The 109,833-nt window shown below is 38.1% G+C and overlaps 1 protein-coding gene across 3 annotated transcripts; it reads right to left on the bottom strand.

The window, feature by feature from the left end:
• Positions 1-4,251: 4,251 nt before the first annotated feature.
• Positions 4,252-85,912, bottom strand: HMGCLL1 (3-hydroxy-3-methylglutaryl-CoA lyase like 1; the record flags this gene model as incomplete). Of its 3 annotated transcripts, XM_082305571.1 has the most annotated exons (9): positions 4,252-4,380; positions 8,688-8,813; positions 36,312-36,500; positions 40,915-40,978; positions 53,775-53,923; positions 55,710-55,805; positions 61,352-61,459; positions 62,449-62,526; positions 85,796-85,912. In XM_082305571.1, the coding sequence occupies 9 exons, from the start codon at positions 85,910-85,912 to the stop codon at positions 4,267-4,269; spliced, it is 1,041 nt and encodes a 346-aa protein (XP_082161697.1). In that variant the 3' UTR covers positions 4,252-4,266. The 3 variants fall into 3 exon arrangements, with proteins under 3 accessions (XP_082161697.1, XP_082161698.1, XP_082161699.1); XM_082305572.1 differs by lacking the exon at positions 55,710-55,805; XM_082305573.1 differs by lacking the exons at positions 40,915-40,978; positions 53,775-53,923; positions 55,710-55,805.
• Positions 85,913-109,833: the final 23,921 nt, after the last annotated feature.

The raw sequence follows: 109,833 nt of genomic DNA, 5'->3' as shown, positions 1-109,833 counted from the left end.
ATGAAAGTATTAAAGAAAATTCCAGCAACATGACATTGGTCAGCTGTTGAACCTTCACAAGTTCAGACCAGTACACAGACCAAAGACTGCCCTGGGAACTCCAGTTTATATACTGCATGGCCCTGGCACAAGTAAGGTGATCTCCATCTTGTTCTGTGAGATCTCTGCAGCAATTTTGATACAGTGAGCTACAGAAGAAAGTCTCCAAAGCACAGAAGTAAATATCTTGGTACATCTAATTTGTCTCCGATAAGACTTGGTGAGCACAGTCAATGACTACCTTGTCTCTCTTGCATGGTCTCAAGAGTTTACGCTATCCCCTTTTCAGCATTTACAGAAGACCATCAGCAAAACAGACAGGGAAACAGCATGTCCCCACGTTCCAACCATGTGATCATGATATTCGGCAGTCTGTTGCTTTTTCTGGATACCTTTCAACAAATATATGTATAATTTTTATAATGACATAGTAATAAGAACACCTGCTCATGGAAGCCAAACACGTGGATGCAAGCCTTCCGCAGCCAGAGGGTTACGTCAGGGTGAAGTGACAGCAATGTACTCAGTGGGGGACACTGATAGCGTCTAAAAGAGCAGGCATCATTAGCGATGGGTCACTCTGAATACAAGCATAAAGATTTAGAAAGTCAGAAGCACTGGAGAGCAGTAGCACCATCCCATGACTTACAGTTCTTGCCATGTTTTTGAAGGGATGTAGTCTCAACTGCTTTATTATGTGCTGAACTCAAAGCTGCCTGTGTGAGTGATGCATGCTCATGGCGTAGCTACTGATTTAGCCCTTGATCTTAAGGGCAATATATGCCTATTTTGTGAAGCCAAAGATTAGGCGTTAAAATGCTCCGCACAGTCAAAACGATGCCAGCCCAGTAAAGCAGAGCAGCAGCACTTTACATGCCTAACAAATCTTAGTAGCGAGAACATGAGATGTCTCTACGTCTACACTACAAGTAAAGAAGGATTTTGTGGGGATTGCTCACCTGGACCCACAGGCCTAAATTCATCCCAGGTGGCACTTTTGGCACATAAATGTTGGGTTTTTTTTAATCTGGCTCTGTGTTTCTTCCTTCCTTGTAACGATCCTGACAAACAATCCATTTGTTTGTGACCTCCACACTGGATTACTATAACTCACTATGTGGTTGAAGCTGAACGTGCGGGTAAAGCATAGGATCCAGATGTGACTGCTCATCTTTTCCAGTGCTCACATCATTATAGAATAACAGACCTGCATTTAAGGCCCTCCACAAGCTCCCAAGTAGTTTCTAAAACAGACCCAATAAAGAACTGAAACATTTTAGGTTGTTCCTCCCTATGATTTAATAGGTAACCTGTTTCAGTGCATAGGGACTGTTAAGAGCCTCGGAATTGCAAACCAGACAGCCCAGATGCTGAGAAGCCTAGGATGCACTACACACAGAGGCATATCTGAAAACTCCTCCAGAGTGTAAGGGTCTCCTAGTGCCAAAGTTAGCGATCCTTCATGGTAGTTAGGAACGCAGATGTCTAGAACTCTCAAAGAACTGAGCAGAGCTAGCTCTTTTATTCTATAGTCTATGTTCTACATAGGTATTTTATTTAACGCAAAAGTTGTGGTAGTAGTGAAACCGCTCACTTTTATCTAAGATGTTGTAGTTAGTATACTTACCAAAAAAGTGGACAGTATCAATTCAGTTCCTAACTTAGCCTATAGTTGAAGTCTTCACCACCATCTTCAAGGAAAAAACCCTTGTCTGTTGCAGAGACTTTTTTTTCTTGTGATCCTTCGGGTTTCAGGAATTTTGAATTCCATCCTACGCAGTGGCACAACTTGACCCAGATTTACTAAAAAGTGTGTTCTTTTTCAGTTCTATATATAGCCTGGTGGTTAGATCCATTGATGAGGATACCACAAAATGTACATTTGAATCTCCTCAGGCTGAGTAGCAAGCTAATCTCAGACCAGTTGTTTAGCCCAACATTCAGGCTAGTATTTAAAAGGTGGTTTGCATGACAACTACTTTTTTTTTCCAAGGGGTGACTTCACTTTCATTCTGTGAGAACCTCAGTCTTGCTGATGTCGGTTAAACATAGTCACAGGATCTTGGATGGAAGAACACTCATCAGGCCCTACATAAGAATGGCACACTTCAGCTCAAAATGAGCTAATTCTGTGCCTGCACAGAAGCAAACTAAAGAGGAAATTTTATGGTTAAACAGGAAAGTATTGTAGTGTGGTTAGTCACCTTCAGGGGTAAATGGCATCTTAATTACGGAGTCTTGAAGATGTTGATTCTGGCACCTCATTTAGGCTTAACTACTAATTATTAGACTAAGTGCAACCTAAGTACTGCTGCAGATTCCTCACTTCTTCATTGGATCTAATCCATTACAGAATTTTTAAATCTGTGAATGGTTCAAGACCTGGTTTTATTGAAGTTTGTGTTTTGATATATGAACCGTAGTGGCTGCTAAATAACAAAGCCCCAGCTAAAACATAGGAAAATGAGGACAGAGCATTTTCTGTGGTGATCCAACTATTCATCCAGATCAGGCCAAGCAAATCAGAGTGTTCATATCTTTAAGAGTACTTGAAAGTCTTCTCACCAGATATCACAGGAAGGGGTGCAATTTAGTATTTTGGATTGATGGGCAAGATATTTCCTCCCTCACCTAAACACATTTCTTTGCTTATTCTTTGACTCTTATCATGAGAAGAGTGAAACAATGTAGTTTATCTTGGTTTTGACTATCATTACAGCATAAAGAGGATAGAGGTTTTATATCAAGTTTCTAGCTTTGAGTTACCTGGCATGCAAAGTTTGGCTTTCTTAAGCTGTGCCAATTCTAAACTACAGTACTGGCTAAAAGATATCTGAAAAAGTTCACTCTGGAGTTTCAAAGGCAAGCTGAGACTCAGCTGTAACTTGGCAGAGTTGAGTTCCAGACAAAAATGATTCAGCCTTTTCCTTCTTTACATGTTATCTTTCACTTTCTTTCATCTTACCTTTTTCCAACCTTTCATATTTTAGAGGAAAACCGAGAATATAGAAAAAGATCATACTCCAGGGTTTTGGACTCTGATAGTAACAGGCTGTTTTCAGAAAAAAATCAAGGTTCAGTACACAGAGAATTACAGAAGGATCCTACACAAACAACCAATATCAGTACTGATGTTTCAGACTGAAAAAATGACAATATTTTCATGGCATATTTGAACAGTTTATAGATAGGATAAGGCTCTTCTTTGAATTTGTCCATTATAGATCTAAAAATGACAATGCAGTTCACTGGCATCTTGCTGAACTAAGACATTGAAAAGTACAGTATCACTATCAGTAGAGCACAAAGAAAAATTTTAAGTGGTTCCCTTCGTGTAAGCTAGTCCAGCAGAATATTATTATCCTCAAAAATTCGTGACTTATAAGTGAGAATGTAAATTCATAGCCTATAGAATAAAAAACCAAATTGTTCTATGAGACTTTGGACAAAAATTTAGCCCCTTCTACACTACTACTACCCTGAATGATGGTTGAAAACCTTGCTGATTTTTAATTGTTTCATATAATTAGGTTTTAATAGAGTTGATGAAAAAAAGCAACTACAACAAATTTAACATATGTAACAAATAAGGAAATTTGCATTAGATTTGGAGGATCTGGCAGATTGCCATTCACCACAAAGTCTTGGAACAAGATAAAGTCATCCATATACTTAACAGATGTTAAACAAAACAAAAATAAAAAAGTGCTATTGCTAAAAAAATTCTTATGGTGAATTCAGATTTGGCTCCATGTTCATAACACAACTGACTTGACAAATGAAAAGTAAAGATTCAGATAAATAAAACACATAATAGAATGGCCACACACAGTGTGGGATCTCATAAACTACTGCAAATATTTGTACTGTTCTAAAAGTCATCTTGATTAAAAATTAACTATGTATTCGCTGCTTCTATTCATTTCTCCTGAAAAGAACTAAAAGTCAATTTAAAACATGGTAAAATGTCCTGGTGTTCATACATTTTTCTCATCTGTAGAAGTAACTAGCACAGGGTTCTGTATTGCAGTCATTTATTTCTTACTTACAAATCAGACAATTCTTGACAAGACAGTCCAGTCCAGTAACTCTTCCCATAATAAAAAGTTATATACGGGTTCTATTTTGGTTCTGTGCTGAAATGGTTTTCTTATATTTGTTTTCTTGATATAAATGTCCTTGGTCAAGGTAGATGACAAATGTAATTAAGCTGCAAAAGAAATCCATTTAATTGATAGTTCCAGTATTGAAGGAAGCTTGTGCAACCTTTGAGTTTGTTTTCTTGTTCAAAGCTGTACAGATGAAGTTTCCAGCTTCCATCACTGTATAAAGATTTACTCCCTAAAAAAGAGGTGAAAAATATTAGGAATAATAAATGCACATGTTGAAAATGCTCAAACTCCAAGTTTTTTTGCTCCAGGGTCTAAGTTTTGCAAACAAAGGGCCTGATTCATGTCATAGGTCAGTAATGAAGATCATTAGAGTTACAGCGATGTACACAATAGTTCCAGTTGTTTGGAAGGTTCTACCATTTTGAGGCTGATTTCTTATCCTAACAGCAGTGGACTGAATAGTAATATCTTTCAAACTCAAAAGAATCTGGGATAAAGAACTAGTATAACAACCTGAAGAAGTTAGAAGAAAAATATAGTGCCTACATATGTGCTGTACTTATTTATCACCCAATGCTAAGAATCTTCATGCTTATAAGTAACCCATTTGCAGCTCAGGAAAACAGAGGAAACACACTTGTATTGGGAATTGAGTTCAGTGAGAAACGGGATCCTGAATTCTCTTGAATAAATATAATCTCCTTCTAGTTCGTTTCAATGCAAAATTACAATTTACATTGCTAGCACAACTGAGCAAAAAATTGCAGCTGCTTGATCAGCCCGCGCTAAAAAAATGTTCCTTGAGCAATCAACTGCTTTTTAACTAACATAAAATACACATCAGTGCTGCTCGATTGCTAAAATGGAATCAGATCACCGATCAAAGAGGAAAAAATACTGCATTGTTGGCCTCCTGGATTACTCATGTAGAGTAAAAGTTTTCGAGTTAGATTAGATTGTGTAAGTGATGTAAGTACTTGCTCCAAAGACTGGAGTTCAGAAGCCAGTAAAGTTCCTGTAGAAGGGATGTGAAAGGGGACTTTGAACTACCAATATACTGAGCAGTCACATAAAACTGGGAAAAGTGTGTCACTCAACGTTAAAGGGTACAAGGTGTATTGCACCAGAAATAGGCTTTCATAACACTTATGGATTTATGCACTAAAGTTCAGACCAAGACCCGATTTAGATGCTTAATCCTTTAATTGGATCTAGCACTTATTTCCATGTTCTACAGTAAACTTTGCCTTTTTCATTCTTGGAATTGGCTAAAAATGTTAATGAGAATAGAAATTACTTCACAGAAATGTAATAAAAAACATTTTTAATTTGAAAAAAAAATGCTTCAAAGTTTCCAGTCAGCTCTAGTATATAGCACCATCTAAAACATATTGTTCAAAGACACCCTTTTATACCTGTCTCATTTTAATACAGCTATAACAAGGGTGATTTCAGCTCATTCTGTTTATCCTTTATTGGTCTTTACTTAGGTTTGGTTTGCAAAGTGCTATTGTACATAACAAAACCTAAAAAGTTCTTAGAGCATCTGTGCTTTTTTTACTAGGAGGAAATGAGAAACATACCACCATAGACATACTTGGTAGTTAGATTATGGAAGATGGCAAAATGAAAAACCCAAACTATACAAAATTCACATTTTCAGCACTGTAACACTGCATAATGTGATATGTGTTGATAAGAAACATATGTTCACAGTTCACATTCATTAAATGGAATACAAGCATCTTTGCTTTTTACATTGTCTTTCTTATGTCAGTGTTGTGAACCAAAGAGGATTACCACAAGGGCACAAAACCCAGCATTCACAGCATGACTCACAGATGGCAATAGGAAAAGAGTAGTGACAGGTGTTTGTAAGGTTGTTGAGTCAAAATAATATGTCTTCAGATAGATACTCAGAAATGTACTTAAGTGTACTTGGTAACCATATATCCAGAATGATTCCTTGACACCAAGGAATGAAACCATGAAACACAAAGACAAGTACTTCCAATAGTATCTATGAACTTGGATAAGTGCCTCAAGTTAGAAAAGCTTCTGCCAGAAGGCAAAGTCCTTTAACTCCCATTGACTTCAATTAATTAGTTCTTATTCAGCATTCATAAATACCAAGTCTATTATCTCTCTGAACTTCGATTTCGGTGTCAGTAATGTAAGGTCGACAGGACTTAGTCGCTTCTCAGAAAGGCTTATTGTTTGCCAAGCACTTTGAAGGCTATTATTACTATTACTGTAATTGCATAGAAGTCATATAGAAACTGTTTTTATAGAAAGTACATGTCTCCTTACAAAGTTGCATAAGCATTAATGATCTATGACATAATTATCTATCCATTACCATGGTACAACCAATAAATCTCTTCATAGATGGGCTCTGCTAGAAAACTATTTCACATTTAGCCTGCTAGAGATTCATTTCACGTGTCACTTCTTGGTTACGTGTTCTGAAGAACAATATAGAACAAGCATCAATTATTATTGTGATGTATCTAGTCAATCCGAACTCAATAATGTACACTTAAATACTGTCCATCCATTGGTTGACCCTTTAAGTGACATCAGTCAACAAATGAAAGCTTTAGTGCATAGCTGAGAGGAACATGAGAAAGCTCTCCTTGCAAATGGACAGCATTAGCAATTATAATTTCATTTTGTGCCATTGTACAAAAAGGGACATATTAATAGATTTTTGCGATAATGATTTTACAGAATTGGCCATGGTACCAAAACCAACCAGCACTGCAAAGACCAAAGCTCATACATTAATGTAATAATTTTGAGGTTCCGTGTCTCTCATCCAGTAAACCACTCTTTTCTTAATAGGCCAGAAAAGGGTCAAGGAGAAAAGCCTTGTGTTTTGCTATTGCATAATCTAAACTTTTTTTAAAAAGGGAGAACTAAATGTTTGATGGTGATATTCTTATGTCCACGGGATTTGGTATCAACCTTTAGGACAAGCTAGATTTCTGCTTGGACACCAGATCATTAACAGATTAATATATCTTATCCAGAAGCCTGGAACAAGGTATATTTCATTTAATCAGGCTATTTTTATTTAATTAGTTCCTTTTGCTATAAGTCAGTTGGAAAAGTCAATGGGTATTTTGCCCAAGGAAAAACTGTACTTAAAGCCTAAGTGTAAGGTGCACAGCAACGTAAAGTGAAATGCGTATTTCTCCTCCTTACTCCAAAGAACTGTGTTGTTTCAAAAGAATAAACACCTTCTTCCTGAAAAAAGCTACCCCAAAGCACGTATGAACAGTTCAAAACAGAGTCCGCTTGTACAATGGACAATTGTGATTAAACCTTTTCTAAACAGGTATCTGACATCTACCCAGAACTCCCTAAGAAGCACATGAAAGCAGGTAAACATTACAGTGAACTCTGTCAGGTACTGAATATGGTGTAACAGTGCTCAGGGGATGTACAATTCAGAAACAAGTTCCATGATCCTTTTACGTCAACGCACTCCGTCGGCATGCATGTCACACTGAACTGCAACCAACAGACGAGTAATAAGCTCCCCAATAACTCAGATCGTTGTATTTCAGACATCAGGCTTTTCAATTCCTTTCTGTGGTAGTTTAAATACAAACCACACACATTGCAGTTTTGGCAGCTCTTTATATGTTCTCCTTTGAGCTTGACTCTCAAAGTCTATGTCTAAGTTAAAGGACAAGTCGTTGTATTGCTTGAGTTAGAATAAACTCATTATGCCACATTTCCAGAACAATGATGACCAATAGGAAGACCAAAGAGCGCATTCTTTGAAGAAGGCAGCATTACTTAGTTCCCAGGAATACAGTATAATTAACATGTCAACCAAGCCAGGGATACTAAATGTGTGCTCTTCAAGCATGGATGCTTACTGGTAAGGTTCATTAAAGTGCAGCTCAGTGCAGAAAAGCAGCTCTCCTCCAAGAACAGGGCTGGAAATAAAAATTACTGTGAAGCCTGCTAGCCAGTAACAGATCTTGTACAATTTTGAAATATATTAAGTGGATACCTGAGAAATAGCAATGTTGTGTGCTTGGGCTCCAAATACCACAATTTTTTTCTACTTTGAAGCCAGAAAAATTGACAACAAATTAATAAGCACTACAAACCATATCCAAAGCTCTGTGAAAAAAGCTGAGGTCCACTCAGTATTTCCACTGTAGAGCTGATCAGCCTTCTGGGGCAATGTCTACATTAGTGATTTTTTTGTGGTTACTGAGGCAGAGCAATGACTCAAAGCAGTTGCTACTGAGCTCCTCATAGGTCCAGGTAGGGAGAGGGGAGTTATTCAAATTCCTGTCAAATACGCCAACCAGTTCTACTCTAAATTGCTAGTGAAGATAACATCATTCGTGTTATGTGTCAAACCATGTTAAAGCACTGAGTTTGCAAAAACTACTCTTTGCTCCCAATATTTTATTGTACAGCACAAGTAATTTTCCAGTATGTATCATATGTTTTCTAGAAAAATATTCTTGTTTTCCCTGAAGTCTTAAGTAGAAAGTAAAAATATCTTACTGTATTGATCCCCAGCCCATTAAGCATGTATACCACATCCTCTGTGGCTACATTTCCAGTGGCACCTTTTGCATAGGGACAACCACCCAGTCCTGCAACCGATGAATCCACTACAGCAACTCCCATCTGGAAGATAACAACACAAAAATGCAACATCAGCATAGAGTATTATTTATAATTATTCATAAACAGCAGGCTATACTTATTAGTTACCATGGATAAAATACACATTTCTCCACAAATGGATGTGTTTCTCGGAGGAAACCCCTTATAACGGCATTAGTCCTGACATCTTTATAAGGTAAGACTCTTCAAACACAGTATGTGGAACAGAGAACTAACAGTGCATTACATGTGATTTTGGCAGATAAGATGATTGCCATTTTAGAGCCAGAGTTTTATGTTTTTTCTCTCTTTATCTCTGTACATGTTTTTAAGTAGCCTGCATCTATTCCTGCATAATTCCTGCAAAGGCTTAGATGCACCCAAATACAATCAATGCATTTATTCAAATGTGTAATTTTAAGCATATGTATAAGTCTTTGCAAGTTCGAAGTCTTAATATCAGCATCTGATATACGTGTCATCCAAAAGATTTTGGGACATCTACCCTCTAAAATGCGTTTTATATTAATGGCTATTCTTCCACAAAGAATTTCCCTCTTAGCATTTTCTCTCTTCTCATTTTCTTTTCTTTCCTCTTTATTAGACATCATGAAACCACCATGTACATAATCTTTTTGTGCTTCTTTTAGAGGAAGACTACAAGGTATTTTCTCCCAAATTGAATACCACAACGTAAGGAAGAATTAAATTTTCGCAGATCTGTTAAAGAGTTCATGAGTTTAAATCAACTGGAAATAAAAGTTTAAAGAACTTTATCCTGGGGAGTCTGACCCATTGTATATCATATTTACCAGTCTAAAAGAAAATACAACCCCCAGATTAGCAAATTTCACACCCTAGCACAGTCCTGGAGCAGCACTCAAAAACCTAGGTTTTAAGATGTTTGGAACAACTGAATAGCTTGGATATCACGGAAGTTCTCCATAGATATAGGTTCCAATCTTTGAATATTTTTAAGGGAGTACTTGATGCACAGCATTAAGCTTTCTCATTTAAATTAAGACTTGAAAAACCAGCCAGCTGTCATAAATTCATAATTCTCTGATTTTTATTTTCTTCCTACTGCATCCAAGCTCTTTCTCTCTCCTGATCCTTTCTCAGCATATTCATGACAAAAGAATAGTAAACCAGTTACCAACTCTGCCCAACAAACATTAAATTTCCTATGGGATAAAGCCTTCCCTGGGAGACTGGTCAGGGAGGGAAAGGAATCGAGCCTGTGATTGCCACTGACTTGTTTAGTGAGCTCTTGCACCCTCTTCTTTCTGTGATTAGATTGTGAAATAAAGCTGAAATTGGGAATTTTTTTTTCTGTTTTAACACGTTAGGTATGTGATCCAGGACACTGGGTGTCCCTTGTTAAGAGAAACCTCTTCAGACTTCCCCTTGAAGAAGATTAGATGCCTTTGGAGGTATTCAGGATCTAGAGATAATCAGAGGCAGGCAATGATATTAGGCAAAGAGGTCATCAGATCTTCAAAGAGACCAGCTTCTCTCTACCTTACGCACACTAGAGGGGTTCTCCTCCCCCTAGGGTTAATTTAGGCAGACATACACCAAAAGTTTAGAAGTCAGGCAGACTGAATCAGGGTGCAATCACAGCTCAAATTCAGGACATGATTCCTGTGCAGAAGTTAAGTTTTCAATACTCCAAATTTGACTCTGGGTCCAGAGAGATTCAGAGGTTAAACTATGCCTGTTTTACTCACATTTGCAAGTCATTAAGATCAGCTTAAAGGCCTGACTGCACAGCAAGCTCATTTCTGTTGCTCTCCTTCTAAGGGACCTACCTGTCTCCGCAGGCTAAGTTGGGAGCCTGAGCTTCTCCTTCACAGCCATGCATACAACTAGCTGGCAAGGCAGGCAAAAGATGATGTCCTGCATGTTGCAGTTTCTAAGTCCCCTTTCCGAATATACCCATCAGTGTTTTTTTTTTAGTTCTGAAATAAACTTCCCTAATGTTTTGTTGTATTTGCTTCTAGTTTTAACAGTGCTTCTAGGTTTAACAGTGCTTTCCATAGTTTCATCATTGGCCTTACAGGCTCTTTGAAGTTCCATTTCTGGAGGGCAATAATAAAGAGTAATCCAATGAAGCTTTGTCCCAGGTCCTACTCTCAGGCAGGGAACATTATCTTGAGCTAGGTAGCTGCTCAAAGCCTGTAATAAAGACCTCAAAGGAGCCGAGGTGCATAACTGTGACAGGCAAGACAGTACTGCTTAATATTGCTCACACGATGAGACTCTCTAAGAAGGGATATTGTACGTTAAAGTACACTAATCTGTGAATTATGGAGTGAATCACCAAAGTACATGTTTCACATTTCAGTCACTTGTCGCACACTTTGTTTGTGTAACCTACCGGTCAGAAAATGTGTTATACAACACATCTGTGTCCAATACACAGAGGATATGTGTTTATGATAGCTTTCAACTGGAAATTCTCTCTTTTTGCACTAGCTGCTAAGATTCATACATTTACCCTGGAAGTCATTGCTTCAAGCTCCATGGTGGAAGCTGTTGGACTTGTAAGTGTCCCTGCAGAAACACACCTAATGCGTCTTAATAGAAAGACTTAGGGTACAGTGAAGGTCTGGGGAAAAGAAAAGGGAGACTAACATGTAGAAGTGCTGGTATGATACAAGCATGCAACTCACTGCTGTGCCTGCTCTTTCAGGCTGATTTTAAGGTTTCCATCAGAAATGACTGTTTCAGGGATGAAACGGTAGAAGAAAGTGTCCTTCATGGAGTTTTCCCCAGCTGTCAGGTTATGTCATAACTACTAGAGCATTGTTCTTGATGTACTTATTTTCAGTAACTTTTACATAGGGATAAAAGCTATAGTCAAATAATGTGTTGAGGTACATCACAGCTGTTAAACTCCCAAGGAAGATCAACAGGCTCAGAAACAGCTTTAGTAGCATATAAACAGTCACTTTCTGACCCCAGTGAATTATCTCATGAAACGCTTGCCCTTGTGCAAAAATGGGAAAAATATCAACTAAATTGTATTGGTGACAATTAAAGTGGCATCTGAAAACAGATGTTTTGCCAGTTCAAAGCTGGGGAGAACCTCCTCCTGTGGGGTGTCACCTATATTACTATCAATAACCTGCTCCAGTCCTTCACAGCGCTCTGTGAGAAAAAACAAGGAACAATATATTGCCAGCATTAAAAGGGTGTGTCTTCTAAAGGCATTGGATATACATACATATTAATTTCTTGATGTGCTTGTACAAACACTTGTGATGCCATCATAATTCTGCAGTTGCAGTGCAAGTCTTGTAACACTGGGGTACATGTTGCTTATTATTTTGTTTGTTGACAGTGTTTGTGAATACATGGAGGGGTATGGGATACCACAGCAATATAAAGGTAACATGAAAAACACATCTTTGTCTAAGCACATCCTAGTATTGCCAGGCAGCCTCATCTGAGTTAATTCAAACTGCCTCCACTGGAAGCTGGAGTGAGCTCAGTCATTTTAGTCATCTGTCATACATGCAAGAGCATAAAAAATGATGTCTTCTGCTGGGTAAGCAGTGAGAGCAGTAACCTCCAGATGACAGACAGTGATAATTGCTCTGTCTTTTAAACCATCAACTATTCTGGCTAAACAGAAAAAAGAGAAAGTCTAGTCACAGCTCTACGTTGGTAACATCCTTGGTATGGCAGCTTTCATCCTAGTACAGCCACTTAAACCATTACTTCCCAGAAACAGTGTATAAACATGTTTATGTGTCTATAATGGTATCTGCATCAGGATGGATTTGCCATTTTAACAGTAAGCCAGTTGTAGACAGGGTCTTGACACGGTGTATATAATACAGCAGCTCTGACTGACCTCCAAATCTGACATGTCTTCAAATCAGTGCTCTTAACATGCAATGAGTGGGTGTCTCTGCCTTTAAGATATTGTCCTTTAAAGTTCTCTTCACAACACTTCTGATGTCTACTGCTACATACTGCTATTTCAGCAGCTGGCTCAGCTGCATCCGTCTGCTCTTGCATGTGGTATGGGCAAACATAATGTGTTCTCTGATTCGTGTGCAGAATCACGGCAGTTCATCTCCAGTGTGGCCCCATTCAAAAAGTCCTTAAATAATCCATACTCCATAACAGCGCTAAAAACAGATGTTGGAAAACATCCTTCAGCAGCACTACTAACTAATTTGGAGCTTAATATTACAGCCCAGCCTGTCCAAGCAGAGAGTCTGAAATAGCACCTAATAAATAACTTCTCTGCAAGTTTGAGCAGCTATGAAGCTGTTTTGCTTTTGCAGCCACTAAAAGAATAAGGGGCTCTAAAAGAAAAGCTAAAAATTGACATAATGTGTAAAACAAGGCCTCTTCCTTCATCACATGTCCAATATTTGTCAGGCTTTTAAAGAAGACAATGAGTTTCAAGCCTTTCAACAATCTGAGCCTGCAAAACATTCACTGTCAATATGAGATCTTTAAAAAGCTCACAGTCTTATTGTCACTTCCTGACAGTCACTAAATTGTGCCGAGATTCATGAGAAGTTGCACTGAAGCTCTTTCGTAGAATATGTTGCGGTCAACAGCTCAATGTCCAAGTGGAGACCAGTGACGAGTGGCGTTCCTCAGGGGTTGGTATTGGGACCGGTGCTGTTTGACATCTTTGTATGCGACAGGGACAGTGGGATTGAGTGCACCTTCAGCCAGTTTACCGACGACACTAAGCTGTGTGGTGCGGTTGACACGCTGGAGGGAAGGGATGCCATCCAGAGGGACCTTGACAGACTTGAGAGGTGGGCCTGTGTGAGCCTCATGAAGTTCAACAAGGCCAAGTCCAAGGTCCTGCACCTGGGTCAGGGCAATCCCAAGCACAAATACAGGCTGGGCTGAGAATGGATTGAGAGCAGCCCTGAGGAGAAGGACTTGGGGGTGTTGGTTGATGAGAAGCTCGACATGACCCAGCAATGTGCACTGGGGCCCCCAACATAAGAAGGACATGGACCTGTTGGAGTGGGTCCAGAGGAGGGCCACAAGAATGATCAGAGGGTGGGAGCACCTCTCCAGGCTGACAGAGCTGAGGGAAGATCTTATAGCAGCCTTCCAGTACCTGAAGGGGGCCTACAAGAAAGCTGGAGAGGGACTTTTTACAAGGGAGCATAGTGACAGGACATGGGGTAATGGCTTTAAACTGAAAGAGGGTAGATTTAGATGAGATATAAGGAAGAAATTCTTCACTTTGAGGGTGGTGAGGCACTGGAACAGGCTGCCCAGAGAAGTTGTGGATGCCCCATCCCTGGAAGTGTTCAAGGCCAGGCTGGATGGGGCTTTGAGCAACCTGGTCTAGTAGAAGGTGTCCCTGCCCATGGCAGGGGGTTTGGAACTGGATGATCTTTAAGATCCCTTCCAACCCAAACCATTCTGTGATTCTATGATTCTTTATGTCCTAGATGAGCACTCACTGAGCTGCTTACGTGTGTGTGGGTGAACAATGGCTTGGCTTCCAGGACAACTTCAGTGCTCCAATCTTTTTTGACACTTGCGGAGTTTTGATAATCACTAATTTCCTGACACTGGTTCCTGAACACCTTCCAAACTTTAGCTTTGGCTAGCTTTAGCTTACTCTCTAAAGAAGGCAGAAAACTTTTTGCTCCTGTCCCATGCTAACTTCCTAATTCCCCAATGAGAGAGCAAGGAATTAAATTCATCACCTTTGTCAAATAGCCAGTTTTAACAGGAAACCATTATTGCCAGTGAATAATAAATGCTTCACGTTTCTCAGTTTGTTTTACTACGTCCCCATAACTTCTGGTTGGGACAGTCAGTCTCCTTCCTTAATGATCTTTAAACCTGGCTTCATCTGACAGAAAATTAACTTTGTCCCTCTCTTAAAAATGGCAAGATCAGCATCAGTAACTCCAGAAACTATACACCAGGTCTCTCATAAATTGGGATTTTTTTAAACTATGAGATTTTGAAACCATAGCGTCGAGGATCCAGGTTTACATAAGATGATAGATATTAAATAGGAAAAGATTTGTTGTCCCGGGAAGTTTAGGGCCCACAGCACTGTAAAGTTCAGTACCACAGTGCCTTAAAGATAAGTGCACATAGATATGACAAAATATCAGTACATTAGTTCAGCATTTGTTCAAGGAAGGGAGAAGGAATGGAGGAAGAAGTAAAAGGAGGACCTACATGCGTTAGGTCAAAGACTGTGCACACAGAAAGCAGCACAAGACTACTACTTCCAACTGTTTAATCCTGCCGCCCTGCCAGTGCCTAGGTGGCATGGTGTGGTACTGCCCTATTACTGTGTCTCTCTGCCATCAGTCTGCTACCCACCACTACTTGGTATGCCATCAGCGAAAACTCCTTCTCCTGTAGAGATACAGATAACCATAGAAATATAAATAACTATGTAAGCAATGCTTTGTAAAGTGGCTGTGCCCATAGAGACCCTTCTGTGAGTTATATTATCAAGTTGTCTATAGTTAAGGTTTGCCACTCCCCATTATTTCAATAAGGCAACTGTATATAAATAAATATTATTTTAGTATTTGAGCAATTAGAAGCATATATTTCTACATATAAGGCAATAAAATGGGAAAACCCTTGAAGTTAACTGCATTTCCTTGTTTCTTTTCCTCTCCAGCCTTGCTAAAGATTAATGCATGACAAAACGAAACACTACTTTCCAGAGTAAACTCCATCACTACTGACCACAGGGTGTCAGTGTTACATTAAAATCTATAATTTCCCAGTTCATTTAGTTAGAAAATTAATACATTCAATGAAAAAAAAAAATCCTTTTCTCCCGAAACATATTGAGATGCAAGCAATTTGTGGGCAGACGTGCTGCATGAAATAGGTTAATACAGCATCCCTTTAACTTATTGCACACATCTTTTCATATTGCTACTGACACATTTATTATAAGCAAAGCTGGCAATGACATGTAGAGTTAAAATTCCCTAACACTTTCCATCATAAGGCCCTACTTTCAGTTGTTTATTACTTTGTCAGCCTTTAACTGCTGGAGCTTATATTTTCCATGCGTCGTCTCTGCCTCAGGCTGGATTGTTTTGGAAAGTTTTAGTGAAAAATGGGTTGGCCACTTCCGAGAACAAGTTTTAGGGAAGAAAAATGCTTTGTTATGCTAATATTCAATAATTCTAACACGAGCTTCTTGGAGATATTTTTGTAGCTTTGCACTCTCATATTTGGCACAGGAGAAGTACTGATTTTAAGAGATCACATGGTCTGGACTTGGTTATGAGCTTAGGAAAGTTCCGCCTCATTGTCAGAAACTGGTCAGTCTGGTAGCTAAAATGCCCAAGGGTCAAGAGAGCAGCAGCTGACCATGCTCTTTCTCTCAACCTCAACAAAGAACTGTGAAGTAATTTCTCTGAAACCGAGCTGGAAAATCTGTATCTCTGGCTGACAGTGCATCACCTGCACAAAAAACCTCTCACCGGCGGCTCGAGCAGCTGAGATCTGTGTTGCGGATCCAGTTCTTCAGAGAACATTCATGGATGCTTAGGGGGAACTGATGCCATTAAACATGAGACTAGTTTTGAGATTTTGAAAAGCTTAGAAAGTCCTAATCAAAATCCTATGCCATAACAAAATTAAGACTGGGAAGCAGATGTTCACAAATCACTTTTAGTATTGCCTGTGCAGGCATATTTTGCTCCTTTTATGAATACGTGCACTCATTTTTATTTACAAGACAACAGGGGTTTGCTAATTTGGGGTTGTACACAATTCGGGCTGCTCCTTTGCTAAGGATCACAAAACCTGCAGGGGGAGCAGGAGACACATTTCAAGGTCTTGTCGAAACCCATGAAGACGCGATGATCACAGAGCACTCAGTGACTTTCCAGTCTCCCTTCCTTGCCTCCCCAAGCAACCCAGGGCATTGCCAGATTTCCCAGTTCAGCTGCTGCTGACCTGAAGTAAGTACTTATTGCCCTAGATGCTCTTCATCAGAAGTTGCTGCTCTCAAGTAAATCTCGTAACAGTTTGTCTGCTTGCTGTGAAATAATCTGATCTAAAAATGCAGGATATTAATTTTATAGATTTAAGTCTGGACACAGTCAGAAGACCAGTTAAACAGGTAGAGCAGAGAAGATAATAATCTTGGGATCTGGAAGGAAAGGGGGAACCAGAGAGGAAAGGCAAAGGGCAGCTTCGGGGTAGGCAGGGAGGGAACCGTCTAGTCCGGAGATACAACAACTGCGCCAGGTTGCTTGTGTCCTACAGGCAGCCAGGTGACAACCAGGTTTTTCTGACGTGCTACATGCAAGTGTAAATGAATAAAAATAAACCTGAAAATAAACTGAGGGCTTTGAATGGACAGGGAAGACAAAAAGATTTCTTAACTTGATGGTAAAGTTACTGAGGGTTGCTCTGGGAGAGAAAAATTGTGCTGGGACTGGAGAAAGCATGTTTGGAACTGCTGACACTGGACGTACAATGAAGAAACAAAATCCATTCACTTTGCAAGGGATGGCTCACAGGGGGTAAGTGGGGTAGAGATGTACCCACTAAAATAAAATGGCTGAATTATCATAAAGGCTGAATTATGGGACATCAGCTGAGAATGGGTTGAATGAAGGATGGAACCACAGGTAAAAATCAATGTTTGAGATGCAGACTGCAGGGATTGCACTTCACTGTGAGTTACAATATTGAAAAAGGACGGAGTGCTACTATGGAGAACCAGGGAAAGGCACTGATCTAGTATTTGAAATGCACATGGCAAATGCAGAATGTGTGAATCCATCAATGAAAATGGCAAATCTGACCCAAGCATCACAGTATCTGAAAAGGCTACTTTTTCCGACATTCAGGGAACATATAATCTAGTTCATCTGTCTTGGGTACACCTTTTATTGGTATCTGTATCTTAAAAAGACACTACAAATTCTTTTGATCTTATTGTTCAGTCCTGGTTAGCTTATGCCAACTCCCAACCCCTCTAGTTACTGGAAGACAAATTTCTGTTGATTCATTCTGCGGCTTAAGCTGGGTGGCCAAAACTGTTCTTGGAGGTCTAATTTCCCTCACCGTGTATAGCCATAACACTTTCAGCATGATGCACCAAGTGGCAGGGGACACCAGTTTGTACCAATGTGAGCAAACAAAATAGGTGGGTAGCAGAAAACATCTATATTTATAAAATAAATTTGTAGCGATGATGGCTTTTATAAGAAAGCAGGGAAAGCAGAGCAGAACTATTTCATTCCATGGTAGTATTATGGTATGTCAGCATCAGGGTATCTAAAGGAATGAAATGGTAACAGCATTTAAAATCCCATCTGACTTCAATTGAGCCAGAGCCCTCACACAGCAGCACCTGACTCCCCTAGAGCCAGGAACATCACCCACCCACAAAAACCACTTTGTTTTGACTTTCATTCCCCATATTATCTCTGAAATCACACCCACCTGCCACCCAGTCAGCAAAAATGGGGACCTCCTGTGCATCCCTGGGGCTCATCTCCAGATGTGCTGTGGAGTCCTACAAAAGTATCAGCTCCTTCTCTGGGGCTGATCACCCGTACAACATGTGTGGTCTTCAAAGCCTGAAAACCACCACTGGCTCCTTGGCATGGAAGCTGGGGAAGCTCAGTGGACCAACATGGGTGGAGGGGACTCCAACATGACATCAAGAATTCTAATGGGTTCTTTAGGGGTCTGAAAATGTATGCTAAGATCAGCCTCTTCTCTCTGCATTCCTCTGTGTAGCTAAGATTGATGCCTGTTAGTTCTAGTACAAAGACACTTGCTTCCACAACTAATTCAGCTTCACCCAGTGCTTCCCCATGTCAACTGCATAACGAGCTTCCACACTTAGAGTGAAAATACCTTTTCAGATATTAGTGGCTTTTAATATTGCTCCCACTCACACCTTGAGAAGTACACCCACACTTGTTTCTCCTGGATGCAGTGATATACAAAGAGAGGGAGCAGTTGGTAAATATCCTTCATTCCAAGTCTCCCTTGTCTCTGCCACATACCAGAACATCTGCTAAAGGTTTTGGCTACTATCGCAAACATGATGGCAGTAACAACATATTAAATGATCTGCTGCACATTACAATTTAAAGTATATGGCCACTCCTATCTCATGCTTCCAAGGCTTTTTCTCTGATGTCAGTACCTATGCTTTCCAGAAAGTTGCTCAGGTTACTGTTGTAACTATTATAACATCTTCCTTTGCATTTCACCTATTTAATAGGAATCAAGCTAGGCTAGAGTCAAACTTCTTTTCCCCCCCTTCTCAAGAATCATCCCAGAAAGATTTAGCTGACTTAGAAATGGAGCAGATTCAACAGTGGAGCTAAACTCCCTCCCCGCCCCCCCCCCCCCAAGTACAAATACATCCAATAGTCTAGCAGTGATACTATCCTACCTGGGGCTCAGGTTTTTTCTTCACCTTCCTTCTGAATAAATGTCCTAACTATTCGGTAATGTGGGACACCCAGGCAGTGAACCACAGAAGTCCTGACTATGGCTTTTTCTCATTTGAGAACCAAACTGCCCTGTGCTTCACAAACACATGGCAACATCTAAAAGGAAGATCCTGCTGAAGCTTAAGTTTTCAGCTATTTCAGAAACACCAGGATGGTGGTGGGTCCTGTGCATGTCCCTGAGAAACCTAGCCCCTCCCTAACTTCATCTTTGCCCCTCCACTTTTCAATCAGATTTTGCTGCACTTTCAGTCTCCTTATGCAACAGCAAGATTTAAAGCTCTAGCAGCGAAGTTCAACTTCTTAGAAAAGTCTGGTATTTTATACAGACCCAGATCTCTTGAAACTCCTCAACTGTATAAAAGTGGATTGGACTAATTTTTACTTTACTGAAATCATTATTCACTGGGAGCTCGCTTGAGCAAGGGCATGGACTTCCAGACTGTATCAGTAGTAGTAGTAGTAGTAGTAGTAGTAGTAGTTCAATAACAATCAATGAAATATCAGAATTTATTAATAAGCAGGCAGAAAGAAAAGGACCTGATTGCATCAGAGAACAAAAGTCTGTTTTCATCTTTTTAACTGTTGTTATGGTTTTCATCTTTTTTTGGGGGAAAAAAAAAAAGCAACAGCTTTGTTAATTCCCAAGGCTACTTATTTTGCAAAAGAAGATACCTGAAGTTTTCTAAAGGAAGTCACGCGTTTCCAACAGGGTGCATGTGTTATAATGATATAATTTGCTACTTAGAACTGGGAAATCACTTTAACTTTCATCAAGTGTATAAAAGTGTTATCTTTATGCATTGTTTTAGTTGTTCAGATTAATTCAAAATGTACTACAAGGTTGTGCAGAATTTTGAATTATAGTTTAGTTTTTCCACAATCCATGGTATCTTTTGCATTTTATATTAATGTACACAATATACGCTTCATACTTACAATACATAGTATATGCTCATAGCAGTTATTTTCTAATGTGAGAGATTCCTCTTCTCATTTCTGGAGATATCTCTCACAACAGAAATGAAGAATGGTGCATCCTATCTCAAGCTGAATAGAAGTGTATCTCCATCATTCACTATCACTCCATATTAGATTTAAAGTCTAGGCCAAAAATAATTTGTATAGTTAATGCTGTTAAATAAAACCTGCACTTTTTATTCAGGCATAACTACTATTTTGAATCTCTCTTAATTCTATTTTCGTAATCCCCTGAGTGAAGCAATGCTTTATTTTAGTACGTAGGATGTAAGGAAGTTCACAGATTCTGCTCCCTAATATTCATTGACAAAACACACTCACATAAAGAAAAGTGGATTGCCAAGACGTATGGTAAACTACCCTTAGAAAAAACCTCCTGGCATTTATTACATCATCTGGATTACACAGGTGCATATCCATCTTCGCCCATATTTGGAAAATAAGAGCTGCATTCTCCATTCAAATGCTTTTAACTTTATTTACAGCTAGATCTGGAGACTTAATATTTATCATCACAAAGTATAAAGCCAAATGTCCTTTTTCTTCAGGAGCACCAAAGATTAACAGATTAGAATGTTTTCCACATGTCCATTTTACTGTCAAGAGAATATTAAAGAAGTTTTCCAGCTTCCGCAGCTCAGCCAGATGTCAATGGATCCCACAGTGAAGCAAAATTGGCAGAGTAGCCTTCTCATGACCCCAGCATTGTTTTATCAAGGATCAGTTTAAAAGTATAAAGGGCCATTTCTTGCTGAGATCTGTAATGTTTTTCAGCCCTTTTCCCCTGCAATTACACAAAAGTGCTGACTTTGTTGAACTACTGATATGCAGTAGTATTTCTTATGACTTCTCTCACACTGTGCTGTAATTGCTGTTTGTGTTGGCCCAAGAAAAGTACCACGTCTTGTTTCCACCATACATTTCCGGACTCTGGTTTCAGTAACATCAGTGTAGAATATTGTACTGGGCATATGTTTTGTTGTGTAAACATTAACTGGTAATTTACCCTGTCAATCTCCACAGTATGGCCTCTAATTACCAGAGGTTGAGGAGCTTCAGATGGACATTTTATAAAATATTTACAGTAGTTATACTGCTTCTTTTTTTCTTCACTGGTATCTGTGTTCTGAAAATCATTGCAAGGGAAAAAATATGACTTCAAAAACCATAAAAGAAAACCCAACAACAAAACCAAATGTATTCATTCTTGCACACGTCATTCTCTAGAGGAACTAAAGACTACGTTCCCAATTAATTAGGCAAAAAGTTATGGCAATATTGCAGTAGGCATTATGGTATAATAAAGTGTTAGATACTTCTGTTTTCTTTCAAGTTGATTATTCGCCTTTACATCTTTTTTAACAAAAAATAGTATATTATTTCTATCAGTACTTTTTTCCTTAAAATTCATTCTCACTAAATAGCCCCTGAACTTGCAAACAGCTATGCACATGCTTAATTGCATTCAAGACTCAGACAAATGTATTTAACAAATGGGACCACTAAGGTCTTGTTGGAAAATACAGCATCTCCTGCAAAGATTCAGAACCAAGGAGCAACCTCCCTTTAAGAGCTCTGGAATATATGTTTTAGTCATTCATCTATATAATTTCAAGGAAGTAGAACTTTCCATTTTGTGCTAAAATATAATGTCCTGAGTAGAATTCCAGGATGGGATTAAATAGTTAATAATTACAGTAATGTGACCAAAGAAGATGCAATCAAATACAGCAGCTTTTTGGACACCATAGGCAGTGTGAATCTCTATTTCAAATAAAGTTTTCACCATGATTTTCATCATAATGCAGGAAACTTTAAAAAAAAGTGTGACAGTTTCTCAGCTTCTACTATTTCATTATAACTGGATCAATTTTGTAATATTCATCACATTACAAAACCTTATCACATTACAATACCTCATCACATCACAATACCTCATCACATTACAATACCTCCAAAAGAATCTTCCCTTCCAATACTTTGACTAATTAAGTGGTAGCATTAAGGTGGGGAGCCACAAAATGTAATGTCTTGCAAATTTTTTTCCTTTCTTCTGAATAAAGTTTCTTTTTTTAAAAAATCAGTTGCAAATTGCTTATCCAATATATCTGCCAAGAGTAAAGCCAGAACACTTTTGTTTAAAAAGGCATTCAACTTAGCATCTTGTCTTTTGCTATAGATGCATATTATATTGCCTTGCTAAGTCTAGTTTTTTTCTGTTTGCTCAGTTTATTATTTAGAGGAAAAGATACTACATCAAATTAAAAATTCTTGCCTATTGTTGCAACTCAGTGCAAGCAAAATCTTACTGTTATGAACATACATAGATCAGAGAAAAATCTTTCTTTCTATAATTGTTTACTTTATGCGTTTGAAAGGACTCTGTGTTAAGCAAATCACATCATTTGCCTCTGACAATCTGTCACCATATAGCACTTGCACTAAGCAACAAAGGAGAAAAAAATTAAATAAACAGGAAAATATGCAAGCTGGCAAAAACTACGGAGTGTATAAAACTATCATTCATTTATCTTTTAAAATGATCAAAAAGTTTTTATTTCTGAAAGCCTGGCTGTTTCAATTTGTACTGTAATATTTCAAAAGAAAAAAAAAAGATAAATGACAAATGAATTGACTCGGGAGACTGGTTCAGTGTTGCTTCTGCACAGCACAGAAAGAAAAGATGATTGTCATACTTTAAGTACTGCATCAGTTTTGGTTTCTGTCTTAATAGAAGAGTCATCTTTGACTTATTTCACTTATGCAAATGGTCTCTTGTTCTCATATGGCTACAAAGATCCACCCAACACACTCATTTAGAGTGAGTTCAGGAACTCCAGTCTGTCTGATCATAGTATCTCCGCATTTTCTGCAGTTTTATTTACCTTAGAAAACACCCTGAGAGCTTGTTTAAAGCCACCTGATGTATCTCAGCAATAGGAAGTAACTCTCCCTCCTTCATTGTTTGCTGGATGATAAGAAAATTGGTTCTGAGGAGCCATAAATATGCAAGAAAGGCCAGAGGTTTAGTTCCACCCCCTCAGCACAGCTGTCTGTAGAGCTGCCCAAAAAGGAAGGAAGCATCATCCTGTAAACACTACGCTTCCCTACTGGAGACACTGGGATTTGTGATTTCCCAGGGCTGTTCCTGCCATGGCAAACTTCTCTGACCCTTGCTTGGGTCTGAAAGTCAGGTTCCATGCAATACCCTCTTTTTCAGGCAGAAACTAGAATAAACACACTCACAAATAACGAAAGGTAAAAAAAAGAAACAATCATTTCCAAGTGGGAAGAACTGTAGTGATTCTGTCCTTATTTTACACTTGCTGATAAACTTCAAGAAAAAATACTTAAAGGTAAAAAGGGAGGGGGAGTCATTTCCACTGAGTAGAAAAATACACATGACTAAAAGCCATTTGTCTTCTTCTAGCTGAGGTACACAGAGTCACAGCCTGATCAAAGTGCAATACGATTATAGGGAGAATTTCTAAAAACAAGTCAAGCAACTCTGACAGAAATAATTTCTTTTCAAAATACCATGAAAATTGAATGAGGAATTAAATCCTGAATAAAAACCTGTTTTTAAAGGTACTTAAAATAATTGTATCCTCACTAAACTTTTGCTTTTTTTCTTTCACAGTTGTTTTTAAAAATATGTTGTAATACTCTATGTTATTTCTGTCACTGCACCATGTACCTTTTTAGTGTGCAGCCTGTAAGCTCAAAACAAAGAGAAAGCAAAAGGAATAAGACTGTACCACAGTCAATTGAGAAGGAGACTAGCTGAAAACACAAAGCTAGATACACAACTACTGGCATACTCATATGTTCTAGATTAGAAATTATCTAAAACTATATATCCTAGAATCATCATGATCATAAGTACATCTTAATCAAAGGAATGAATAGGTGTCTAATGAACATAAATCTAGTATTCATCTAGAACATTTTTTAGATTACTATTTTTTAAATATAGATATTGATTTTTGTGGTGTATTTAAATTAGAAATTTAATTTAACTTGGCATGTTAGCCATGTCAGTTATAAAGACTGGCTGACATTTTCCATATTCAGATCTTATGGTAAGCTGCTTAGAGCTTTGCCAATCTTTTAATAATCAAGCTAATATCCTGTGGGGTGGATATCTGCCCTGAACTACACTGCTCTGGAAAAGCTTAGCCAAAACAGTTCAGCTTTTCAGAACAACTTGCATGCACACCTAAATGTGTCACACTAGTAAACAGTGATAGATTCCTCAAGTTCTCATGTCCCCATTCCTTGAATGAAACACGTGTAACATGGGGTGTCCTACCTTAGCCGCAGAGATGGATGCAGTGTACAGATGTTTAAGGAAGACCTGTAGGAGCTCTGCAGTGAAATCCCCAGGGATGCCAGCAGCACGGAGCACACTCAGAGCTGACCAGAACCCCTGAAATCTCAGCTTTGAGACATCCTCAAATAGCCACTAGGAATGATAGCAAAAACCTCTCTTTTGTGCTGTTAATACCCAGGAACTTGTGCTCTTTTGTGGCTATATACATATATATATATAAAAATGTCTAGTAAACTAAATGGTGTCAGGACTGAACTAGATTGTCCACTGTGTGTAACTCTTGACACAGTGCCCAGCACAGCTTTGGCCTGGCCAGGTAGCACTCCACCAAACAATTTCTGGCACGGTCTGGGAACTAGCACCATTTAGGGATCATTCATAGTTGGCAGTCTGGAAATGCTGACCTTGTTTTGGAGGGTAAGAATTTGACTTTGTGGATGCAAGCTTTTCATATCAAGGAGTGATATAGCCACTGTCGAAGTGCAAAGTCTATGCAGACATGCAGTCTTGTACCTAATATTAATGTGACAGCTGATGAGATAGAAATTGATGAAGAAATGCACGCTGTGGGAGGGGTGCTGAGAAGGGAGAATGGGATGGGCTTGCAAGGATGGAGCAGTTCTGAGATGAGCCAGTTGTGTAGGACACTTATCTGTGGAAATCACATTTCATCTGTTGTGAAAGTTGGAAGGTGTGTGAGAGACAAGCAAGACACCATAAAATCAAAAGGGACAGGTAACAGCTGTGGAGAACGAGCTTGTCTTTCTGCGAATGAGAGTGCCTATGTGATACCGAATGAGGCACAAAAAAGAACCTTCAGACCAATGAAAACTCTTCATTTTCCTGTCACCTTGATAATCTAGACTCTGATTTTCAGGAATTGAATCAAAAACTGTTCTAAAATAACAGTTATCAGTTCAATTTCTGCTTGTTACAGGCAGTCATCTCATCAAACCTAATGCCAGCCATGTAGTCTCATGTAAAAAAAAAAAACCAAATACTACCTTTTTCATGCATGCAATCCAGTTGAGGCACAATAGAAAAATGCATGGGGAATTTGACACCAGTGTGCTCTCATCATATTTTTATGCATGCTACAGATCAGTGACTTCAGTTTTCTAGTGCTATATTTTCACAACTCCTGAAAGTATTAAATATTTATTTTAAATTGGGCTTAGCATTTTGAAAACTATTTTATACTAATTTGTTCTATAAACACCTGAAAACCTTTTTTGAAAAGCCTTCTTACATTTCCAGCATTTGGAAGTAATTTGTTTCTAGTCCAAAAAAATGAATGTCTGTCTCTAACAGAAAGAGCTGGATTACTGCCCAGTCCACTTCAGAAACTGGATGATGCTGACTCTTAGCATTTAAATAGTCAAGTTAAACAAGACACAGTTGGGATGATAAAAGGAGGTCTGTAAAAAGACTATTGCTCTGGCTATGTGGACTTACAACTATCAAACAATGACTAGGAAAACAGTGAAAGAGAGGAAAAAATTAACAAAAGTGCCAGTGAAAATACTAGGTTTAGGTGAATGTAGGATCACAGTATCTGTTCATATCATCCTCCCTTCTTGCCAGCCAGCTGCCAGCAGCACATTTACTCCACTTAAGCATTGATGGAGGCACAGAATGGCAAAAAAGGCATTACAAAGGAGAACAAAGGAGAGGGGAAGTACACACTAACAGTCTGTACAGAGTGTTATCCTCAAATGGGCCTATAATCTGCTGGTTTTGTATCTAAATTATATTCTATGCTATTTTGTGTGAGCCTTGTTTGCAAGCACAACTTTGCAAGCCTCTTATTAGCTGGCAAAAGGTGAAATAAGACAAAATCGTCTTCTTGTGTTCTATTAATACTAATTCTTTCCCTTTTACAAACTATAGTTTCATACATGACAACTACAGAATGGTGCACCAGAACAGAATGTGATGAAGACCTAAGAATCGTTTCAAGGAAATTCTCTGAATATGTTTATTTTTGTATGGGAAGAAGTTCATTCACAAGAGGAGACAGATGCACAGTAATGGAAGCAATATTAGAATGCCTTTTAGGTACTGGTCAACCAAATCAGTATGGCCTGAATGCTTCTAGATTTAATGAATCGGAAATGAAGCTGAAATTGGAACACACCACTGACACTGAAGAAAGAAATGTGCAAATGAACGTCACTTAGAGGATGGGAAACTCAGAAATGAAAGCATTTTAGATGTGATTAGGAAGCTATAGTAAAACATCATTCCAAGAAAAAAGTAGAAGTAGGCAAGGAGGATGCAAGCACAGAAAAAGGGAAAAGACCATAGAATATTTGGGCTAAATTCATTCTTTCTATAAATCCACAGCTTCAGTGCTATTAGTACAGAAATTATCGTTGGCTTTAAGATAGAAAACTAAAAGCACTTCAGATTTTATTTCTCTAGTTGCTGCAGTGATTTCTCCATTCATATTCTATTTAGACCTAGGGTGATAAATCTATATGAACTTGCAGAGATATAAAGAGAAATGCATAGATTTGCATGAGAAATTCAAGGTTTAAAAATGTTTTAAAGGACAGTTGAGGTTTGATTTTAAGCCAAAGGGAAGATGTGTCTACTGCTCCAAGTCAGCTCTAGTGAGGGAATTTGGAGATGAGAATAGTCTATAACTGATGAAGGATCTCTTGGTCTGCTTAGTATCCTGAAACAGACTTAGACTTGAGGTTTGTAGGTTCAGTAACTAGGGTTGAAAGCTTCTGAAATTCAATCATCATATTAGAGGCAGCTAGAACAATGTAGATTTCTATTATTTGTTAATCATCATTTACATTATATTAAGTTCCATTTAAAATAAAAAACAAAAAACACAGAAACATACAGGCTATCTATTGGTATACGCATGTAAATACATCTTTGCCTCTGGAACTCTGGCTGCTATTTCAGTATACAATAACAAATATATTACCTTTCCTATGCTAAAAAGTTCAAAAAATAAAAATCTTGAAACAAAGTTTAAACTACTGTTTAAACTTTTTTTTTTTGTAGTAATAGTGTAACAGTTGTAATAATAGCAATAAGGAATTTATTTGTGAACTATCAGGCTTTCAAGTTTTTCTGAAGCATAGAGAGAAAGGTCAAAAACTTTCAGCTCCTCAGAAATTGCATACTATGCACATCCTGCAAAAAGCAGCAGAGAGCAAAAAAGATAGGGTTGCTACTTCTTTTGTACTGATCTGACAAAAGAGCACGAGCGGTACTGCTTGTTCATTTGCTTGCTTTCTTATTTCACTGCAACAATGTAAAACCAGTACCTATAAAAAGGCCAACAAAAACCAGAAAGAACAGAGAAAATACTGGAAAACATCTCTCAGATTTTCAGTATGAATGCCTATGTTTTCATTTTCTTCCCATATGTAGGTCTGATTTATTCATTTGTGTGGTATGTTTTTTCACTTACAAAAGTAACTAGCTGACTACTTATGGTAGCAATATTATTTGATAAAACGCAAGTGTGTTTCTACTTTCCTAAAGCACACACCCTCTTTTTAATTTTTTTCACAGAAACCTTGCAGTCTGGTACCTTTTCACAATTCACCTGCCATTTTCCCCTTAACTTATCTGCTTTCAAATACACAGTCTTATTCACTTCTGTCTTGTTAGCTTTCCATCTTAATCAATTCTACTCACTCTTTTCTTTCCTAATATCAAGTACTCTTTCAGCTCAAACATCTGATTTTTTTAATTGCTAGCTTTACCTAAGTGCTATGTTGTTTCTATGAGGAAAAGGGAATAAAAGGAAACAGAAAAAAACAAACTAATGTTTTCTAAAGAATTTTGTGTTATTGCTAACAGCTTTTTTAGTTTGCTGACAAATAATTCAAAAGTATTGTTTACACTTTCAAATCCACAAAATACCTGTTAAGTGCCTAGGATAAATTAGTTCCTAGAGAAATCCAAAAGTAGAAAGCTCTAGGAAGACAGTTATTTAAAAGGACAGGTGTGTTGTCATAAATAATCTCTTGCTTTACCCAAAATTACATGTATTCCTATATTCCTACTTTTGATCCCAAACTTCTTCTTTTGCATGTTTTAGAATATTACACTGATTTACACTTACAAATTGTGCTAGCTATCCTGTTTCTCACAACAGAAATCTAAAATTTGAGAAGTTTAATTTCTACAAGTTAGAACAATTGCCCTTAACGTGAGCATTATGGTATTGCAAATTATTCATTTAAGCAGGAAAACCTGGGACCCACAGGCTAATACTTCCACAACCCTGCTGATGGGTGCTTTCCAGCTTGAAAAAATTCCGTTTCATAACTCCATTTGTTTCCTGCCATTTAGCCAACTTTCCAATTATTACATGCCTCCACGCCTTAATATTAACTTCCAGGGCAGAACACTGTAAATTATTTTCTGAAAAATCAAAGCATATGATGGCCACTGTATATCCTTTGTCTTCTTTGGCAGTGACTGCCTCAAAGAATTCCAGTGAAATACTGAAGCATGACCAGCCCTTCCTGAATCCCGTACAGCTATTCTCAGTCAAGCTGTGTTTTCTAATGTTTCCCTATCTGAACCTTAAAATTAGTTTCTGGAGATCTCCGTTACGTCTTCTGCAGTTTCCTAGCATATCTTTGTAAACAGCAGAGGAAAGTAAACTTGTGAGATCTTCTGAAACCTTTCCATTTCTAAGCATTTCTCAAAATAGGAATGCAAAAATATTAACATTTTTCCAAGATCCCCAAATACGTGCTTGTTTCATACAGCAAATCTTTCCTACCCTCACATTGCGCTACATAAATTCTTCAGAGTGCCAGGCTGTGCAGGGGAAATGAAATGGAGTGTTACAGAACTCAGACAATTTGATTGGGCTTGTATCATTTTTGATCACCTGCCCACTGATATATCTTAGCTTTTTTAATCTCAAAATTACATTCTATACCAAACTTAAAATCTATTCCGTTTTCAAACTTCAGTTTAAAAAATAAATTTTAAATCTAGACTTCATAAAAATAATTTGTACTTGTCTGATGTTCTTCCTCTGTAGACATTTTTAGCACTTCACAAACTAAAAGAGATGAGCCTTATTCCTGTTTTACCAATGAAAAATTGAAGAAAAATCATGTGCACAATGACATGTTGAATCAGGAAAAGACAAGCCAAGATGTTATGGTTCCTGCCTCCTGTATCTCATTGATTCCATACAATACCTCCCTATTGGTTTAAAAAAACCTGTCTTTAGGACAGTGTCAAAATTTTAACTAAGCTGTCATAACTATTTTTGCTCTCTTAAAACTTAGTTTAGACGTAAATAATTTCATTGCCAGGCAGTGGGTACCCCAGCACACTGCTGATAATAAAACAAAGTCCTAGTGGTATTTAATGCATTATTCAAGCAAGAACTTTGGCAGCTCACTACATACAAGTTCATTTCCTCAGTTACTACATACCTCCCCAAAACCAGTATTTTTTTGATTTGTGTAGCAACAGACAAATATGGCTAGACTGCCTTCCTCAGCTAGGAAGTTCATATTCACTGTTCCACGAGAAATTCCTAGCTCAAGTCTAGCACGATGACTACATGCAAGGCTTCACACTTTTTCATGGTTGCTTATCTATCATCTCTACCCTATAACAGAAGTGTCAATTTACTCTACTACTCTACAGCTCTGAACGATTGTGCTTTGCAGGGAATTAAAAAGAGAGCATTTCTTACAAATAAAGAATTATTAAGTGTCTTTTTTTTCCCCCTTCTTTCTTGATACCATCTCGAATGTCCAATTTTAGGTTGCTAATGAGTTAGACAGGAGTTGAGAGATGTAGATGTATAAACGGATTTATAATCCTACCACAACTGTAGCCAATGGTCATTAGGAAGAAGCTGAACTACCTGTGATGAACATAATGCATAGGAGTCAATGGTAGATGGTCTCAATGGGAGACACGACAGAAGATTTTAAATCTTTATTTAAGGCTTGTGCATACACTTTGTTTTCTGTTTTACAGGGAGAAAGTGAAGGAATTCAGATGTTGGTTAAACCTAGACTGTAGGCAGATAAAAGGCAGTCCTAAATTTTGACCCTCCAAAATGGACCATTTATATCAGCACATAAATAAATGTGCATAACTGAATTAATGACGCTTTAAATTAATCCTGCTTTCTTTGTTTGCTTTTAAAGTATTGGTTTTGTTACCCAGCATGCTGTGGATTTTTTGATTGCTGTTTCATACTTAGAAAATCAGGGAACCAAGAGTTTTTAGTTTTACTGTTTAATTTTTACTTATATCACGTCCTCATTGCTCTCTCTAGCAACAAAGCTCATCTAGGTTTAAAGTCTTTCTTAATTTTGTGACCCTGTCCAAGTAACCATCCAAAAGATAACAGCCCAGCTATGGCTTTGCATTAAAATTATGAAAAAGGGGGAATTTCAACACAAATCCAGGAGAAGCCTGCTGGTTTTAACTTTGTATCTGTTTGGAAATGAAATCTAAAGAAGAAATCAGGACATAAAGTTCATGAAAACTAAACCAAGGGAAAACGTGCTTATGAGTTTTTACAAAGTTAAGTTTCATAAAATTATACTTAAAAAAATTATCCTGTTTCTTTGTTTTAAATCAAGAGATTAAACTGTGATTGTATGCATGCTTATATCCATAACTCAGTAAAAAGGTAACAAATCACCACCGGAAATCCCAGAACAATTTATATGTAACTAGTACACATATGTATTTGCCTTCTTCCTATTTGACCTCCCACCATTGCTATCCATACCTTCATGCCATTTTACCATTATTCTTTTTTATCACTATTCTGTTCTATTCAGCTACTCTAACTTGCATGGCTTCTAGCTGTACATGCTAGTCATTCACTGGGATAAGCTAGCATGAGCCCTGCATCCTTGCGGACATCTATTAAAGATGGGCAAATCAAAGGTGAAAGAACTGACTGCAGGATACAAATGCTAAGTGAATTTTCTAGTACATAAATATTCTTACAGATTCTGTATTTATTTGGAAATTCATCATTATGGGTATATTCTTTTAGGTCAGTTAGTCCCAGAAACACAGGTCCAAAAACTTAAGAGGAGAACGGCAAAGAAAGTAGTCTGGCACCTAAAAGCGATGTTGAAGTTCATGATACGCCTCAGACACAGACACCAATTCCTCAGGCTCACTTTTTGGACCCTTCTTTTTTACCCCCACAGAGTTCCCCAGTGCAGAACTGTTAGGGCTTTGTGTACACCCAGACACCAGTAAGTGGCTTCTGAATTTAACTGAGCGGCAATATCTTGCCTCTCTGCAAGACAAAGCCTCCAGCTGAGCTCCAAGATCAAAGCACATGAGACCTGCTAACTCACAACTGCTCTATCTCCCAGCTCAGCACCAACTCCACTACCTGCCATTCACAGCCATCCTTAAAGCTCAAGACATTGGTTGCTAGTCCCTCCTCTAAATACTTGACTGTCTCAGGCAGATAAAGGAAGGCAAGTGAGGAGCCAAGAGTCATAGCTAGGCAGGCCATGGTGGCAATCTCACCAAAAATGAGCCAGGAAGTCAAGTCAGCAATTCAAAGTCAGGATCAGGTCTGGAGACAGTAACAAGATCAGTCACAGACCAGTGATCATCCAGCAGGTCCCTAGTGATGAGCCAGGTCTGAGGTTAAGCCAGTAAGTCAAGCCAGCGGATGAGGATGAGGGTGAGAGTCAGGGAGGTACAAGACAGGGAGCAAGCACGATTGCAACACTGCTGCAGGGTAGCTCAGGCAGAGGCCAAGCACAAAAGTTTCAGGTTTAAAGCCACCCCCAAGTGAAGAAGGGGGAGCCCTCACTGAGGCTCCTAAACAGCAAGCAACTCCTGGACAAAAGGTCTTAGCTGGCCTCTAACCACCAGCTGAAGGGGGTCTTGACAGCCCATTACTGCAGGCAAGCTTAACAGCCACAACCAGCAAATCCTGTGTTTGAAAAAAAAAAGGACAAGCTAGGTACTTACGTCTAGGAGACAGTTTTGGGTGGAAAATTCCTCTCACCTAAGGTTTCACATGTAAGCTCATAAGAATCATGGAAAAAGAGAACTTTGAACACAAACTTTTCTCAGTTGCTTAACTTAGGCTCTACCATTTCAGCTTGCTGGCTGTTGTGAACTCTGTTCCTGTAACACAATGATTCTTGTGAACTAATAAACCGTAAACTTCAGCATCTACGTTCAGATTCCTCTCCTGGTTCTGGCACTTAAAACTTAGCCATACCAACAGTGACTGCCTTTGTGTGAATCTAGTCCTTACTACATAAATAAACTGGAGCCACAAAAATATGCAAGTTGGTTAGTCTCTCCAACATGCACCAAAGGGGCTAGAATCTATTTAGTTAAGTAAGTCATGACAGTTTGATTCTTGTTTTCTCTAAGTTAGGATTTGATCCCAGTAGTGTAGAGATCAGATTACATTAATGAATTACAATAGTGATTTGAATTTGATAAAGTTCTATGGGATTACCATTTGATTGTTTCATTCATTGAGGTATCCCTGCTGGTCAAAACTCCTCTTTGCCTCTTCACATATTCTTTCTCATGTTCAGATATGTGCTATGAAAACAGACAAAGCTATTTCTGGCAACTACACAAGCTATGCAAGAAAAGAGTTCTGTATCACTTCCATTAAAAAACTTCCCCTTTCTTACCCATTCTGTACACGCTATGGAAGTCAATTATCAAGGTAACTCAAATCTCCCCAGATCAATGGTCTCCCTTATTGGGGCCTCTCCAGCACAGAAGTTTCCTGACCCATCTTTTTACCCTTCCTTGGAGGTCTGTAACAATTTTCTATAAATGTTTTACTACTTCTTTTAGCTACATTTTGTGTTTGTCACATTAGCTAACCCACATATGTAATTTTACTCAAAATACCACAACTTCTAACTAGATCGCCATATCACTTCCCACTTTCTGAATTTGTAAATTGTATACTCTGATATTTTAATATTAAACCATTTAACCAAGAGCCAGTCATATTTCTACTTTAAATGTTTACTGTTTTGTTCTGAAGCATCACTTCATGTTCCTCACATTTTTACATGGATTCTCTTCATAAAAGAAAGTGAATTTCCTCTCTCTAGCAATGCTTTCTATTTATATTATTCACTTCAACAAGTTAAAAAATTACTTATCCTTTAAAAGTTGGCTAATCTCTCTCCCATCTTTCACTACCTATCCTTTTGCTAAAACAACACACATAAAACTGAATACTAAAATTACAAGACTACTTCCCTGCTAATTTCTTATACAGATACGGCCTGTCAGTTCTAGATGACTTTGGATCGGCCCCAAACAAAAGAAAATATTCTGGGTAGTATAATCCTGCATGGAACAATGCGATCTGTATAAAAAATCACTTACTGAATCACCAGCACCTCTTTCCACTCCTAGGAGATCTCCCACTGAAGCAATGCCTGAATTAGTGTAGAGTGATTTGTGGCTTTCCAGCTGTCATTCATTAATTCTTAGGAAATACAATATACAATACAATAGTACTCAGCCTGAGGTTGTAGTCTGCAACGTCTTAGGAAGAGTGCAACTTGCCTGCTGAATGTTACTTAAAATTGTTTTCAAACAATAACTGTAGCCCATTTTTTCTATAACCCCTCAAACACATTTCACTCCTGATGAAATATTGTGTCGGTCGCACAGACCCATAAAGGAGGAAGGGTAAGGAATTGCGTCTGTGGAGAGTCTGGTCTATGAAACAAATTGATGAGCTGAAGACAAGGGGTTTTACTCCAGTACTTTGCCTTTCGTGTTTCTTTGGCAGAGAGGAAAGCACAGGCAAGCCTGACAGCAGGGGCTAGAAGTGACCTGGGCACTCTGATCCACTGGCTTTGGCACTTTACCATCTGGCTGACCTGTAAAAGTTGCCTTGTTTTAGAAACAGTGTTGCTTAGCTATAATGTACCGCTAGCTGCCTTGTTTCTTTGACCAGAGACAGGAGAGGATGTTGTGACGTACCAGCCCCATTTGAGGATCCAAGAGCCTGGGGACCTACCTTTACAGTGAGCCAAGGAGCTGCTTGCACAAAGCCAGTCAGAGAGACTGTGTAATGCCTGCTTCATCAAGGACTTTTGGCAAAATCTATGACAAGCTCAGCTCAGCCAAAAACACCACACCTTCAGACATGCACTGTAGCAGAACTTGAGTACCTAAGGAAGTTTTCTGGTGGGTCTCAGGCACCCCTGGCTTCCCAGAAATCTGAGAAGGCTGCACAGGGATTTTTTTTAGGTCTATTGCTCTCTTGAATTTACATGTTAATTAGCCTGAACTGCACATTAGGTACCTAAGAGCTTTTTTCCCCTTTAACTCTTACACAGTTGATTTAAGAAGTAAATAAAAAGATAGGAGCAGGAGGTAAACCTGAAACAAGAATCACTTACAACAAATACTGGGGTTAACAAAGCATAGCCAGTGTTTAGTAGGCACCATGACAGCAATTATTTTAAGGAAGGATTTGAAAAACAATGCTTCAAGTATTTTTATGGTGAACTCCTCCCATGCTCAGGGGTTTTCATGCTTTTAGCTATTACATCTGCAACTGAAGCTAACTGTGAAATTAGCAATTGATTTATCCCATGGTACATACACACACATTCGCAACAGTACAAGTGAGTAAGGGTCAATAGTGAACACTGTGAGTAAAAGTTAGAACCTTTTTTACCAGATTCTGTCATTCAGTATTTAATCAAATACCTGCAGAGATTCCCATATTGAAACATTTCCCTGTTCCTTCTTGTTGCTTGTATCACTAATACTGTTAACACACTGCTGTTATTTCTAAACAACCTACTATGAGCTCTGCCAAAATAACAAGTCAGGACAAAGGAAAGTTGACCTTAAAAATGGCTGCCTGAATTGCAAGGAAGCAAAAGATGCTATTAAGTATAAAATCGAACAATAAAGGCCTACAATTTGTAAACAGCTTTTGATTCTGTAACATTTAGTAAAAATAGGTCGACTTAGGAATGCATGTACACATTAAGATATTTTTCAAGATTGTATCTTTACCAAAACTACATTAGAACTTGTAGTCCGTTTCTTGTCTTGTGCCCTATTCTTAAAAATATATAAACACAAAGGGAAAAATATCTCTTATGGAAATTAACTGTTTCTGATTATTTAGCCACAGATTTGAAAGAAGACTAAATAGGATATAAAGTTGTTGCTACTCTTATTTAGAAGGCATAATTGATACAAACAAAAAAGCATACTGAAGGCATGTTAACAGTGATAAAATTATCTAGATCACTCTGTGTACATAATTACCAATAATTTAGATTTATCCATCTGAAATCAAGATGTAATTATGCATTATTCTATTTTATATTTAGACACCTCTGTAAAATAGTAATTTTAGTTTAGTGAACAATGAACATGCAGATGTTCCTAAGTAGAATCTGAGACATCAGAAAAAAAATATATTTTATCTTCCTCATTCATCCGAAATCAATGGAATATAATAATCTCCACTGTTAGTGATTTTGTACGGAATTGAAGGTAATAAGTAGATAAGAATTGAAATTTTCTTGCAAAAGCAACAGCAGTAATATCTGTAGACAATCTGATGTGTGAGCAATACTTTCTGAAAGTTTAGTAAGTGCCTCCTTCCTTTTCTAGTAATTTCTTTAAGGCTGAAATTTTTTAAAATTCTGCATTTGAATTAAACTAAGACTACTACTATCATATCTATAAAATGAGAACCTGAGTTACCTGCATGGCTGTGAGGATATTGGCTAACGCCTGGCCATACGTGTCATGACAGTGAACAGCAAGAGCACTCAGAGGAATTTCTTTCATAACAGCTTCCAACATTCTTTTCATACTTCCAGGAGTCCCCACACCAATTGTGTCCCCCAGAGAGATTTCATAACAGCCCATACTGTACAGCCGCTTGGATACCTGATTAGAAACAGAGAAACATGAAAAGGTTAAGATCAAAGAATATAAAATAGGGTCAAGAACATACATTAAAAAGGACACACTTCTGCACAGGTTTCAGGTTTTGACCCACCGAGGTGGACCTGTGTATCAGAAACCCTCTATTCATCCTTGAAAACTGTTACCCAAGAAGAATATCCCATAGAACCTCATATTTTAAATTTATAGTTCTGCTTCTGTACATGGAATAACCAACCAAGCCAAATCCATCAAAAAATTGCTTTTTGACTGTCCCGCAGAATCCAAATAAGCAAGATTTTACATTATGAATTAAGTTTCTGTCAAGCCCTTTCCCAACATTTTCCTCTCTCTGGGGATTTCCCAGCTGTTTGGTTTTCTCCGTGTACTTTCCAGCTTACAAGTTGTGCAGGGTAAAGACCTGCCCTTTTGTTTGCTTATTACACGGAGCCAAGCACATGGCTGAACTAGGACAATAAATAATTAACAAGAAGCCTGATTTTGCTTTCTCTTGGCACTGAAAACATCAATGAAAACTGAAGTTTTAACATGTTGTAGCTAATATGAATTTTGCTTGCTTTTCATGAAATCAAACATTAAAATACTAACAAAGCAAAACTGTAACTTAATTAACATCCTAGTCCTTAAGTTTTAAAATTTTTCTTAATACCAAACAAAATCCTATACAAATAGTTCTTAGTTTTGTAAGTAGAGCCCTAAATGTTTCTAGAATTACGTTTTTGAGTTCTTTGTACGAGTAAGAGATTTGAGATCTGGCTTCATAATATTTGTATGGAGACATACACTTGGAAGCACAAAATTAGGTTTGCACCAAAAATATTGCTTTAGAAATTGAATGTAAGATCTTTCCATCTTAGTTTTGTTGAAATTATTTGGAAGGTGTTTCACCTTATTTTCAGTTGCTGAGTACGTTTGTCCCCTTTAGCATTCCCCACTGTGTATCAGCAATCCCGAAAGGCCACTCCGCTGGAACAGAATCCCAGTCTGGAAATTAACTGTTTAGAAATGAAAAAATACAACCCTTTTCCAAGACATCTTCAGTTGCACTGCACTCTGCTGTTAAAGCAATTCCAGGACTTCATCAGTGGGATTGCTGTGAATATGTCTGAGGAAGCTGACAAAGTGCTGCACCAGCAGTCTCGGAAGTGCCGGATTAATATTGCTGTTCGCTTAATTCAAAGAACAGCTGAAAAAGAACTTCAAGTAGTCTGAATTGTTCTGCTTAAAGCTTGGAAGTGCTATGACTGTTGCAAAGGTAGTAAAATTCTTTGTGCTTTAAAGTCAAAGAGCCCCTGGTTTGCATCAACATAAATTCAATATACACTTTACGAAAGGGATATTCACCAGATTGCAAAAAAGATTCTATCTTGCAGCATATTTTTATATCATCAACACAGGGCAGGTGTTTTAACTGGACTACCGTTGTAAGGAAAAAAAGAGATCATCTGCAGTTAGTGGTAGATTACCTCTAGTTAATCCCCAAACTTCCATTTTTGTTTAAGATGAGGGCAGAAGCAGCAGACTGCATTTTTTTCTCATGTTCTTTTTCATTCATGATTCAAAGTTTTTCTAGATGAGCATTTTAGTGATGACAAAGAGACTATATAAACTGCTAGAAATCATGTTGCATTCACTTCTTTCCCATGCTCAGTCCTTAGGTCTTTCAGCTTCTGAAAATAAAGTTCTGAAAGATGAAAGAAGAGGAGGGGGAACTCTGCTAACAAGCTGAGCATCATCACTGACTTGTCACGATCTAACCTTAAAGTGACCCTTAAAAAGAGACCTATATTTAATTTCAAGAAGAATGTGCATGCTTGGAAGCTGTTTTTCATATTGGATTTTCTATCCTACCATAGTAGGAGGCAGCCCATTATAGTTTTGTAAGTTTTCAATGTGGATCTTTGGGAGGAGGGTGGGGGAGAAGAGAACACACTGTTTTGTCAGTGTAATCAGAATGTGAGTACGAGCTTGCAGCTTGGTTGATTGAACAGGGTTGTGTTCTGCACCACTGAGCAGTTTTACTATGCATGAGTCTTGCGCTACTCCCCTTGGGAGCACTGACCTGACACCAAGCATTGATCAAAATGGGAGTTGGTGACCCAACACTGCAACCCCTCAGGCATGTGAACAATCCTACTGCTGGAAATAATACTTAAAACTATACTCTTAAACTGAATACAAAAGGTCATAATCGAGTTACAGATTATTTTAAGCAAGTAACAACATAAAAACACACTGCAGCCCTAGTGCTGTAAGGGAAACTTTGTAATAATCCAACAGCATTCAAATAAGAATAGGCACATTTTCTGTAGCCTGATCAGCCTGTATGCTGGATAATACTTATATGAATTCACCGCTCTAGATTAAAAGGAAGCTAAGGAGAGAAAGAAGCAGGCAGAAAGATAAAAACAGCCAAGTATATGACTGGAAGACAATGGATAACACAACTGGCTTCGAGGATGTTATACAGTGCTTCCAACAACTTTCAAGCCTTACTTGCCTAAGGTTGAAATTCACAAACCACAGGATGATAAATGGTTAAACAGTACCTCCATTTCAAGAAAAAGCAGAGTGATAAAAAAGGACTATGCAGTTTATCTTAATAGATGAGAATTTTTTTTTTTAAATAAAGAACCATATGGATGTACCAGATGGTTTCTAGAAGTCTGAAGGCATCTGAAGTTTGCACTCACTAGGTAACTATGTGTAAAACAGTTATGTACCTAGTAAGCCAGAAATGCATGTAGTCTGGTTAATGAGCCACCTCTCCTAATTGGTTTTGCTTCAGTTGTTAAAAAAAAAAATAATTGGTCACTGTCATTGACTGCAGAAGAAACAGTCTAAACCTTTTAGTCATAGCTGCTGATTGCAATGCATAGTCAAGAGAGTCACACACTCCCATCCCCAGAAAGACGATAACCAGAGAGGCAGCTCTCTGAAAGGTTTAGCAACATGGCCAGTAATTTTGATAATCCTGATTCAGCAAAGGATGAGCGAATGTGTTTATGTAAAATCCATTAACAGCTAATCAGATGCTTCTATATAAACATCAGTGCTTGCTGAATCAGGGCCTCAATAACTTTAATGAGGCAGCTTTTATTCTTAAACACATACACAATGGTGTACAGGTAGACAAGAAGACACTTATTAGGATGAAGATGGAAAATAAAATATCTGCGTGAGTGAAAGTTTGCAGGTTTGGAGCATTAAGTAGCACTCCCACTGGCAAACTGAAAAGGAGCTCTTCTGTGCAAGGAGAGCCGTTAAAAAACAAGCAACACATGGAAAGAAGCCTGTTGGGGAACATGATATTGCAGTAAGCAATTTACCAACAGCACAGCTGAATCTGTCATCACCGCTCTAACTAAAGCTGTGTCACTTCTAACTTTCACTTCATATTAAACCCAATTAATTTAGAAATACTGAGTACTTTCCAATTTGATGAATATATGTGGCTGCTGTGGGAGAAGTATTATCACAAGTTCCATCTGGAATGTATGCTAGAAGAAGATGCAGGAGAACAGGACCTGGAAGCCACACACGCAGAACACAATATATCAGACAAATGTTGACTAGCTGCTAGTGGTTTGGAGATTCTGCTAGATCACCAAAAGCAGGTGACTAAGTGTAACAGAGAAGACAAGTCTTTCTCCAGGAGGAAGGCCAGTGTGTTCTGCCTTGTGCCTCTTGAATTCTCTCCACTTTCTCCTCTACTGCTGATTTCAGCTTTCATGCCCTCTTTGCTTTCCTGCAAAATTTAACACTTGTGTTTCATTCATCTCTTTCTCTGCTGGAAAAAAAAGGCTGGACTAAGACATCATCCTTCTTCTCCTTTATCCTAAGTGGGAAAAGGGGGTGGGGAGGGAAGGTGCAGCTTATTCCACCATAGCAGCAGAGCAAGTAGCAGGAAATCATGTTGGGGATGCGTTTTGGTTCATGTGTCAATCACATGACACTCGCCAGAAGCACAAGGTTGTAGCAGTGGCTCTAGTGGCTGACAGCACAGTATGCTTATAACAGCATAAAACGGATTTCAAAGCAGATCCCCTTTGCAAGAGGTTCTGCTGCAAATCGTCTCGTACAACATGGTCCACTGACATACGTCCTGGAGTCTATTTCCTTAAGCATTTTCTTACCTTCTCGTTGGAGGAAATAGCACATAATATTTTTCCTCATGACTGATAACAATCAAAACATACCATTTTCCTTAGATTTGACTGCATATGGTTGAGTGAGGTTATGCACCCAGTTTTAGTATTAACTATGTTTTGTGTTTGTTTTCCTTAAATTTTATCCATTAAAGATCTTTTTAGGATTAAGTAGAGAACATTACTTATAGACATTTTAAAATGTATTTTTGATTCATTAAAAAGGCATGCCAGAAGTTCACTCTTACTTCTGCCACTTTAGCTGGTATGATGTTTCCTTCATATGGGCATCCCAATGCACATGACACATACCTACAATAAAAAGAACACACAAAGATACTTCTGTTTTATGTATGCGTATCTATATCCATCCACGTTACATAAAAAAAGGTTAAATATAATTTTGAATATTTAAGCCAGTCAATGTAGAATAAATATTTAAATGAAAAGTTAAAATTACATCAGATGAAAATAGCAGGTTTATCAATTTTCTTTTTAAATCACAGAACAGAGATTTATAGCTTTATTTATGCTCAATGTATGTCACAAGCTGTAAAGGACTGGCAATGCAGCCAAGCTAACGCTACTGCAAGAGACTTGAATTTTTCTTGGTATTTTCTTCTGAAGTTGTAAGAGCCAGCTCAAGTTTTGCCTTGCCTGGCCCATACAGGGTATTCAGAGGAAGATATTATTTTCTTCCTTGTGCCAGCTATGCAGATCATAGAGAGCAACACATGGACACAAGCAACTTACAACAACCCCACCATCTCATAAATCATTAGAACTGTGGTGAATGGGGTAGCTTTCACCCTCTGTCTCTGTACTGGCATTTCTGTCCCAGTGCCCCAGAAGAATTATTGCTCCATTGGAAGCTGTAGTTTAGGTATCTCTTGGGACAAGAAGAAATTGAGAATCCAGACTGTGTCTCTCGGCAGCTATCGGCTCCATAAAACACAAAAATTGAAAGCCACAACCAAGCCTCCACAGTCTTAATGCTGTGTTAGTGTAGAATTTGGTTTAAATTTCTTTTTTTTTAATGGCAATTAAGAGCCATGAAATTCCAATTAAACTTCTAATTGTTTATCTTAAATTGATTAGGAATAGGATTAAACTAACCAGAAACAGCCATTCAAAATCAAAATAAGTGTGGCTGTAGAGAGATTTACAACAGATTCAGAGGCAGGCAGAGCCCCAGTCCCAGTGGGAGGTTGCTCAACTGCTTAATAGAAGAACAAGAGCCTTCATCGATTCCCCACCATTCCCTTTCCCTCAACACTGAAGGATATAACGTAAAATTATACACTGTATAATGCAAACGTGATTGAACAGATGCCAGTTTGTAGGTAGTCAAGGTCCATAGGGTAAAAGACTAATTGTTTCTTTGCAGTTGAAGGAGAAACCGATTGATAGAACATGAAATTAGGATGAGTAACAGGCAAAAACAAACTGGGAAAAAAATGTCAACATTTTAATATGTAGAACATATTCCATCCCTTATATGAAGGTACGGTGTTGGCACACTGGAAGTAGCAGTAAGAATGAAGAAAACCTTGTACCTAAAAAGAACTTGATTAGCCCTGACAAAGAAATGGAAATGGATTTTGTTTCCACGAAAGTGGTTGGGTCCATTACATTCTGCTCATAATTTTAGTCCAGATGCCTAGTAGGCATGATTTCAATTATCTGTATGTCATTATGAAAACCAGGTTTTTGAAACTTGGCCATAGACTTCATTAAATATCACCCCCAATTTAGATGTCACTGTTTAAGTTTCAAAGTTCTAAATTTTCTTATCTACATTAAATATAAAAAAAAGTAGCTACTGTTAACAGTTAAATACTGCCCTGCTTTTCAGTGACCCATAACTCAAAAACAATTCAGGATAGTTTCCTTAATTTTTTTCATGTATACACAGTTTTTCAAATGAAACCAAGCATGAAAAACTTCAGACCCAAAGGACTGCTTTCTACATAATACCACAGTGCCTAGAGCTAATGAATACACACTTGTACTGAAATTATTTTGCAACATCAGCCACAGCACTTACGATGAAGTGAGCAAGAACAGTACTAAATACAAAGTAAATGCAAGACATACAGTACATATGTGCACATGTTCCCTTTAATTACATATATCTTTACATGTTCCTAATGGTTACATATGTTAGATCAAGAAGACGTGCATTTGGTAGTGATAATGTGGCATGAATGACATCTGGAATGGAGTAGGGCAAACAAAAGTAAAAGCAGGCCAAAAGGTATCTAGAGAACAAGGGAATACTCCCTGTGGTTCACACCAGCGAGCAGAAACTCGCCTGAGCTCACATAATTCAGCTGGGCCTGCTGGGGTATGAAAGTATGTGGTGGCCTGAGGAATCTGCCTACTACAGTGTACAAATCTGTTTGAGATTATGAACTCTCTGCATGCTTACACCATTGTAACTAGACTGATATTTTAAACAACAAAAATATAATAGATATAATCTATTTGGGCATCCGATATTCAATATTAAACTAGAGAAAATAGGGATTACTGAAAGAACTTGAGAGGTAAAGAACTACAATAGAAATGGGACTCAGTTGATGGCAATGACAAAGAAAGTGAAATGCTTAAATGAGGCTGCAAAAGAGTAAAATGCACTCCAAACACGTATCAGAATAAGCATTTTTAATAGAGGACATAAAATATTAATTCCATTTGACATGGTATTGCTATATTCTTACTGGAAATAAGAGATAAAATTTGAGTCATCTGTAGAAAAAGTAATGCAAGCTGGAACAGATGCAGGCAAGGGCTGAGTAGAGCTAGCAGGGGTACAGAGAGCCTAGCATACGAAAGGAGAAAATATGCATGTCTGTGTGAAAGAGGGAAGACAATCACGTGTCTGGTCTGAGCATCTGCCAAGACATCTAGAGTTAAGGCAGCACTAGGTGGGATGCTTTGTAATTGTATTTGTGTGGTTCCAAATTAATAAGCTTAAGTGAGAGGAAATAGGTTTCAATGGGAAAATAGATCTGTTATCTACAGATACATTTGACTGTTACATTTTCTTTTTTATGTAGGAAATAACCCATAAGGCATTACAAGCACAAGAGAATCCAGCCAAAGCAGAGCCCGAAGGCCTCCAGCCATAACTCTCCAAAATGGGAGACAACTTTGAAGAACATGCTGAAGAACTCCTCAGAAAGAAGAAAATTAACATGACAGAGCCACAGAAAGCAACAAAAGACACAGGTTTAAAGAAGAGTCTGGTCAACTGCAGCGAACACTACTGACAAGTCAAGAAGAATGAGGACAGACTACTGTTTCTGAGATCTTGTCATCAGGGAGTTTGGTGAGAGCTATTGTAGTTGCAAGCAAGGAACAGAAGCCAAAGTGTAGGAGTTACAGGAGGGAATCACAGAAGAGGGTCTCCAGACAGTAATTATAAACAGCGCCTTCAATGAGCTTAGGAATGAAGAAGAGATAGGCGATGAGATATGATATGAAGAACCAAGTAGGGTCAAAGGTGCAATTTTTAAGAGGCAAATACTTGCTTATATGGCAGTGGGAAAGAGCCAGAGGACAGTGAGAGGTTAAGAAGAGAATAAGGGAGGGGAGAAATAAGAGGAAGAACAGAACACGAGGTCACTGGGGCAAGTGGAAGGGGTACAGATGGAAAGTAGACAAGAAACTCCTGCTGCTCTGACAGTGGAGGAGGAAGAGAAAGGATTAGGGGAGGGGAGGGAGAAGAGAGTGACAGAAGGAAGAGCATACTGTATTTTTCCTTAGGAGAAAAAGCAAGATCCTACGTGAAGAAAAGCAGCAGAGGGAAAAAGAGGGAAGAGTTTGAGCAATGAGCTACAGAGGCAACTGGGATTTAATTTGGGGATTCAATTAAGTTGGAGAATACAGCTGTTTTCTAAAAAGATGGCAGGACTGAAAGAAAAAAAGACTTTATAATGAAAAAGACTGTCTTGGTCTCAGGATATTCACCAGAGACACTCCACAGTATGAGAGCAGAAGCAAATATCTGGGAGTTCACAAAGCAGACTCTGCAATGGAAGTGTTTAATCCTAAGTATGTGCTTAAATCTTTGCTGAATCAAGGCCAGACATTTTAGTAGCTTAACTATGTCTTTAGCATGCAATCAAGAAAAGAGCCCACGAAACCAGAGGTGGAAAGAAGGACCTACAATAAGTGAACGTATCTATACTGCTGCTTTAGGAACACATGGGTAAACGCTGTTTTGCTCAGTCAGGTTCTGTGAAATCAGAATTCCTCCCTTTAATAAAAAGTGATAAAAAGAAGCTCTCTACTTGTTTCACCTGGCAGAGTTTACCCAGTCTCTTGCCTGTTCTGCAGATTTCACTGCAGGTGAGTATCATTTGGTTTTTCTCCGGAATTGTTTTCTATGCATATAAAAACAATTAAAAAAATAAACCCCAACAACTTTACTCTGTAATATTTTGGACAAAAAAGCTGAACAGCCTCTGGGGATGGGGAGGGAGAAGGAAGAGGAAGAGAGTTTTCAATTTCTTCCAGTAAGCCAAAACCAAGTTGCAATGTTCCACAAATGGTACAGACAGTATAAGGTCCCCACGATCAAGGTCACTAGGAATGGTGATAATCACCACACCAGCTCAATGACTGTGAAGTGCAGGATATAAAACCACAAACAGGGTAAATGAGCAAACTTTTCATAACCAAAGTGTGTTAAAAGGAAAATGAATCCAAGCAGAAACTGAACTCCATGTTGTAATCAGCCCTTTGTCAGCTTGTTTCAGCAAGAGTTCCAGAGCCAGATCCACAGCTGCTACCACAGCTGGAAGCACGGAGCCTCCTGAGAAGCCAGTTGCAGACTCAGATGCTGCTGTTTCCTGTTTATTATTATAGTGTAAGTTCGCATATAATTTACCATGTTCACTGCAGATGTATTTATTTTTATTGGATGTTCGTGCTAAAATGTATATGCCTATCATTTGGTGAATTCATAATATTAAGGTTGATATATTCTGTCTCTTTGCAAAGGAAGCCATTTGTTAAAAACAGGCAATCTTTACTGTAAGGAGAGGGGAAATACAAAGAAGAGAGGAGGGAAAGGAGATTCTTCCAGAAACAGAATCTCCAAGCCAAGCCCAAAATGTGTAAATAAGGCCAGGATTGTTTTTCCACATTTGATTTAAAAAAAAAAAGAAACAACCTCTCCATGTATTTAGTGCCCAGTTGCGAGTAATATATATGCTATTCAAAGTGAATCCTATAGTAATAATATGTTATTATTTTTAGAATGCCCAGAAAACACTGTTAAATTGTGAACTATGTTCTAGAAAATAACTTATTCTCTAAAAACAGAACAAAACAGTTACTATAATGAAGGGCCACTTAACCACTTAACTTTTAATAACTATATCGAATTATCCATGGAGCAATCAGTAACATACTAGCAAATGCATTGTATTGTTACCTTATGATTTCATACTAACATTTCAAGTCTGATTTTACGCTACCCTTTAAGAAGAAACAGGGATCATTTTTACTTCCCACAAGTATCCTTTTTTTTTTTAAAAAAAAGGCAGCTCTTCTGGCCTACTAATAATATTTTACCCATTTTTTTGTGCCTGCAGATAGAAAAGTTGGTATAAAGTTATTCTTAACGAAAATGTCTCCTCTTACACAGTGCAGTCATTCAGTATGATAAGAGTTAGTGCAATGGCTCCTACATCCTTTTCTTAACCTGTCCCCAGTACAGACAAATGCACCAAGTCCCCGCATCCCAGCAATCTCTGGCTTCTCAAACTTCTCCAGGGGACTGTGACCAGCTCGCCTAATACTGGGTAACCCTGTAGCTTTGTTTACCATTCGCATACTAAAATGTCTTGCTTCCAAGTCTATTAAATGTTCTTCTACATTTTGTTGTTCCCATAATCTCAACTATAGGCTCATTTATAGTGAAATGAAGGTGTTAAATTGGTTTTACTATCTAAAGAAGTGATAATGGTATAAATCACCCTATTATCAACATAATTGTGACTATGCTAAACTATACAGTGTAGTCTAAAAATGGGGGTTTAAATCAATGCGAAAAAACATGTGTACTCCAGCCCTAAATATTCCAGAGTAACAGATAATGTGAGTTCAAAGCTTCTGTCTATATTCATAAAACATATGCAGCTTTAAACTGTATTGATTTGTGCAAAACTGAATTGTTGCAGTTTATCTCATCGTACTTCTAATTAGGTACATAAAATACAGTATTGTAAGGCCATCCAAATATCTTGAATTAAGGTATTTAAGATGAACTGTAATAAAAGAAAAAAAAAGCATTATTGAACTGAATTATAAAGATCAGATTGTCTTGATAATCAGAAGTTTCAGATTCAGGATGTTTCTTCGGAATTACTTGTTATAAAGTATATTAAAATAAAACTGATGTGTTCTTCCACATTTTTTCAAAATAAATCCAAATATCACTTACACAAGATAAAGATAACTAAAATCAATTGTTTCTCTTTAAGTTTCCACTATTTTGTGTCTTACCTTGTGTATTAGCATCAAGTAAAACCTTTACTATAACATAATATAAAAGGTAATAATAATAATATTGCATAAAATCGTTTGTTTGTATCTATTTGTCATAGCAAAAAATATTGCTATATTTCAAGAATATCAACGAGTATTTGAATTCTATACCAACACAGATGTAAGCCAAATATTGATACATTTCAATATGCTTTTATGTATTGTGAACTTCACCATATAGGACTATAAACAAAGGAATTACATACACCCGTTTAGAATTAATGTGTGATTACATACGCTTTAATTTATGAAGCAGCAGCTTTGTAAGGAAATGCTTCTAGAGTTACTTTACAGCAAACATTTGCATCTGTTTTTCTAACACTGAACCTCTAAACATTTGCATACACATTCACATTTGCACATGCAAATAGTCCAAATGGCCTCAAAAGGGCTATTCACATGAAAATTTTTCAGGACTGGGACATAAATACAGCTTTTAATTGCTGGTCATGCAGAAGTGTTTTTTAGTAGAGAAAAAAAAATTACAACCTTTCAGCTCTTATATTCCCAGTGAATTTTTTTAGGACTAAGACAGTCCTATACAGAACTGAAGGTTTCAGAGGGAGATAGTCTGACTTTATTTCACTGTCACAGGACACAAAGTAGGTAGTGAAGTACCATTTGTGGAAAAGGGGGAAACCAAGTCCCTACTTCCTTACCGTTCTATTGTACTACTTGCAATTTATTTCTGTCTTTTTAAATTTTGGAATACATTAACTCGGAAGTATCTAGCTTAATCAGAATTTACTTAACATTTTCTTGATATGTACATTAAAAATACATTTAAATTAAAGCACAATCCAAGTGACTACTTGAAATTACCATTTGCCACAGTTTTTCATCAATACTGGCTGCTAGGCTTCATTTTTAATCACTGAAAAAGATGTGATGTTTTTAATAGTACCTGAATTATGCAGTAAAAGAGGCAACTCTAAAAACAGCAGTATTTTGTGTCATTTCACATGCGAAATATGTATAATAGTAATTAGCTGACCACACAGTTTATAACTGATTTGGTTCAGTGTCTTCACAGAATGTGTCCCAGATGTTATTGTAAAGTTTTAATGCATGTACAAAATAATAAAAATAAAAACTCCTTTATGACGCTAATAAATAGTCCAACTTCTAAGACCATACGCAAGATTTCAATTCTTCATAAATATTTGAAGTAATTTAGTAAACATTTAGAAAACTGTGTACTGTGCTACAGATTTAAAATGTGACAGCTGACAACACAAATTTTCTGGATGATGATCGAGTCAATGTTAGTGCAGCTGTAGCAACAGTAAGACATGCAAAAGCTTAAAGTTTAGTTTCAACTGTTTGAGTGCATTTTTCATAAGATTCAAGGATTGCCAATGATTTATGCTCACTACATAAATTCTAAATTGCCAGTAAAAATAGGAAATAAAATTTGAATGCCTTAAAATTATTTTTGGAAGTATTTTTCAACTGCACAAATAAGGAGTTAGGGCAAGGCACTAAATTATCCATTTCCTGCAAATAAATAACACTTTAAACAATAATAGTGCTTTAGAAAGGAAACAATCTCTGTACTGAAATTAATATAAATACAATTTATGCATATTAATATTTTTATTACCTAAGTAATTCAAGCAAAATATTTAGCCTACAAAATTCATATGAGAAGCCAAAATGTGTAGTCCTGGGAGCTTGCTTGAGCAAAGGCTGCAGGTTTTGGCAGGTGATTAAAAACGAAACATTGATTCTCTGTGCACAGAGTACAAGTCTTTGTCCATATAGTCCACAGCTTCATTTTGTGTTACCTTGCAGCATAAAGCCTATTAATAAATTTCTTATATCTATTGTAATTTACATAAATTACAAGGTGCTAATCCTTAGCCTACGCACAGGTAGGATGGGATTCATCTGTTCTAACTTCTGATATCAAAGATAATCATCTACAGCCTATGCCTTAGATAGTCATCTATAGGATGACTAGCATAGAACAGGACCCAAGCTCCTTTGCAAGCAAAAGGATGGATCATCCGGATAGTGGTTCATCTTATCCTAAGGCAGGTCCTTTAAAAAGCACATACGATAAAACATAGCCTGAAGGCTGCCTACTTCCCGCTAGTAACTACAAGCAGATTTAGGATGACAAGCTCAGACTTGTTGTGTGGTCGTGCTCAGATTTGCCTCATGTTACAACAATAGTTGTAAACAATATATAATTATTTTCGGTAAATAGAAGCCACACAACAAAATAAAACCTGAAACTAGTCTTCTCCTTGAAATTAAATAACAACCAGTCAAACCATGAGCACCAATTCTAAATATTGAATGTCAACTGATGAATTATGTAACATCCCATCCTTTTGTTTCCAAAATGCTGAGTTTGAGGTCATTCAACAGAAACTCCCAAATTTCAGTTTCTGAAACTGTCAGTTTCTGGCCCTGCTTGACTTGTCTATGTGATACTTACAGATCAGGATATAAAACATAAAGAACACAGCATAAAGAACAACTTGCCACAAAGCCTTGACTGTCTCAGCATTTAGACAATTTTGCATGGAACTGGGATACAAAAATGCCATTTATTTTATCTGTCACTAAAAGCGGCTTCTTTAGTAGCAACTAAATATGGGATCAAAAATCAAGATCATAAATCACAGGCTTTAATAGCTAATTCTTTTTTGATTGTTTTATGTCTAGGAAAAAGTCACTGTGATTGCACTGAATACTTCTATGAAATCTCTGTTTAAGTTTTACTTTCTGATTATCTTTTCCACACCTTTTTTCATTGAGGAAGAGAAGCCCTCTGTTTTATATCATTAAATAAAATGTAAAACTCCACAAGTCTTCTAAATGTACCACAATATTTGGGAACTAATGAACTACTTCCACTCAAGTCCTAATGAATTCCCTGTAGTAGTGCAGGCTTTTGTTGGGTGTTAGTACCAGAGAAAATTATGGTTTAGTCTCCTAGAATTAAGTTGGAAATGACAGTCTGCTTCCATAACCTTCGCCCTCACAAGCAGCTGAAATGTTGTAACCAGATTTGTTTACTTCCTGGATTTAGCATTCAAAACTGATGCTCCTTCTTTATGGGTATTTTTTTAATTTTTTAACTAACTAAAACTTTTAAGACCACCTTCTAGAGCTTTGTTCAAGTGCTAAGAGATCTACCATTAAAAAAAAGTCCTTCTGAATTCTGCATTTCTATGTTCATGCTCCTGCTATTATTCTTCTGGTCTTCAGAATTCTACTCAACAAAAGACAGCACACTGGAGCTTAAAAGAAAGTACTGAGGTAGATGGACACTAAACAATCCTAGTTTTTTTTACTTCTGAGCAATCATTCTGTCTCAATACTTCCTCCAGATTCCTGTAACTCTGCAACCCATGCAGAGTGCATCTGAATGAGTATGAACATGCAGGAGCAAGACTCAATGTATCACAATACTTCGTAATTATTCTCTTGAAAACATATTTGTCTAGACTCTGATCCATAGCAACATTTTATTTCTCATTAATTACTATTTTGCCACCTCAAAATCTCCGTGGGAGGTATTTTTTAGAAGTGCACTCAAAGTCCAAACGGATTGTGTTAACCAGTTCTCTTCTAACTCACTAGCATGCTCAAAACTTTCTTTTCAATATTTTCATATACTGAAATCCATGTTCAATGGATGTTTTAGATACTCCGAATTATTACCTCAGTTAGGTATTTTTGTTATGAAATAAGGCCCCATATTCTGCAATTTAGATTCTCAGCAGATTTTTAGCAGATTAGCTACTTTATTATTGAGTTATATTAGATCTCCCTGGAAAAATACCAGACGATCCTCTCCTAAAATTCCAGCATCTTATCTCCTGATGCCTCAACCTCTGTTTTTCACTGGATAAATTAGTTCCCAAGCTAATATCCTGTGATGAAGACAGCTGTAACATAAACATAAATGTAGTTTCTCTTCAATATACTTATCCTCTCTAATCGCATTCTTTACTTGGTTATAATCCCACAAATCGAATGATTCTGCCAATGGCTTCCTACTTCTGAATGATGTACTTTTCTTAGACCTGTAAGCCTAAGGAAGAAAGCTATAGCGGGAGTGAACTTACATCACTTTCATTCATGACTTCGAATCTGTTCACTTTGTAGCATCTCTGATATTAAGCAGGCCACTGTTGAAGCGTTGTGTAACACATTGCACCTGGCATGACAGACTCAATAAAATTGTCCTGCATGTACTGTGTGAAGTTTGCCTAGGTTTGCATAGGGAAGTGAAATTACAGATCTTTGTACTGGATACACAATGTAAGCACTTTTAAAACATAATCCGATTGTATTTTCTCTGAGTTCAATTATCTCATTTCTCTTCATCTCTGTACTGCCATTTTTTCTGTTTGCTTCATTACCTGGTTCTTGATACCCCTCTCTTTGTATCTCCTTGCTTTGTTTTCCTTCTTTTTATTCTTAATTATTACAAAACTCCTTTTTTTTTTGTGCTCTGCTTCTGTTTGACCCTTTTCTGCCTCTTACTTCTTCCTCTCTGTACATGCCTTCTCATCCTGCTGCTTTCTCATTTTTTTCTGCTGTGTGCAGAAGAAAAACTGCCACACACAGTACATCAGATACTAGACAATAAATGTATGGGAATGTTGTAGAATCCTATCAAGGGAGTCATTTTCATCACATCACTGTATCGGTGCCAGAATAACTGCTACTGGTGTATTACAAATGCCTTAGACATACAATCTGTGGAAAAAAAAAGCAGCAGGTTGCCACTTTCTTAAACATGTGAAAACTAGTGCGCAGAAGGTAAGTTAACATTTTAAGCTCCAACGTCAATCTAGAGTACACCACAGGGGCTTCTTCATCACCTGCAGTTTACGTCTTCTGGACGGGTTGTAAAGTCCATTTGTTGACACCCACAGCTATCCAAAAACATATACAATGCATAAGCTTTGAGGATCCCCTTGATGTTTGGTTGCCTCTATTGTGCCATTTGGTTGAATTTTGTTAGTGAAATACAGGAATATGAAACTGAAAATATTGCCTAGACATCTGAGAAAATCAGAAAACAAAAGTTTTGTGTAAACATGTTCACCAGTGCCTAACATTTGTTGCCATACACATGCTGTCTTTTCTGAATTGACTGTTTATTCCCTTATTCGCACCTATCTGGGACCTAAAATTCAGGCATCCCTGAGCTCAGACCTCCTGGAGAACTCAAATTGCTAGTTATGTTCTCAGCTCAGAATTTAGTTCCAGAAATATGTGGCAAACAGTGGTGGTAAAGACCTTTTAAACAAACAGACCTCTTATAAGAGAAGTTGCTCAGGAAGGCAAACCCTGACCCTACCTGACAGATTAGCAGCTAGGCAGAGTATTTAAATTCTGGTACAAGTTACTGTTTCTTAATACAGTTAAAGTTCTTACTTCTCTATTCAATGATTTTTGATCTGAAACATATAAATAGGCTAGGTTACAAGGACCCAAGCTATCTTTGGTTGGATGTGTGTGTGTTAAAATCCTTGGGTTGGACAAGATGACCTCCAGAGGTCCCTCTCAACCTAAACCATTCTGTTATTCTGTGATCCTCCGAGGCTGAGGTGTAACTAGAAGTCTAGTTCTTCTCAAAGCAAATGCTCAAACTACCACACTACTGTGCAAAAAGTGAGCAGTAGCATTACCTCATCACTATTTCTGGAGGATAGAGAGATCCTAGTATCTATTCCCAGATTTTCAAGCACTTAGTCTCTGAGGTATCTACCTCTATCTATTTTCAAGTCTACTTATTTTCTGAGCATGATGTAGTTTGTATTACTAGTAATCCTCAATGAATCTCACTGTTGAGTTTCTCCTTGAACCTACGTAAGCCTTTTTGCATTCACAAGGACTTTCGCAAATAATCTTAGATAAGTAGCTCTGTGTAATGCAAAAGAAAATGGAAATGAAAAAGAAAGACTGTTCAAGGGCAAGTATCATTCAGGATTATTTCAAGTTTAAAAGAAGGTACTCTAGAGAAAGATAAATACTGGACAATTCCAGAGTTTCATGCACGAGAGACTCCAAGCACTTCAATGCCTGGAGTTTTCAGAATAACTTATATCGAGAATACTTTTTTTCTTAGGAGTAAATTTGTTCTATCACTTTTATACCTTGATTCGACAGTGTATGAAGTGATATATTATCAATGCTACAATAATATAAAAGTATGCAGGGTATTTTTTAAGGTGCAGACAACAGTGTTATGAGTTCTGAGCAGCACAAAATAAATTTTATTCGGTCATCTGTGATGATAAAAATGAATTTGTATAATAAAATGGGTATGTTTATACACACGGCTTATTTTTTTTCAATTTCCAGAGAAAACTAGTCACTATTAGCAGTTAAAAAATGTAGAGCAAAATTACTAAATATATTCAATCTTTAAAAAAAAAAAAATCAAAATAAAGACTATTATTTCAATTCATCTAAAATGTAAAAATTTGGTAGTATACTTTTCTACTGGTACAAAAAAAAACCCTGTAACAGCAACTCCAATAACTCTGTATTACTTAAGAATCTTTATATTTACCCACGCACTGGAATATTCATATTCCTTGCAGATTTAGCAACTTCTTCAAATTTTTCTATGCTTTCTTCAATTGAACAATTAATATTCATTTTGCTAAATGATTCAGATGCTGCACCAAATACTGAGACTTCTGTAGCCCCTGCTGCAATCTGAAAAATACATTTCAAAAAAACAGAATCATAAGACTGTATTAAAAGATTAGATTAAGCATTTAATTCTGTACAACAATCTAGAATTTTAAAGTACTTTATATCATCCATATCTAAAACATAATTTTCATTCCAATTTTTTTTAAATCTATTGAGTAAAAACAGATTGAATCAAACTTTGAGTTTGTTCACTATGGCATATTTCCTTCCTCTTCTAAGCAATTAGGTAAACATATTTTTAAAGTGATAAATGATAAAGGTATTAAGATGTAGGAAATCATATGAGCCAACTATGAAAATAACAATGATCGATACTTTTATTCATTTTTCAGAAAAGGAAAAGATCATATAACAACGCTGAAATATCCATCCGCTGTACAAAGCCTATTCCTCATGAATGCCAGGAAGTCATTCTCATGTTTAGGAAAGCTCTGTGCCTGCATGTGCCTGGAGCAGCAACAAAAACCAACAGGAATTTCCTTGTTAGAGCCAACTCTAGGACTGGTCTTGGTGTCGTAGTCAACAGGGATAATATGGAAAATGTGTACATCAGAGTCTGCTGAGAAAAAGTCTCAGAGCAAATACCAGTCTAGAAAATGCGTAAATGTGGCGACTTCACTGAAGGGGCAACTAGCCTGAGCTTGTACTCAGTACCTCAGTACTCAGTAAATCAACTAACATGAGGCAAACTAGAATGCTGAAAGCCAAATGATAGAAGAAGAAAACATTTAACCTTAGGAGAATAGCTAATTAATTAATTCTCACTTTCCAGTGAGGTTAATACTCTTGTTCTATGAAAAAGAATGAAGCCTTTCCTCTTCTCTCTGCTTCTGCAGGATAATGTCTAAGCTTCAGCAACCCTTACAGGAACAAATATCCTTTCAAATAGAGGGAAGAAAAAAAAAATAGCAGCAAGAAAGAACTCAGCAATAACCTACAACTATTTTTGAATTGTTTTCCTTTAATTATATCACTAAATACGGTATAGAGATATAGCAGATTTAATTAAACTCATACAAGCTACCATTGCAGACAAATTTGTGCTACTGTAAATCTGACTATTGATAGTTAACACGCTTATGTGCAGGATTCTGTTTTAACAGGGATTTCAGATGCAGTATAGAAACTGAATCATAGACTACACCACAAATGTCCATCAAGCAGTATGCTTTCCAAATACAGCTTGTCCTATATCAAGACAAAAGCACAGAAGCATGAAAAATTTTCAGAAAACAAAAAAGTGTAAAGATTTGACTATCAATGTGTATGTTTTAAGAAGACTGAACTGGTCCATTTTCACAATTCCAAACACTTCGAGTCTATAATTTTGAATATTTATTGTGTATGAACTAAAAAAATTTAAACTTTCGAACTCTGCCAAAATGAAATGCAGAATTTAAGAAATCTAATACATTCCTATAAAGCATTTTCATTTAATTGACTCTTTCCTCATTCTTCTTCACTACTTTCCAACAAGAAGACACTATTCAGAAACTTTTCTAGGGCCAACGAGTCAAAGAAGGAGAAGGAATTGTCTTTCTCTTTATACACAAGGATCATTTATAGGAACTTGCAAAGCCTGTTTGATCAATACTTTCATTAAAATACAAATATATAGAGCTTAACATCACTCTGTGAATTTGCCCATTTTTCACAATGAAAACTGAGAGTTTTTAATTAGCTCTAACAGGACAGGTTATATGACATTAAATAGTTTGTGGTACTGAACTGAAAGTGTCTGAAACATGAAAGAGTAATTGTGGACATCTTCTATGAAGACACTTACAGCAGAATGAAAACCTTGAAGATTAGGGGTGAGAACAGGATATTGGACTCCAGGATGCCGCTCAATGCCCCTCATTACTTCTTTGTGATCTGCCATCTGAAATACATAAATAATTTGTATTGATCATCAGTTACTTTCTGATTTTATATAGCTAAGCAGAAATTGTCTTAGACTGTGTTTTTGCCTTCATTAGGTATAGAGTTCATACAAAAAGTGTAACAACAAAGAGGTTAAACTGATATTGTACAAGCACTCTTTTTTTGGATTTCTTAACTTTTGAGTATTTGAGTTGCAAGCTTTCCAGTTCTATACGAATATAGAATTGGGGCTAAGATTTCTATGGTGTTTCTTTTTGTGTGTATCTGTAAAAACATAAATTGCATCATAAATTGACAGACTTTTGATCATGCTGATCATCACCTGTTATTGCAACTTTAAACTTACCTCAATGGACTCAATAGGTGGAATTAACAGAATAACTGACATTATAAAACCATCTGAATCTTGAAAACTTCAGCACTCTCATAAATGCAACTTCACAATCTTAAGCATAAGTGCACCTGAATTACTCAACACTGTAATCAGCATATTTGAAAAGACTGATCACAAGTCTATCCTTAAAAATATAGCAAAATCCAGTTCTCTGCATAGTGTAACATTTTAATATACTTAGAATTTTCTTTCAAAAGAAGAAAATACTTCTTTATTATAGCAAAGGTCAAAGGCCATTACTTTATTCAAGCATTTCTTTTCCTTATCTCCTCTCACAAAAGAAACTGCTTTTTTAAGATATTCTTACACTTTTCTTACTCAAGATTAAATACACTCCATGTACTAATCAAGAAGATGAATCTAAGACTTTCATGTAATAAACTGTAGATTATTTAGACAAGCACATTTTCTTGAAAGAAGTGGAGGAAAAATGAGTTTATTTTTTAATGGTGTGCATGCCTGAAAACAATACCGTTAATAAAATATATCCCTCATATTTCATGCCTTACAGATTTTGAGTTTTAAGAAATGAATAGTGTATTTTAAATGCTTTTTAAATCAGCTCACATAAAAGCAAATCTTCCAAGCAAACAATATTAAATTGGATTTCTGATTCTTTCCACACTGATGAAAAGTCATTTGAGGAGTACTGTATGAAAAGATATATGAACTACAAAGCTTTCGTTACTCCTTATTTTCAACAGATTGATAGCTTTGCAGTACCACAATTCTAAATATGTGATATTAAATTATACCAGATTATTAAGTAACAATACTACTGGCAACCTGGAATCTTCCTGGCACTGGTTTCCTACTATGAAAATGAATGGATTAAAAATATCAGAAAAATGCATGTATGCCTTCTCAAATGTGAGCCCAACATGTATCTATAAGGAAGTGGATATATGATACGAAAAGTGCCTTATAGCCAGACACAACTCATTTCTCATCAGGAAACAAGCAATGGCGCAAAGCAATTTTTTCTAATTGCTTCTACACAAACTAAATCAGTGTGATCACCTAACGTATCTGATAACCTCACAAAAAAACATTTAGTAGTGCCTTAGCTTTTTAAGAACAACTTTTCATTCCTTAATTTAATATAAATAGTATCTACATTTCTCAGGGCAAGGAAGAATTTTTGAAACCAAATGATTAATTGAATGGCAAATGCTGGAACTAATTCCACACTTTAAAATTATAGCCTGACTTAAAATATACTAGAAAACCAAAATGACACTTTTTCAACCAGTAAAAAGCTGCCAGGTCCAAATAATATTATATGTATTACATTTGTCCCATTACTATTTTTTCTGTAAGTAAAATCCCATTTTAACACATATTGCCTGTTATAAGATTCTAAATTGTAATAAAATATTTCTTTTCCAAATTTCTTTAAAAATAAGCTTTCTAATGGTAGGTATTTATAATTTTTGGCCGTTTAGGTTATAGGTGTGGGATCCTGTTTTATATGGCACCTCGCTACTGTGGAACTTTTTCTTTTAGCTTTTTTCAGTAAAAAAATCTCTGCCAAAAACAACAGTGGATGGGAAACCATAAAAGAGCTTTAAAATACTAAAAAAAGAAGTAAGTGAATGAGTGATCTAAACATAACCATGAATTCTATTCCCATGACCTATGAAAAGAAAAAAGAAAGGAGCAAAGAAAAGACAAAGTCAAGACTGCACTCTCTATCAAAGCAATACAATCTTATCTTTTAAATAAAAAACATTTTAAACACAAATTAAGCCATTAAAGTATTCAGACATGAATTTAAGATAAGAAGGGATTGTTCATTTTTTCCAAAACTGACAAACCTGTGCTAAATTTGGTACTCCTAATAGCTCACTGGGAAAGTAAATAATTAAACAAGAAAGGAAGAAACCCACCTTTGTTTTAGACTTTTCCTTCTAATGTTTAAAAACTCCTACATTATTCCCTGTTGCTGTAACTGCCAAAGTTTGATGGCACTTGGAAAAACTTAGCCTAGCCGCTTTTAATGGACACAATCTGAAAACTCATTGCCCCTGCATTGACACCAAAGAAATTCTGCATTGTCGCTGTTCTCTTCCCCTTTCCTATTATCCTTCCTTTAGGCCCTTCCCTGGTAATACCGGGAACACTGAAATAAATCAAAGGAGCCCCTTAGAGAGTGCTGTACAGCCAGTTTGCTCTGCTAACTCATGAATAAGAAACAGTATGATCATACCATGTTTTTCTCAGAGGAAAGCCTGGAATACAGTCCAGGCCCAGGATGTATTCTCAGTTTTAAAAGGACAAACTTTATATACATTTTGACAGAAGATGTGCAACAAACAATGTTGAAAATTGCAGTATTTTCTCAAATCAATTAATTTCATGTTTTATGTTGTAAATAACTTGTGTGGTCCTTACTAAACATATAAGTACTCAAATGCTTCTGTGGAAACAAGTGCATAATTTCTTGAAAATTAGTTTAAATTATATAGACAAGTATTGACTTATTTCCTTACTTGCAGGGAATGACTAAGTTTGCACAAACAGGAGCTACATAGTATACTTCAGGACCAAGCCTGAATTTGCAGTGTTAAATCTCAAATGAAAACCTGGCACTCCTAATGCCAATGTAGTTTTGCTGCTGAGTTCAGAAAGGCTGGAATTTCTGTTGAATTGTACCAAATGTAAAAATTAATTTTGGAAAAATAATAAGCAAATTATTATGATTCATCAAAACTCAGTATGGCTGCTGATAGAGTGCTAGATCTGCAAAATAAGTAACATGCCTAACTACTACTACATAGACAAAAGTGCCAAATTTAGATAGTCTAAACACACATCCAAATGTGGAAAAAGAAATTTCATTTAGGCGAAAAGAAAAAAAAGTACGCTACCTTTCTTTTTTACATCAATGACTCTTAGTTCTCAGAAGAGTAGAAAAGAGGTAGGAACAACATTAAATTATATTAATAATGTGTCACCATCCCTATTCTTCAGTTCTGATCTGATCTGAATTCTCTCAGTGCCAGGAGGCACACAAGGCGCGAACATCGTTCTTCCACTTCAATCGGTCTGCAGCTGCGTGCTCTGGAGTCCAAGGGCCACAGCGCAGTCTTCTGTTGGTTTTTTCCTCAGGACATGACCGATCCAGTTCCATCTCCTCCTCCTCACTTCATTACTGATTTTCTCCATCTCCGCCATTTCGGGTTTTTTTGAAAGTTGATGCTCGTCGTTTCTGCAACTTTTTATTTTTTTTCCGGGAGGAGGTAGTTGGCCTCCTGCCCAATCCCCATGACTTGGAGGGCCAGTGGTTTTTCTGTCAGGGTGGCCTTCCCTTAGGCTGCGTTGGTTCGGGGCACCTTCTTCAATTTTATCCGGTGCACCCTCCAGAGAGGGATCCCCTATCCACCACCCAGGGGACGCGCCTTCTAGCCATGCAGCCCCAGCCGAAGGCTATTCTTCAGTTACAACTGAATATTTACATAAATAAAGAGCAAAATAAAATGCACAAGTACTTTCTTTGTCTCCATTCCACAGTACAATGGTAACACTGATTGTAAAGAATTTTCTCGATATTATTAACTGCAGAAAGTCACTGTCTCTTTGTGAGCAAATTCAAAATCAGGATAGAACTGCAACATCTCTCCTTAACTAGAATCCTTAACATGTAAGTGTGTGTGTGTGTGTGTGTGTGTGTGTGTGCATGTCTGTAAGGGTAGTGTTTGGAAAAGGGGGACTGCATGGTGGATAGATACACAGAAATGTACCAAGTGCAGCAGATAAAAAATGGTGTTTGGCTTCAGGGAAGAGTCAAGTTTCCATGACAGTCCAACAACCCCTAGGGCTGGGGAGTCTCCTCTCCCGGTTTGGTGCTAGGGAGCTCTATAGAGAAGTTTCCGCAGGTTGCACAAGCCCTGTGCACCTAGGTTTTCCTTCTCTGACTCTAGGTCTCTGAACTGACATTGCTTCCACAGGAAGTGCCCTCCACCATGACTGTTCCCCAGAGATCAGCCCCACTGCTGTTCATCTCAATATTCAAACTTAGTACTCTGCATCCCAACAGCTTCATATTCTCAAATCTTTATCACTATGTCTACGCTCAGCATCCTATATCCCAGCTGTCCTTTACTCAGAGGGTTGATACATCATCCCCACTCAGCATCCTGTGACCCAATTCTCTCACTCCCCATTTACTGCTGTCCCTTGCACATACGTACTCATACAAATTCCTACCCTCATGCTGCAAAGGGGAAATAGGGAATCACCCACTAAATTATTTATGTTTGGAGAGCGATGACAATATTTAAGATTTCTCACACCCTATGTAGTAACCATGGCAAACTGTACTCCTAGCATTTCTGTTGATCAGGGCCTGGAGTGGTCCCCTTCTTAGAGTTTAGCTGCCTGCACTCAAGGCCAGCTCACTGATAAGAAGACAGCAACCTGAGAAGCCTCAATCAGCCTTGGAGCTCATCAATAAAAGCTGGAAAGCAGATTGGCAGAGGCTCCACCAAACGGCTGTTAAGAAGTCTTAATGTGGCCTACCCTCCCTTTTCACTCAGAAGAAACTTTTAAGCTGAGACACTCTCATGCTTCCTCCTTGCCTGAGACACAGCGCAGCTGCACAGCAGCAGCCAAGCCCATGCTTGGCCGGGTACCTTACTGACTGGATCCTGACTACCTCTCGCAGAGTTGACTCCCCGGCTGCATCACTGCAGACTGACCTGAGTATGTGTACTCTTGGCTGCCCTGGCTACCCTCACCAGCCGTGCTCTGCTCTCACAGACTGTTGGACTGCCCTTTGGTCAACAAGGCTACAACCTCTGCTCCCCATGTTATCGTGCTTGGCTTCCAGTTCCCCTTCCCTTCTGGAGCAACCACTCCCTAACTCAGCAGAGTTAGGGATGTAACCAGCTTTCCGCACAGCTTGCTGGCTTTCTTCAATTTTGCCTCCTTTTTAATAATTAGCCCAACTTCAGCTGAGCTGAATAAAAGCATAAAACTTGAAAACTGTGTAATGGTGTCTGACAACAGCATCTGATTTTACAAATAAACAACATATTATTTCTGTTCAATTTTCTTATCTAATTACACAGGCTATACTACTGGAAAATTCCACTGCATGGAATGGCATTTAAATTGAAATAGTTCTGAATGGTGATGATTTTACATACCTGAGGCACCCATTTGGATGAAACGAAACTGGTCACTTCTATTGCAGGCAGGCCTGTTCTGGAAAGCCGGTTGATTAACTCAATTTTGATATCAGTTGGGACTATCACCTGCGGACATGGAGATATACTAAAGTATTTCATGTGGTAAGAAACTTCTGTAAGCGAAATGTTCTTAGCACATAATCAATTCTTATTTTTTTTTAAAAATGAACTATACTCATACATTATACCATAACTATACTGTTTCATGACAGTAGGAAGCTACTGCACAAGGAAAGCACTAGGCAGTATACATGATCCTACTCCATTTTTTGTCTGCCACAAAAGAATGAGGAAGCACCTCCGTGTAATTTGTTATAGATCTAGCACCACTAATTGTTAGTAACCAAACACCAACCTAGCAAAGTAGTGACAAAGGAAATAGTAACACAGAATAGTCCAACCAGAGAAAAATGAAAAAAAAAGCTCCACAGCTGAGGCAGAGTAATTCTCCTATTCTGTTTACACTATTAACACCTTTGATATCAGTAACAACGATATACATAAGCTTATCCTCCTGTTTGTGGAAAGAGATGATTGTTTTGATACATGTACCCTATTTTACATAGTCTCTTTCAATCTTCTTCCATGCTTCCCTGCCAACTCTTCAGGGAAATATTATCAAAAGAATGGGTTTTTTTTCTTTCCATGCCTGTTCAGCAGGAAATGTGACAAAACCTATTGTACTATTCCTACTATAGTAGCACATGTAGCACAAACGCATATTATGAAGATAGCCAGTGTTTCATGGCATTTACCAGTTATGTCATGACAGAATGTGATTGATTGACAAGACAAATACCAGAGAGAAAAATGGCAGTAGAGTAAGAGAAAGGCTAGTTAACCAAGTATAGCAAGAAATTATATGATTTAACATCTGGCTAAATAGCAATATACCTTTATTCTAATAGACAAGACAGTTACTAACACACAAATCAATAAATATATTTATAATACAAAATGGAAGAAACACAATTAGCAGGATATGTGTATTTTACACAATGAAAATAATGCTGATATCCACATCAAAATACACTCCCAAAAAAGAGAAAAATTACCTTTTCATTTTGTAATCCATCTCTTGGCCCAACTTCTACAATCTTTACGTATTCAGGCAGTCCAGATGCTTGAGATTCCTGAAATACAAATCAATACTGAAACACAAAACAATGAAGATCACTAAGATCAAAGGTACACCTTGTACTTGTCCTCTCATATGATTCTGGGTATAAAGTCATATTCTCAACAGTAACTTTGCTCACAGCCTTTAAAAATCTGTGAGAACATGCTCCATACCTTGAGTTAGGGAATAAAAGTTAAAAGCAGAAGTTATCTGCATGCATGTTCCACTGCTCCTCTGAGGCCACAAATGTTTATTATAAAAATGTACATAAAACCATAAATGAACATTGTGTTTTACAGAGTGAGAAATATTCCCATTTCAAAAAGCTTCCCAAAGAACAATCTAGTTCTCCAAACTTCTAACTGAATGTTCTCAATTTAACTGAACAGTTACTTCTCTCTAAATGTTTGCAAGACCAGGCTATAAATCTGAGAAGAACAGAGCAGTCAAGAAATGTTGAAGAGATTATTAATGAAAGATGAAAGTAATTCCTCTTCCCGAAGATGAAGGTTTTAAAGAAGGATTTAAAGGAGAACAAGGAAGGCCCCCGGTAGACAAGAAGAAGAATTTTCCAGGTGTAAGGGAAGATCTGGAAAGGCAGGAGGCTGACAGTGAAAGGAGGGAAGGAAGGCAGCAGTAAGGTCAAAGGGCTAAGGAGAGCATGGGGAGTTGGAGGGGGAGGAATGAGAAACAAGATCAGAAAAGCAGGTGAAGGGAAATGAAACTTCCTTTTTTATTATTTAGCTGCTCTGTTATCGAATCAAGTTGACAGGTGTGGCGGTTAACATAACCTGGGCCTTTAAGTCCTGAAGCAGTTCAGAGCAGTTGCTCAGACTGACCCCCAAAAAGCTGTGTGTCTTTAAAAAACAGATCAAATGGCCGACTTGGGGCACGCTGCCAGCACCTGTATGAGCAGACAGGAGGGATGCAGGCAGCCCCACCAGGAGCTCTGGTGACGCCGTTTTCTGTATTGCACTGAATACAGAATCCAACCCAGTGTCTCTGTTCCGGTGTTGAAAGCCTGTGCTGGGATTAGCATGAGCTGCCTGCGGGACGGCGGCTGCCGCTACACCCACCACCTCCCCTGAGAGTTAAACGCCACGGGAAGGGTGACACTGTCAGCCCAGCGGGACGGCTCCCGCCCGCGGGAGTCGCAGCTCACCCAGAGACCAGAAATCACTTCTGCAGTGCATAAATATGGCCACTAATCTCACATCATCCACAACCGGATGAAAAAACCATTTTTCATCCCTCCCTGGCTAGTATCATCAAGGTTGTTTCAACCAAACAGCCGCTAATTTCGCCTCATGGTAACGGAAAACGAGCATTCCTACAGCACCTTTGGTTTCTCCCTGCATTCTCGGTGCCCATGGATAAAAGTAAGTAAGTTCTCTGCAACAACAGCTGCAACACTAGCCAAAATACAATAAACATATTTCAGAGCATTTACTGTGTATTTATCTGAGCCCAGTAAAAAGAATGGGAAACAGCTGTATAGTATCTATTTGATCACGTGGAACATCTGGTAAGTTAAAACTCTGTCAGGCTGTGCTAAGCCCACACTCGCTGACAGTATAAACGTACTTAAATGCGAAGGTAAAACCTTCACATCTGCTGCATATTGTTTCTCTTTTTTTAAGTTATTTTCACAAATATGGCACCGCTTCAGCACTACGGGCATAAATCTGGGTTATTTCATGATTATCAGATCCTTCTTGTTACAAGACAAATGCTGCAGCTGCGCTATGAGTAAAGCTGTGACAGGAAAAAAAAGAAAGAGCTAAAATAGATTATGTGAACCAAAGCTTAATTTAGAGCATGAAAAATGTCCATAAAACTTTGGTGGCAAAAATGTTCAATTTCTGGGCCAAAGCCTGTAAATCCTATTCAGTTCCTACTGTGGTAAAACTTTTGCTGAAATCAAAGAGCCGTACCTGTCTTTACAGAGCATTTCACACAGCTACAGCACGTGCAGTAGCCATTCACACAGCCATTCAGGGGATGTTTGCAGCCCTTGGGTTTCGTAGGGGACAGAAGTTTGGAATGGACATTGCAAAAGGCACTCAAGTATTGATTTTTATTCTCCATCTGTGATATTAGAGGCATATAATCTCTTTGAGCCCTAATCCAGGTCTCTCATACCCTGATTTTCTGTATGGCCTGACTGTCCGCTAGTCAGTCTCAACTTCATTTCACTGTTCTTGAACGTGACACTGAGAACCATGTATGGGATGATTCCCACAAGGGCCACACAGTGGAAATTTAAGGCAGTACTACAGACAAATCCTTACATTCTTTGAGCTGATGAACAGCTTTGAGTAAACATCTTGGTTCTTAATCCAGAAGAGTCTTGCTTTGCACTGAATGTCATCTAGTTTCATCTACAGCACGTTGATTGCTCCTGTCTTCAAGGTCACTCAGTTCCTCCTGTGTGGTATCCAGTGTGGTACTGATAATGTCTCCTGTCTTTCTGTCAACAGATCTTACCACCTTGATATTTCCTGGTGAAAACGTCTGGACTAACATGATTACCTTATTTTGCCACAAACGTATGATTCTATGATTCTATATATTATCGCAAAAAATTTGGGTTAGTGCTATAGAAGAAACAGGTCTTAAAAAAAGACCTGAGGAACTCCACCAGCAATGTCTCTTTGGTCTAATGAATCTGCTTTCAACATTATCTCTCATTTCCTCCTCAGCTAGCTTCTTATTTATCTCACAAATTCTGTTCTGATCATCCTTCTCCCCAACTTAACTAATAATTTCTCTCATGCTGCATTGCAAAAGGTCAGATAACAAGCAAGTAAAAGGGAGGCAGAATACTTAGGTTCAGGCCCCTGTGTACTATTTATGCATTTTACGGTGCATAATCACTGGATAAAACTCAGGAACAAATCAGAGACTATATATGTACCATCTTCTGCTAAGACGATTCTAGCATTTTTCCATTCTGTGGACCAAGCTGAATCAGAGGCGGAAAGGAGTATCTCTTCACCTTAATCTCACCTGTTCTATGAATGCTCAATAACTTGCTGTTAGGACATTCTTCCAAGAAGTTGGAGATACATACTTGACAACATTGTCGGGAAGACAAAAGAGACTCCCTGCTTTCTTGGGAAGTCTTCTGGCCACAGTGTCACACTTGCAGAATATTTGGACATCACTTGAAACACAGCTGAAGGGGACACCTGAGCCACCAGTCACATTCTGTGCCAGGCTCAATGCCATCTGCATTCACTAGGCAAGCTTCAAATCCACAGAACAGACTGAAGTCTTTAAAAACTTATGCAGAGTTTAAACACTTCTCTGTTTACTATCTGGATGGCATTAGACCTTAACGAGGACTCAGGCTTCCTGAATTGAGGAATCGAGTTCCCCGAACTCTAACTGGAGGATTTCAAATGTGCACCATCCCCTTGGCTAAAAGGAATGATTTTCAGAACCAACAATGAAACAAACTTAGAGAATTTCAACAGCTTAAAGTATGGCATTAAATAGTCTACAGATAATAAATAGAAAATATAAATAGAAATAAATAGAAAAATGAAAAATAGTTTTTATATTTTAAGAGAATCCAAAAAAGGTGAACCTTACATAAATACACAAGTACTTACATTAAACACTAAACATGTCAGGTAAATAATTTTGTTTCAGAAAAAATATTTACTAAATTGTATTGTAGGAAGCATTTTCACGTAACGAAATACAAAAAGTAGTTATGGTAGATATTTAGAGGTGACTGCTTATTGAACTATATAGTGGCTCTGTTAAAAAGTAATGACTACCAAAGTACAATGTTTGAAATATCAAAAAGGAAAGAGCTGACATAAAAGGCTAAGAGCCTGGAAAATTTGTTTTTTCCATGTATCAAGCCTTGCCAAGGGAGCACAAAAACCATATAAAACCACAAAAAATTGCCTCCCTCAGAACAGAATGCAGCCAAAGAATCTTTTTTAAAAAAATAGAAAAAGGAAAACCATACCATTCAGCTTGAGACACTGAATGCCAAATTTCTGTATGGAAACATTTTCCCTGAGTTATAAATAGCTGAAAATTCAAGTTGATTATAGAAAATCCTAGTAACCCTTAATTAGAGCAGTATAATCTTTTTAATATAACCATAAATGTAATCAAATTAAATAAACACACTTTTTTAAGCTCTGTCACTGCTTCAGTAAAGGTGCTGAGATTCATTCATTTAGTCCATGCAGCTCATTCATATGGGCACTAATAGCACTGGCAAATATTACCCAGAGCTGCTCAAAATCAACTGCAAGTACCCAAAAGTAAGGGAGAAGAATCTGGAGGTTCAGGTCTTTTCAATCTTTCTAACCAAGCAAAAATGAAGCTCTGCTGTCCTTTTCCACAAGGTGGTGTTCTGGCACAGAGGACAACAGAACCAAGGTAGGTCCATCTTGTACAAGGAAGAATTATTCAGGAGAGAAGTTTTAAACAAGGATCAGCAGGGAGGTGGCATCATAACTCCATATGTATATGTGCAGTGACATGGACAAATGCCCAAAAACTGGGAGAAGGCTCTGAGATAAATAATACAATTGCTGGAAGGAGAACAAAGAAAACAGTGATCAATCTTCTGAACACATAGAGGTCTCTCAACTTTACAAGAAATAGAGGAAATAAACAGGAAGAAATTAAAAACTTAGTACATAATCAAATAATGATTGAAGTGGTATTGCAGAGACTTGTTTATACAGTTCACACTACTGGAAGGCCGATATAAAACATATTCATTCCCAAATTAACTAGGGGGGAAATGGAGAAGATCCACCCATGAGATACAAATAATACATACAGATATTCAGAAAACAGTGGGACACACCTGGTGAATATCCCTCAGTAAAGATAAACTGAGTATTCACCCAAGAACTTCTACTGTATGCTGCTGACATGACCACTGGGAGAACAGTAGCCAGGAACAGGCCATGACTAGCAAACAAACTCATCAGTCCTTGAGAAGCTTTCATTAAGCAATTTTTTCTTATGATACTGTTACATATTCATGACCTGAATGATAACACAGAAATACCACAAACAAAGCAGTTGCAAGTGCTTTAATTCAAAATTCCATTGACATACTAGAGAAATAAATACGATGCATTTCAATAAAAGCAATATATAACAGAACACTTAGGGCTATCCTTATTGTATCTGATGCTGAATGACTAATTAAAAGAATTTTTGCATGTTGTCTTTTACAAATTCTATCATGCTTATTTCTCCATTTTAATAATTTTGACCCCCCAAAAAAAGGTTTTTGTAAAATAGAAGATAGAGAGTACCTGACTAAACAGTTCTACAGAAAAGGACTGTAATACTAAAAGAAATAACAAACTGAATATGAGTCAATAACACCATGCTCTGAAGAAAAAAAAAAAAAAGAAGAAAATGAAATGCCAAATCTAATCCTAGGCTATAAACAGGGATGTCATAGATAAAACAGTAGCCTGCCACTTAATGAGTAGAAATACTGTGTCTAGTTTTGGACTTCCTACTTCAAAAAATAATTCAATCAATCAACTGGAGATCATCCATAGGAGGGTAAATTATAAAATACAAGTAAATCATTACAGAATGAAATTAGTTAAATGCAGAGTTAACCTATCTGGAATAAATCGTTGAGGTCAGAAGGGACCTCTGGAGATCATCTAGTTCAACCAACCCTGCTCAGAGCAGGGTCAACTAAAGCAGGTTGCCCAGAACCATGATCAGTTGGGTCTTGAGTCTCTCCAAGGATGGAGACTCCTGGGCAACCTGTTCCAGTGCTGATCACCCTCACAGTAAAAAAGACTTTTCTGATCTTTAAAGGGAATTTATTGTACTTCAGTTTGTGCCCATTGCCTCTTGTCCTGTCAGTGACTTTGTCTTCTTTATTCTCTCCACTAGGTATTTGTACATATTGGTAAGATCCCCCTGAGCCTTCTTTTCTCCAGGCTAAACACTCTCAGCTCTCTCAGCCTCTCCTCATATGACAGATGCTCCAATCCATTAATCATCTTCATGGCCCTTTGCTGGATCTGATCCAGTATGTCTACATCTCTCTTATACTGGGGATTAAACCTACAAGTATTACTTTAGTCCATCTCTTCAAATTTAATTTGAATGTGCTTACAACTTCTATTAGGGGGCTTGTGTGAGCTCATGAAAGAGTAGTGATTTACATATATATCAGGAGATTATCTGAACTGACTGAGAAGTCACTGCAGGGATTTCTATTGTAAAGTAATAGCTCTAACATTGCTACTGTCATTTCCATTAATTATTAAATTCTAATATAATCTGCTAGTACACTTATTAAATTGTTGCAGGGTTGTTTACAATAAAACACAAGTCATTCATATGAAAACAGAAGAAATATGATTTTAAACACAGAGAAATTCAACTAAACTATAAATGCTTATGCTGCTGGAGTGGCCAGTTGTTTGATCTAATCCTGTTTACAAAGAGGACTTCAATGGTAAAGACAAAGGTCATAAAGTGCAAATAATATTAACTAACAAATAGTAAGAAAAAACTATGACTTTTATTTAGAAATTATAAATTAATATTTCATAAAAAGAATTCTATCAAGTGAGCAGAATTCTGATGAACTGACAGTTCAAAAGGTAACAAATGACATTAACAGGGAATGCTGCAAAGACTGTAAAAAATGTTGCTGTGTTAAGAATAATAATCTTACACAAAACTAGAAAATTCAAGTCATGCTCTTAACTACACTACTCATGGACATACTGTTACAAATTTAAAAAAGCAAAAAAAAAAATCTATATATCACATTCCTTTTGGAAATCCTTTAGAATAGGTCTTCCAAAGCTGCAGAAGACAAGGTTTAAGAGTGGTGTTCAGCTCAAGGTTAAGAAACCTCAGCTCATTCCTGCTGTCTAAACATATGTACCTGGAGTCATTCTGGACGACTTAAGAGTTCTGGCCTCCAAATGCCGCTCAGGAAGGGCATGGGTCCCACTTTGTCCATTTACAGTAAGTCTCATTTCAAATCTATCAAGATACCCATACGCTGCAGAGCATCTTAAATGGCACTAGACTCATCTCTTAGGCAACTGAACTGAGCTTCTAAATGGTTCCCCCCATGCAGGTGTCTAAAGGCATGCTAGGTGTCTAAATTCCCTTTGCAGCTGAAGGAGCTGTATTTAATATGGCTGATAAAGAATAATTCAGGTTGTCCTAAGGTTCATACCTAGTGGCTGATGATCTCAGTCGCCAGGTTTGTGTAACTGCTTCGGGACTGAGTGCCACCCCAGCAGGAAATAAGTCTCCTGTGCATTTTACAATGTACAGTATATGCCTACCCCATAAGGATGTCTCATATATCCTAGGTGTTTCAAATGGCACTAGGCACCTATGTTTAGGCAACTGAGTCCTGTCCTAGGTCTGCACTGGCTATCACAGGAACTTCAGCTGCTGTAGACACCTACTTATGTCTTAATTCAGATGTCTTAATCCCAAGCAGACACCTGCCTCAAATGAACCATATATCATCTAATGAGTTACCAAGAGAAATTGGATTAACTTCTTTTGAGTTCCTTCAAGAGCTTGGTAGGTGATATATTCTTTTCGTCATTCTAAATTAAGTTTTCACCCTTCCTTGCTGACATGATTCCCACTCCATCCTGCTGCCACATTTCATCTTTGCCCCTAAGCTCTTCCTCACTGGAAAACCGGAATACACATAAATACATAGGAGAGAGGAAGTAACAGTACCCCTTGTAGCAGATCATTTCAATCCAATCTACACCCTCGGCAACTGATACCTTAACACATCAACAATTTTCCAGGTATACGAAAGGCAACATGTAGCACATGGATATTTAAGTATCATCAGTCCAATGAACAGGATTCTAATTCCTGTCTCAGAGCATCTCTTTGGAGCAACTGGCATGTTTTCTATTCTTCTGCCAAAGCTACGCATTAGAAGCAATTCAGATCAACTGAATTCTTGCCTCCTTGTTTTCCCGTAACTCCTCTGTGAACAAAGCATTTACATTGATCCAGACCTTGACCAATTTGACCTTGGACCTCTCCAGTATGGACCTGCCTGATGGTCACTGGGCTGCATAGCCAACCCTGATTACCATCACTGGACTGAATCCTGACCCTGACTCACTGACCTGTACTCCCAGCTCTAACCTTGGACCTCCCTTATCACCACAAACTTGCCCGATGACCTGGACTCTTGCTTGAACCCAGCTACCACCTCCAAGCCTGCCCTGCTCACCCCACTTAGCTACTGTGGGACTGGACCCTGGCTGGTGACCTGCCAGCCCTGTTACCACCCACAGCTCCCCTCCCTTAGGGAGCTGCTGGCCCTTGCTGCTCCCTGACAATCAAACTGAGAGAAATTTCTTATTCTAGAGTTCATTGCAATATCTGATCCTTGCTCCCTGACATCCAGTTCAGATATATACTCCTTGAGCATTTCTCTACCTCAAGTCATACATGCTAGGAGTAGAATGCAGCCTATTTCTCCCTCTCTTTTCGCCTTGCTATCAGTTGTACCTAAAAAGAAAGTGCAGTAGTTGTTAATGGCTAGCACTGTAAGTAGAAGCTTTGTTGACGGAGGCCAGTAATATCACGTGGTCCAGATTAGAGCAGCAGCAGTCATAAGCTACATCTGAAAGTTGGTGCGTTTTACATTAGCTCTCTCTGATCCTGCTGCACCATCTCCTTACCCAATGGAGGCTAAAGCTATCAGATCCTATGAGAGTAATCCCAAAGGATAATGTCTTGTTCAAGCAACAAACAAGGGTCTGACATGAAAAAATACACCAAAATCCAAGTAGCAGTAAAAGAGCTCTGTCTGATACACAAATACAATTCCGCTCATAGAAGAGAAAAATGAGCCACGATACGCAGTTGTGCTACATCACTTACTGCACAGAGAATCACTGGAGGGGTACTAAGTGTGCAAACCGATTTCACAGCACAGCATCTCCCACATCTTAACAAAATGTAACAAGATGTAGCAAAACAAATAAGCAACTCCTTTGTATATGAAAAGACCTTTCTTTCAGGCCAAACACAAAATAGCACATTTTCCGAAAGAGCTACAGAGTTAATAAATCAATATAATCTCTGTTGGCAGGAGTCTAACAGAGGGAATAAGAGAAGGAATTCCTCACTTCTCAGACTGTTTTCCTTTATACTAGATCAGAAGAGGTCAACTCTCACATACTTTGTGTGAAACACCTGCTGAATATTGTTTTCTATGATTTGCAGTTTACCCTTTTGCTTACAGTGGATATGCTTAGCCGCTCAGAGATGAAAACAAAACCTGCAGCTGCCTCCAACGTGTAATTTGCCTTGTATAACCAAGTCAAGTGAACTCAGCTTGAACTATGAATACACATAAACTGAAAGCCTGGCTCTTTCCGTTTTGCTTAATTGAAAGGGTAGTCATATATTTGAATACTGTTTTGGAGGTGTCTACTTTCACTTTTATTTTAAAAGCATAAGAATAAGCTCTAATAATTTATTAATACATTTTTAAACACATTTTTAAATACATGAGGGGATGCAAGTTGTTTTCTGTTGTATTTTTCACATCACGTCAAAGAATAAACTGACTTTCATTCTTAGACTATTCCTCATCTTCCGCTTTCGTGAGGAAGTGCCAAGTTCAAAAGTAATGAACAGGCTTAAAAATTCCTCATTGTTTTTTATCATGTCATGGGTTTGGAATGCATTCTGAAATTACTGCTCTTAGTTAAACAGATTACATGGGTTACCGCACTGATCTTGCAACAATATTATCCTGTATTTCTTTATGACCTTCTCAGTTTCTTCATAAACTAGATTTTCTTCTTGATCTCTCCATTATTTGAAGAGAACACAAAATGTAACAGTATTTCTTCCAAGACTGAAGAGCTACATTGAACTACTACGCTGGTCACGTGTTTTTCCAAGTAGGAGTATATAAAACCATGAATTGCTAGCCTATATTCTTTACCTTCGGTTCTGATTAAGTCCTTGCTTTGTAGCTTTTCATATATTGCTTTCAACCCGCGAAACTGTGCAAAGCACAGATACAGTGAAATGATAGAACACAACTTAACCGGTGGTTATATCTTAGGTACACAGTAATGGCTATGCTGGATAGAAAATGAATAAAAGCTGTATTTCCCACCTTACATAATGGTAAAGAGCAAAATCTATTAAGACCACCTATTCAAAATATAAACATTCATGAAGAAACATACAGAATATCATTATTACATGAAATACAATCACTAGTATTATTTCAGACATTAGAAATAAATATTTAGGGTAAATATAGGCATATAAATATAAACATTCTAGATTTAATATTAATTCACATATTCCATTGGGTTTGAATGTTATTGTTCTTCAAATATTTTGATATCTCAATTTAAACAAAGCCAGTGAAAGTATACTGGAAAATAGGTATTAAAATGATTATGACGTGAAGATAGTTACAGACCCCCAGAAGCCTTTCCCTTTAGTAAGCAAAGGCAAGAAATGTGAACACTTGAATTGCATAAAGTTACTCATTTTAAATTGTGATCATCAAAATCATGACAGTCCATGCTACGTTCTGACTATACTGCCAAGGACAACAACTTACTACATGTCAGTAAAGAGTCATGCAAACATTTCTAGTGGTCATGGCTTAAAATTTGCCGAATGCGAGCTCCAGTGGATCAGAAAATTCTACAGGCAGATGCAGGCTACCGAAACTGCTGTTCTGACAGCCCTTCAAAAAGGAAATCTCGGGAACTGGGGACTGAATGTCTAACAGAAGGAGCAGCTAGTTCTAAGAGCGACTGCAAACCACATGCAATTCTTTGCCATGATGTTGGATGCTCTGAAAAAAAGTAGTGGCATTATAGGACAAATACTCAGAAGGATAAAATCAAGCCCAAAGACTGTTCACAGTCTTTGAAAACCAAGAAATCCCTCCCTTAATGTTCATGTCTGTATTTTACCTAAAATCATTCATAACCTGACAGAACATAAAAATAGACCAAATCTGTCAAATAACAGTCTCCTGGATGAGTCTGAACCTTCTGAATTATCACTGACGACTTGCCATCTTCTAAAAAACATTTGTTGCTATTTTCAACAAATATAGAGTACGTGGAATCACAGAGGTTTGAATACAAGTGTCAATTCCAGCTAACAGTTCATGCAACCTAAAAGCAGACAGATGTGCTGTAGCCACAGATAATTTTGGATAACTTGCAAAATAATGATGAAGGGAATGTATTACTAGAGTGAGGTGGTAGCAGAGGCATAGACAACCACAGTTAGACTTGTGTTACAATGGAATCATTAATAATAAATGGTACTAGAAGCCTCCGTTGTTAGTAAGAGGCCAACACAGCCGGTCACTTTAGCAAAAATTAAAAATGTATTTTCAGTACATGGTGTATACATTACCTTTTTCTATTTCCCTAAATGCTTCCCTTGGCTAACAAGCAGCATTTCTCCATTAACCATGTTGATTTGCAGCCAACTCACTTTCATCCATATCCCTATCTTGGTCAAAGCCTGGAAAAGCAATTATACTCTGCCATCTGGGCTGGATGAAAAGAATACAGAGAACTGAGATCAACAGCATACTGATGACACTGGAGCCAAAACCTCCCACACTTTCCTTTACTATTATTTATGGTAACAGTATTATGGTGTGTATGGTGTTTTACAGGCAAGACTGAAGACAGAATTCTAGAAGGCAGAAAGAGTGGTGTTTTTCCACACACATCGAAAAAGCAGAGGCATGATCATCCTCATGACCAACATGTGAAAGTAATTTGCCCTTTATAATGCTTTGGGATATCAATGGGGGGGGAAATGAATACATTGACAAGCCAGCCCATCCACCCTATCAGATAAGTCTCTTTAAATACCTCATTGTCAATAAAAGTGAGTTATGCATAGATCTTTAAGAACTCAAGTAAAAAGTTGGAAGTAAATCAACTATTCTCAATTATTATTGTCATCAAAATCACCTTCTGTGTCCAAAGGCAGTGCCTAAAAGATCAAGGAAATCTTTAATTCAAGTACAGCTGGCCCACCACTATGTTTTCCACAGCTCTCTTCCCAAAAGATACTGATAAAAATGACAGTAGTTTAATGGTTATTTATTTAGCCACTGTTGGCAACTCATCCTTCAGGAGCATTTAAAATTTATAAAGCTCTTTAGAAAAATAACATCTGCAAAGTGTTACCATAATAATTTCCCAATAGTAGGAACGAAATTATGGTATCTTGAATGCCACACCATCCTTGATGTTACAAAAATGTTCCATTTTCACAATGGAATCAGTCAAATGTGAGCATATTTAAAGAATATCATTTTCTGCCCATTTAACTGATAATAATTAAAGCTATTGAAAATTTTCCTTATATGAAATTTAGAAAAAAGACAGATATAGAATGCCTTATTTTTAAAATAAACATTTTAAAAATTTTATCAGTTTTTATGAGCTTATTGAAAAGTGTTCATATTATAATGATATGTCAGAGCTTCTGCTGAACTGGTTAAATTTCCAATTTATTATATTAAATAGTAATGTAACAAGATTTTAACACGTTCTAATCCTGAAAACCTGAAAACAGTGGAATGGAACAAGCAGAAGAAAATAGACTGGTACTGGGGAAACTATGACAAAGAGAAAAAAACATAGGATCATATCACTTCAGACTATTTGAGAAGATTAATGGTTGTTATGGCAAAATGAATCACAAGATTTCTTAATTTTTTATTGCTTCCACTTCTACAGTTCGCACATTTAGGAAGATTTTTTTCAGCCTCCATATTCTGGATAATAAGTTGTACAACAAATGAGATAGAAACGTTGTAAAGCTGGTAATAAGACCAGTGGGTCAGTATTAACTAAGCATGAAATAAGTAAAAAGAAAATCAAATAGTATTACCATTAGCTGTACTTCCATTTTACTGTGACACATAATCTTGACCAAAGGATTGTTCTAAACTTTGATGATAGATAATACTTAGGGACTAAATGGCAATCCAGCCATACCACTCACTAAGCTCAAAATGTCCTGAAATGTTTTTAATGGCAGGTTTCAACTGACTTTAAGCCACCTGAATTTAGGTAACTACACATTTATCTCTACAGTTGTGCTAGGTATCCCAGTACAGTCAATTTATATATTCACATATAATGTCTTAAGGTTCCCTAAACACAGCATGTAGGACACAGGACCTGTGCCTTTTTTGGCAGCTGGAGGTAAAGTAGGATATTATAGGGCATCTTAAATGGCATCAGCAACGAAGCACGGCCAGCCAAATCAAGCCACTTTCTCAGCACTGTCAGCAATGGCCAAAAGCACATGAAACAACTCAGCCGAGTAGTAAGGGCGCGAGTCAGATGGCTAATTACAGGCACCTAGTGCATTTGAGATGCATCCCACTTGACTTCCAGCTATCGCTCCAGAGGGCACAGGTCTCCCATAAATCCTGTTTGATCTCTGCCATCCCTCTAAGCCATCTCAGCTACCTTACGGCATCTCACATGGCACCAGACAACTGCGCTTAGGCAATTGAATCAAGTCCTAAATATCAAAAAACAGCAGGGAGACAAGAGAAAATTCTCAATCACCAGCTGATTCCTCTCTGTATAGCCAGCTGGCTTAGTAGCTTAACTTTCCATCTTCTTCATACCATTCAGGCAAAAGTGAGACACAGCAGGGCCAAGGAACTTGCTTATCCTCTCTCTTCTCTTTCCCCAGCAAATTCTTCGTGTAAGCTGTTTTGCTTTATATGAAACCAATATATAGTTCAATTCAAATTATGGTTCCAGGCTTTTAAAAATTCAGCTGTGATCAGCTGTGGATTCTGTTAAATCTTTTTCCTAATCCCAGTATTTCACATGATATACCTTCATCACTTACCTTGGTCCCCCATTTCTCACATACTAACACCTATATTTAATCTCATCCTAACTACTTGTATTAAAAGTAAACCCTAAAGCCACATACAGTTCCTTTCCAGATGCTGCTGTTGAATTATTTCCCTATGGGTTTCACCTAACATTCCACCAATGTCCTCTGGCGCTTCACTCCACACATCTCATGCATTCAAAGCCTTTAAACTTTTTTTCCAAGAAACCCATAAACTAACACCTTTATTCCCATACAAAACAGCTAACATCTGTGGACAAAAAAAACAGGCAAACAAAGAAGAAATGTCTACCCAGCACAGTTTTTTACCAATGCACCTTTTAGCAGTTTTTGCATGTAACAGATCTGGTTTTTTGTTGCAAAAGCTGTTGAGAATCACTCTCATAAGTGTATTTAATCCAAATAACAAATTCAAATGTAATATAACAATTGGAGTAACTTTCATTCATTTACACCAAACCACAAAATAAATCCCCATTTAACAAGGGAATTATCTAAAAATAATATAAGCTACAACAACATTCTGACAATAAGTATAATTTCCTTCTTACCACCTGCAGCATATTTTTCATCTTTTGCAACATTAGAATTTTGTCCCAAACTATGCTCAAAATCTTCACCATCAATTATTATGTCTAACCCAGTAAAAGTCTGAAAAGTCATGAGCTGATTACTTCCAACTCTAATACCTTAAGAATGAAAAGCAACCCTTAACACTATCCCTGAAAGTATTTTCCTGAAATGTAAATCATGCATTTATCAGTTTTCTGATTCCTTTGGAGTGAGATATTGATTAAAAGACCAGACAGTCAGAAAAATAAAGTCTGTATCTGATTCATAATCTCATATTTAAAAAACTCTTTATTATTCATTACAGCTTATGTCGCTATCAACATATTACAAAACAGAAAAAACTTTTATCTCCACTGCACTACTTAGTTTTAAAGTGTGCACCCCATTTTGACTTTTCTGCCTCAAAAGGGCTATACAAGTATACATTAATAAAGCAGTAATAAAATATTTCCCTTTTGCTGAAAAGCAAAAATGCTGAATTAGCTTTACTGGTATTTAGCACAGTATGAAAGCCTGATTTTGATCACGGAACTACAGGCCTCATATTACACGCTCTTATCTCAGAAATTCTACATCAGCCAATAAAGTAACTTTTCTCAGAGTTCCAATATCCTGATGAGTTTTTCTATGTGACAGAAGATGGATGGATTAGATAGCCAGAGAGAACCTTTTCCTATAAATTTGTGCCTGACAGCTTTTTATTCCCATTCTTAATATTTTTCTGTTCCAGTATTTTCTGAGGTTCAGTTAATTGATGAGCCTTACTGAGTGCATAGTACTTCATTACACTGTATGTTAAGGTCCACATATGCATTATGATGTGCGTTGGCACACATTGTAAGGTGGTACACATTCCCCAGCAAGTTCACAATACCACACACCATCTTTAATACACTTTTCTCCTTCATACTTCATCTATCTTTTTAAATATACATTTGGGGGAAAAGAAGAATGCTAAAGAAAATATTTCACCTTTGTTAAATGAATGAGAGCTAAACAATAGAAGAGAATTCAACACAGCCTGAAGTACTAAATAACTACTTTTCTGAAGTCCCCCACAGTTTCGTTAACCATAACTCTTTCCACATATGACACATCAAAGGATCTCAATAACCTTCAATTCCTAAAATTTCAGAGAATCATCACCTTGGTTAAATGCCTTATATTTATGTTGTGAAAGAGCAGAGAGTGACAAGAACTCATTTCAGCTTTATCTCTGGACTGTACCTACACTGCACCAGTTTCTCATTGTGTGATATTCACACAGAAACTGAAATTCAAACACAGACTTTCATAAATAAGTGAATCTTCCAACCCAGATGCTGCAAGAATTGGAGCTACCTTTTTCCTCTGAAACACCAAAAAAAGGTCCTATCATTAAAACTGAGAGAAAATAAGTGTACCTTCATTCTAGGTACCCAGCATTCCACCTTTAAGCCAAGTCTAAGTGAAAAAAACCTAACTTGTGATTGAAGCCGCTGTAGAGACTGTTACTATTATTTATTAGTCACCTCGTCAGACAGTTCAAAGATACATAATTTGATTAATTAGGAGCAGTAAATCTTTTGCTTTATGAAAACTTCTACATCTGACCAACTGGTAAGTCTTACAGTAGTCTTACGAGGCATTTGTGAGATTTCCTTGCCCAAACTAGAAGCCAGAAGATCTACAAATTGTAAATAAAATCCTCATTAAAACCTGAGACAAAGATAATATTCCCACTTATTTCAGTAGGAATTAAATTTGGATCTAGCTGATCTTAGGCAAGCCACTTATCTTCACTCTCAGCCAAGGCAACAAGAAAATGAATTAAGAAGAATGATCTCAAGATGTATGAATTTTAAAATGATGATTTGACACATGGGGTGTCTGAAATTAATCTTTTTCCTTGAGCTGGCAAGAGAGGAAATGAACATCACTGTGCCCATATGTAGGCTTTGAAGGAGGTGGAGGTGGGACAAGTCAAAAACGGGACCTCACCAAAAAACAGATGTTGGGCCTGAGTAGAAATTTCCTGTGCATTTTTTTAATTCCCAAATTTGCAGAGCAAGATCTGTAAAATCCTTTACAACATTTCCAGCTGTATTATAAAGTTCTAAACCCACATAATAATCCCAATACAGCATAAATCTGTATCAACTAAAAAGCTCCTGTTATCTTTCCACTATTTACAATCCAATGGCACAAAAGAACTAAAAGTCAGTGACTTCATTTAGGTCAAACTTACACTTTATTATCAGCCTCTTAACTTCTAACATCCTGTTTGGCACCTTTAGCAAACCAGCTACTTAGCCTTTTCGGACTTTCTTTCTTCAACATTTTATCCACCAAAGTTCTTGAGCTCTTATTCTGCAGCATAAAGAATATCTGGCTGAAAAAATTGGCACGAGTCTACTGACCTCATCTTCTAAAGGGGGAAACTCCTCGTGACTTCAAAGAAAATTCTGGAAAGAGCTCAGCATTGAACTCTCTCTGCTCCGGGTAAATTCAGTGGGAGTGTGTTTTCATGTTTTATTTACTACCTTCAATGTCAGCATGTATTAAATGTCATTTATCATCTCCAAAGTCATCAAAAAAAGATACAGCATGCTGATATGAACTTAATAGTTTATAATTTAATTCTAAATTACAGTTATAGTAATCCTTTCTACTTTATTCTTCTATGTATTTTATTTTTTTAATAACTTTCTATGCTTTACATTTTATGAACATTAAGAAAATAAATATTGCTTGGAAATCTGCAACAAAACAAAAAAAAGTCCCATTCTTGTGGTATACTCGTTGAGAAAAAGATCCATCTACTGAGTTCTGTATTGACAAGGCTTCTACATGTAGAGGAATATGACAGGCTGGAAATCAGGAATTTCAAAGACTGTCAGTGATCAGTTATTTAGTCTTAAATTACATGAAAGACAACACAAAATCTAAATGCCTTGGAAGTTCAGGATGAAAACACAGAATGAGGTAAGAATGGTGGGTAAAGGAGAGAAAAAAAAAGGATACAAGATCTTTGCCCCATGCAATTCATGTACTTTCTCTACACAGATTTCATTAAGTATCTTTAAATAACATCATCCTTTTTAAAAGTCAAGAAACAAGAATTCTGCTATATAAAGTTCAGGACATCTAGCTTCTTTTTTCTCTATTAAAAATACACTTTATAGGCAATTTTCAGCAGATCAAAAAAAGCTAAGAGTAAATTATGACGTATTTCTTGCATATTGTAATTGTCATAATAAATTAGTACATTTGCAATATTGTTGACAGCAAATTTTTATAGTACTTAAACTAAATAAATTAAATAAAAAATGAAGATAGCTTAAATAGTTATTTAAGGAGAGCCTGCAAATGTGAATTTGTTCCTGGAATATATAATTACGTGGAGATAAAAAGAACATGAAATATAACATGTCTCAAATCAGTTGCTCTGAGGTGTAGCTAAAAGATTCAAATAAAACAGACATGCTTTATCCTCCTAGGTAGCATAATACCATGTGCCTCATTTTTTATGCTGTAATTTGAATCAAGAATCAACCATCAAATATGAGAAGTGGTTACAACAAATATACATAATTGTCATATGGACTGTGGTTCTAATTGTTATTCTTGAATTACTTTAAAAATAAATTTGAGAGGTTTCTAGCATATATTTAAAACATGATAATATATTGCAAAATCTAAACTAGCAAATTAAAACTGCAAAAGTAAGACACTTGTGTGCATCTCTTGATCCGAGAGTGTCATGCAGTGACAAGATGAGGGAATCTTAGGCTGTGTGGTTTAGATCTGGATATTTAGGCATGTAGCATATAAACTGTTGCAACCTAGGCACTGAAACAGAAGTTAGCTGTCTAAATTAGAGGACCCAAGGTTTTGTTCGTTATTATATGCATTTAGCATGTAGAAATTGTGTTCCTCTCCGGTTATAAAACTGACAATAATGTACACTGTGCTTTCCAATGATAATACACTGAACAACTGTTAATAATTCTGGGTACTGCATCCCATATGACAGCCTAAATCTGTGAGAGAAATCCTACAAGATAACATAGCACACATTAGCATTATTTAGATAGATTTATGCCTCCTGGAGTCACAGCCACATCCAGCAGAGCGAGAGACTAGAGTTTTATTTTTTACTTATTTTTTCTTTGCTTGTGGTAGATGTAGGCTACCCTCACCAAACCACATAACTCCTACTATACTATACCTCTTAGTACACCTAGCTAGTGGTACATTAAAACACAAGGGTCTAAGAGAAAGATGCTTATTATTTAGCTATGTTTAGCCACTACCTTCTTGCAGAGTAGAGTAGGATGCACTGATTTAAAGTGGCAGAAGATGAATATTCACACTGAAGTTGACACTCTGACCTTAACTAATTCCACTTTTTCCAAAGTATTGTAAGCTATGTAATGTAATTAAAAACTGGATTTGGAATTGTCTCTAGTTCACATCATTGAAACATCTAGTCCTCTATTCCTTATTATATAAACTTTAAAATCTCTTAAGAATCCAATCATTTTCACTACTGCGGAAACAACATCATATAATCCATTTTCTAAAACTAAATCATATAGGTTATTCACCCTCATTATTTTGTTTAGAAAGCTATTAAAGAATGTCACCACTTGACACTCAGCTTTTCAATTTCTACTCTGTATTTAATATACAGACAGATTATAAGCATTTGTTTGTGTGTGGCAACATATTCCTTTATTTTAAGCAGCTCTTTCCTCCTCTTCCCTCCTTGCCTGCCCATCCTCCAGGTCTTAACACTAGATATCAAACAAACCAAAGTCATTTTACATTTCATCTCCATTTTCCTGGCCATTCCAGTGGCGCAAGAACTAACTTGTCCCAGCTGGAATTCAATTTCTTGAATGTGACTAACCAAAACTGAACAAGGCTCAGATACAGTCTTTTGCAATGGCACTAACATTTCCCTGTTTGACTGGAAATACTTGATCTGATATATCCAAGGACTTAATTTGATCTTTTTTAACAGCTGTACTGTATTGGCAGCTCATAGTCCTCCTATGATTTGTGAGTATTCCAAGGTTCTTCTCTTCTTCAGTCGCTTCTAACTGATAATGTCACAGTTTCTAGTTTGGGTTATTAGTCTCAAAGTACCTAATCATTCTGTACCCTTGAATTTCATCCTAGTCTTTTACACCACTTCTTTAGCCATCCAGCTCTTCCCTGCTGTGTCCTTAGCATATTCCTAATGTATTAAAATTCCATTTTAACTTACATGAAAACATAATATTAAGTCTGTAGGATGAGACCAATGTCAGTGTCTATCAGACCATTTCTCCTTCCAGCCAGAAGGTTCCTGCTAAGCGAGAGGACAACCATCAGCAGCGGATGAACAGCCAACCCTCCTCCCTGCTGCTCAGCCTGAGCTTTTTACAAAACAGAACACAAAGTACATTACAAATTCCAGTTAAGTGCTATGAGTCACCATCAGTAGTAATCTTGATCACTGCAGAAATCTCTCTAATACCACAACATCTACTGCCACCTCCTTTCTAGGTAGATCCTAGCACATTTTACAATACTGATATAAATTCATGTCTTCAACAAATTCTCATGTAGCTGTAGCTCCTATTTAGTAAAATTAATCAGACCTTTAATGTTAAATTAATCAGATCTATTAATAAAAATAGTATGGAGTAATGCTAGGGGAATGAAGCAGAAGTAGGATCCCCTTGTATGAAACATAAGACAGTATTTCTGAAGCAAACAAGATTAAGAAATTAAGAAAATGGAATAAGATTAAGCTACTGCAACAGGAATGTGGTGTCCCATTAATTAGTCAGGTGTTTGATAATCTTTTTACATAATACAGACTAGTCTAAATAAGAGCGAAATAGATATTAATAAATTCTACCAATAGATAGTAGAAAATTCTATTTACTTTCTATCTAGCCATTAGCCCAATTACCTTTTGTTTTTCACCTCTCCTTTTCAATAACTTTGCTCCTCAAGCAACCTTATGTTTTAAAGTCAAATACAGTTGTAAATATACTACAAAATTGTTGGCTAAATGAAACGGGAAAATTAAGGGAAAACAAAGACTATGACATCCCACTACTCACTCTAGGACCTATTATTTTGCCTCCAATACAGCTCCAAGTGGTTAAACCTGGACCTTTACAAATTAGTCAGCACAGTATATAACCAAATTTTTATATATCTGGGGGTTTTTTTGACAAAATTGAATTATTTTAGTTTTACAAGAGCCCTGGTAGCAACACTCTAATCCTACATTTTACTTTGTGTTTAAAGAAAAATCCTAAAAAACTCCTGAAGAGTTCAGCAAGAAAATCAACTCCTTATTTTCATCAGCCATGAAAGCACTAAATTATTTCTGGGAAACTGTTCTTGCACCTTAAACCCCTTCCCCTATTTTATTTCTTGGTGCACCCACATAAATGTGATTACAGTGGTGCCCCCATAACTGTCTTGCATACACTGGTCAAAACAAAAAAAACCCACTTTTTACAACCATCACTTGAGCTAGTATGGTTTCTAGATGAGTAATACATTTTTTCTTGAACAGGTTTGATACAGAACGTACTCAAGCATACGGAAAACCTTTATGGGTTGTTTAAGCATCCACGTGAGAAAAATGGAAATTTGAACAGATTCATGTAAAGTAAAGAAAATTATTAAAATCATCTAATAAAAATCACAGTGAGGTAATTCAGAAACAAATGTTAAAACATTAACAGTGACCAACCCCGGACTTAATTAGTGGCAATGGGCTCAGTAGACTGTGCAACTTACAATCAATCACATCAATGTGCACAGGGAGGATAAGCAGCAAATTCTCATGTTTGCTGTTTACTGAGGAAGACGTCTTTCTGTATCCTTGGAGGAAAAAAAATGGTGATGAAAATGAAAGAAAAGCACTGCAAAAATGAAGCAAAAGTTACAGGCATCTATTACAATAAAGAAACTTTTTTTTTTTTTTTAATCTACCGTTTTCTGGGAAGATATTGCTTGTCTTTGACTTCAAATCCTCTCTATTGCAAAAGCCTTTGAACCTTTCAGATGCTTTGTCTGATAGGGGACAGAGACTGACACAATCAAGTAGCATATCAAGGTATTTTGAAGGAATTTTTAAAAAACGTTCACATCTTTTGAAAGAAAACGATGCACCAAAATGTAGCAAGGGCACATGAAGAGGATTATACTACTTTGCTTCATGCTTAATACATAAAAGTCCCTTCATTCTCTTTTATTTTTTTTTACAGTAGGAAAACATTTTTCCACTTTTACAACCAGTGAAGGAATTATGTTTGATTTTCTCCCAAAAATTCAATGTTGGATAGACACTACTCTCAGGGAATTGTGATAGCTCGAAGCTGTATGGAGCTCACCTATACAAAGCTCTGGGCTCACAACAGTATTGCTTTGGGTATTCCATATATGTACCTTTTGAGATATCAAGCCCAGATCATCTGAAGCAAAATTACAATGCTGCCAGCTTTCATGGCACTCAGAACATTGTATTTTTCATGACCTCCTCACCTCTGAAGCTACACTGCTACCTAGTAATTAAATTTCACTTCCAGATGGTGCAGAAAAATGGAAGATGTACCCCCCGGTATATCTGAAAGGTGTAGAAAACAGAAGAAAGACGCAATGAACAAGAAGTGCATTTTTTTGAAGACATGATTTTTAAACCAATTTTGTTCTAGGCTTGGCTCATGTTTTTCTAACATTTGAAGCACCGACTGATCACTGGAGTTAGACTTGGAATGAATGACAGTTCAGACACAATATGCCCCAACAATAAGTGTGTTGTTATAGTAAAGGCAATGTCGTGCTCAGAATTATTTCCTTCTTTGAGTACTTCATATTGACATCTTCCTGTGATGTCCTTCCAGATTTATGCGGTCTCTCCCTAAAAGCCACTGGTAGCTTTCCCTTTCCTTCATTTCTTTCCTTCCAAAGCCATGATTAGGACGGTCATGGCCTATGGTCTTCATCTGGCCTCCTGCCCACATGCCTCCTCATCTAACTCCCTCTCCCACTCCCCACTGTCTCCACGCCTGCCCATAGCTGACAGACAGGAGGGTGAGCAACCACATTCACTCGTCCCTCCATGACAGTCCCATCGGTACTCAGAGCACCCCAGGCCAAAAGGAGGCCACAGCTGCTCCAGAGGAGGTGACGGCTCTGCTCTTATGGCTGTAGTGACCCTCCAGCCGACAGCAGATGGGCCCACCACAGTCGTTTGACAAATACAAAGTTCGGGGAGCAAGGGCGATACTGTGGCCTTGCCAAAATATGTGTCACCCTACAATTTTATGACTTTTCACACAGTGGATTGTAACAGGTGGGGGGACCACAGAGAAGTGGATGTCTTTGACACTGCCTCATCCCTGCCCCCAGCGCCGCTAGAGACGCCCACCTGTGTGTCCAGTACCGGTCAGATGGTTTAAAACCACCCGTGTTCTCCGCTATTGACCAGGAAAGGCTCAGCGGCGTGTGGGGATGAGAGAGGCCCCCCCTCCTCGGTGCACGCCCTTACACTCGGCGGTGGCCGGCGGGAGGGCCGGCGGGGCGGGAGACGGGGGCGAGGCCCGGGCGCAGGCGGCAGGCAGGGGGCAGCAGGGACGCAGGGTACGTGCGTGAGGGGCGAGGCGGCGGCGGCGGCGAGGGGGCGGCGGCGGAAGCCCCCCGCCCGGCGGGCCCCGGCCTCCCCCTGGCGGCGGCCGCGCCTCGCAGGGCCGGCACCATCCCATCCCTTCACCCCCTCCCGGCGATACCTGCCCGGGGTGCGGAGCCGCAGGCGGCGGCGCGGCCGGCTCCCCGATCCACAGCTGCTCCTTGAGGAGGTGCTGGTAGCTGAGGCAGTGCTTCAGCGCCGACGGCACCGTGCCCATGGCGCGGCGGCGGCGGCGGGGCGCTCGCCGGGCGCCCGGCACCCAGCCGCAAGGTCGGCGCAGCCTCCGGGCCAGCGGGAGCCCCGCCGGCCCCGCGCCCGCCGCAGCCCCCGCCGCAGCCACTGGCTGCAGCCCGGCCCCGAGCAGCGCCTGTGATTGGCGGAGCGCGGGAGCCCGCCGCGCCGGCACCCCCGCCGCGCCCCCTCCCGCGGCTGCTGCGGCAACCGCCGCCTCAGCCCGCCGGCCCGCCGCCGCCCGCCGCCGCCAACCGCCGCCGCGCCCCGGCGGGCCCCGGCGGCGGGGAGCGGCCCGCCCGGAGGCGGCCGCGGGGCTGCCACCTCTCCTCACCTCCCCCTCCTCACCGGAGGGCGCCTGGCAGAGGCGCCGCGGGGGTGGCTGCCCGCGTTCGGTGCGGGCTCGGCCGGCGCCAGAGCAGCCTGCCGCTGCGGGGCGGGGCGGGGCGGGGGAGAAACCTCTGAGGAGACGCGGAACCGGGCAGGCCCAGAGGTCGGGGAGGGGGGGCACGAGCATGGGGACAGCCAGCCGTCCTGCCCCACATCCCTCCTGACACTCCGCACACCCGGGGGAAGTGAGGCCCAGCCTGGGCTTTAAAGGGTTTTGGCAGAAAGCCTGAGGGGAAAGAGAGGAGCAAGGAGAAGAGACAGGGCTGCTTCCCCACGGAGCCCGCTTGCCCTGTTTGGGATCCTGGGGCTGCGCAAACGATGTGGAATAAAACCTGTCCCGCTCGCTCGGCCGTTCAGGTGTCAGCAGGGCTTTGACAAGAGGCTTTATGCACGTGCCTGCATGTATGCTTTTCATTTGGGCAGCAGCAACTTAGAACCTAGCAAATGGAATACTTTTCAGGTTTTAACAGCTCTCTCAGAAGCAGCAGGTTATATTTTGTCATCTCCTTCAACATTCAGCGTGTCAGCCAACTTTCCAAACTACTCTCAAGCGAAATACCGTATGCACTGGAAATTGTTTCTGGATCGTTCCTTTTCCGGGGTATCGGGGATTTTTTGGTAAATTCACTAACCTTTCCCTCGGTCATTTTCTGCAAAAGATTATCAGGTTTACAGCCAAGTCTCTGTTTCAGTCGTTCACGGGTAGACATGATGCTCTCAAAGCACCGTCGCCTTCTCTTGCTGTTTTGCATTTCAAGTTTGCTGTTCTGTGCATCCAAAACCCTCCCTGTTTCCAAGTGCCATTGTAAACCAAAACTGGATGCTGATTGATTGGCTGGGAAATTTTTGTTTTTCAAGGATAGTGACACCTTTCAGAAATAAAATATTTAAAATACGATTTTAAAATTTATTTTAAAGTATCACTGGTGGACATTTCCACGATTTCAAATCTGGCCACAGAAAAGTGCCAGGGGGTTTCTCTGCTGACTGTGATCTGAGGCAGTTAGTATCTTTTCTGCCTTCTTCCAGTAAAATATTTGTGAATTTGGAATTCTTATATTTTCACAGTTCAAAATTCCACTAAGTTTCCATTAAATGCTGACTCTGGGTGGACTCAAGACTTTGGTCTTGTAACCTGTAAAGCTAGGCGTAAAATATACAAAGACTGGCCATAAAATCAAGCCTTTCTCTTTTGTCTCCCAGTGAGAGACAGTTTATCTATGATTTGGTACATGTGAAGAGAAAAGCACTTCATTGAGCTAAATAATTCCGTTTTGCACTTTTTTATACATTTCATAGCGAGTTGGAAATAGGGTGAAAAATGCAATCGTGAAGAAGTTAGAGTATGTCTGTCTATAAAGTATACCTCTCCTACCTACCTGGCCTGTTCTCAAGTTACTCCAATACTGAAGTCAAATTTCATATTGCCGTTAATGACCTTTCTAATAAGTACTTCTGAAATTAGGTTCATTATAACCCTCTGCAGGTAGCTTAGCTGACAAACTGCTATCTTCTCCACATTAAATCCCTTCTAATAGCGTTGTTTCTTTGTCTGTCAGTGTTGTTACAACCAGAAAAACATAGTGCCCGAATTGAATGCCGTTTTTGTAGGGCTTAAAGTTTCAATGTGCTCTTCCAGGCTAAGTCCAGTGTGAACGTTTTCTGACACAAATCTGCTTTAAGACTCAGGGTGCCACCAAATATGCTGAGAAGGAGCATCTTTATCTGAAATCCCAGTGTTGTTGGGCAGGGAAGGAAAATGTATCTGTGATACATTAGAAAGTAATCCCAAATAAATGGGGTTCTCATGCTTCAGTTTCTCCTTGTTTTCTCTATTGTACCTCTCATTCTCCCTGAAATCAGAATTTGGTTTTCACCCTTGCCAATTTAGCACTGAATCTTTCAACTGGTGCTTCTAATTCTATGTAAGCAGTTGCTCCAGAATCAAGAGACATATAAATAAAACATGTTCATCCGAAACTCCCATGTTTCTTGGGAGAAGGACGTGATAAGTTATCTATCAAAAAAGCACTGTGTGTTAAAAGCTTCAGAGCTAAACCGAGCTGTTATTCCTAAACAAGAGACACGTGGGGCAGCGCAGGGTGAAAGTAGCTGCAAGAAGAGCGCCTCTTAGGCAGGCGTTATCATGCTGACACTGTTCTTTGCTTGCAGGGGCTAAAAAACTTACTCCACCCCGCTTTGTCAGTTAACGTGAAGGTAGATATGGTACAATATGCTGTTTAACCTTGTCTACTTTCAGTGGTAGTACCAGTATATTTACTGATTGAAATGTTTGCAAAATCCTATAAAGAATAATGGAGACTTCTGGCAGATCTTTCTGTAACAGCACACGGGCCTCTCGTCGTCTGGACCTTTGTATGCTCTGTGCTGTTCCTTATTTTGATTCTGCATTTTTCTTTGTTCAACAATGCCATCTTGGAACAACTTCAGTTTACTAGAACACATGGAAGGGCTCAGATATATTTAGTGCCACATCAGGATAGTGAATAGAAATTGCACATGACTGGCTTTTGGCTTTCCATCTGTCCCTTAAAATTATTTATCATTCTGATACTCCTCTGAATCTATCGTTGTCATTGGCTCACGCTCTATCCTGGTCAAAAGTTTTAAAACATTTATCAAAAGGAATGTTTTTCACTAAAATAAATAATCTCTCATAAAAGTTATGCCACCAAGCCTACCAGATGGGGAGAACAGGCCAATTTGTGTACTATGCAGAGAAACTTCAAATACTACCATGAGAGATGTTCTGTACTCCTTATTGCTCCCACGCAATTACACAGGTAGTTGGCAGTCAGATCATTAGGAGTGGAAACATCAAGCTCTTGGACTTCCTGCAGTGTGACACAAAACCTTGGCCAAGAAAGGCACGGTAAAAATAGGTTGATCGTTTACAAGCATCTAAAAGAAAATAGGAAAGTTGTTTCAAGAGTGATTTGATGACAGCAAGAAGGACAAAATCAGGAGCAAGGGAGCTATTCATACTGCTGATAATCATAAGTGCCAAACTGGCAAGCAGCCAGGGTGCCTACTAGGCAGGGGTCAAAGACACATATGGTGAGTCTCAAACAACAAATAAGCCATAGAATTCTGGCAAGCATTGCAGGAATAATGTGCTCCAGCCCTGACAAAGAAGATGAGGGCTAAAGAAAAAACAGTGGGGCTACCAATAGTGGATCGTACCTCAGGGAAAGCAAAGCTTTCATCATTTCAGTTTTATTGGAGAAAAATGCAGATAACTTCTCACATATGGTAGGTCTGGTTGATCTGAATTGATGGGAAGTGTAACACAATGTTAAAAAAGATTCTTCACAGTTGTGGCAGTAAATCAGTGTTCCATTAGCAGCGGCATCATTCAGAGACGGCATTCTTCAGAGAGTTAGTAATAGATTTACTTTGCCAAAGTAAGACTACACCCCAGGTGATAGACACCTGGCATTTGAAACAGACACAATCAAGAAGAAAGTCCAAGTTACATCTTGCCAGATGTTGGATCCTGTTCTTTTCTATTCTTTCACTAATTCAGTCAGATGGCAGGTTTTTTGCCAACTAAATCACAATGTAAAACACACAAACAAAAACCTGAAACATTTCTATTTTATTCTTGTACTACTAGACTATTAAATAGGACAAGAAGGAAATTCTGTGAGCTTAGACCTAGTTTCATAATCACAACAGTTATACACCTGTACACAGAGTCATAAAAGAAAGGGATGTACCATAAGCTATGTTATTTTATATTTATAAAGGGCACTGCCTTTTACACTGGTAAGAACAGTACTCTGCAGCCCTTGGGTGATCTCCAAAGTGCCAGCACTACATAGCTACATATAATTGTTATGAAGCATATCAAAACCAGCAGAGAATTGTGGCAGAAAATGCTTATTTATAGATAACATTTTCCATTTGAGATATTTCCATAACTGACGGAAATGTTGATGAACCAAATGTGTCCCTTGTCTGACTCCATCGCTTAGACTGTGAGTTTTTCATCCCAGTGACCTGACCTACCACTCAGCATTATCAGGAGCAACAATGAGCCAATTCCTGAATGGATTTTCAAGGTGCTATTATAATATTTAAGAAAATATTTCCTTTTAAGAGTAAGTATTTTGCCTACTGTTACACAGACTATGTTGCCATCTCTGGTTTTCACATAAATGCCGTTAGTATCTCCCTCTCCTCTCCACCCAGTCTTTTCTGCCAATAAATTCTGATGTGATTTCTTACATGGATTATAAGGGGCAATACACAGTAACCTCTGATTTCCTTCCTCCCTTTATGTTACTAAGAGCCAACAAAACAGTACTGATCGTCAGTGGGGCCAGTTTTCTTGGTCTTCCAGCAGGTGACCCCTTTACATCACTTAGTACGAAGAGAAACTATAAATGATCCTTAGGAAATATTTACTGAATAAGGAGATGCTGGGACAACTTTTATGCTATATCCATTTCTTCTCAAGTACAGAGCATTTATCAGAGTTTAGCCAAAACAGCACAACATAACCACCTGGCAAGTGTACCTGCACTGCATTCTGGGGATAGTGCTTTCCAAACAGGAAAAATGAGTTAAAGACCTGCACCTTGTCTGTGTTCTCTTAGGGAGCAATTCTTCTAATTTATTTTGAACATGTATTTTAGGATCAAATGAACCATATTCTAATGTATGCCTTTGTCTCCGCGCTGAGTACAGAGAGCCCAGGGTAACCGCTCAGATGTAGATAGCTGCATTAGCTACGTTTCCTCGAACGAGTCCCACTCCAGCTAACATTAAGTCCATTACTTTGTGACTTCATTTGACTCTACCTGATTTCTACTTGTGCAGACAAGGAAAGTCTCAAACCAGTATACTCAGCAAACTTGTTGCTGGCTTCAGAGAAAGGGTCACCAAGGAAGCTTGAAGTGGACTGAAAGGGAAGGTAAAAATGAAATGCAGTCTACAAATATCAATATATAATCTCATTACATACTGCAGAAAATTTTTATCTGTTAAAGGTTACATGGTAATAGCTTTGAGGCAGGTGTGTCCCTCCAGCAGAAGAGGATGCAGTTTCAGCATTAAGGGGAAGGAAGGAGATGGAGTAGAACTGGAGTGTTTCTGGGAAGCCCAGATAGTCCATGGAACTGTGTATTTAGGCAATGAAATCAGAAGAAAAATAGAGATTGATTAGTTGCTAGCTTGCGTGTTGGTGATTTTATTAGAAACCCTAGGATCTAATATAGTAATGTCTAATATACTAATATCTAATGTGCAAATTCTCTATTTCAAACGTTTCCAGCAACTGAAAATGAATTAGGCATTATCTAACAAAGCACAACTATATGTAGATGATATGAATCCAAAAGTTAGATTTCTCTGTTCTTTTTGGTTTTATTGTTCTAATTACTAAGTTAATGCACAAAAAATATTCCATGGGCATACCAGGAATAAGTATTTGAATTTTTTTTTAACCATTTGCCATATAACTGTCCTTTAAAAATTACTTGGGGTACTCAGCTGCTATGTCTCTGGCATTAAATTGTTCCAGAGCAACATTAACAGTTTAATTTCTAGCATAAAGACCTGTCTGTTGCTATAATTTTTCTGTTTCTTCTGTCACCAACATTCCTCAACCTAGGACCAAAAGTAAATGTCAAAGAAGTCTTCTGGTGCAGTATAAACTTGCCTAATTTGGCAACCAAACACTAAAAAAGGCAGAGGTATTACTGAACACACAAAACAAAGTTTATATTTGCACGTAAAGGATGTGCTTGCCAAGGTAGTCTGCTTGTGTTTAATATGGCATTTTGATGTTTTTCAGTTTACTTCATATCATTTTGCCTAAACAATGCATAATTAAAATGCATATCCACAATAACTGAATGCAGTTGTTAAATTATCAACATAGCAAAAACTTTTGGACAAAATACTACTAAATAATGAAAAATAAATTGAAATAGTGTGTAATGTGGAATAAAGACAAATATCACATGCACCATAATACAAAGTAATCTGAGATCATCAAATAAATGTGTGCATCATTTATTTTTTCCATTTCTGTTTGTATTTAACTTCAGAGTCAGATTGCAGATTTCAGCTGTGTACTGTGATCTAAAATCCTCTTTGGTAGCATGCATAAGTTAGGACAAAGGACCGTGTTTTTTTACTTCAATAGCGAAGACTGAACCAAGCAAATGAATACTGTAACTCTAGAGGAAAGGCTGACATAGGAAATACTGGAATGGTATTGAAATTCAGAGATTCCCATTTCAGGATAATGGTAGCAATACCACAATGAAGTAAAACACTTGAAAAAATTCTTTAAGTTTTTAACATTTACTTTCTCTGTCTTCATCACTAGTACAAGATGTAATCACATAAAACTTAATGTGCACTACTTCATGTTACAGTTGCAATAATAAACACTTTCTTGAGCCCACAGCACCTCAAACTAAAATATATCTGTAAGCTTCATCTAGGGGGAAAAAAAACCAATAATACCTTTAAATGAAAATACTGATGCCATATTGTGAAGTAGAACACATGTTATTGTTGTTACCTTTAGGGACCCACACTGTTGCCTAAGCAAAATTCTGTGAAAGAGAATATTCTTCTTTTTCATAAAAAGAATGTCATTTGCAGTATCAACCATTCTACTCTACCCTTAATGATTTCTTCCACCAATTTAAAGCACAATTCACCTCCAAAGCAGATGTTTGTATACCAGGACAAGAAGGGATTTGTTTCACGTAGTAGATATGGGGATTTTAATGTCTGTGTGTCAGCTCATAGAATTATGGGACAACACAAGAATTAGCAATTTTCTTAAGAAAATTAGCAATTTTCTCATCTTTCTGATTGCAGAGAATGGCTTTGAAATGTGACAGTGTGGGCCTAGCACAACAGGGTACTGCTTTAGGCTGGGATGGGGTTAATCTTTTTCATAGCAGCTGGTATGGTGCCGTGTTTTGGATTTGTGATGAAAACAGTGTTGATAACACACCAACGTTTTAGCTATGGCTGAACAGCATCAAGGCCTTCTCTGTTTCTCACCATGTCCTCCCAGCAAGTAGGCTAGGGGCAGACAAGAAGCTGGGAGGGGACACAGCTGGGACAGCTGACCCAGCTGACCAAAGGGATATCCCATGCCGTGTGGCATCATGCTGAGCAATAAAAGCTGGGGGAAAGAAGGAGGAAAGGGGGGGACATTCAGGGTCATAGTGCTTGTCTTCCCAAGTAACAGTTATATGTGATGAAGCCCTGCTTTCCTGGAAATGGCTAAACACCAGCCTGCCAGTGGGAAGTAGTGAGGTAATTCCTCATTTTGCCTTGCTTGCATGCAAAGCTTGGCCTTACCTATTAAACTGTCTTTATCTCAACCCACGAGTTTTCTCACTTTTACCCTTGTGATTCTCTCCCCCATCCCACTGGGGAGGAGTGAGCGAGTGGCTGGGTGGGGCTGAGCTGCCTACTGGGGTTAACCCACAGCAAACAGATACAACAGTCTGTCTGCATGAGACTGCAGAGAATTAAAATAGGTATGGACAGCATTAGTCAAACCGCCTACTTTAGGCATTTAAATTAGGCATTGCAGCATTTATGAGCCTTTAGAGAGATCTAGGCTGCCTAAGCTGCATTTTTTTGCAGAGTCAGTGGGGAGAGCTAGGTGTCCATGTCACCCTCAGGGAGTTATTTGGAGCAGCTTAGCTACAGACTTTCTTCTCCACTGCAATGAAGGGAGCTTAGGTGTCTCTTCTAGGCAGTGCAGTATCCCCACATGTTGAACAGGTAGTCCCTGAAGTCTGGCTAGTAGGAAACATCAAGCAAAGAGGAATAGCTATGAAGTTCCTGGCTCAGAGTTTGAGAAGCCTTCAGAGTATTGAACCCACACTTCCCATTTCCTAGGAGAGAATCCTAAATGCCAAACCAAATGTTGACACTGGATCACTGTACAGCCAGGAATTTGAGTAATAAGGAATTAAAAACAATGCATAGAATATTTCTTTAAATTCTACAGTAATACATTAGTGTTATAGTTCTGACTTTTCTTTGACCTTTAAATATTGCTGGTCCTAGTGCAGAGAGATGCTTAAAGATCTGTACTTTCCCTTGAGGACAACAGGTAAATAGGCTTTTGGACTTAAAACTATTCTTTATTATTTTTGTAAAAAGCTTTTTTCCTCTCCTGCACATACAGAACTTCCATTAAAATTTTTGAGGTGTTTCATACCATGTTAAGGAACATAATTTGGCCCAATGCTTCAACTATTATAGGTCAGATTTCTAATTCAGAGCTCAAGGAGAGAGCTATCAAAGATGTGAGGTACCGTAGTGTTAATGAAGATAGTTTGAGTTCTTATACTCCTCTTTTAGTGGGCCTTTTGAGGAACAGGAGAGAAGGGGGACAGGTCACCATGGGCACCAGAAGACCCAACGTGGACAGGAGAGGCAGCACTGCAGCCACAGAGGCAGTAGGATTGCTCCAGTGCATGACAGCCAGGAAGGGAAGCTTTGACTTTCTTTCACAATTGGTCCCAGAGAGACTTTGGCTCTTCAGCCTCATTAACACCCATTTCCTGCTCCTTGCCACAGCGTTGTCACCACACATCTTCCTGAGACAATGAACTTGTGTTCCCATTGTAAACACAGTGATGTTTACCCATGGTGCATCTGTGCCCGAAGTAGCGACCACTATACTTAAGTTGCCAAAGCTTTTCCATTACAAAACTATGTCCAGCTATTTCTAAAAGTACAGACATCTCTATGTCTTGTAGCAAGAATTTGGAGTTTAGCAGCAGGATAGCCTGGAGTCAGGAACGTGTCCTCTGTTGTCCTGGTGAATATCGATTTCTAAAATGTTGAGAAGTGTAATTTTCTAGCTATGTTTTTCTCCTTTATATTTGCCAGGGTCTAACAGCTAAACAGTTTAATATTCCAGTTGCTCTGAGCAGATTTTGCTCTTGCATATTGCTTCAGCATGGGAAACAATGCTGAACCTACATCTGGAGCCCACACAGCTCAGTTCCTGCCACTGCTCCACAACAAACACTCTCAAAGAGCAAAACTTAGTGAGACACTAAAGAAGAGTTCTGGAATGAAAATAAAACTTCATCCTTTAGGGCTTCAGACAATCTCTAAGCATTAGGGCTTAGGACGAGGCCTCCTTAATAGAGAAATAATCCAGCATCTGCCTACTGTAAGGGGTTTTTGCACCTTTGTGTAAAACATCTGGTCCTGGCTACCATCACGGACAGGATGCTGCGCTTCAGATTACACATCTGATTCATATGTTTTTTATAGTATGGATAGAAAGTTTGCAGAATGCTAATTCACAGAATGCTAGTTCTAAAGGAATTCAGTTGTACCTGTGGACTATTTTGTTTCTACTAAAACAATGATTTCCAGCAAGAGATCATTCAGCTAACACGTATAAGATGCTAATTATGAACATACGAAAATATAACGATACTTGCATGTTTGTCTTGAGCTTAACTGCATCCAGACGTAATTTTACATGGGTCCTATCCCAGTTTACCAAAATGACAAAAGAGAGCAGAAATATCAGAAGGGAAAGGTAATCAGAAAATAAGCAGCTTTTAAAAGCCTTTTATTGACAAAAATGATACAAAATAGCCAGCCCTGTTTCTTTTAGAGAAAAACAGCTAGAAAAATGCTGTAGGCAGAGTATAGGATCTCTTGCTGTTCTCTGTTTATCTGTGCTGTAACTAGATTTTATGAATTAGCATATTAACTATGAAGAAGAGGATGCATTGCTGAAACCCTTTTAAGAAAACCAAGAAATAGTCTTTGTTTGTCATGGTTAGATATCTGAGCGAATCATTGCTATGGCGTTTGAACAGTGATAGGGTGCAAAGGGAATAAGATGAGCCCTTCTTAAATGGGAGATCAAAGTCAGGCTCTACGAGCAGAGGAATAGGCAGGGTCTCCAAAGCTGGAGGTAAAATTGTAACCAAAAGGAACAAAATTTTACCACTGAGGAAGGCTCCACCCAGAAAAGCGTTGTATGGAAAAGGCAAAAACAGTTGAAGTGTATTTTCTGCTGGAAAATGTGAAGCGATCAGCTAAGTTGAGGAGCAGATTCACTGCATGATGAATAATTCACCACCCTTATTAATCTTCTAGTCTGCACAGGCAAATTTGGGATCCTTCTGTAGAAGCAGAAATGGTCCATTAAGGGTGGTAATTATTGTATTATATTCAAAATGTAGTTTATCTGGAATGTACTGTCATGAATTGTTGTGCAGCTGGTACCATATACAGACATGGAATACAAGAACTAATTAAAGCATTAAAGTAATATGAATTTTTTCCTGCCAATGGGTCTTAACCGTCTTCATGAATAACAACAATGATTTGGGCTTTTCAAAGCACAAATCAGAGTGAGAGTGAATGAAGTCAACAATCAGTGAGATGCACATTCAAGATTAACTGGGCATCATTAAAATAAGTGGCCTATTATTCTACATATTACGTAAGCAATTCCAACAAAAATGGAGACTTAGAAAAGAAGGTGTTTGAGAGATATCTTTTGAAAAAAAATTAATATATTTCGCTTAAATAGATTGTGTAGCTAGTCTGAGAGAAAAAGAGGAGGGGGGGTATAATTGAAAACATATTTCCTGAGGAATGATATCTGAAAACAGTGATTCAGCTTTTAAAAACAAACTGCAAATTATATTCCCATACCATTAAGAAAGCAAATGATTCCTTTGATTCTTAACACATGTCATCATGACAAATCAGAAAAGTATGACTTTTTAACCAAGGTTAAAATTGAGTATGTCACATTTTTCCCTTATAGCATAAAAACAAGGATGAATTTCATGGCAGGCAGAACATTTCAAACCGATAAAAATATTCTTATTGCAGTACATATTTAGGCAAGTCTTCACTAGTAGGGATTATTATCTTCACATAAGATATCATGGATGCTAAGAACATAGAAGAATTCTAAGAAGGACTAGTGTCCATATGCATGAAAAGATAGCTATAAAAGAAAGGTTAAAAAATACAACAAGAATTTACCCAGTTGACACTAGGTGGAATTAGAGAGTTTTACTTAGAAGAAGATTTAATGATTTGTCACTGTCTGATTTCTTATAATAACTGATGGATTGCAGATCCTGAGACACGTTACTTACTAGCTACACCTGGTGTAGTTGTATCAATATGTACATAAAGAGGTATCTTAATACATACCTCTGATGTAAATGAAACACATCGTGTGCACCAATATGCGATGTTATATTTTTAATATGAATACTAATCAGGTCGTAATTTTAAAGGAAGACTTAATTGTTCCCTTTTATAGTGCCATAACTAAGCCCTTCCATCTCTACCACTACAAAAGATAAGGCCGTATGCAATAGCTGAAAAGACAGTAACTGTCTTCACAGTAACTTGAACACCACTTACTCAGCTGTGATTTCACAATAGGCAGCATGTCACCTAGCAACAGCAAAACAGGGGCATGAGGGATGATGTCAGAAGACAATAAAGCTGACGGATATGTGGCTGTGATTAAATCAACTTTCTCCTAAAAAGGCTGCCTAGCAGTAATTATGTAAAGAATATCTGGGCAAAAAGGGACAACGGACTTCATACAAGATACGACCCAAGATATATGATAGCAGTTCATCTTTTTGCTGTGGGATAAGTAAGCAGAACAACCTGTTCCTGGTGTCACTCAGTACTCTGCAGAAGGAAGAGAGCTGGCTAGCAGCTGGTCATTGGCCTGGCTCCCATTCTTAGCCATTACTGGTGCACTGGTCTGTACAGAGATGTACCATCAAAGTCTGTTGTCCTGACCTGTGCTGCCAAAACGCAATTGCAATGCAGAAAAAGACATCTTGGCCTCAGAAGCAGAATTAGGATTTTCCCCAAGGGAGAAAAAGCACTTTATTTTCCTCATACAATAAGGAATCCTGAAATCCCATGTAATGACAAAGTATTTGGCCTTTGTGCAGGTGTTGTGTGTAGCGTCTGGAGGAAGACAAGTTGCCAGATGTTTGCTTTTGCTCTTAACATGGCCTACCCTAATATGTCCTCACTAATACATTCATAATAGATGCAAACCTCACTTTTCTATGAAGCCCACTACAGTTACCCATACTTCCTCACTTATCGCTGTCTTAAGAGCAGTCATAGCATCTAACCCAGGAATTTCCTACATGAAACTTCTGCCACAGAAGGCTCAAATATATCTTACAATGATATCAGTGAAACCACCTGTATCTACCCTGGGATTTTATAGTAATGCCTATTACTGCAGTGTTTGAATGCTTTCTATATAGAATCAGTAACAACAGCAACCCCTCTACTTTGGAAAAAAATAAACTCCCTTTGGACTGGAGTTTGTTCTTGATATGCAAGATTTTAGTCATTAATTTTTGCTTATATTGATATATTCTCAAATACTAACACTAGAAGCACTTCTGTGACTGTGATGGTCTAAGGATACATACAAGAAGTTTGTAGGCAGATGCAATATCTTTAGTGGGATTAATCAGTATATTTGGAAAAAAACAGATAATCCCTTGGGCACATTAGTCCTTCCTAAGTATATCAATTTTTTGCTACAGGGACAAGGAAGTTGACTAGCTGAGAGATTTGGTGGTTTTCGACAAGCCAGGGTTATGAATATTGTTCTGCAGCAGTAAAGTTTCTTCAAAGAAGGATTTTGTTAGTGGAATGAGAAGAAAAAAAAGAAATCTGTTTTGTCTAGTCTTACCAGATTATCTGGTAAGACAAACACAAAACTTGGTTCCTCTGGAATATGATCCTGTAGATTTCCATGTGTTCCTGTTAATTTAATGCCTTGTATGTACTTTTACAGCTGGATTCATGAGCTGAAGCTGTTAAATTTAATTTCTAGCAAGCTAAATAGCTTATGGTCTAGTTTTATTATTCATATTTCTGAACCTTAAGCAATAAGACATTGCCTGTAGGGATGTGTTAAACCAACACATGACTAATCCGCCCCACGAGAGCATGAGTAAAGGAGGGGCCATATATCCACAGCTGATCCCCAATGACTTTTTCTCATTATTCCTGCAGACAAAATAGTATCATTTTAAAATTAGTGCAATAAGAGAGAATAAAGCTTGGTGACTAACCTCATGAATTGTTTAAAAAATTTAATAAAGCAAAACAAAACTGAAAGATAAAGTGGGCTGAAAGGAGTCGTCTTGGTATCATTCTTCACCTTTGACAGACTCACCTGCTGTGAAAGCAGATAAAGGACATTTCCCACTGAGATGTAAACTTTTTAGACCCTGATCCGCAAGTCGCAGAGCGTGGAAACTGGTCTGAGTTGGGCCTTGCTCTCCAACTGGAATCTATTTTAAAGCATTCTGGAATTTTGCAGACACATGCTGGTTTGGAATCCTATTTTAATCTCAATGATAAAGTGTATTTTCTCAAATAAAGCACTAGTCTTCCTTTAAAGCAAGCATTCTCTTTTATAGTTAAACTCTACTTATGTGTTTCTCAGCAAAATACCACTCACGCATATTTTCCTTGTGAAAAAATGACAGGCAAACTGCAATTCCGTTATTTGATGTACAATTTATGCTCCAAATTACAACTGCTTTCAATTTGAACCATTTTGTTTAGGCGAAAGCCTCCGTATGGAGGAAACCTCCCTCACATTGGATGAGTACTTCAGAGACTCGCCGCGCAAGTTTGACAGAGCTCAGCACATTTGGCAGCCTTCACCCCGGAGAGGCTCAGGCCTGTAATAACCCTGGTGTGGCAGATCAGAAACAAAGTGCAATGGGAAAGCAATACTGGGACGGTTGCTTAGCACATGTCTGCAATATATTTCTTTTTACCAAGGTGCAGCCAGTTGTGCAATATTGTAAACTGGCCTCTTACGGTGAAGGAAAAGCGACAAACCTGAAAACAGCAAACCACCATAACATGTGAACATATAAAATTGATACCAAGTCTGAAAAGTGTATGTTTAATGTTAGGATAATGAAATGCAACTCTATGACTGTGCTGCTTAAGGACTCTGTTTTGTGAGGTGCTGAGCACTCTTAAGACACGTAATATTTTAAAATGAGGAGCTGTACAAGGCAAAAAGAAAGGCATTTCATTATGTCGTCAGGTCTGATTACCCAAAATAACAGTGCTTGAGTGAACACCCCGATATCCTATTCGCCAGCTTTATCTGAAAGCTATTGAAACTTAAAAGCCCCAAGCCCATAGGTCCCTCAACACCTCCAGTGTCTGAGCAGATTCAGTGTTACTACCATTTTGTTCTATAGAACAATGCTATGTTACACTAAAAAAGCATTAGCTACCTTGTTTAATGTAAATTTAGAAATCTAAATAAATGTAGCGGTTCCTACATAGCAAGGATACCTATTGATTCCAATTGGATTTTATAAGCATATGAGTTGAAGGTTGATGTGTAATTAATTAATATTAATACATATTAATAATGTATGCTAATTTGGAAGAAATAGTTCCTTCTCTCTATATATGAAAATGTACCAGATTAGGATTTCCAAGAATATATTTTCTAGGGAGAAAATTGCACGCGTGCATGTGCACGCACGCGCACACACACACACACATGATGATGAGATGTATCTTTTATTATTAATACTGAGATATGAACTTGCACAGCATTCACATATATTTCTACCAGTATTTAAATATTGGTGTATCTACATCTACTATATCTAAATTACTGCAGGGTACTTGTTTACTCATGAAAGCAGCACCAGACATAACCAGTGAACCATCCTTTATAAATATTTGCAAAGAACAGTTTCCCTCATGGCTTCTTCACAATTAGTTCATCTGGGCAGTGATTCAGGTTCATAAACATGGATGCCTGATATCTTTAAGCACTGTAGTTAATGAGACATCTGTATGAGGCTAACAGATATGAAATAAGAGATGATAAATGTTTTATATGGCATTGGCAGACATATGGGACTGTGACCTGTGCCTTTCTAGAATGGCTGTGTGTCTGCTATAATTGCCTAAACAAGTAGCAGTGATTTAAGGTTAACATAAAGATAAGCAGCTCCAGGCCCTCCAAATTTTAAGCTCTGTCCCATGCTCTGTCACAGCAGCTTCTGGTTTGATTTTCTGATGAGCAAAACAGAAAGGAAAGAAAGGGCATCCATATATATCACCCCATCTTACTTACTCACCTATATATTTTGCATAATGCAGCAAGGTGAAACAGGTTTTCTGTCTTGATCTCGTGTCTTCCATGCGGCAGTGGGGAGTGTTGAAATCTATACACTCATAAAGATTCAATCTTCTTATTCTGAGAATCATCCCCAGTGTTTTCGTTTACCCAACAATTAATGATGTTGGTTTTTTGCAATGATATATTCTGGGCCTGATGCTTCCCATATTGCTACAGTGAGAACTGATTTTGTTGGCTCCCAGCAGTGTCAAAAAGAAACAAAATTATGTCTTCCAAATATAAAAAGATAAAACATAAAAATATTAAACCTTTTTTTTTTTTCCTCCACTATTTGTATTTTGGAGGGGTATTTTATTTTGATTGTTATTTTCACAGCAAAGAAAATTTAAAATACTGAATTTATCTGTAACTCCAAAAGCCTGAATTTTAATTACAGCATATACAGCAGCAGGCAGTTCAGAAAACTGGCCTTTTTAAACATTTCAGAAGGGCTGGAAATATCATCTGCCAAAAGCACATGGAACACCTCTTAAACAGACACAGAACAGTATGCTACAAAGGACACTGAATTCAAGTGCCCTTTAAAACAGTTATCCAGCTTTAAATACAAGCTGAAGTGAAAGCCAAAAGACATTCATGAGAGTGAAACACCACAGCTTGGACTTCCTCAGACTGTGTGCTGAAGAAAAAGCTGGACTGTAAAAAGTCATAAGCTGAGCTTCCATTGACCTTTGCTCTGACTTCTTAACTCTGAAGAGCGCAGTGCTTCAGGACTGTAGATAACCATAATCATGCTTCAAGAAGAGATATTCCAGATTCAGGATACCTGCTAATGTTCATATAAGCAGCAGAGGGGAAAAAAAAATCAAATCCTCAGAGGGAACAATATTTCTACTGGGTAATTAAGCACAATAAAGTGGTTTAGGAATAACATTTCTTTCTGATAACAGAATTTTAAATTCATTTTTTTCAAACTCAGTACTAGTTGTTTTATTCAATGGGTGTTCTCCTGCGTTGGTTTCACTGAAAAATTACAGGAGCCTTACAGATGGAAAATGATCCTCATTTTGGCAGTTCAGGCTCTTTACTGTAGGTTGAGAGCACAGTCTTGAGAGCAGAGTCATGTTTTTCCAAAGCTCATTTTTGAAGGAAAAGGAATAGCATGCTCCATTTCTAAGCTCTTCTCCTTTTCCTTCCTTCTTTGCCTTTTTCCAGTCACCAGTTGCAAGAAACTTGGGTATGGCCTACCCAAGCTACACCCACTGTTGAATTATTGTTATTTTCTACTGGTTCTCAACAGCAACAGCAGAAACAAACCTGTTATGATGATCTCAGGTCAACTACCTAAGCAATGTCTTGAACTATCTTCTGCCGTAACTGAAGATTTCCAGAAAACGAAGAAAAAAGCATCAAATACTACTTTTTTCTAGCGTTATTGTTGATACCATTTTACCAGGTGCGAGATGGAGCCTCATATATGCATATAAATGTGTGTCATGTATGTGAAAGAGAAAGACTGCAACTTGAATGTATCCAACTTAAAGTTTACCAACTCATGTGATCACTGCAAATAAAAAAGCAATCGTCTAGTGCCTTTTTTGTTCAAAAGCATAATTGACTAATTTTTTTAAACACCTGTCTTTCGCAGGTCAAGGATTTAGAGCTGGACCTAACTTCTTCCCGTAACAATCAATTTCCAGCTGTTGAGATCTGCACTGTGCCCACACCGGTGAATCTCTGAAAAGCACTAGTGAGCAAGCTGTGGGAGCAGGAGGCCACATTTTCTGTTGAAGGAAGGCAGCAGTAAGGGTAGCCAGTAAAATGATTAAGTCAGGAGAGAACAACTTTCTTGCCTTCAGCAGGTAAGAAATACAAGTCAGAGAATAAAAGGAACCGACTGCTTCTCAGAAGGAGAGAGTCACAGAAGGTTCAGTGGCGTGAAATGAAGGTAAGAGAGCTGGTCTGAGAGCTGGGGATAGGTGACTAAAACTTCAGAAGAGCTAGGATGCAAGAATCCCACTGGAGTGAACGTGAGCCACAAATATGATGGTTACATTTATTTTTCAAGAAAGCAGAAGAAATGTTGTGAGGCACTGCTTACAAACACTTCAGAGAATACACTAAAGAGAAAATACAAGTAACAAGTTGTTACTGGGAGAGAGGGAGAGATGTTTTCTCTGCATGGGACAAGCGCCTAAGTAGCACTCAGTCCTGTGAATTCACATCCCTTTTGAGTAGCTCTGTTGAAATTAATGCCCCAGTGGCCTCATTCCAGATCCAGGGAAGCCATAGACTTTAGTGGGCTTTCAGTCACCACCTGAGCATGGGTTTGGGGGGCAAAGGGGGTGTTGTCAAGGTTGGGGCCAGTTCTTTGTATTTATTTTGTAAGCAGGAAGGTCCTGAGATTTTCAGATTTTGAATTGTGGAAAGATACAAGGAGCTCTTTCTCAAAAATAGTCCATTCATGATATGCATCTCATGTCAGAATATCAGTGAAACTGGGTTTGATCCCCTACTAAGTTAGCAGGGGGAGAAGTTGTCAACACTCATCAGTCAAGAATTGCAAGTATATTTTCTAGTTTTCCAAACATGGGAACTTACATAAAACTATCCTGACCTTTTTCTAGGGGTGGAGGGAGGTAACTAGAGGGTTTTTTGTGTGTTTTTTGTTTTGTTTTAAAACTGTTAGCAAGCAGGCACATCTCTTAAAATGTTCGTGTGATTCAGAGGGTTACCTAGATATTTCCTGTAAAAATACTGCAAAGAGAAGATGGGGATATTCCCTTTTCTGTCTTCCCCCAGTGGTACACCTTCCTTAAATTGTGTCACTATACTTGTGAAAGGCTTTCTTCAAGGTTAGAGAGGGAGGGTCCGAAGCAACTATAGGTGAAGGTAAACTCAGTACTCAAAGGGAGTGATAACAGTGTCTGCTTTTAACATTCCTCAGCATCCTCTCTTTCCTTGAACTGAGGCCCCCCAGTACTTATTATAGCAAAGTTGTTCTCTTCCTGTAAGCTAAGTCTAAGTCTTTGATTGCTTCACCATACTGAAGGCAAAATACATACTTTGAAGAAAGCACAGTTCATATTTTAAGGTATTTCATCACTCAAGGCCACAGCTGGCCAATACCAAACAAGCAATCAAGAGACTAAGGACTGTCAACAAAGAACAGTTCTTTACATCACAGAATCAGACACATTTGCACTCAATTAACACTTTGCTTAAAAATAGACAAAGATAAGCCCTAAAGAGTGTGGTGCCCCGCAACCCCATCATTATATACACAATAGCAATGCATAGCAGTAGTTATCATCATGCCTTACCACTCCATTTGCTATCACAACAAAAACATCCACTATCAATTCATTATCCTGTTTTGGATATATTTAGAGATATTATCATAAAGCTGTCTCCGTGATATGGTCAAAGGGATGATAATCTAGTTTGTTTTAAAAGTGAAATGTATATAATCTTATTCTCTTTTATTTAAATTCCTTAGTGCTGATTAAACATAAGCCTCTGTCATGTATGGGTGACTTTATGTCACTTTTAGTGTTCTTGAGGTTCAGCAGAAACTATTTTGACTGTGGTAGAAGTTAGCTCTGCTTCAAAATTACACAAATCTGTGTGTAGACCCAAAGATACAGGGATCAGTGGAGTGCAGGAATGCTCCGGACTATCACCTCTTCAGGGAAAGCCTACTCCTTTTTCATGGCTAAAAGTCAGTTGGTACACAGCTTTTCAGTCCTTTTCCATTACCATGACAAGGAGATTCATGCACGCAGGAGAATTTAAATCTGCATAGATCAGCTAGTCCAACAGCTGTTTTGCAGCACCTGAGTAGTGCAAAGCAGAGAAAATTAGGCTGAGAAGAAAAGTCATGTTATAGCAGGTCACAATTCAGTAAAGCATTCAGCCTCACCTCAAACATTTCCATCTGCAAAGCTGTATCTGGAGAAGGCATACAGCATTTACAGAGCACTCAACAAAAGAGTAAACTCTTTGTCATTTTCCATAGCAGCTTTCTAGTGAAGGAAAACACTTGTAGAACAACAGTAATAACTTTCCTTTTACAGAAGTATAGTTCACTAGAGATGGTTCCCACATGGAGAAGAAATGCCTCAGATTTTTTTTAACATTTACTTGGCACTTGGGACCTATTTATTACTTCATATACTTGGATGTAATGGCAGTTAACACACAGTTATGATGGGGAAGTGATGTAGGATTCTAAAAGATACAAATTGCAGTACATATTAAACTTTAATTTGCTGCCAGTCTGAAGTCCTTCAGCTTTTTTAGGACTGCAGGGCCCCTCCAGAAGAAGCGTGGTGGACATGAGCTATATTAGCTCTTAGTTAAACCCAGTGCTACAAGCCAGCTCACTGGGGGAATAATATCAGTATGTTCTCTTCTCTCTGCACTTCCCTGATGCTATGGAGAAAATGTGCATAAATAATTGCAGTTTTTGTGGAACCCGAAGTGTACAATACCCAGCTTCCATGGTCACCTTACAATTAGGTGGTTTACAACATTTGCATTTGTAGCAATATGTTCTCTAAATCCTTATAGTTTTACTGATTACAGTAAAAGTACAGGAGAATATCACAATTTATTATAAGATTCCGTGCATGATTAAGACACTTGAATTTATGTGTCTACATGCAATTGTCTCCATGTGTGCTAGACACATGAGCTCCAGTGGCAGCCAGTGAAGACTTAGCCAGTGCAGTCCATGGAGCTTGAAAAGCTGTTCCCAGCTCCAGGCACAAAGTGAATTAATCTAGACTGTGCTGATTAGATAACTGCTATCACAGGAGCTTAAACACCATTATTGGGATTCAATTGCCTAAGCTTAACGTGCCTGCTTAGAAAAACACGGTGCCATTTGAGATGCCATTCTCCCCTGGCTGCCAGTCTAGAAGAGTATAGGTCTCCTGCAGTCCCTGTGACATCTGTCAAACCTGCTGCAGATGTCTTGGACACCCCTGAGCACCTCAAATTAAAATGCTGTAAGTAGGAGATTATCTTCAGCTTCATCCCTTTTAAAGTTTTGGATGCTTAATTACAGATTAAAGAGATACTTCTCTCTGATGGTGTTTCACAATTTGGAAACTGGGGGAAATTTTTTTCTTTCAAGAAAACCAAAACATCCAAGTACCTTCTGTTTAGCTAATAGTCCAGTGGTAGTGGTCCACATCCTGCCTGAGCAGAGCTGAGCCCTTGTATTTAACTGCAGAAGTTCCCTAGCCATCACTATTGTTTTTCCAGGGGTAATACCAATCAGCAGGCCATGGAGTTACTGACTCTCTTCATCACAGCCACTGACTAGAACACATTTAATCAGGCAATGAAAAACTTTAATTAACCAGAAGAAACTGACAGCTCCTGTTCCCTGACACCTCTGAAGTCTGGTTAGGTTCAGAGCCTTTCAGCCAAAGGATGGAACTGAAACCACATTTCTCATCAGTGCTAGTGTACTTTATCTTCTGGAATTCAAAATAAAATCTCTGCTCTCTCTAAGCATTAAGACTGAGTCATCTGTGGATATTCTGAGAAATAAAATTTGTGATACATGAGCAACTTTGAAATCATAAGCTTAAATACACAGGAATTTTATATACTGCCGTTAGCTGAGTAAGGAGTCAGAAAATCCATGCTTTAGAGTTAGGCTTCTAAAGAAGCATTTAGATATATAAATTCTGCTTTAATCTCAGTTATCCCGGGTCTTAAGTAACTAAATAATTTGGCAAGAAGGTCATTGTATGGTTATAGCAAAAAATTGATTTAAAATGTTCAAAGTTTTAAAAATCTTTTAACATCAAGTTAGAACTGAATTATCACATACATTGTATATAAATCTGCTGTGCATTACTATTTTATTTTTCTGTTTTGTACCTTAAATCATCATATAGCATAATGAAAAGGATACATCAAACACAAAAGCAGTCTACTAAAACTTAAAGTAACTGTTAGTTTTTGCTTCTAGAACTTAAATAAATGAATGTATCTTTTATCACACCATAAGAGGATGCATTTTTATGTCTGCTAAATACATTATTTAATACTGAAGTATAAAAATACAAGGAAATGTCAGTAAGAGCTTGCTGGGATGAAGTCAACTCACTCATTGCTGCAAAAATAAATATAGATCGCAAATACAAAGGAATCTGGAAAAAAAAAGGCTATTTTTAGATAATAGCATCCTTGAGTAATGATACAATAACCTTCAAGTCAGAAGCACGTAAGAAAAACTTTTACTGAGTCTTATGCAGCAAGTATCATCTCAAGAGAGGACAATGTATGGAAACATGGATCTGAAATTTTTCTTGTGTATTTCGATATTACCTACTGGAAAATGCTATAATGATTTCTTTTTCCTCTTGATTCCACTTTTCTTGCCTCTCACTTTAAAATATTTATAGTTTTTTAGAAAGATGACAGAAATCAGGACTGCACTGGCAGTCTAATAGTTAATAGTTGCATTTGTGTTCATGAATACATTTATGCTACTGAAGGGATTCTCAGTGTTCAGGCAGTACACATATTTAGTAAATTACTTAAAATTTACATATATATACTAGAAACATTCTGTGCTCAAGTGAAAAGACAAGGATACCACTTACAGTCTGAACTGTATTGTACTCAGATTCAAATGATGAGCATTATCTTTCAGAAAGTGGAAAAAAAAGGTCTGTCAGCGCTCTTAGGCAAGAATGGATTAATTTTTATCTTAATCTGGTTTATAGAAAAGCATTTCCTCCTCTTTGATGTGGTATACGCTAAGTGAAAACATCATGCTTTACCCATCAGAATCATGCAAGTGGTCATTCTTTCTTTTGCACTGATGTTACAAAAGGAGATAGCCTGCATGGCTGGAAGGTATCCATGATATTAAACAGTTCATGGGGCTGTGAAGTGCTGAGAGCAATCATGCAGAGCAACAGGCCACAGGAATGCAAATCATCCACAAAGCCAAAAGTGGAGCTAGCAGGTGGCCTCTCCTATTCATCTGATGTCAACACACTGTTCAGATCAAGCCCTTTTAACATCTGGGTAGGCCCACTATTGCTTTTAATTAAATATAATACAGCCATTCAATGTTCTCGCATACAAGAAAACCACACAGTAAAAAGCATATCTTCTGCATACTGAGGGTCACTATAGTTATATAAATAAATAGCAGCATTTAACTTAGATTGTAAGGTAGTTTAAATTTCATATACTTTCCATATACCGTTCAGTGTTCCACAGTTAGAGCCTCTTTGACATTTCAGTGACTGACCGTATTTCCATGGAAAATGTTCTTGCTCCTTCAGAGGATTTAGAAGGGGGAAAATGCCTTATAATTAACTCTTTCTACCTTTGAAACATTTCCACTGTAAAAGGTTTTGAACAGAAACATTTGTTCTCAAAATTAGTTTACAGAGAGAATTTAACTGTGTTAACGTATAAGCCATGGAAACTGTCATAATATCTAATTAAATTATTACTGACGTTCCAATCAGTAGCAAAAAAACATCTGTAACTGTAATTCTACTACAGAGAAAGTATAATTAAATCTATTCAGTAATGGGTAACAAGCTATTGCAAAAGTATACTGCAATGCTTTAGAAAGTTGGAATGCTTCAAATATCTTTTTCAAGTATAATAAACCTTTTTTTTAAGTGGGAACATGAATATGTGCATTCTTCTGAAGACCCTTTATTAGGATTTAATTTCAATGCATTTATGATTACATTAGTTCTTCTGTTTCAAACAGACTGGAAGAAATAACTGGCATCATTCAGAGCCCAGGACAGAGAAGCACATAAGTGTGTTTTCAGTCTATCTCTATGGAGAGCAAATGGTATGGCATGCTTCATTTTAATTTCAGGAGATAAGTAAAATAAAGCACACGGCCGAGTGTTTTCTTGAACGGAAACATTTTCCAGAACTGGAGCCAGAAACATGTGACAATGCTGAAGTGCATTATTGTAAAATATTAGGAAAGTAGATGAGTCAGGACGGAAGCAATGCGATGTGAAGCATTTAAACTAAGGTTGCAAGGTAAACTGTTGGTGATGGACTGAGAGTTTTAATGTAAATGATGGCTGCTCGGTACCTCTGTGTAAAGAGAGATAGATGTCCAGCCCCTAATGGGCAGATATGATCATCCCAGAACTCCATCACAGTTGGAAAGCAGCTTTGCCTGTATTTGTCTACATTGTAATTATACACATAACATGGATATTTGCTCTCCCTCCTCCAAAGCTGAAATTATTACTGAAACATGTAAGAGACAACAAAACCAGCAACACATCAAACTTCCACCTCAGCCACTC

Source organism: Platalea leucorodia, assembly GCF_965183815.1.
Source record: "Platalea leucorodia genome assembly, chromosome: 3".
NCBI lineage: Eukaryota > Metazoa > Chordata > Aves > Pelecaniformes > Threskiornithidae > Platalea > Platalea leucorodia.
The sequence above is the reverse complement of the archived record's forward strand: the minus strand, read 5'-3'. Positions and strand labels throughout refer to the sequence as shown.